This window comes from Triticum urartu, chromosome 1 (assembly GCF_003073215.2).
Source record: "Triticum urartu cultivar G1812 chromosome 1, Tu2.1, whole genome shotgun sequence".
NCBI classification, from domain to species: Eukaryota; Viridiplantae; Streptophyta; class Magnoliopsida; order Poales; family Poaceae; genus Triticum; species Triticum urartu.
In genome coordinates this window covers 71,912,624-72,056,802 of record NC_053022.1, presented here as the reverse complement: position 1 = coordinate 72,056,802, position 144,179 = coordinate 71,912,624, and the positions used below count along the sequence as shown (strand labels likewise).

Genomic DNA, 144,179 nt, shown 5'->3' with positions numbered 1-144,179 from the left:
GGCTAATTGCCGCTTTAAGTCCCCAAATGCTTCATCAGCAGCAGAACTCCAGACGAACTAATCCGTCTTCTTCAACATCTGATAGAAAGGGATTGCCTTCTCACCAAGGCGGCTGATAAACCGGCTTAACGCGGCAATCCGACCTGCCAGGCGTTGAACATCATTGATACACTTTGGTTTAGCCAGGGAGGTGATGGCTGTGATCTTCTCCGGATTAGCCTCAATTCCCCTGTTGGACACCAGAAAACCCAATAACTTGCCTGCCAGTACACCAAAGACACACTTGTCCGGATTAAGCATCATCTTGTACGTCCTTAGGTTATCAAAGGTTTCCTTCAAATCGTCAACCAGAGTCTCCTTCTCCCTGGACTTAACCACGATATCATCCACGTAAGCATGTACATTACGGCCAATCTGCTTGTGAAGACAATTTTGTACACACCGTTGATAAGTTGCCTGGGCACTTTTGAGCCCAAAGGGCATAGACACATAGCAGAAGGCTCCAAAGGGAGTTATGAATGCCGTCTTCTCCTGGTCCTTAACTGCCATTTTGATCTGATGATAGCCAGAATATGCATCCAAAAAACTTAAACGCTCACAACCCGCCGTAGCATCAATGATTTGATCAATACGGGGGAGGGCAAAAGGATCTGCTGGACAAGCCTTTTTAAGATCTGTGTAACCCACACACATGCGCCAGGTGCCATTTTTCTTAAGGACTAGCACCGGATTGGCAAGCCACTCAGGGTGAAAAACTTCAACAATAAAACCAGCTGCTAAGAGCCTGGCTACCTCTTCTCCAATCGCCTTGCGTCTTTCTTCGTTAAACCAGCGGAGGAACTGTTTCACCGGTTTGTATTTAGGATCCACATTAAGGGTGTGCTCAGCGAGTTGCCTCGGTACACCTGGCATGTCAGAGGGCTTCCATGCAAAAATGTCCCGATTCTCACGGATGAACTCGATGAGCGCTCTTTCCTATTTCGGATCCAAGTTGGCACTGATGCTGAACTGGTTGGACGAATCGCCAGGTACGAAGTCAACAAGCTTAGTTTCTGCTGCCTATTTCAACTTCAGGGCCGGATCATGCTCCATAGTTGGCTTTTTTAATGGAGTCATGTCCGCCGGATCAACACTGTCCTTATAATACTTCAGCTCCTTGGTGGCACAAACCGACTCTGCGTAAGCCGCATCTCCTTCCTCGCACTCCAAAGCGATTTTATGGCTTCCGTGAACCGTTATTGCCCCCTTGTAACCCGGCATCTTGCGCTGCAAATACACATAACAGGGCCGTGCCATAAACTTGGCGTAGGCCGGTCGCCCAAACAGGGCGTGATATGGACTTTGCATTTTCACCACTTCAAACGTCAATGTCTCCGACCTGGAATCATGATCATCTCTAAAGGCCACTTCCAGAGCTATCTTACCAACAGGATATGCTGACCTGCCAGGTACTACACCGTGGAACACCGTATTAGATGGTTTGAGATTTTTATCTGTTAGTCCCATACCACGGAAGGTCTCATAGTATAGGATATTAATGCTGCTTCCTCCATCCATGAGCACTTTGGTGAACTTATAACCTCCCACCTGAGGTGCCACCACCAGAGCCAACTGACCCGGATTATCAACCTGGGGAGGGTGATCCTCCCTGCTCCATATGATTGGTTGTTCAGACCAGCATAGATAACGAGGCACGGCCGGTTCAACAGAGTTGACTGCCCGCCTCTGAACCTTCCGGTCTCGCTTGTCCAAGCTAGTGGTAAAGACATGGTACTTCCCACTATTCAATTGCTTTGGGTTGCTCTGGTAACCTGACTGTTGCTGTTTCTGGTTGTAACCACCCTGGTTGTTCTGATTATTTTGACTGTTATGTCCGCCCGGATTACCGTTAAATCCTGAACCGGAATTTCCTCCACCGTAACCCGGCCCAGATCCCGAGCCACCGCCGGAGCCGTGATCATACCGGAAAGCATTGGAATTCTTGAACTCCTGCATAATGAAGCAATCCTTCCAAAGGTGGTTTGCTGGCACCTCCTTCGTCCCATGTCTTGGACAGGGCTGGCTCAGTAGATAATTTAGGCGGTCCGGGTTAGGGTTGGGTGCCCCACTGCGATTTTTCGGTTTACCCTTGCGTCGCTGGCCATTGTCCTGTGCGTTGGTATTAGCCACAAAGTCCATGTTACCATCCGCTTTACGCTTGCCTCCACCACCATTGCCTGCCCAGTGATGCTGCTGACCTTTGGAGTTGCTGTTCCTCTTTCCCTTCCCTGCCTTGTCATCATCAGATTCGGGATCCTTGGTACTATCAGAATCAGCATACTTTACCAAAGCAGTCATGAGGGTCCCCATGTCAGTGCAATGGCGCTTCATCCGTCCCAACTTCAGCTTTAGGGGCCCAAACCGGCAGTTGCCTTCTAGGGTTAAGACTGCGGTGTCAGCGTTGATGCGGTCTGATGAATGCAACACTTGTGAGACCCGGCGCACCCAATGAGTCATCGATTCTCCTTCCTCCTGGACACAGGCAGCTAAGTCTACTATCGACATGGGCGACTTACATGTATCCTTGAAATTATTGATAAACCGGGTTCGTAATTGGGCCCATGAACTAATAGAATTGGTCGGTAAGCTTTTTAACCAAGTGCGGGCCGTTCCTTCAAGCATCATGGTGAAGTATTTTGCACATGCCGCATCATCCACATCCAGCATCTCCATGGCCATCTCATAGCTCTCCACCCATGTCTCCGGGGGTTGATCCGCCGTGTAATTTGGTACCTTACGCAGGCCCTTGAAATCCTTGGACAGGCGCACATTGCGTAAAGCGGGGACAAGGCAAGGCACCCTCAAAGAGCTAGAAGTAACACCGGGTTCGACCGAAATAGTTGGACGAACTGGCGTAAGCTGCCGAGCCTGATATTGTGCGGCTAACTCGGCCTCCCTGCGTGCTCGGGCCCGGTCCACCACTTCCTGAGCGTTATCAGCACCACCCGCCGGGTTGTTGCGGCAGGGTGCTCCACGTCGTTCATTACTTGACACTGCCGGTTCCTCCATACGCCTGCTATAGCTCCGGCTTGGGCGAGGGGTCGAGTGGATCCGGTCGCGGCTGTACGAGTATGCTTCCTATTGGTCCAAAGCTGTCCTAAGAAGCTCCTTGACCCGTCGCGTCTCTATCGCCTGCGGTGAGTCACCTTCAATTGGAATGGCCTCAAGTCGTGCAGCAACGGCGACGAGATTGTCCATTGGGTTGGAGTAGTGACCCGGAGGTGTTGAAACAGCCTGAGGTATAACGGTGTTTTGACGAGGCAGATCCATCCGACGAGGCTGAACCGGCGCACCGGTCCCAGGAGCTTCCGCCCGGTTTCCCTCCAGCGGATTACTGGTTCCTGCTCCTGGGGTGTTGAAAAGGTCTCTGGCCTCGAAAACCGGAGGCAAACGGGATTGGTACTTCCTCCTCATGACTTCATGCGACGCGTTCTGGTCCAACATGAGCCTGTAGGCTTGTGCGTCTAGAGCGGCCCGCTCTGTGGCCATCCTGGTATCCTCAGCTGCCAAGTCCGCCTTGGCATGGGTGATCTGTTCCCTTACCTTTGCAATCTCCGCATTGTGGACGTCCTGATCCGCCGGATTAGCTTCCGCCATAAGCATAGCCAATGCATCAAATAGCTCTAATAGAACTTGAGTCGGCGGGCGCACAGGGCCTCCTGCCCTGGCAGCCGTCGCCGCTGCTGAACCGGAGGTTGTTGCCGCAACGGTCGAAGAATGAAGCGCTGCTTGTGTGCCGGCCATGAATATTCCAACTCGGTTGGGCAGATCAGAGGGGTCCGGAATACTGTCGCCGTCGGAACAGCCCCCAATCCGGCCATCTTGTAGCTGATATAGAGATTCAGTTTCTCCGGTTGATGACTCATCGCCGGAGTAAATGGCGGTCTCGCCGCCAGATCCTGATCCATCCTCATGACCTCCTCCATGGATGACTCCCACGAAGGCACGCTTCATGGCCGGTTTAACCCGGGCAGATCGCGCACGCTGAGCCGTTTCGACGAGGTCGGTGCAGATATCCGGCTCACGGCCCGGTTCTCCGATCTTGCCGATGAAAACGTGTATGCCACCAAAGGGGACCTGGTACCCGTACTCAATTGAGTCGGCCTCGGGGCCCTAGCCTGCATCGTCGATGTAAAGCTTGCCGTGACGACTCTTAGTCATCCGGCCTACGACGTAGCCCTTGAGTCCTTCAAAGCGGCCCTCCAAAAACTTGAAACCATCGTGCGATAGCCCCACGGTGGGCGCCAACTGTCGTGGTTTTGTCACGGCAGATGTCCTAGATAAAGGACTTAGTCTTGGAGCCATCGCGACGAGTTAGCTTGAAGGGGTTAAAGCGGACACAGGGATGCAAGAGAGTTTATACTAGTTCGGCCCCTTCGATGAAGGTAAAAGCCTACGTCTAGTTGTGATGGAATTGATGGGGTTTCGATGACCGGGGAGAAAACAAGCTTCGCCTATGTCTCGAGTTGTTGTCTGTTGTCCTTGAACCGCCGCCGGGTCGTCCCCTTATATACACGGGTGATGCCCGTCGGTTCACAGAGTCCCAATACCGGCTCATAGATGTGTTCGGTTTGGTCTCTACTTATTCCTAACTTACAATACAAGTTAAATACCAACGCCGGTTTACGGCTACAGGCCTTGAACCGACCACGGGCCTTGAGCCCTCATCTGCCTTCTTGGGCTTTAACATACTTAACTACTAACGAAGTTAACCTGGCCCAGATAGGCCGGTTTACGCCCAGTAGTGATATCCCCAACATATTCCATCCTCCTATCATGCGGCTGCCTTACATGAAAGTAGTGTTCGTCAGTATCATGCATCAATGAGTTCTGAAGAGCAAATTTTATTCTTTTTTCTTGTGGGTTTGACTTGACAAGGCAAAATCAAGAAAGAGGAAGGAAAAGAGTAAGGAAGGCGATGATGGTGGTCCTCTGCAGCAACGTAAACGGAGCATCTGTACCGATTCTCCTTGTACTGATAGTGCATTACAAGGTCCAAGTCTCCGCTCCCCTACTCCACCATCCAAGGTGCTTTTTGCTCTAACTTGGCAGTGTGATATCTGGTTGCATGTTGCATATGGTGTCTAGCTCGTATTGCTCCTAATTAGTGTAAACTGCATCTGCTTAGCTTACACATGATACATGTGAATATGAAACGCTTTCCTGTTTTTGGTACATACTATATCTGTCTATCACACCATGTTCTTACATGAAACTACTCTTCTTGTGTATCCTGCATCAGTCACTTATGATGGGACACCTTTAAGTTGGAAGTGTGATATTGGTTTGCGTCTTGAATATGATTTCTAGCATGTATTGCTTCTAGTTTGATGAACGCCACCTATGACGAGACAGTTTTAACTTGGCAGAGTGATATTGACTGCACCTTCCATATGGTGTCTTGCAGTGTTACTAATTTGTTGAAGTGCCTTCTGCTTAGTTACCACATCATAGGTTTGAATATGTCAAGCCGTCCATTTTTTCGTACATATTCCATCCTCGTATCATGACTTTCCCTTTCATCAGAGTAGTGTTCGTCAGTATCCTGCATGAATGAGTTCTGAAGAGCAAATGATATTCCTTTTTCTTGTCGGTATGACCTCACAATGCAAAATCAATAAAGCTGAAGGAAATTGGCAAGGCATTGGATGATGGTGGTCCTTCCGAGCAACTAAAACGGAGGTTCTCTACAGATTCTACTCCACCATCCTCCCAACAAGATTCGCAAGACAACGCAAGGCTAGACAGTCAACGTAGCTGTGTAGATGATGAGCACATCTCCCCTACTCCACCATCACAGGTGCTTGCTCTAACTTGGCACTATTATATGTGGTTGCATGTTGTGTATGATGTCTAGCTTGTATTGCCTCTAACTTTATTGAATTGCATCTGCTTACTTTACACATAATGCCTGTGAATATGACATGTGTTCATGTTTCTACATCAGACTACTATTCTTGCATATCCCGCATCAGTCACTTATGATAAGGCACCTTTAAGTTGCCACGGTGATATTGGTTGTGTCTTGCATATGATTTCTAGCATGTACTGCTTCTAATTTGTTGAAACGCCATACAGTTTGAACTTGGCAGAGTGATCTTGGTTGCATCTTTCATATGGTGTCTAGCTTGCAGTGCTTCTAATTTGTTGAAATGTCTTCTGCTTAGTTACCACATCATAGGTGTGAATATGTCACACCATCCTGTTTTTCATACATATTCCATCCTCGCATCATGTGTTTGCCTTTCATCTGAGTAGTGTTCGTTAGTATCATGCATGAATGAGTTCTAAAGTGCAAAATCATTACAGCTGAAGGAAATTAGTCCGGCAGTGGATGATGGTGGTCCTTCGGAGCAACTCAAACAGGGGGTCTCTACAGATTCTACTCCGCCATCCTTCCAACAAGATTCTCAAGACAACACAAGGCTGGACAGTCAACGTAGCTGTGTAGATGATGAGCACATCTCCCTTACTCCACCATCACAGGTGCTTGCTCTAACTTGACACTATTATATGTGGTTGCATGTTGCGTATGATGTCTAGCTTGTATTGCTTCTCACTACAAGAAATATGTCAACTTGTGACCTTCTGTTAGTGACCCTGGAAGAATTGGTCATAGATCTATGACCATTTCAGACCAATTGGTCAAAAGTTGTTCGGGGGCTCCCAAACCTAAACTATAACGACCATTTTGGTCAGAAAGGTCGTAATTTCCTTACACGAAATGGTCATAAAGCAGATAGCACTGGTCTGCTGCCTTATTTCTAGCTGATCATGACCAATATAGATGGTCATAACCTTGTAAATTGTGGTGGGTTGCTATGACTAGGCGCCACCTCATCAGTTTTGCCTATGTGTCATGTCCATGTGGCAGTTTTTGCCCTAGGTTGTGAACCAACCTACATTTCTGTCATTCCCAAAATTCCCAAAAAATTCTCATAAATTCTTTGGGTCATATCTTCATCAAATATGTAAAAATCCTTCCTTGCCTAGTTCAAAACTAATTCAACAATATTCATTTTCCTATTCTGTTCACGACAACACTTTATGAAGGAAGTGCTATTTATATATTCTTCATTGACCTCGGAATTTTTGGGCACTCTTTCCTATCCAAATCATTACCGCATGACAAAATTCAGCTCCACTTGCCTAGAAAATCTTCCTCGGCAAATTTCCAAAGTTTTTGTCCACCTAGAAGCATTGTGAAGGAAGTACCTTTTTTATATATCGAAATGACATGAAACTTATACAGTTCCTTCATATGCCCAAATTATCATCCTCCTCCAAATTGCAGCTCAGTCAAATCATCTATGTGAGCCCAGGTTCAATTTATATTTTATGGCCAAATTGGCACGTTGCAAAGCAAGTGTTATCTAGACCCCTCCTATTACCCTCAAACTTTTCGGGCACTCTTCCATACCCAAATCATTGCCACATGATAATATTCAGCTCAATTTTCCTAGTAAATCTTTCTCAGGAAATTTTCAAAGTTTCTACCTCGAGAGAATCTTTGTGAAGTAAGTACTATCTAGGCTTACCCAAATGATCTAAAAATTTACCAGCGCATGACCATACCTATGTAACTTAGCTACACCAATTTTTAGCTCATTTCATTCATCCAATCTCTCTCACTAGTTTTCCCAAGTTTCTGTCCATAGAAGAGAATTGTGAAGGAAGTACCACTTTGGCATTTCCAAATAGTATCCATTTTCTATAGTGGTTTCCTATGCCCAAATAACCATCCTCCACCTAATGCCAGCTCAATCCGTTCATTATTTTGAGCCGAGCTTCAACATTCGTAGTTATGTCCAGTGTGGTAGTTCGCAAAGCAAGTACCACCTAGGCTCCTCCTTTTGAGCTGAAAATTTGTGAAGACGGTCTTCTTAGTAACTGATCATCCTCAGCCAAAACTCACGCCCATTAGCCATGTACATTTCCCGTACCGCTAATCAAACACTTGGCTGTTAATTCATGTTTGAGCATCGATCGGTCTCCTCGTGAGAATCTTATGTTGTAATTTTCTTCCTAGCACCAACCTAGCGACTGCCCAACCCACTAGACATGCCTAGGCCACCCAGTACGCATGGCAACGCCACGGTCATGCGGTGACCACGCGGCGGGCATGCGAGTTTACGCGCTCTAGAGTTGGGGCCCTCGGCCACTGCCAAACCTCTACGTATCGCCACCAAACCATGTATTTATAATTAAATAGGTCCGTATGTAACTAGAAATGATTTTTGGAAAAAATAAATAGCAAACTATGAGGCAGCTGCAGTTCAAATTTGACCTGCTTCCTACTGAATCGGTGGAAATTTGTCTTTTTCACGAGAGGTGGATCAAAAAAATTTACACCCAACCATTTTTTCAATTGTGCATTAAATATGGCCTAGTATTTTATAAAAATGATTTGGTCCAATTTTGCAACAATTATTTGGTAGTTCCTTCACAAAAAAAAACCTCCTTTGGGGCACTCGAAAAATGGAAAATGGTTTTTTCGTCCAACAAAAATGAAAACTTCTTTAGGCAACATTGTTTTCCATTCCAATATGTATCCTTGTGCACAATATGAGATCATTTGAACAAACTATGCCATTAATTTGGCCATAAGATTGATCATTTGGCTTGAAAGCCATTGACCTTCACACATGATAGCTCATTTCTGAGAACACTTTTTTAAAATAATTATCGTATTACAAGTTTATTATTTTTCCCGGAAACTTAATCGCATATAATGAGACAATGCGAAGGTTTTCCAATTTTTTGATTTTTTTTATTTTTTATGCCCGTTTCAAAATGTGGTCAAAACGGCGGGCTTGACCGTTCCTAGGTAGCGGTTGAATCTTGGAATTTTTTTGGTGTTTCTCTGATTAAATAGATACTTATGTACCTATAAATGATTTTTGGAAAAAATAAAGAGCAAACTACGAGGTAGCTACAGTTCAAATTTGACCCGCTTCCAACTGAATCAGCGGGAATTTGTCTTTTTCACCAGAGGTGGATAAAAACTTTTTACAACACACCATTTTGTTAATTGTGCATTAAATATGGCCTAGTATTTTAGAAAAATGATTTGGTCCAATTTTGCAACAAATATTTGGGAGGTCCTTCACAAAAAAAACACATTTCGGGCACTTGGAAAATGGAAAATGAATTTTCCGTGCAAAGAAAATGAAAACTCCCTTAGGCAACATTGTTTGGAATTCCAAGATGCACCCTTGTGCACAATATGAGATCATTTTAACAAACTATGCCATGAATGTGGCCATAAGATTGATCATTTGGCTTAAAAGCCATGAATCTTCACACTTGATAGCTCATTTCTAAGAACACTTTTTTAAAATAATTATTGTATTACAAGTTTATTATTTTTCCTGTAAACTTGGTCACATATAATGACACAATGCGAAGGTTTTCCAATTTTTTTGATTTTTTTGAATTTTTTATGCCAGTTTCAAAATGCGGTCAAAACGGCGGGCTTGACCGTTCCTAGATAGTGGTTGAATATTGGAATTTTTTTGGTGTTTCTCTGATTAAATAGATACTTATGTACCTAGAAATGATTTTTGGAAAAAATAAAGAGCAAGCTATGAGGCAGCTGCAATTCAAATTTGACCCGCTTCCAGCTGAATCAGCGGGAATTTGTCTTTTTCACCAGAAGTGGATCAAATATTTTGACACCCAACAATTTGGTCAATTGTGCATTAAATATGGCCTAGTTTTTTATAAAAATGATTTGGTACAATTTTGCAACAAATATTTGGTAGGTCCTTCACAAAATAAACTCATTTCGGGCACTCGAAAAATGGAAAACGAATTTTCCGTGCAAAGAAAATGAAAACTCCCTTAGGCAACATTGTTTGCCATTCCAATATGCACCCTTGTGCACAATATGAGATCATTTGAACAAACTATGCCATGAATGTGGCCATAAGATTGATCATCTGACTTGAAAGGCATTGATCTCCACACATGATAGCTCGTTTCTGAGAACACTTTTTTTAAAATAATTGCCGTATTACAAGTTTATTATTTTTGCTGGTAACTTGGCCACATATAACGACACAATGCGAAGGTTTTCCAATTTTTAGATTTTTTTGGAATTTTTTATGCCTGTTTCAAAATGCGGTCGAAACGGCGGGCTTGACCGTTCTTAGCTAGTGGTTGAATCTTGGAAAACTTTTGATGTTTCTCTAATTAAATAGATACTTATTTACCTAGAAATGATTTTTGAAAAAAATAAAGAGCAAACTATGAGGCAGATGTAGTTCAAACTTGACCCGCTTCTAACTGAATCGGCGGAAATTTGTCTTTTTCACGAGTGGTGGATCAAAACTTTTGACACCCAACTATTTGGTCTATTGTGCATTAAACATTGCCTAATATTTTAGAAAAATGATTTGGTCCAATTTTGCAATAGATGTATGGTAGGTCCTTCACAAAAAAACCATTTCGGGCACTCGAAAAATAGAAAACGGGTATTTTTTGGAATGAAAATGAAAACTCCCCAGATCAACATTGTTTGTCATCACAAGATACACACATGTGCACAATATTATTTCATTTTAACAAACTATAAGTGGTTAATATGTTGAATGTTTGCCCTAAATAATAGGATAAAAACTATAAGAGAAACATAGGCTGAATTCTGATTGGTGGAATCCGTTGTGGCATGGATCGATGACGTGGCAAACATCCGTCCATCCATCCATCCATACATCAATCCATCCGTCGATCCAATCCAGTGCAGCCTCTCTCTCACACGCGCGTGAACCCTAGCCGATCCAGATCCCTCCCCGCCCCCACTCCTCTCCCCGATCCAGATCCCTCCGCCCCGCCCCGTCCTCCCCTTCCTTCCGCCGCCCACCTCTCCCCTCGCCTCCGGCACCGACCTCTCCCCTCGCCACCGGTCTGCACCCTCCCCTCCCCTCCACTCCACTCCTCCCTCGCCTCCGGCCAGAATCGTCGCTCCCGCCTTTCCACCCCCCGTGCGCATTCACAGCACCACCGCCACCAACCGCCCCCGTCTCCCTCACCTCACCGCCGGCCCCCACCTTCTCTTCCCCGCCCATCCACTCCCTCGCGTCGCAGCGACAGTTCCACTCCCTCGCCATGGGTAAATTGATCATCGAATTACTTCTGCTTCATCTCCTGATCTGAGTGATGATTGTTTTTTGCTGATCAATTTTGCTCTTTTTGCGTGGTCTGGAGGATCGGGAGGCTCGCCGCCAGGGTCGCCCTCCAGAGCGACGATGTCGAGCTCGTCGCCGTTAACGACCCCTTCATCACCACCGAGTACATGGTATGCCCCTCGATCTGCGGTTTTCACCCGCTCCGATAGCCAGATCTAGTGGTCTGAAAGGTTTTAGAGTGGTTTTACCTGTGATTTATTCTGTTAGCATACCTGATGCTTGTGTTGTTCTGCCAGCGTTCTATGAGGTATAAGAGTTCGCCTGATTTTGGAGTGGTCTCTATCTTGTTAAGAGTTCAGGCCTGATTTTGCTAGTAGTATTATCCGGCTTGGAATTGATGGTGTTAGATAGCACTCCAGTGTTACCTGACTTTGAAATAGGTAGATGGCGGCTTGGATTGATTTCGTCCTTGCCTGCTGGACGAACTGAGATGTTCTGCAGCCAGCTGCATTTGGTGGTGCAGTGCACACACTGAAGATACTGAATTCAACGCTTGTTAACTGAATATAGCCTCTTGTTCTGCAACCTGCTTGACTAACTCACACTGTTAGGATTGACAGGGCTGGCGTGGAGTTCTTGGGCTTACAAAAATAGAGTTCAGTGGTGAACTACCAATGGAAATTTCAGTAGTAAAAGCTAGGACTCTAAATTTCAAATTTCCATAGTACATCGGTAGGAACTTGGGTCTGTATTGTGTTGAGGCATGTTTCATAGTAGGTTTCTCGTGTCGATTTATTCATGTATGTGTTTAAGAGCTGAATTTAGATGTTGGGTTTGGCAGGAGAGCGAGGGGGTGGTCACCAAGAAGGAAGGCATTGACTTTATGTCTATCTGGAATGCATCGTGAAGACCAAAGTGAATGTGGAGTAGTGCTTTGAGGAGGTTGCACTGAAGGTATATGTATATGTTGCCACTTTCAGCTCCGTATTTTTATACCTGGCTTCTTAGCAACATTAATATTGGGCTGTGAAACTGACCCTGCTTAAACATCTACTTGTCCACACTTGATTGAAGTGGAAGTACTTGTTCGGTTTTTATGCTAGTATATAGTAGGATTATTAATTAGCTCTTGTTAGTTGGTATTGTTGTTGTACAAGTGGGGCCCTCTCTCCTAGAGATATAATTCTAGGTGCGGGTTCATCATAGTTTTAGTGCAAGTATTTGCATCAGATGGATGCATGGAGTGTTCCTTTCTTCCTTATAAAGCTAGCCTACTATATTGAAATTGACACACTTTTGCATGCATGATGATGCGAATTGTAGGCACGCCGAGGCTGCTGGTGGGTGCTTCTTCAGGGGCAAAGAAGAAATCTTCAAGAAGAAGGTGCCCGAAGCTGATGCCGCGGCAAGTGACTGATGTTTACATGTTGGGTCACGATGAAAATCATTTGTTGTTGCGGAAAGTTATAGGTAAGCAGCCAACTTGTTTGTGCCATCCACTTTATAGCTGGACTGTCCGTTTAATTTATAAATGGTTACCTGTTGTTACTGTTGTAGGAGCAACATTCCTGATGGCGATGGGTACGTGATGAAGTTCATAAACGTATGATAAGAACTGAGAACTCAGAGAACTTCAAGGACAAGATCAACGAGGTGACCGGTGTTATGGCGGCTGTGTATGGTGGTGACCCCAGCCGCAGGACTCCCCAGGCCATCTGCATCTGCCCTACCAGGGAGATTGCACAGCAGGTCCCTCTCTCATCTCATCTAGTTACTGAATACTCCTCTGACTACTATTTTTCACCTGTAATCTGATTATTAATGTACCCAAATGTTAATTGGACCTCCTGTCTAGTATAGGACAAGTCAGTGAATGCTAGTATGTGTTTTACTAAATTCATGAGATAGTTAACTCACTGTGAGATGTCCACTCTTGTTTTGTTAATTCATCAGATAGCAGGAAATTCTGCCTTGCTTTGTTGAACTGTTTCTGACCATGTTTGCCCGCATTGCGTGTTCTGTGCAGGTGTTGATGCAGGCAGATATGTTCCTGACCAAGCTGACCAGCATGTGCAAGAGGAGCACAGAGAAGGGCTCTATGTGGGTCACCATGAAGCGATGTGAGAAACCCCCTACCCTTACAGCTGGTTCGTGTGGTGTGGGTTGTAGATTTGATGGGTTCAACAACTCTGATGTGACGAGTTGTTCGATGTGCGCAGTGTTGATGAAGTGTCAGGCTAGGTTGAAGAAGATGGCGAGTAAGGGGGAGCCTGTTGAGTACCGGTGCCTGGTCTGCGCCACCGATGGCAAGAGGAACATCTCCACCTCGGTATTATTCACTTTCTCTCTGCTGCTGGTTCGGCATTATGTCTGCTGGATGTGTTTTGCCTTAATTCTGTGCCTGATGGTAATCAGGTTGCCGTTATTTAGCCCCCTTGTGTGCTATGATTTGAATTATAGATCAAACATTTTCATATTTCCTTCGTGTATCTACTATATGAACTGAAAAAACTCCAGTTTGCACACATGCTAAATAGAATTTTTGTTGGTTGTTACTTCCAATTGAGGACTGTTTGTTGGTGTTGAGAAATCGATAGGTAGGTTGGTAAATATAATGGAAGAACTTATATTAGATTTTCGTTGGTTTCAGAATGTCTGTTTCATGGTCTTTTCTGATAATGGAAGAACTTATATTAATCTGCTGGTTGTTGGTTTCTATGTACTCCCTCCTTAATTCAAAGCCGAGACACTTATTTTTGATCGGAGGGAGTACATGCTTGTAATAGCCTTGAACTAGTAAGAACATTTTAGTCACTCCATGCTAGTTAGTGTTAGTCACTCCATGAACACATACTCATACTATTTATGTACATCTCATTTGTTGTCAATCTTGCTTATAAGTTATTGGATCCCTCATTGGCTACTGTTTGATGTTCTGTACAGATTCTTATTCTTATATATTCATTCTTGTTTTTTGCACAGGTGAAGTGCAAATCCAAGTTCGAAGCTGTGAAGCATATCAACAAAGACTAGCATATTATGTGTTGTAAATGTAGGCAGTAGTAGGCTTATCTGGGCTGTAGTATACTGTAATGTTTGTAATAGACTAATGCCGTGTTGTTTTGGACGAATTTCATTTGCTATTTGGATTGTTTGAAATAATGATTGTGTATTGAATACCTGTCAAATGGAAACCTGACAAGGGGGTCCAAGTTATAATAGTTGTTTGACAGATTTTGAAATTTTTGATGTGTGGGATCAATTTTGTGATAAACATGACAAGTGGGACCAATCTGATTGGTGGGACCAGTGGTAAAAAAGGACAAAAATAAAATATCAATAGACTGTAAAAGGCTTCATCTTAGAAAAAAGGCCGAATTAATGGCCCAAGCCCATGTAGCTAGCAAAAATTAACAAGAAAAAAATACAGTAAAAAGGCCGAATTGTTGGGCTAGGCCCATGTAGAAAATCGAATTGGACCGGACTGAATCTTGTGCCACATCAGATTGCCACGCTGGATGCCTACGTGGCCTGGGGAGGTTGCTAGTGACCAAAACGCCACAGTAGACGTATTTTGGTCATAAACGTCTACGACCATTCCAGAAGAAAGGTCGCTATAGTCAGTTTATGACCGCCAGCTTTTGACCTTATGTTTTTGGTCACAAAAAGGTCACAAATTGAAAACAATGACCATTCAGTGACCAATAGTGCTGGTCACAAGTTGACATATTTCTTGTAGTGTCTAACTTGAATTGCATCTGCTTACTTTACACATAATGCCTGTGAATATGACACGTGTTCCTGTTTCTAGAACATACGTGTACATGATGAGAACATCTCCCCTACTCCACCATCACAGGTGCTTTCTCTTACTTGGAACTGTTATACGTAGTTGCGTTTTCCGTATGATGTCTAGTTTGTATTTCTTCTGATTATGTTGAATTGCATCTGCGTAGCTTACAACTTATACCTGCAACGATCACTTACCCATAAGACACATTTAACTTGGGACTGTGATGTAGGTTGCATCTTGCATTGTCTTCTAGCTTGTACTGCTTCTAATTTCTTGAAATGGCTCTTACCACGAGACACTTTTTACCTGATAGAGTGATATTGGTTGCATGTTCATATGGTGCCTAGCTTTCATTTCTTCTAATTTTGTTGAAATGTCTTCCTCTTACTGTTTTTTCATACATATTCCATCCTCCTATCGTACGTGTGAATATGAAACGCTGTCTTTTTTTGTATATATTCCATCCTCCTATCCTACGCTTGCCTTACATCAAAGTAGTGTTCATCTGTATCATGCATCAACCAGTTATGCAGAGCTAATTTTATTCATCTTCTTGTGGTTTTGACTTCATAAGGCAATATCAGAAAATAGGAAGGAAAAGAGTAAGTTAGGGGATGTTGGTGGTCCTCCCCACCGACGCAAACAGAGACTCTCCAGATTTGCCACTGCTACTGCTAATGAAGTTGAAGTCCCAAGTCTACATGATGAGTTCATCTCCCATACTCCACCATCGCAGGTGCTTGCTCTAAGTTGACAGTGTGATAATTGGCTTCATGTTGCATATGTTGTCTAGCCTGTATTTCTTCTACTTTGATTAAATTGCACCTGCTGAGTTTATGTGTTATACATGTGCATATGACATGGCTTTCTGTGTCTAGAATACACTGCATCTATCTATCATACCATGTTCTTACATCAAAGTACTGCTGTTGTGTATCTTGCATTAGTCACTCATGATTGGACGCTTCTAACATGGCAGTTTGATACTGGTTGCATCTTGCATTGATTTCTACGTTGTACTGCTTCTAATTTTTCGAATTGCCACTTATGACAAGACACTTTTAACTTGGCAGAGTAATATTGGTTGAATCTTTCATATGGTTTCTAGCTTGCATTACTTCTATTTACTTGAAAATCCTTCTGCTTAGTTTGCACATCGTAGCTGTGAATATGTCATGACGTCCTGTTTTTCTTACATATTCCATCCTCATACGGTTGTCTTACATCAAAGTATTGCTTGTCTGTATCATGCATCAATGAGTTCTGAAGAGTGATTTTATTCTTTTGTGTTGTGGGTACTGCTTGACATGGCAAAGTCAAAAAAGAGCAAGGAAAATAATATAGTAGGGAGTGTTGTTACTCGTCGGGTGAAATGGAAAAGGTTCTGCCGTCGAGATTCTGCTGGTACTTATAGTGCAGTAGAAGGTCCAAGTCCACTGGCTAAATCTACAAACACAGTATCACCTGCTCCACCAGCTGCAGCATCCGCTTCAACTGTACCAGCATCTCAACCAGTTACTCGTTCATTTGCTCCGGAACTGGCCAGTTGCCAAGCTTCCTTCACACCTAACACTACTTCCGAAGCACTGCTGACACAACAGGACTTGGCAAGATCAGACGAACCTCATGAGCATCAACACCAAGACGGTACCTGACCGAGTCAAGTTGCAGTTGCATGCTCCTTTATATGTACTCTCACAGTTTGATGTACACTAACACTTTCCATATTCGTTGTTGAACTAGCACCACGGCGCAAGCGGAAACAGACATCAGGGATAATGCTTGATAGATTAACAAAATCTAAAGGAGGAAGAATGGAGATCCATTTTGACGCAGGTTTAAAAGGCCACGTGATGCTACAGAGTCAGCCAAGTTAGTATCAGAGGCAGCCGTTGCCGTTAGGTGTCATGCACGTATCCTCCGAACGTGGATCCAGTATAGGAATGAGAAAGACAATACCCAGTTTAACACCTTCCTTGACCATTTATCCGTAAGTAATGTTATTCATCGCAATTAGTAATATTGTCTTGCTATGTCCCATACTTTCTAGCTTCCTCCTAATAAGACTTACATTCTTTTTTCAACAGATGAGGTTCAAGTTGGATCTGAAAGATGATGCAACTAGACAAGCATGCACTCATGTTTTTCAGTCTGCTCTGCGACAGTATCGGTACCACCTTAGAAAATCTCACTTTGAAGGCAAGGCTAACAATGAAATCGCCCGAACATCTCCAGTGGAATATATTACAGATGAAGACTGGACAGCCCTCGTTAAACACTGGTCTGATCCAAAGTATCAGGTAGGCTATATGTATTTGATCAGACCACATATTGAACTTGTATTTATGTATGTGCCTTACAAGTGTATCTTCTTCTAGGCTAACTGTTTGAAGAACAAAACCAACCATTCTAAAGTGAAATTCCAACAGACAACAGGATCTCATAGCTATATTGCACACTGCGAGGCTCTTGTAAATAGCTGCTATTTCCTTCTTTTTTTGTGCCATATTATCGTATCTATATTGACTTGTTCCAAATACAGAGGAAATCCCATGCGGACCAAAAAGAACCTGAACCGAATGCAATGCAAATCTTCAAGGATTGCCACACCAGCAAGATGAAGGGCGTGAGCACACCAGTTCAAGCCGCTGTTGTAAGTCCTTACTCCTGCCTTGAACTGATTGGTATTGTGATGTGTTCATTTAACTACTTGGTTTGCAGCCAATGTCAGTTACTCTGTTCACTTTTATTCATAGTTGTCTTAACGTATCATTTCACCTTACATGGTTTAAAAGAGATGAAGGATATTCTTTTGGTCTTGATCTGTAATATAGTTGTTATGTTCACGTGCGCACACAATGATAAAATAGCATGTTTGTTTTATATCTGTTTGCCCATGATATGAATGATGTCATACTATGTTCATCCTACTTTAAACCATGTCTCTTTATCCTTAGATGTCAATGAATGTGAGGAAATAGACAATACAGTAGGCATGCTACATGGACATATGTTCCGAAAGTGATTTTATTATGTAGTTGGCACTACAATACATGCTAATGTATTACAGTAGTTCACCAAAATAAGTTATGTATAAACGTTTAACCTATTTTGTTTGTTTCTGTCTCATTAGTAACTTATCTGGTACACTAATATACAAGTTCAAACTTTCAGGAAGCTATGGAACAAATGATTGAACAACCACAACCACCTAAAGGTGACGAGGCTACTATAGGCACGATGTCACCTCTTGCTGCAGTGTGTCAGTATCTCTCCACTAACAGTGCAAAAAGCACCTTCCTGCGTAATTCTGGGTTGGTTGTCAAGGTAACCTCGTCCAAATCACCTACTGAACAAAATCTTCCTGCTAGACAGAGTGATATATCTGTGCTCCAGACACAAGTTCAATCCCTAGTGGACGTTGTTTCGGAAACAAGAATAGTGGTTGAGAAATGTCATCAAGATATGAATGGTTTTGAAACCAGACTATCAGACATTCGCTTCGTTGTTCAAGAGCAATGGCGAAAAAAGGTGGAGATCGTGCTGCTCCATCAGATTCTACAGCCTGAAACATTAGCACTCAGGTCAAATCATCTGTGCTTCTATACATCTGATGGTGCTTTTATCTGGAAGGACTGTAAACTTTATGCCAACAGGCCTTTTGTTGTATGGTTGGAATTTATTTTGTTGTGATACAACATTTATGATGCTGCCTCAGGCCGCAGTAATTACGACGCTATTTTTGTATAGTGTAGGTTTATCTTAGTAATGTATTCGGCCTAAAGCTTCGTAGGATCCCAACATGCCAACATTCGTTGGGCCCATTCCAATTGGGCTAAAAACGATTATGGGCCGAAATTGGCATGTAGCCCACTAAAAATATTTGGGCCAAAATCAGCATAAGCTTTCATATTTTTTTGGTAGGCATGTGCCCATAGTGGGCCTTTAACAGGCCTAAACATAATTTGGGCCCTCAGTAAAAATAGGTCGTTTACAGGTGTAAATATCTCGAGCCCATAAAATACATGGGCCTTTAATAGACCGAAAGTGAGATTGGGCCCTGATTGTGCCAAATAACCCACTGGACTTTAACACGCCGAAATTCGGACGGGCCGTAAATGCGTCGACCTAATACACGGGCCTTTAACAGGCCGGAACTTCGGTCGGGCTAGATTATCGTCATTTTTATATGGGCCGTTAGTGGGCCCGATATGACGTTGGGCCACATATGGCCCATGGTTTACGTCCGGCATTAACAGGCTGAAAATGACAATAGGCCGAAAGTGGCCCAAAGCTATAGTGGGCCTCTAACAGGCCGAATGTCAGACATGGCCGAATATGACCCAAATCCTTCACGGTCGTTTATGGGACGAAAGTTTTGATGGCCTGTAAATGGGCCCAAATGAAGCCAGACCTTTAACAGGCCGGAAATACACCGGGCCATAATTCGGGCCAATTACTTAGCGGACTGTTAACGGGCCAGAAGTGACCATGGGCCACGTTGATGACAAGTTTAGGACAGGCCGTTGACAGGTCGATTTGACAGAGAATGTTGGGCCTTTAGCTGGGCCGGCCCATTATGGTCGGTAGAATCTAGTGGGCCTTTAGCTGGGCCAGCCCATTGTGGTCCGCAAAATCTTGTGGGCCTTTAGCTAGGCCGGCCCATTATGGTCTTCAAAATCGTGTGGGCCTTTAGCTGGGCCGGCCCATTATGGTCCGCTAAATTTTGTGGGCCTTTAGCTGGGTTGGCCCATTATGGTCCGCTAAATCTTATGGGCCTTCGGTTGGGCCGGCCCATTTACTCTTTGTGGGCCACTTTTGGGCCGGTCCATGTGTCAACATATCATAGGCCCATCTCGACCGTCGGAGGAGTGACACCTGTGCCAACGGGGAGCTGACGCGTGGATCCGTCAGCCAATGAGAATTTTACACGTGGAAAATTGGCATTGGTCGTGGCTGTTAACGGGTTATTGGATCCAAAATCCGACCTGATAGCTTAACGGCGCTCCGTTACGGTGGATGCCATGTGTCGGTCACCCTTGATGAAAGCACTTCTGTGACGCGCGATTTATCGTCATGGAAGTGGACACTTCCATGATGATAATTTTGGCAATGTCATGGAACACTTCTATGACCGCACAGGTATGACTATCTTGATTCTATCATAAATTTGTCATGGATGTACATGCACGAAAGAAAACGCGACCTACTGTGACAAACACGTATCATCACGGAAGTGTATTTTTTTGTAGTGCTACCACGTGGTTTCGGGGTCCTATGATACGTCCATTTTGCATCATGCTTTTATATCGATATTTATTGCATTATGGGCTGTTATTACACATTATGTCACAATACTTATGTATATTCTCTCTTATTTTACAAGGTTTACGAGAAGAGGGAGAATGCCGGCAGCTGGGATTCTGGACTAGAAAAGGAGCAAATATTAGAGACCTACTCTGCACAGCTCCAAAAGTCCTGAAACTTCACGGAAGACATTTTCATAATATATAAAAAATACTCAGCGGAAGAAACTCACCAGGGGGGCCACACCGTGCCCACGAGGGTGGGGGCACGCCCTACCCCCCTGGGCGCGCCCCCATACCTCGTGGGCCCCCTGGTGGCCCTCCGGTGACCTTCTTCTGCTATATGAAGTCTTTCGATGGGAAAAAATAGGAAGCCATCTTCTCGGACGAAACTCCGCCGCCACGAGGTGGAACCTTGGTGGAACAAATCTAGGGCTCTGGCGGAGCTGTTCTGCCGGGGAAACTTTCCTCCCGGAAGGGGAGATCATCGCCATCCTCATCACCAATGCTCCTCTCATCAGGAGAGGGCAATCTCCATCAACATCTTCATCAGCACCATCTCCTCTCAAAACCCTAGTCCATCTCTTGTATCTAATTCTTGTCTCCAAGTATGGGATTGGTGCTAGTAGTGTTAATTACTCCTTGTAGTTAATGCTAGTTGGTTTAATTGGTGGAAGATCATATGTTCAGATCCTATATGCATATTAATACCCCTCTGATTATGAACATGTTTATGCTTTGTGAGTAGTTACTTTTGTTCCTGAGGACATGGGAGAAGTCTTGCTATTAGTAGTCATGTGAATTTGGTATTCGTTCGATATTTTGATGAGATGTATGTTGTCTCTCCTCTAGTGGTGTTATATGAACGTCGACTACATGACACTTCACCATTATTTGGGACTAGAGGAAGGCATTGGGAAGTAATAAGTAGATGATGGGTTGCTAGAGTGATAGAAGCTTAAACCCTAGTTTATGCGTTGCTTCGTAAGGGGCTGATTTGGATCCATATGTTTCATGCTATGGTTAGGTTTACCTTAATACTTTTGTTGTAGTTGCGGATGCTTGCAATAGAGGTTAATCATAAGTGGTATGCTTGTCCAAGTAAGGGCAGCACCCAAGCACCGGTCTACATACATACCAAATTATCAAAGTACTGAACGCGAATCATATGAACGTGATGAAAACTAGCTTGACTATATACCCATGTGTCCTCTGGAGCTCTTTTGTCTATATAAGAGTTTGCCCAGGCTTGTCCTTTTCTACAAAAAGGATAGGGCCACCTTTCTACACTTTATTTACTTTTGTTACTTGTTGCTCGTTACAAATTATCCTATCACAAAACTATCTGTTACCACTTATTTCAGTACTTGCAGAGAATACCGTGCTGGAAACCGCTTATCATTTCCTTTTACTCCTTGTTGGGTTCGACACTCTTACTTGTCGAAAGGACTACGATAGATCGCCTACACTTGTGGGTCATCAAGACTCTTTTCTGGCGCTGTTGCCGGGGAGTGAAGCGCCTTTGGTAGGTGGAATTTGGTAGGGAAAATTTATATAGTGTGCTGAAATTTACTGTCACTTGTTACTATGGAAAGTAATCCTCTGAGGGGCTTGTTCGGGGGGTATCTTCACCCCGACCAGTAGAGCAAAGAGTTTCTCCTCAACCTACTCAACCTGCTGAAAATGAAAATGAAAATGAAAATGAAAATGTCTGCTTTGAAATTCCTTCGGGTATGATAGAAAAACTGCTAGCTAATCCCTTTTTAGGAGATGGAACAAAACATCATGATGAGCATTTAATATATGTGGATGAAGTTTGTGGATTATTTAAGCTTGCAGGTGTACCCAGAGATGTTGTTAAGAAGAAGGTCTTCCATTTATCTTTGAAGGGATACGCATCGGGATGGTATAGGCTATGTGATGATATGGGGTCTTGGAATTACAAACGATTGAAATTGGAATTTCACCAGAAGTTTTATCCTATGCATCTTGTTCATCGTGATCGCAATTACATATATAATTTTTGGCCTCGCGAAGGAGAAAGCATCGCTCAAGCTTGGGGGAGGCTTAAATCAATGTTATATTCATGCCCCAATCATGAGCTCTCGAGAAAAATGATTATTCAAAATTTCTATGCTCGGCTTTCTGATAACAATCGCACCATGCTCGATACTTCTTGTGCTGGCTCTTTTATGATGAAGACTATTGAATTCAAATGGGATTTATTGGAAAAAATTAAACGCAACTCTGAAGATTGGGACCTCGACAAAGGTAAGGAGTCAGGTATAACACCTAGTTTTGACTGTGTTAAATCTTTTATGGATACCGATATTTTTTGTAAATTTAGCACTAAATATGGACTTGACTCTGAGATAGTAGCTTCTTTCTGTGAATCTTTTGCTACTTATGTTGATCTCCCCAAGGAGAAGTGGTTTAAATATCATCCTCCCATAGAAGTAAAAGTAGCTGCACCTATTAAAGTTGAAGAAAAGATTGTCACTTATAATGATCCTATTGTTCCTACTTCTTATGTTGAGAAACCACCTTTCCCTGTTAGGATAAAGGATGATGCTAAAGCTTCAACTGTAGTTCGTAAAAGCAATATTAAAATATATACACCTCATGAGCAAGTTAAAGTTGAACCTAATATTGCTATTGTTAAAGATCTCTTGTCTGATAATATTGATGGGCATGTTATTTATTTCTGTGATGAAACTGCTAGAATTGCTAAACCCTGTGCTAAAGATAAACCTAGACCAGTGGTAGGCATGCCTGTTATTTCTGTTAAAATAGGAGATCATTGTTATCATGGCTTATGTGATTTGGGTGCTAGTGCTAGTACAATACCTTATTCCTTATACAAAGAAGTTATGTGTGATATTGCACCTGCTGAGATGGAAGATATTGATGTCACAATTAAACTTGCCAATAGAGATACTATTTCACCAATGGGAGTTGTTAGAGATGTTGAAGTCTTGTGTGGGAAAACTAAATATCCTGTTGATTTTCTTGTTCTTGGTTCCCCACAAGATAGCTTTTGTCCCATTATATTTGGTAGACCCTTCTTGAACACTGTTAATGCTACCATAGATTGCAAAAGAGATGTTGTTACTATCGGTTTAGATGATATGGCTCATGAATTTAATTTCTCTAAATTTAGTAGACAACACCGTGAACAAGAATTACCTAGTAAGGATGAAATTATTGGTCTTGCTTGTATTGCCATGCCTCCTAGTGATCCTTTAGAACAATATTTGCTAGACCATGAAAATGACATGTTTATGAATGAAAGAAGGGAATTAGATGAAGTATTCTTTAAACAGGAACCTATTCTGAAAAACGATTTAACTGTTGAAATCCTAGGGGATTCACCTCCACCCAAGGGTGATCCCGTGTTTGAGCTTAAACCATTACCTAATACTCTTAAATATGCTTATCTTGATGAGAAAAAGATATATCCTGTTATTATTAGTGCTAACCTTTCAGAGCATGAGGAAGAGAGATTATTGAAAACTCTGAAGAAGCATCGTGCTGCTATTGGGTATACTCTTGATGATCTTAAGGGCATTAGTCCCACTCTATGTCAACATAAAATTAATTTGGAAGAAGATGCTAAACCAGTTCGTGATCATCAACGCCGGCTGAATCCTAAAATGAAAGAAGTGGTAAGAAAAGAAATACTAAAGCTCCTTGAGGCAGGTATAATCTATGCCGTTGCTGATAGTCAGTGGGTAAGCCCTGTCCATTGTGTCCCTAAGAAGGGAGGTATTACTGTTGTTCCTAATGATGAAGATGAATTGATCCCTCAAAGAATTATTACAGGTTATAGGATGGTAATTGATTTCCGCAAATTAAATAAGGCTACTAAAAAGGATCATTACCCCTTACCTTTTATCGATCAAATGCTAGAAAGATTATCCAAACATACACATTTTTGCTTTCTAGATGGTTATTCTGGTTTCTCTCAAATACATGTGTCAGCCAAAGATCAATCAAAGACTACTTTTACATGCCCTTTTGGTACTTTTGCTTATAGACGTATGCCTTTTGGTTTATGTAATGCACCTGCTACCTTTCAAACATGCATGATGGCTATATTCTCTGACTTCTGTGAAAAGATTTGTGAGGTTTTCATGGACGACTTTTCCGTCTATGGATCTTCTTTTGATGATTGCTTGAGCAACCTTGATCGAGTTTTGCAGAGATGTGAAGAAACTAATCTTGTCTTGAATTGGGAAAAGTGCCACTTTATGGTCAATGAAGGTATTGTCTTGGGGCATAAAGTTTCTGAAAGAGGTATTGAAGTTGATAAAGCCAAAGTTGATGCTATTGAGAAGATGCCATGTCCCAAGGACATCAAAGGTATAAGAAGTTCCCTTGGCCATGCCGGATTTTATAGGAGGTTTATTAAGGACTTCTAAAAAATTTGTCGGCCTCTGAATAATTTATCACAAAAATATATACCATTTGTCTTTGATGTTGATTGTGTAGAAGCATTTGAAATACTTAAGAAAGCATTGATCTCTGCACCTATTGCTCAGCCACCTGATTGGAATTTACCATTTGAAATTATGTGTGATGCTAGTGATTATGCTGTAGGTGCTGTTCTAGGACAAAGAGTTGATAAGAAATTAAATGTTATTCAATATGCTAGTAAAACCCTAGACAATTCTCAAAGAAATTATGCTACCACTGAAAAAGAATTCTTAGCAGTTGTATTTGCTTGTGATAAGTTCAGACCTTATATTGTTGATTCTAAAGTAACTATTCACACTGATCATGCTGCTATTAAATATCTCATGGAAAAGAAAGATGCTAAACCCAGACTTATTAGATGGGTTCTCTTTCTACAAGAATTTGACTTACATATTGTTGATAGAAAGGGAGCTGAGAACCCCGTTGCAGACAACTTATCTATGTTAGAAAATGTACTTGATGACCCACTTCCTATTGATGATAGCTTTCCGGATGAGCAATTAAATGTCATAAATGCTTCTCATACTGCTCCATGGTATGCTGATTATGCTAATTACATTGTTGCTAAGTTTATACCACCTAGTTTCACATACCAGCAAAAGAAAAAGTTCTTCTATAATTTGAGGCATTACTTTTGGGATAACTCACATCTTTATAAAGAAGGAGTAGATGGTGTTATTAGACGTTGTGTACCTGAGCATGAACAGGAACAGATCCTATGCAAGTGTCACTCTGAAGCTTATGGAGGACACCATGCTGGAGATAGAACTGCACATAAGGTATTGCAATCTGGTTTTTATTGGCCTACTCTCTTCAAGGATGCCCGTAAGTTTGTCTTATCTTGTGATGAATGTCAAAGAATTGGTAATATTAGTAGACGTCAAGAAATGCCCATGAATTATTCACATGTTATTGAACCATTTGATGTTTGGGCTTTTACTATATGGGACCCTTTCCTTCCTCTAATGGATATACACATATTTTAGTTGCTGTTGATTACGTTACTAAGTGGGTAGAAGCTATTCCAACTAGTAGTGATGATCATAACACTTCTATTAAAATGCTTAAAGAAGTTATTTTTCCAAGGTTTGGAGTCCCTAGATATTTAATGACTGATGGTGGTTCACATTTTATTCATGGTGCTTTCCGTAAAATGCTTGCTAAATATGATGTTAACCATAGAATTGCATCTCCTTATCACCCACAGTCTAGTGATCAGGTAGAATTGAGTAATAGAGAGCTCAAATTAATTTTGCAAAAGACTGTTAATAGATCTAGAAAGAATTGGTCCAAGAAACTTGATGATGCATTATGGGCCTATAGAACTGCATATAAAAATCCTATGGGTATGTCTCCGTATAAAATGGTCTATGGAAAAGCATGCCACTTACCTCTCGAACTAGAACACAAGGCTTATTGGGCTATTAAAGAATCAATCATGATTTTAAACTTGCCGGTGAGAAGAGGTTATTTGATATTAGCTCACTTGATGAATGGAGAACCCAAGCCTATGAAAATGCCAAGTTGTTTAAAGAAAAAGTTAAAAGATGGCATGACAAAAGAATACAAAAGCGTGAGTTTAAATTAGGTGATTATGTATTGCTATACAACTCTCCTTTAAGATTTTTTGCAGGAAAAATTCTCTCTAAATGGGAAGGCCCTTACGTTATCGAGGAGGTCCATCGTTCCGGTGCCATAAAAATCAACAACTTGGAAGGCACAAATCTAAAGGTGGTGAACGATCAAAGAATCAAACACTATATCTCAGGTAATCCCATAAATGTTGAAACCAATGTTATTGAAACCGTAACCCCGAAGGAATACATAAGGGACACTTTCCGGAACGTTTCAGACTCCGAAAAGGAATAGGTATGTGGTACGGTAAGTAAACCGACTCCAAAACAGTTTTTAAGGCAATATTTCTCCGTTTTGGAATATTTAGAAAAATAGAAAAATAAGAAGCAGTCCGAGAAGGACACGAGGCCTCCACGAGGGTGGAGGGCTTGCCCTACCCTACTGGGCGTGCCCCCTACCTCGTGGGCACCCCGTGTTCTCTCCGGACTCTGTTTTCGTACACGACACATATTTTGATCGGTAAAATTCATTATATAATCTCCCGGAGGTTTTGACTCCCGTATCACGCAAAAATCTCCTGTTTTTGTTTCGAGCTGTTTTTCTGACAGATCCAGGTCGTCATGTCGTCTTCAAGCTCCCCCAAGGATCAGTTCTTCAAGAAGGTCATCAACCCCTACCTCGCAGAAGTGCTACAACACCCTCAAACCATTGAGATGCGTGAGGGGTTGTTACACATCCGCGATGCTAAGGGACCAAGGAAGACCGGAAGCACGGAGGCAAGGCTCAAGGCATTGGAGCAAGAAGTTTTCAAGTGTCAGGAGATGGTGGAGTGTGGACTCGATTCCAAACACATCATGATCACGGAGTTCACCAACAACCACAAGCTGGACGTCAAGGACATTGGGGAGGCGATCTTCAACCTTCATGAGAAAAATGAGCACCTCCAAGCCCAGATCTATGACCTGCAAAAACAAAACTGTGAGTATGAATATAGATTCAAGAGGATGAGTTTGGCTGCAGATTTTAGGTTCCAGGAGACTCGGTCATCCTTCTATGATGGTGAGCCTATGCCTTGTAAGAAGGACGACAAGCCTACACCATCAACAAAATCACCACTGTCTCCACCAACAAAGAAGAATTGAGTATCTGGTATGGGCACTCCCCTTGGCAACTGCCAAGCTTGGGGGAGTGCCTCGGTAACGTATCACCATCACTTTTATCTTTACTATTTTTCCTTAGTTCGATCCTTTTGGTAATATCTTGATCTAGTAGAATAAAAGTTCTTAGTATGATCTAGTCGTGAGTTTTGCTTTATAATTCTTCTATGTAATCGAGTCCGTGAGCTATATAATAAATATTAGTGTTGAGTCAAGGGCTTGATTATTTTGCCATGATCTTAAGTGAATAAAAGAAAAGAGAAAGAAATAAAAAGAAACAAGGAGATCATGTTAGTCTTATGGAGAGTAATGAGCTCACATAGAAAAAGTATGATGAATAAAAGTTGTTGAGAGTTGACAAACATAGTTTTGGTCATCGTTGCAATTAATAGGAAGTAATAAAGAAAGAGAGGTCTTCACATATAGATATACTATCTTGGACATTTTTTATGATTGTGACCACTCATTAAAATATGACATGCTAAAGAGTTGACGTTGGACAAGGAAGACAACGTAATGGGTTATGTTTTCTTACATCTGAGATAAATTATATTGTCTTGGATCCTCCAACATGTTGAGCTTGCCTTTCCCCCTCATGCTAGCCAAATTCATCGCACCAAGTAGAGATACTACTTGTGCTTCCAAATACCCTTAAACCGGTCTTGCCATGAGAGTCCACCATACCTACCTATGGATTGAGTACGATCCTCCAAGTAAGTTGTCATCGGTGCAAGCAATAAAAATTGCTCTCTAAATATGTATGAATTATTAGTGTGGGAGAAAATAAGCTTTATACGATCGTGTGATATGGAAGAAATAAAGGCGACAGATTGCATAATAAAAGTCTATATCACAAGTGGCAATATAAAGTGACGTTCTTTCGCATTAAGATTTTGTGCATTCAACCATAAAAGTGCATGACAACCTCTGCTTCCCTCTGCGAAGGGCCTATCTTTTACTTTTATCTCCCACTTTGCATAAGAGTCTTGGTGATCTTCACCTTTCCTTTTTACATTTTAATCCTTTGGCAAGCACAGTATGTTGGAAAGATCCTGGTATATATGGCTAATTGGATGTGAGTTTTCATGAACTATTACCGTTGACATTACCCTTGAGGTAAGACGTTGGGAGGCAAAACTATAAGCCCCTATCTTTCTCTGTGTTCGATTAAAACTCCATACCCATAAGTATTGCGCGAGTGTCAGCAATGGTGAAAGACTATATGATAGTTGAGTATGTGGACTTGCTGAAAAGCTCTTATATATTGACTCTTTCCTATGTTATGATAAATTGCAATTGCTCCAATGACTAAGATTATAGTTTGTTAGTTTTCAATGAAGTTTACTATTCATACTTGAAATTGTGATTGAATTATTACTCTAGCATAAGAAATCATATGACAAGAATTATGTAAGTTGTTGTTTTAAGAATGATCATGATGCCCTCATGTTCGTATTTTATTTTTATCGACACCTCTATCTCTAAACATGTGGACATATTTTTCGATTTCGGCTTTTCGCTTGAGGACAAGCGAGGTCTAAGCTTGGGGGAGTTGATACGTCCATTTTGCATCATGCTTTATATCGATATTTATTGCATTCTGGGCTGTTATTACACATTATGTCACAATACTTATGTCTATTCTCTCTTATTTTACAAGGTTTACATGAAGAGGGAGAATGCCGGTAGCTGGGATTCTGGGCTGGAAAAGGAGCAAATATTAGAGACCTACTCTGCACAGCTCCAAAAGTCCTGAAACTTCACGGAAGACGTTTCCATAATATATAAAAAATACTCAGTGGAAGAAACTCACCAGGGGGCCACACCCTGCCCACGAGGGTGGGGGCGCGCCCGACCCCCCTGCGCGTGCCCCCCTACCTCGTGGGCCCCCTGGTGGCCCTCCGGTGACCATCTTCTTCTATATGAAGTCTTTCGATGGGAAAAATAGGAAGCCATCTTCTTGGATGAAACTCTACCGCCACGAGGTGGAACCTTGGCGGAACCAATCTAGGGCTCTGGCGGAGCTGTTCTGCCGGGAAAACTTTCCTCCCGGAGGGGGAAATCATCGCCATCGTCATCACCAACGCTCCTCTCATCGGGAGAGCGAAATCTCCATCAACATCTTCATCAGCATCATCTCCTCTCAAAACCCTAGTTCATCTCTTGTATCCAATTCTTGTCTCCAAGTCTGGGATTGGTGCTAGTAGTGTTAATTACTCCTTGTAGTTGATGCTAGTTGGTTTAATTGGTGGAAGATCATATGTTCAGATCCTATATGCATATTAATACGCCTCTGATTATGAACATGTTTATGATTTCTGAGTAGTTACTTTTGTTCCTGAGGACATGGGAGAAGTCTTGCTATTAGTAGTCATGTGAATTTGGTATTCGTTTGATGTTTTGATGAGATGTATGTTGTCTCTCCTCAAGTGGTGTTATGTGAACGTCGACTACATGACACTTCACCATTATTTGGGCCTAGAGGAAGGCATTGGTAAGTAATAAGTAGATGATGGGTTGCTAGAGTGACAGAAGCTTAAACCCTAGTTTATGCGTTGCTTCGTAAGGGGCTGATTTGGATCCATATGTTTCATGCTATGGTTAGGTTTACCTTAATACTTTTGTTGTAGTTGTGGATGCTTGCAATAAAGGTTAATCATAAGTGGGATGCTTGTCCAAGTAAGGGCAGCACCCAAACACCGGTCCACCCACATACCAAATTATCAAAGTACCGAACACGAATCATATGAACGTGATGAAAACTAGCTTGACGATATACCCATGTGTCCTCGGGAGCGCTTTTCTCTATATAAGAGTTTGTCCAGGCTTGTCCTTTGCTGCAAAAAGGATTGGGCCACCTTACTGCAATTTATTTACTTTTGTTACTTGTTGCTCGTTACAAATTATCCTATCACAAAACTATCTGTTACCACTTATTTCAGTACTTTCAGAGAATACCTTGCTGGAAACCGCTTATCATTTCCTTCTGCTCCTCGTTGGGTTCGACACTCTTACTTATCGAAAGGACTACGATAGATCCCCTACACTTGTGGGTTATCATCCTCCCGGGTGGTGCACACATATATTCTTCCTTGCCGAGACATGGGACACCCTACCGCGCATTTTCTCGGTCCTCCTCGGTCGTAGCACCGAAGCAAGTAAAAGAGTCGTCAAATCACGAAAGACCACCTTTCCCGCCGAGTACATCAGTGAAGCACGGTAGCTAGCTAGTTGGGCTAGTGCGACCGATTAGCTAGGCCGTCGCCACATTTATTTTTTAACCCCTTTTTATCTCCTTGTCGGTAGGTAAATATAAATATCCACCACGGCGTTGCTCTAGTCTTTGGGTGCGGCAGGCGTGGCAGAATTTTTAATTTTTTGATTGAAGGGATCAGGCATGGCAGGATTTTCATTTTTTTTATTAACGGGAGTAGGCGTGGCAGCAATTAGTCACGATGACTCCGCCTGTAAGACCCACTGCTCCCTGATGTGAAAAGTCGTCGACTGGTGTTTTCCCGTGGTGAAAACCAAAAGATTCACCCTGCTCCTCGGCTGGCTCCCTCCGCCTTCCCGTAGATTGCATTGCCTTTCAGCCGTTTCGCCCCATTTGCTTCCTCTCCCCATTGCTTCTACCTGGTGCCATGGCGGCGCAGCAGATCACGGAGTCTGAGGTGAGGCGCCTGACACAGGAGCTCCAGGCCAAGGATGTAGAGCTCGGGGCCAAGGACATGGAGCTCCGTGAGCTCAAGGAGGAGAGGAGTGCCATGCTCGTCCTTTATGTGCGGGAGTTCATGGAGCTAAAAAAGCGGTAGGCATCCACCACAAAGATGCTCGAGGTGTCGGCGGCGTTGCTGCAGAAAGCGGGAGATACGATAGGCCGTCAGGCGAGCCGGCTGGAGCGCAAGCGGGCTGATCGTGACGAGCTCCAGGATCGCCTCAGCCACTTGGTGGACCATGTTGCCACGCATGTGTTGTGGCTGCGCGATGCCTACCGTCGTGCTAGCGCGACCATGCCGTCCGTCGGGCTAAACCCATTCAACCATCTCGTCGACTTCAACAAGCTGTGGCTTCCTGACCTGGTCTCCTTCTTCACCTATACCTTCGAGGAGCTGAGTCGTCTCCGCGTGATGGTGGGAGCGGAGTTGGACAAGGAGGGGTTGCGAGCTGCCGTCGCCAATGCTGGCGAGTCCACTCGGGGATCCGTCACCAGAATCCATTCATGCCATTGGACACCGTCTTTGACGAGCTGGCTCCCGTCGACCGGGAGCGGGCTCTGCGGGCGGTTGCACCCTGCATCACCAACGTCATGCACCTCAAGAAGTAGAGGGACTTCGTTGGTGTTTAGGCGTCCTCTGCATGGGCATGTCCATGTCTTGGCGCAACATGACCGTTGGATCAAACTCAGACGATGCAGATCAGTCACTGTAGCAGAAAGCGTGTGGGTGTGTTTGGTTGCATTATCATCTCAATATAGTTGTTCCCTCTTTGTTCATGTTCATCTCAACAGCCCTCTTCATGCATGCTCCTAGTGTATTTGTGTTAACCTACTAGTGGGGACTCATGCACCCTTCATGCACTCTGCCAAACACCCAATAGTGGGTCGAGAAGGGAACTTTTGCTCCCATCTCGTGCACCCTTCATACACCCTTCCTAACACTGATTTGTGCTTCATATGGTTCATGTTCCGTGGAGTACTATAGCACCGTACTTGTGTTGTAGACCTAGTTCTGTTAACATTGATTTCACCATTCATTCTTGAATGGGCAGTCAAAAAAGGGGTACTATGTTACATTACTGTTCATATAGTTGACATGCGCACAACATCATTTTTATCGTCATATCTTACTACACTAGCAACAAGATTATGTAGTACTAACGTATGAACCACTGCACATGCCTAGTAGTAGGAGCACTGTGTAAGTTCAAGTGGCTGCCATGTTTCGCACTCCTCCATCGTAAGAGTGTAAATGCTTGCTATAATCATTTTTTCCAGAAAAACAGTGGACACGCTCTACCATGCAGATCCTCCTCGACGGTCGTCGGGAACCTTGCTACTCACTTTCACCGACATGTGGGACAGCCAGCATCGGGGTCCACTAGCCATGCACTAAATTACTCCGTAGTAGAGTGCCCAACTACACGGTAGACTACCCCGATCGAAGCGCCGCAGTAATGCCCAATGAGCAGTCAAATCACAAAACCCCCTCCTTTCCAGCAGTAAGTTGGATGGACGAAGCAACCATCATTTCACTCTTCTCCCTCAGCTTCCTCTCTTGAAGAAAACCCCAACTCGCTTCTCCCTCATCTTGTTCCTCATTTCTTCAAGAAAACCCCAACCTGCTTCTACCATTGTTCTTCTCTCCCAAAGAAGGAAAGGTGAGCACATCAATGGTGTTGATTCTGTCCAAGGCCTGGTCTTGCAACCCCGAGACTGATCCTACAACTCCCTCTTTGTTCTTCTTTTGGGTTTGTTATTATGGTTTCTTTTCTTTTATTTCTATTAGTCAGTTTCTTGATGGATGCTGGAGCACCAGCCGAAGTGATGTCTATGGCTCTAGCCAAAATCGTTGAGTCTCATGGTACGAAGAAGCGCAAGCACCCCACCGAGACTACCGCAGACAAGCTCAAAGCCATCGCCCTGTCCAAGCCCCCCTCTCCGGGATCCCTCATTAAGCAAGTCCAGGTAATATCTCTTCTTGACGATCTTTTTCTCGATCGTGATCATGTTTTTTCATCTAACACGCAGTACTAGTACTCGTAGTACAACTTTCTAGGTGATCTCGCATGTGATTTTTGTGTGCCAAATGACAGTTCTAAATTCCTCTTTTGACCAAAACATGCAAGAGGTTGACACTGATTTCTTATAGATTACTTTCAAATACTTTATGAACATCAATGCTACCTTTGAAGAGAGTATATTTGCCTCAGTAACTTGTGTTATGGATATTGCAAGTAATCCCTCTACTCTCATGCCTTTGAAGACATGTTCTAGTGTCTTTGTTCATTCATTTATGTGCGTATATGTAGTCATATATGGAGTAAAATATCAAAAATCATCTTATATTTCTGAAGGGAGGTAGTAATAAAATATTTGGTTTCTGTTTGAATTAGAACCAGGTCCGCGGTGGAGATGAAGTTCTCAAAGTCATGTCGTGTGAACTGGAAGACCTGAGGATGAGTTCTACTGCTAAACTATCCAGCTGATGTGTCCTGAACTAGTGTTTTCCTGTAGCATTGTTGTCATGCGTGTTCTCGAGGCTATACTTCACCACAACAATTTCCTGGCTATGCCTTCAATTATGAAGGGTGTGGTTCTTGTAAAGCTTCCCGACAAATCTGATGTGGCATGTCTTCATCGTCACATCTCTCATGAAGGGATGGTGATGGTGCATGTAGACATCTCTCATGAAGTCCATGGCCTAGTAAGTTATGTGGGGTTCATCCCATAGGTAGGTGGCAAGGAATAGTCTGTAGGGTTTAATTAGTGTAACTTTGCTTGTCTGTAGTAAGTACTATTGTTCAGTACTTGATTTTTGTGTGTGAACCATGTATTGTTTAGTAATGCCACTTTTGGTGTGTGGTTAGTCCTAAGAAGAGTCTATGTTAATGTCTATCAACTCAATTCAATCTGTATATTTTGACGTATCCAGATCATCTTTTTTGCGAGGACGGTTTATTAATTATGGTTACACTCCAATATCCGTATGCATTGCAGGTTTTATCGCACCCACCAGGATTTCCAGTCCCATGGATGTTCGGTCCATATGATTTGTAACGACCATTGGATTGTCCTGCTTGTGGGAGTAGGCGGGGGAGCTGCATGCCACACGTAGTTGGACGATCAATCTTCTATGTAGTACATCAACATAGTGTTTTCCTGGTAAGGATTCACTCGTGTCACATCAAGTAAATCTTATTGACTTACTGTCTAAATCTTATTGATTTAATGTCATGTTTTCTTACTTTTGCTGCAATTTTACGATGCAGGTTTTTCCATGTGACATTCATCACAGAATAAACCGTTTGTTTTGCTCTATGATGGTTGTTTTTGCAGGTTTCACTTCTTATGTCATGTCACTAACGAAGGCACTGTCCATCAATTATATTACTGGAAACAATTGGATCAGTCTGTTGTCTGAGTACAAGCTGAAGCTCTATGATGAACTACAGTTTGGTTTAACAACCATGCCACAATTAGTACTTCTCGCTTTAAAAGAAATGAAGAAAAATACTAGATCACGGTCACGGAGACTAGTCAAGTTAGAAAGTTGATCATAGCAGACCAGAAACGATCGCTGTTGTCTCGCACACCATCATCACCAACTATTTTTATAATTATATATGTTATATATATTCCCCTTGATTTTTCTTATGTATAAAGTTGTGATATAAAAGATTTTTATATTTCTTTATAGAGGAAGTATCTCTCTATCAAAAATATATTTATGTGTAACTAGTTACTCCTTCCTTTCTACTTTCTTTCACTGATATGTGGGGCATCCGGCAATGGGGTCCACGTGCCATGCACCAAATTAGAGTGCACAACTGCAAGGTAGATGTACTCACCCCGGTCGTAGCGCTGCAGTAATGCCCAATGAGCCGTTAAATCACAACCCCCCCCCCCCCCCATTCCATCTTTAGCAGTAAGCTGGACGGACGAAGCAGCAATATTTCACTGGGCCTGAATCCCCTTCTCCCTCGTCTGCTTGTTCAGAGAAAACCCCCTCTTCGCGATTGCATAGGGTTTTCTCATGGAGAACCTAGTACGAATTCTTCATCCATCCCCAATAAATCCAAGTCCCTTGGTCGCGGGAAATCCTAGGATGGCAGCCGCCGCCTTTGATGCATTTTTCTTCCTACTGAATCTACTGTGTTTCATTTGCAGTGCCCAAAGTGTGAGGACCCTACAGGTTATTGTGCCCTCGACAAGACGCCACACTTGTTCCTTCTCATCCTAACACAGGATTTTAAAACACGCATAGTATGTTCCTAGAATACTCTTTTCTATCCGGGAGGGTGGGGTTTTTCAAACATGCTATCGACTAATTTGGAAATTTGGATTGCTATATTTGGATGAAAGGTACTAGTACCATCGTCAACACTGACGCAAAGGAGGAAATTATTTCTAGATTTGGATAGGGAATACATTGTGTTCTCATATTATTTTTCCTGCAGTGCATTCCTTGCTCTGCCAGAACACGTGTACTCAAGATGATCGGCCTTGCCATAACTAAATACACCAGTTTAATGGTCACATTGAAGACAAACCATGGATATTGATACGTCTCCAACGTATCTATAATATTTTATTGTTCCATGCTATTATATTATCTGTTTTGGATGTTTAATGGGCTTTAATATGCACTTTCATATTATTTTTGGGACTAACCTATTAACTTAAGGCCCAGTGCAAATTGTTGCCTATTTCAGTGTTTTGCAGAAAAGGAATATCAAATGGAATCCAAACGGAACGAAACCTTCGCGAGGATCTTTCTTGGAACAAACGTAACCCAGGAGACTTGGAGTACAAGTCTGGAAGTCACAATGGCTCAAGATAATACTAAATTATGTGACTTTTCCAATACCAACAACAATGATTTTATTAGCACTCCGATTGCTCCTAGTATCGATGTTGAATCTTGTGAAATTAATGCTGCTTTGTTGAATCTTGTCATGAAAGATCAATTTTCCGGCCTTCCTAGTGAAGATGTCGCTACCCATCTAAACAACTTTGTTGATTTGTGTGATATGCAAAATAAGAAAGATGTGGACAATGATATTGTTAAATTGAAGCTATTTCCGTTTTCACTTAGAGATCGTGCTAAAACTTGGTTTTCTTCTTTGCCAAAAAATAGTATTGATTCATGGAATAAGTGCAAAGATGCTTTTATCTCTAAGTATTTTCCTCCCGCTAAGATCATCTCTCTTAGAAATGATATTATGAATTTTAAGCAACTTGATCATGAGCATGTTACACAATCTTGGGAGAGGATGAAATTAATGATACGTAATTGCCCTACACATGGTTTGAATTTATGCATGATTATAGAGAATTTTTATGCTGGATTGAATTTTGCTTCTAGAAATCTTTTAGATTTGGCCGCGGGAGGCACTTTTATGGAAATCACTTTAGCATAAGCTACTAAACTCCTAGACAATATTATGGTTAATTATTCTCAATGGCACGCCGAAAGATCCACTAGTAAAAAAGTTCATGCTATTGAAGAGATTAATGTGTTGAGTGGAAGGCTGGATGAACTTATGAAATTGCTTGCTAATAAGAGTGTTTATTCTGATCCTGATGATATGCCTTTGTCCACTTTGATTGAGAATAATAATGAATCTATGGATGTGAATTTTGCTGGTAGGAACAATTTTGGTAACAATGAGTATAGAGGAAATTTTTATTCTAGGCCGTTTCCTAGTAATTCCTCTAATAATTATGGTAATTCCTACAAAAAATCTTATGGAAATTTTAATAAGATTCCCTCTGATTTTTAGACTAGTGTTAAAGAATTTATGAATTCGCAAAAGAATTTCAATGCTTTGATTGAAGAAAAATTGCTTAAGATTGATGAGTTGGCTAGGAACGTGGATAGAATTTCTCTTGATGTTGATTCTTTGAAACTTAGATCTATCCCACCTAATCATGACATCAATGAGTCTCTCAAAGCTATGAGAATTTCCATTGATGAGTGCAAAGAAAGAACCGCTAGGATGCATGCTAAAAAAACATTGCTTTGTGAAAGCGTGTTCTTCTAGTTTTCATGATAATAATGATGTAGGTCTAAAAGTGATTGGTGTGTCTCCTATTAAATCTTTGTTTGACAATATGAATCTTTATAAAGATGGGACTGGAGATGAGTCAACTTTATTTAGAAGGCGTCCCAATGATTCGGAGTTTTTAGATCTTGATGCTAAAATTGATAAAAGTGGGATTGAAGAGGTCAAAACTTTACATAGCAATGAACCCACTATTTTGGATTTCAAGGAATTTAATTATGATAATTTCTCATTGATAGATTGTATTTCCTTGCTGCAATCCGTGTTAAATTCTCCTAATGCTTATGACCAAAATAAGGCTTTTACTAAACATATTGTTGATGCTTTAATGCAATCTTATCAAGAAAAGCTTGAACTTGAAGTTTCTATCCCTAGAAAACTTTATGATGAGTGGGAACCTACTATTAAAATTAAGATCAAAGATCATGAATGCTATGCTTTATGTGATTTGGGTGCTAGTGTTTCCACGATTCGAAAAACTTTGTGTGATGTGTTAGGTTTCCATGAATTTGATGATTGTTCTTTAAATTTTCATCTTGCGGATTCCACCATTAAGAAACCTATGGGAAGAATTAATGATGTTCTTATTGTTGCAAATAGGAATTATGTGCCCATAGATTTCATTGTTCTTGATATAGATTGCAATCCTACATGTCCTATTATTCTTGGTAGACCTTTCCTTAGAACGATTGATGCAATTATTGACATGAAAGAAGGAAATATTAGATTCCAATTTCCGTTAAGGAAAGGTATGGAACACTTTCCTAGAAAGAAAATGAAATTACCTTATGAACCTATTATGAGAGCCACATATGGATTGCATACCAAATATGACAATACCTAGATCTATCCTTGCCTTTATGCCTAGCTAGGGGCATTAAACGATAGCGCTTGTTGGGAGGCAACCCAACTTTATTTTTGTTCCTGTTTAGTAATAAATAAATCATCTATCCTCTGTTATGATTGTGTTTTTATGTTTCAATTAGTGTTTGTGCCAAGTAAAGCCTTTAGGGTCTTCTTGGGTGATTGTTGTTTGATCTTGCTGGAAAAAACAGAAAATATGCCCTCACGAGAATAATTTTCATTTTTTACCAGAGAGTGATGAAATGCCAATTCCAACTGCATTAGATCAATATACAAATTATTTAGGTCCTCCTAATTTTTCAGAATTTTTGGAGTTCCAGAAGTATTCGAAACCTCCAGATTGCTACAGACTGTTCTGTTTTTGACAGATTCTGTTTTTCGTGTGTTGTTTGCTTATTTTAATGAATCTATGGCTAGTATCGGGGGGTATGAACCATAGAGAAGTTGGAATACAGTAGGTTTAACACCAATATAAATAAAGAATAAGTTCATTACAGTACCATAAAGTGGTGATTTATTTTCTTATACTAACGAACCTCATGAGATTTTCTGTTTAAGTTTTGTGTTGTGAAGTTTTCAAGTTTTTGGGTAAAGATTTGATGGATTTTGGAATAAGGAGTGGCAAGAGCTTAATCTTGGGGATGCCCAAGGCACCCCAAGGTAAAATTCAAGGACAACCAAAAGCCTAAGCTTGGGGATGCCCCGAAAGGCATCCCCTCTTTCGTCTTCGTCTATCGGTAACTCTACTTGAGGCTATATTTTTATTCACCACATGATATGTGTTTTGCTTGGAGTGTCTTGTATGATTTTGAGTCTTTGCTTTTTAGTTTACCACAATCATACTTGCTGTACACACCTTTTGGGAGAGACACACATGAATCGGAATTTATTAGAATACTCTATGTGCTTCACTTATATCTTTTGAGCTAGATAATTATTGCTCTAGTGCTTCACTTACATCTTTTTAGAGAATGGTGGTGGTTTTATTTTATAGAAATTATTGATCTCTCATGCTTCACTTATATTATTTTGAGAGTCTTTTAGAACAGCATGGTAATTTGCTTTGGCTATAAAATTAGTACTAATATGATAGGCATCCAAGATGGGTATAATAAAAACTTCCATATAGAGTGCATTGAATACTATGAGAAGTTTGATACTTGATGATTGTTTGAGATATGAAGATGGTGATATTAGAGTGATGCTAGTTAAGTAATTGTGAAATTGATAAATACTTGTGTTGAGGTTTGCAAGTACCATAGCATGCATGTATGGTAACCGTTGTGTGACAAATTTGAAGCATGAGATGTTCTTTGATTGCCTTCCTTATGAGTGGCGGTCGGGGATGAGCGATGTCCTTTTCCTACCAATATATACCCCTAAGAGCATGCCCGTAGTGCTTGGTTTTGATGACTTGTAGATTTTTGCAATAAGTATGTGAGTTCTTTATGACTAATGTTGAGTCCATGGATTATACGCACTCTCACCCTTCCATCATTGCTAGCCTCTTCGGTACCATGCATTGCCCTTTCTCACCTCGAGAGTTGGTGCAAACTTCGCCGGTGCATCCAAACCCCGTGATATGATATGCTCTTTCACACATAAACCTCCTTATATCTTCCTCAAAACAGCCACCATACCTACCTATTATGGTATTTCCATAGCCATCACGAGATATATTGCCATGCAACTTTCCACTGTTCCATTTTTATGACACACTCCATCATTGTCATATTGCCTTGCATGATCATGTAGTTGATATCGTGTTTGTGGCAAAGCCACCGCTCATAATTTTTCATACATGTCACTCTTGAATCATTGCACATCCCGGTACACCGCCGGAGGCATTCATATAGAGTCATATTTTGTTCTAGTATCGAGTTGTAATTTTTGAGTTGTAAATAAATAGAAGTGTGATGATCATCATTTTTAGAGCATTGTCCCGTGTGAGGAAATAAAAAAAGGATAGAAAGGCCAAATAAAAAAGCCCAAAAAATGAGAGAAAAAGAGAGAAGGGGCAATGTTACTATCCTTTTTCCACACTTGTGCTTCAAAGTAGCACCATAATTTTTGTGATAGAGAGTCTCTTATTTTGTCAGTTTCATATACTAGTAGGAATTTTCATTATAGAACTTGGCTTGTATATTCCAACAATGGGCTTCCTCAAAATGCCCTAGGTCTTTGTGAGCAAGCAAGTTGGATGCACACCCACTTAGTTTCTTTTGTTGAGCTTTCATACATTTATAGCTCTAGTGCATCTGTTGCATGGCAATCCCTACTCCTCACATTGACATCAATTGATGGGCATCTCCATAGCCCGTTGATTAGCCGCGTCAATGTGTGACTTTCTCCTTTTTTGTCTTCTTCACACAACCTCCATCATCATATTCTATTCCACCCATAATGCTATGTCCATGGCTCGCGCTCATGTATTGCGTGAAAGTTGAAAAGGTTTGAGAATACTAAAGTATGAAACAATTGCTTGGCTTGTCATCGGGGTTGTGCATGAGGGGAGCATTTTGTGTGACGAAAATGAAGCATGGCCAAACTATATGATTTTGTAAGGATGAGCTTTCTTTGGCTATGTTATTTTGAGAAGACATAATTGCTTTGTTAGTATGATTGAAGTATTATTGTTTTTATGTCAATATTAAACTTTTGTCTTGAATCTTTCGGATCTGAATATTCATGCCACAATAAAGAGAATTACAATGAAAATTATGTTAGGTAGCATTCCACATCAAAAATTCTGTATTTATCACTTACCTACTCGAGGACGAGCAGGAATTAAGCTTGGGGATGCTTGATATGTCTCCAACGTATCTATAATTTTTTATCTTTCCATGCTATTATATTATCTGTTTTGGATGTTTAATGGGCTTTACTATGCACTTTTATATTATTTTTGGGACTAACCTATTAACCGAAGGCCCAGTGCAAATTGTTGTTTTTGCCTATTTCAGTGTTTCGCAGAAAGGAATATCAAACGGAATCCAAATGGAATGAAACCTTTGTGAGGATCTTTCTTGGAACAAACGCAACCCAGGAGACTTGGAGTACAAGTTTGGAAGTCCATGAAGCTTCCACGAGGCAGGGGGCGCGCCCAGGGGGTAGGCGCCCCCCACCCTCGTGGGCCCCACGGAGCTCCACCGACCTAGTTCTTTCGCCTATATATACTCTTATACCGTGGAAACATCAAGGAGAGCCACGAAACCACTTTTCCACCGGCGCAACCTTCTGTACCCGTGAGATCCCATCAGGGGACCTTTTCCAGCGATCCGCCGGAGGGGGATTCGATCACGGAGGGCTTCTACATCAACACCATAGCCTCTCCGATGATGTGTGAATAGTTTACCACAGACCTTCGGGCCCATACTTATTAGCTAGATGGATTCTTCTCTCTCTTTGGTTCTCAATACAAAGTTCTCCTCGATGTTCTTGGAGATATATTTGATGTAATATTCTTTTGTGGTGTGTTTGCCGAGATCCGATGAATTGTGGGTTTATGAATTTGATTATCTATGAATATTATTTGATTCTTCTCTGAATTCTTATATGCATGATGTGATATCTTTGCAAGTCTCTTCGAATTATCGGTTTAGTTTGGCCTACTAGATTGATCTTTCTTGCAATGGGAGAAGTGCTTAGCTTTGGGTTCAATCTTGCGGTGTCCTTTCCCAGTGACAACAGGGGAAGCAAGGCACGTATTGTATTGTTGCCATCGAGGATAAAAAGATGGGGTTTATATCATATTGCTTGAGTTTATCCCTCTACATCATGTCATCTTGCCTAATGCGTTACTCTGTTCTTATGAACTTAATACTCTAGATGCAATCATGAGAGAAGCCACTAGTGAAACCTATATTCAAGATCGATGTGTGGAGTAATAGTAGTAGATGGAGAATCGTTTTGGTCTACTTGACATGGACGTGATGCCTATATTCAAGATCATTGCCTTAGATATCATCATAACTATGCGCTTTTATATCAATTGCTCGGCAGTAATTTGTTCACCCACCGTAATATATGCTATCATGAGAGAAGCCACTAGTGAAACCTATGGCCCCGGGGTCTACTTTACATCATATAAGTTTCCGATCTATAATTCTAGTTTACTATTTATTTTGCAATCTTTATTTTCCAATCTATACAACAAAAATACCAAAAATATTTATCTTATTATCTTTATCATATCTCACTTTTGCAAGTGGCCATGAAGGGATTGACAACCCCTTTATCGCGTTGGTTGCAAGGTTCTTGATTGTTTGTGCAGGTACTAGGCGACTTGCGTATAGTCTCCTACTGGATTGGTACCTTGGTTCTCAAAAACTGAGGGAAATACTTACGCTACTTTGCTGCATCACCCTTTCCTCTTCAAGGGAAAACCAATGCATGCTCAAGAGGTAGCAGATATAAGTTCCGAGTTGGGTTCATTAACCAAGAAGATTGCTGCTTTTTATGGCCAAACTTGGATAAACTTTCTCAAGTATTACGGACTGAAAGTTGGCGCACGAATGTTGATGGAAATAGCAGAACCTGGTCTCATCTTCACTGCGATCTTCCACCCCAGCGCCGTTAAAATTGTTCATCCATGTTAGTTTTGTATCTGGTTCTTGCTTGTTGCCTCGATTATTTCTTAATCCACTTATTCTGTCTAACTAATCACAATTTAACTTTAGAAGTAGCAACGAATCTCTCATGAAGATGCTACTTCTAACTAATATTTCTTATAATTGGTGGCACGTGTAGGTTTTTTCAAAGTTAAGCAGGCTACTCGTTTGTTATTCTATAAGAACTCGGCTGTTACTGATGGCACTGAAGTTGACTAGGACGACATCCACAAGTTTCTACACTTTATTGATCGTCTTGAGGTCCTTGTGGGGCATTTCAATGGTGGAAGGCCACATGGGATATGTGTGCTACTGCTGCACTCGTTGAACAGGTCCAACTGTGTCGAGAAACTTATGGTAAGCTATTTTGTGTTATATATGTTGTTCATAAACTCTTGCTTATACACAATTTTACAGTTGTGATATTCTTGAAACAGAAACTGCCCAGTTCTGTTGTTCCTATATAGATGCCTGACCATGGTCGGGTTGGACTTGCGCTTGGTCACAACATGATGTTTATGTCGACCTACTCCATTCCCCTTGGAGGTGAAAAGATACTTATTCATGGGTGGTCTCAAATAATGAAGGCCCGTCCATCTTGGAGAATAGGATAGAAGATTATGTTCATGCTTTACCATGGCTCTAAAGCGAATATCCTGTTTATTGACCACATTGCAAGATGAAGCCACTTTCAAAAGGTTGTGGATGCGCGGGGTGGCGCCTGGGCCTTGTCCTGGGGCTTGGCGGCCTCACCCTTGGTTAACTGTAGGCAAAGTAGCATTGTTCGAGGCGTGCTTTGTACGGTTGAACCTGTATAAGTAATCATACTACTTTTAGCTATGGTTGTTAAGTGCCCCTGCTGGTTTCGATTAAGGTTGTTAAGTACTCCTGCTACTTTTACAGTTTGTCATGTTTCTTCAGTCCTGTCTTCCTCCATCCGCCAAAACCAAACCAGCGCCGGCGGGGCCGCCTGCTTACGCCTCCCCTGGCTGGCTACGCCTCAGCGCACGCATTGCCGCCCCACCATCTCCTAAATCGTTAACGCCGACGTCTGAGGCCTCGCCCTCGTCCTCCGCGTGCTTTGGTGCGCTCGCCGCGGTGCCGCCCTCTCGCGTTGTCAACATGGTCAACAAACAAGAGGAATCGGGGGAGGACTGTACATGGAGAGGATGACAGTAGGGGCCCACCATGTCCATGGCCGGACGCAAGGAAGTTCCTCATTTTTTGTTATATATACTCCATTTTCAGCGTATGGAAAAACAAAATGTTTCCTCCTAGTGGTTTCCTGACATCTGAGACCCACGACATTGTCAGCGTATATAGTCAATAGACAAGAGAACAACACAAGATTGGCTGACACCAGGGACGTAGCTCCTCGAGCAGTATTTTTTTATTATTGTTGAGACGGAGCAGGGTTTCAACTGGGATGTGGCCCGTCGAGCCCAGGCTTATATTTTATGTTCACCATATGACCAGCCAGGCTATTTTTTCTTTGTCAAAATGAGCCTAGTTTATTTTATGCTCACCATATGCAACTCTTTCAAGACGCCTGCAAATCTTGAAAGTAATATGAAATGGGCTATAAATATAAAAAATAGATGACAAATTGGCAATTACTTTATAATTTCTGAATTTTTTCACATTTTCAGATTCCAATTTCACTAGGCTTTAACCTAATTTAAATATATCTTCAAAGTACTTTAAATCTGGCTCGACATTTCAGTATTAAAAATAGTTTGGAACCCACAGAAATATGCAAAATTTCGTTTAAATTTTTAACCCTGGCCCTAAATTTTTAACCCTGGCCCTGGCCAACAAAAAAACGGACTGCAATAAATTTCATAAGAAGTTGCAATGAGCTATATATAAATTATTAAAAAAATAGGGGAATGGTCTGACTTGTGGGCCTATTAAGTTGATGCGCATGCAATATTTTTTTATTTATTATATACGTCAATAAACGATTCTAGCAACGTAACTATTGGATGTCAATCCAATGGCCATCGCGTTTCTTCAATCTCTGATCTTCTTCCTCCAGCCGCCAAATCCAGCGCTGGCAGGACCGCCTGCTCCTGCCTCCCGTTGCCAAATGTGCTGCCACGCAGGCCTCACCGCCCCTACTACTCCCACCACTGGCCAGACCATCCCTCTACTCACCCACATCCCTCCACTATTGTGGCTTCGCCGCCTCCGGGTCATTCCCTTCCTGGGTCTCACCGTCGTCCATCGCGCTGGTGTTCTCGGCACGGCGTGGTCAACGTTGTCAACAAACAACAACATCGGAAGAGGGATGTACGTGGAGAGGCTGACAATTGGGACCCAGATGGTCCATGGCCGCACGCAAGCAAGTACCTCCTTATTACGCCACAAAGAATGAATACTCCTGTAACACCCCGAGAATCATCCTACAGCAATCTCCCCCTAATGGTGTAATCTCCCACTAAGTCAATTTACTACTTGAGAAAAATCAAAGTCAAATTCAAATTTAATTTCCAAGTTAAAATAATATTTCGTTAAATGGTAAAACAAAAATGTTCGTTGGGTTGAAATTAATCACTAAGTAATTTTCATGGAGAATCCAACCAAATGGAATTATTAGAAGGCCTCTAACCTATTTAAGACGGTGCAAACAACATTTAAAATTAACCGTTTAAATGTAAATAAATAGTTAATCTTTCCAAAATAATTGGTAACTCTGTGTGCTAACTCAAATCATTGCCTAGTAATTATGGGACACATATCATAGTCATCTAAATTTGTTTAACAACAAAAGTAATACAAAGTAGTAACTAAAATATAAAGGAGAAATAGTAAAAAATGGAAAAGGGGATCCCCCTGCCCCTGGGCCTTGCCACCGAACCGGCCTGCTAGGCCCCGCCCCCCCCCCCCCCCCCCCCCACTAGCAACTTTACCCTAGCCCGCTACCCAACCCTCCCGATCGACGCACTCCCTCCCTGCTCGATCCCCTTGTTCCTTCACCCGCCGCCGCCACACAACACGCGCTGCGAGGAGAGAAGCTCCCGATCCCCACCTCAGCACCATCGGGAGTCCCCCGCCTCTACTTAGCCGAGCGCCACCCTCCCGACCTCTGTCCTCGTGCGGTCGTCGCCTCATCTGGCTGCCACTCCGGCGATACACCGCTGACGTGCCACCATCTCCGGTTCCCTTCCTCTGCACCTCGCCGTCGGCCACCTCTCTGACCCACCGGACTCCCCGAGCGCTCCCCCATTCCCCCCTCACCATGAGCTCCCTCTCGAAACCCCTCTCCACCCCGTTCGATTTGGTGCCCGTAGCCACCGACGCCATCAGAGCCGAAGATCCTCGCTGCCGGGCATGGTGCAGCCACGGCCACAACCACTACCGCTTGCGTCCGAGCACGGCGTTGTGCTCCTCGCTTTCCCTGCCTTATAACACAACCCCTACCTCCTCTACCCGTGCCCTGCATCGTCGATGGCCAAGCGCGCCCGAAGCTGCAGTCGCTCCACCTCGTCGCCGGCATCAAACCCGGCCATCTCGCGGCCAGCCAACACCACAACTGGATGCGCGCGAACCTCACGAAGCCGTAGGTGCAAACCGCGTTCGAAATGAGCCACTATAGACGAATTTCGACACCTCCCGTGCGCACCGCCATCGTTGTGGTTGCCGGTGATTAGCCGCCGGCGCGCTGACGTGGCACCACTAACCCAGCCACTAACCCCTCTCTCTGTTCCGCTGACCGATGGGCCCCACGCGCTAAGTAATTATTAGTTACTTAAACTACCTAATTAACTAACCTAAACAGTCACTAACAGTCAGCCCCACACCATTAATTAACCATCCTTTTTATTAACCCATAGATTAAGACCACTATCACTGACAAGTGGGGCCCTATCACTGTTCCAGTGGATAGGGCCGGCCCAGTCACCCTGCTGAGTCAGTAGCTTGGGCCACCAGTCAGCCTCTGCTGACTGGGTAGTTGACCCAGTCAACTGGGCCCACTGCCAGCTACGTATGCACCTCTCTGGGTACACTCTCTGTGTAACCATAGCACTTATTATTTTATTTCAAAATAATATTAATTTCAGAAAATGAATTAAAACTTTGGAAATTAATATAAAATAAATCGTATCTCAGATGAAAATACTTTGTACATGAAAGTTGCTCAGAATGACGAGATGAATCTGAATACGTAGTCAGTTCATTCGCCACGCATCCCTTGCATAGCGAACTTGCAACCTTCCCTCTCCGTTTCATCTGCCCGAAAACATCAAACATCGGGAATACTTTCCGGAATGTTTCCCCCCTTCGCCGGTATCGCCTACTACTGCGTTAGGTCACCCCTAGCACCGCGTATTGCCATAATGTTATGCTTTGTGTTACTTTGATTTCTCTATTATTTATTGTGTTCCCCCTCCGTTACATCTTTCCGGTAGATCCCGAGATTACGGGCGACCCCCAGTTCGACTACGGTGTTGACGACCCTTCTTTCCAGAGCAACCAAGCAAGCCCCTCGCCTCCTTATTCACCAGATATCGCCTATTCCTTCTCTCTACTGCTTGCATTAGAGTAGTGTAGCATGTTACTACTTTCGGTTAATCATATTCTGTTGCATAGCCTGTCATAGTTGCTACAGTTGTTACCCTTACCTGCAATCCTAAATGCTTAGTATAGGATGCTAGTATTTCATCAATGGCCCTACATTCTTGTCCATCTGCCATGCTATACTATCGGGCCGTGATCACTCAGGAGGTGATCACGGGTATATACATACATACATACATACTATACAGGTGGTGACTAAAGTTGGGTCGGCTCGTAGAGTACCCTCATGTGATTCCGATGTGGGGGCTGAAAGGACAGCTGGCTCCATCCAGGTAGAGGTGGGCCTGAGTTCCCGACGTCCCTCGACTGTTACTTTGTGGTGGAGCGACAGGGTAGGTTGAGACCACCTAGGAGAGAGGTGGGCCTGGCCCTGGTCGGCGTCCGCGGTCCCATCAATTAACACGCTTAACGAGATCTTGGTATTTGATCTGAGTCTGACCACTGGCCTATACGCACTAACCAACTACGTGGGAACAGTTATGGGCACTCGACGTCATGGTATCAGCCGAAGCCTTCTTAACGTCAGCGACTGAGTGGCGCACGCCGGGTTGGACCGCGTAACGCGACTGACTTTGTAATGGAGGTTGCTAGGTCTGCTCTACGGTCGCGTTCGCAACGTGCATGTGTGCAATGGGCGATGGGCCCAGACCCCTGCGCGCATAGGATTTAGACCGGCATGCTGACCTCTTGTTGTGCCTAGGTAGGGTTGCGACGTGTTGATCTTCCGAGGCCGGGCATGACCCCGGAAAGTGTGTCCGTCCAAAGGGGGTCGAGCGTGTTGGGAAATGTGGTGCACCCCTACAGGGAAGTTTATCTATTTGAATAGTCGTGTCCCTCGGTAAAAGGACGACCCGGAGTTGTACCTTGACCTTATGACAACTAGAACCGGATACTTAATAAAACACACCCTTTCAAGTGCGAGATACAACCCGGTAATCGCTCTCTCAAAGGGCGACGAGGGGAGGATCGCCAGGTAGGATTATGATATATGAAGCTACTTGGTGAACTTACCATCTACTCTCTCCTATATGCTTCAAGATGGAGGTTGCCAGAAGCATAGTCGTCGATAGGACTAGCTATCCCCCTCTTATTCTGGCATTCTGCAGTTCAGTCCACAGATAATGCCCATTTCATTGATACCAATGCATATGTAGTGTATATCCTTGCTTGCGAGTACTTTGGATGAGTACTCACGGTTGCTTTGCTACTTCTTTTTCCCCTTTTCCCGGTTATTGCGATCATATGATGGAGTCTAGGAGCCAGAGGATCCCGAGGATGTTTTTACGTGGAGTTCGGCTTTGACGAGTAGTTAGGAGGTCCCAGGCAGGACGCCTCGCCTTTTCGATCATTGCAACTTTTATGCTAGCCTTCTTAAGGCAAACTTGTTTAACTTATGTATGTACTCAGATATTGCTGCTTTCGCTGACTCATGTGTATTCGATCTATGTATTCGAGCCCTCAAGGCCCCTGGCTTGTAATATAAAGCTTGTATTATTTTTAATTTGTGTCTAGAGTTGTGTTGTGATATATTCTCGTGAGTCCTTGATCTTGATCATACACATTTGCGTGTATGATTAGTGTATGGTCAAATCGAGGGCATCACAACTACCAATGACAGCTCAGACCCACCAGCTATATCTTCGCACGCAAGGAAGTGCCTCCTTATTACGCACAAAAAATGAATACTCCCCCTGCTAGCTGGGACCCACCATAGTGGGAGGCTGACTTGTGGGCCTACTAAGTTGACGCGGATGGAGGGCTTTGTCAACTTAGTCAACAAACGATTCTATCACCAGTGACCATTGGATTGTTAACATCCAACGGTCGTCCTGCTTCTTAAACATCTGATTTTCTTGCTCCAGACATCCAAAGCACCGCGTGCTCGTGCCTCCCGTGGCCGGCTGTGCTACCATGGAGGCTTCACCGCCCCCTACAACTCCCACCGCTGGCCAGGCCATCCCTCTACTCTCCCACACCCTATGTTATTCTGTGGTGATCGCATCCTCACACTGTAGTCGAACCAGTGAACCCTCATACTCCTCTCCGCGTGGGCAGCCACTGCCACGTCTTCCCTGGCTCCGCGTCGTCCCCTTCCAAGGCATTGTCGTCGTTCACCGCCTTGGTGCTCTCGGCATGGCGTGGTCAATGTGGTCAAGGAACGACTTCCATCGGAAGAGTACTGTACGTGGAGAGCCTGACAACTGGGTCCACGGCCGCAGCAATGAAGTTCCTCCATATTACCCGCAAAATAATGATCCTCCACCGGACAGTAGGGATCCATCGGACAGGCCTGATACGTCTCCAACGTATCTATAATTTATGAAGTATTCATGCCAATATATTATAATTCTTGGATGTTTTACAATCATTTTATAGAAACTCTACATCATTTTTGGGACTAACCTATTGACCCAGTGCCTAGTGCCAGTTGATGTTTTTTGCTTGTTTTTTACATCGCAGAAAATCAATATCAAACGGAGTCCAAACACCGTGAAACTTTTTGTGGATTTTTTATGGACCAGAAACCCCCGATGGGACAGAGCAGCACCTGGGGGTGCCCTAAGGGGGGCACAACCCACCAGGGCACGCTAGGGCACCCTGGCGCGCCTAGGTGGGTTGTGCCCACCTCAGTGGCCTCCCGCACCCCTTATTTGCACTATAAATTCCCAAATATTTCGAAACCCTTCGGGATTAACCTAGATCAGAAGTTCCGCCGCCGCAAGGCTCCGTAGCCACCGAAAACCAATCTAGACTCGTTCCGGCACCCTGCCAAAGGGGGGAATCATCTCCGGTGGCCATCTTCATCATCCCGGCGGCCACCATGATGAGGAGGGAGTAGTCCACCCTCGGGGCTGATGGTTTGTACCAATAGCTATGTGTTTAATCTCTCTGTCTCGTGTGATTTATATCATGGGCTTTATTGATATAGTCAGATCATATGATGTTTCCCCCTCTCTATCTTGTTGTGATGAATTGAGTTTTTCCCTTTGAGATTTCATGGTTATCGGATTGAATACTTTTACGGATTTGAGAACACTTGATATATATCTTGCAATTGAATACTCGTGGTGACAATGGGGTATCGTATTGATTCACTTGATATATGTTTTGGCACTCAACTTGTGGATTCTCGCGGTGACATTGGGGTAATCTATGCATAGGGGTTGATGCACGTTCTTGTCCTTGTTTCTCTGGTAGAAATATTGGGGCACTCATGTAGTTCTTTGTGTGGATTGAGTATTATGAATATGCTTTGGTGTTATTCTAGTATGAACTCTAGGATAGATCAAACGTAAAAAAATAGCTTTGCGTTATTTTAGTATGAACTCTTGAATAGATCGATCAGAAAGAATAGCTTTGAGGTGGCTTCGCACCCTACAAACAATTCCTACCTTTTGTTCTCCGCTAATAGGAACTCGGGAGTGATTCTTTGCTGCACTTTGAGGGATAATCATATGATCCAACTATGTTAGCACTGTTGGGAGATTGCACTAGCGAAAGTGCGGACCCTAGGCCTTGTTTTTAAGCATTACAACAAAGTTTTTGTGCCCGTTTACTATTAGTTACCTTGCTGTTTTTATAATTTTAGATTACAAAAACCAATATCTACTATCCATATTACACTTTTATCATTGTATCTTCGCCGAACTAGTGCACCTATACAATTTGCCATTGTATTGGCTGTGTTGGGGACACAAGAGATTTCTTGTATTTGGTTACATGGTCGTTTGAGAGAGACCACCTTCACCTACACCTCTCACGGATTGATAAACCTTAGGTCATCCACTTGTGGGAAAATTGCTACTGTCCTACAAAACTCTACGCTTGGAGGCCCAACACGTGTCTATAAGAATAAAGTTGCGTACTAGACATCAAGCTCTTTTCTGGCGCCGTTGCCGGGGAGGTGAGTGCTTGAAGGTATATCTTAGATCTTGCAATTGAATCTTTTAGTTTCTTGTTTTATCACCAGTTTGGTTTATAAAAGAAAACTACATAAAAATGGAATTGAGGTTGCATCATATTATTGATCATCTTTATAATATCTTTCTTGAAAATGATGGTTCGGAAAATTGTGATCAATTGTTAGAAGAAGAAGTCAATAAAATGTTTGGCACAAAATATTTGAATGATGAGCATGATTGCAATGTTGTTAATATGAATCCTTTGAATATCCATGATGCTAATGATATGCAAAGACATAAGCTTGGGGATGGTATATTTGATGAATATGATATTTTTAGTCCCCCAAGTTTTGATGAGAAAATTTATTATGATGATTGCATGCCTCCTATTTATGATGATTGTATTGATGAAAGTGGATTTGGAGAGGTCGTGACTTTACTTAATGATGAATCCACTATTTTGGAGGAGGTTGCAATTGCCTATGATAACAAAGTTGCTATCTATGATGATTATAGTGACGACATGTATGCTATATTGAATAATGATAACCATGAAACTTGTCATCATGATTTTAAATTTCAATCATGTGATAGTTATTTTGTTGAGTTTGCTCCCACCACTATTGATGAGAATAAATTTGCTTATGTGGAGATTAATAAGTTTTCTATGCTTTTGTGTCATGAAAATAATGCTTTATGTGATGGTTATATTGTTGAATTTCTTCATGATGCTACTGAAAATTATTATGAGGGGGGAACTTATGCTTGTAAGAATTGCAATAATTTATATCAAGTTTCCTCTCTCTATGTTGAAATTTTTGAAGTTATGCTTGTTTTTCCTTCCTATGCTAGTTGATTCTTGTTCCCATAAGTTGTTTGCTCACAAAATCCCTATGCATAGGAAGTGGGTTAGACTTAAATGTTCTAGTCATATGTTTCATGATGCTCTTGTTATGTTTCAATTCATATCTTTTATGCGAGCATCATTGAAATCATCATGCCTAGCTAAAAGGCATTAAACAAAAGTGCTTGTTGGGAGACAACCTAACACTTTTACCTAATGTTTTTGTGTGTTCACATGACTAGACTAGTTTAGTAATCATGTTTTATTGTTTTTGTTTCAATAAAGTGCCAAGTAAGACATTTTGGATGGCTTACGGTGATAGTTGATTTGATCTTGCAGAAAAACAGAAATGTTTGCACTCAGGAAAACAATTCTCATTTCAAATAGAAGCGTGATAAAATGCTGATTAGTTTTGCAGAAGATTAATAGACAAATTTAGCAGGTTTTCCTAATTTTTAAGAATTTTTGGAGTAGCAGAAGTATGGTTTGAGTACAGATTACTACAGACTGTTCTGTTTTTGACAGATTCTGTTTTCTATGCACAATTTGCTTGTTTTCTAGTTTCTATGGCTTATATTGCTCAAATATAAATTGTAGAAATGATATGATATAGTAGGCATTGTGTGATAACAATTATGAATATTTTCTTTGGCAGTACCAAAAGTGGAATGGTTTGCTCTTTATCATACTAACCTATCTCACAAAGTTCCGTTAAGTTTTGTGTGATTCAAGTTTTCAAGTTTTGGGTGAGATATCAATATGATGAGAATAAGGAGTGACAAGAACCTAAGCTTGGGGATTACCAAGGCACCCCCAAGGAAATATTCAAGGAATATCCAAGCAATTAAGCTTGGGGATGCCCCGGAAGGGATCCCCTCTTTCATCTCCAACATTATCGGTAACCTCACTTGGAGCTATGTTTTCATTCGTCACATGATATATGTTTTTCTTGGAGCATCAATTTATTATTTTAGGATTTGCTTGATGTTATTTAGAATAATGTTTTTCATCTTTTATTTCAATAAAAGTGGCAATGATAGCCTTTGTCATGCTTATTTTGCAAGTATACTTGTTGCTGTTTGAAAATAGAAAGTTTACCTCTGTTAGAAAAATTCCCTAGAAAAGTTAGAATGCGATAAAATGTTGAATTTTTTTGAAAAATGAGTTCTGATAAATTTTCTAAAGTATGGCAAATTTTTATAATTTTTGTAGTTAGGGAAGTATTGATACTCTTGCATTCTTTACAGACTGTACTGTTTTGGCAGATTGCTGTTATGTTTGCATTGTTTGCATATGTTTGCTTGTTTAATGATCCTATTTGAGAATAGGAGTATTAAATATGCAGAGGCATTTAGTATGCAATGTTGAATAATAATTTTAGTTATTTGCTACAGTAGAGAATGATAAGGTTTCTGCATTGGTTTATACTAACTTATCTCATGAGTTCTTGTTGAGTTTTGTGTGGATGAAGCTTTTGAGATTTAGGAAAACCGTGATATGAGAGGAATTAAGGAGACACAAAAGCTCAAGCTCGGGGATGCCCAAGGTATCCCAAGATAATATTTCAAGAAGTCTCAAGCATCTAAGCTTGGGGATGCCATGGTAGGCACCCCACCTTTCTTCTTCAACAATTATCGGTTAGTATCGGTTGAGCCTAAGTTTTTGCTTCTTCACATGAGTTGTGATATTCTTAGAATGTCATTTTATTTTCATTTTTTTTCTTGCTGTTTTAATTAGATACTTAGATCTGAAAGTTTTTAAATAAAATAGAGTCCTCAGATAGTTGCCAGAGAGGCAACTAAGCGGCATTCACATCCCGCCAACAAAGCTCTTTTCTATGTCATTTACTCTTGTGCTTCACTTATATCCTATGAGTAAATTGTTGAATAAATTGAATGTCATGAAGTTGAAATCATATCATGCCTAGTGGTAGCTTCACATTGGGTTTAGAAAGTGAAATCTTTTGAGGCTTGACAATCACAATATTGGTCATACAAGAAATTCACGAATAATTAGTATAAGGAAGAGAACTTTCACATGTAAATACACTATCATGGAAACCTTTTGTGATTGTGAGCCCCCATCAAAATATTATATGCCAAAATTGTTGACATTGGACAAGGAATACAACATAATGATTTATGTTTGTTCATATTCACAAAGAAGTTATATTGTCATAGATCCTTGAACATGTGGTCCTTGCCCCCCTTTCTTTGCTAGCCAAAAATTCTGCACTAAGTAGAGATACTACTTGTGCATCCAAAATCCCTTAAACCCAAATCTTATTTTCAAGAGCCCAGTATATCTACCTATATGCGGTATTCTTTTTCCGTTCTAAGAAAATTTGCATGTGACATCTCTAATTTTGAAAATAAACTTCTCTTTTGTGTGTTTGTTTCGCTCGCGGAGCGTTGAGGGGTGGCTAATATTTTCAATGCTATATGTGTTATTCTCAAGACGAGTGTTTATTCACTTGTCATTGCATGAGAGTAAGGAAAAGGTATTAGGGATGCCCAGTCCCAAAATGTAAAAATGAATTTACTTTATGTTGTCAAATAATAAATTCCTTGGAAAGTGTTGGTATGGAGGGCACCGTGGATACGGTTATCCATGGAAAGTGAAAGTATGCTGGAAAAAGGAATAAACTTTATTTTCTGTTTGGGAACCGCCTATGATATATCTAGCATGGAAAATGTTGGGAACTCTAAGTCGTTTTAGTTGGTGGGATGGATACACCTTCCAAAATGTTTTTATCTCTAAGTTTTTCGCTTTGAGCTCTGGCACCTCTACAAATCCCTACTTCCCTCTACGAAGGGCCTATCTTTTACTTTTCAGTATTTACTTTTATGCAAAGAGTCAAAGTATTCCTCCCTATTCCTTTTTATGTTCTCTTTTGGTAAGCGTCATGTGGTGAGGAAAGATCTAGGCACATATGTCCAGTTGAATATGGGTAGCATGAGTTATTATTGTTGACATCACCCTTGAGGTGAATACGCTGGGAGGCAAAATTATAAGCCCCTATCTTTCTATGTGTCTGGTTGAAACATTTTGCTCATGTGTACAAGGTGAGTGTTAGCAACCATAGAAGACTATATGATGGTCGAGTATGTGGAGCTCTTACTTAAACTATGTTGAATAAGTTGAATTGCAATTGCTTGGTGACTAAAAACATAGGTTGTTGGGTTTCAAGAGAATTCATTGTTTGAGATCAATGTGAATTGGTTGCCACTATAACATGAGAAGTTTCATAAGAAAGAATTGTTGTTATGATTCTAGGAAAAGTGATTGAAATTATCATTGATCAAACTTGTGCACTTTGCTAGCATTCACACTTCATAAATTATTTCTTTTGTCATCTTACCTACTCGAGGACAAGTAGGAATTAAGCTTAGGGATGTTGATACGTCTCCAATGTATCTATAATTTATGAAGTATCCATGCCAATATATTATCATTCTTGGATGTTTTACAATCATTTTATAGCAACTTTATATCATTTTTTTGGACTAGCCTATTGATCCAGTGCCAGTTGTTTTTTTTGCTTGTTTTTTACATCGCAGAAAATCAATATCAAGCGGAGTCCAAACACCATGAAACTTCTTGTGGAATTTTTATGGACCAGGAAACTCCCGATGGGCCAAAGCAGCACCTGGGGGGTGCCCTGAGGGGGGGGGGGGCAACCCACCAGGGTGCGCCAGGGCCCCTTGGCGTGCCTAGGTGGGTTGTGCCCACCTCGGTGGCCTCTTGTATGCCTTCTTTGCACTATAAAGTCCCAAATATTCCGAAACCCTTCGGGGTTAACCTAGATCAGAAGTTCCGCCACCGCAGGGCTCTGTAGCCACCGAAAACCAATCTAGACCCGTTCCGGCACCCTGCCGGAGGGGGGAATCGTCTCCGGTGGCCATCTTCATCATCCCGGCGGCCACCACGATGAGGAGGGAGTAGTCCACCCTCGGGGCTGAGGGTTTGTACCAATAGCTATGTGTTTAATCTCTCTCTCTCTCTCTCTCGTGATATATACCATGGGCTTTGTTAATATAGTCGGATCATATGATGTTTTTCCCCTCTCTATCTTGTTGTGATGAATTGAGTTTTTCCTTTTGAGATTTCGTGGGTATAGGATTGAATACTGTCGGGGGACTGATCCACGAACACCTATGGGACCGGCGGGCCGAGTCCCTTTCGGTTCGGTGGGGGCGGAGGTCGCACAAAGAGCAGATCGAGGTAAAACCCTACTCTTGCTTTGTGGTTTGTATTGATTTCTTGCTCGGGAGCGTGGAGTGCTACAGTACACACCAGCAGCTAACGAGACCGAGCGTGAGTGTTTTTTGAACCCCCCTCTACGTTGCACATGGGCCTCCTTTTATATGCTCAAGGGGTCACCAACAGGTGGCAACGGAGGCAAAGGGTAAAAATGGAAAGGTGCTGCGGTAGGTACAGCTACCTGCTACAGTGTATCATACCTAACCCTGACGGCAGGGGACAAGGGCCTTAAATGCCCGTCTGTGTCGCCTAAACAGTGCAAAAAGGGACCATCAGGGGCGCCACCGCTCGCCACGATGGCGATCTTGTCAGCGCCGCTTGCCACCGCGTACCACAGGCTGCACAGCCTCCCACCACGTACGCCTGGAAGGGTCCCAGAACGACACGTTGGTGGATGTGCTGGAGCGCGGGCACAGTGGTGTCTTGCCGCGGCAAGCGCCTTGCCGCGGTTGTTGTCTTGCCGCGCCCGGGAGCTTGTCGTTCACCCGGCCTTGCCGGGACGTGCGACGCGTCGCGGCAAGTTCCTTGAGATGCCTTGGTTGGCCCTCCCGGCAAGCTCCTCTTGCCGGGGTCTTGAGGTGCCTTGGTTGGCCTTCCCGGCAAGCTCCTCTTGCCGGGGTCTTATCTCCTTAGCTTGGATACTTTGTTCTTGAATGGCTCCAAAGGAACCACGGAGGACCTTGGCGGTCACCCGGCAAGCCTTGCCGCAGGATGCTGCGACTGCCCGTGCACAAGTTCGGGATACTAGGGTACCCCTACTCTAGTACACCGACAGGAGCCCCCGGGCCTGGGCCATACACAGTGCCGAGCGCTGTTGGGCTAGGCCCAAAACAGGGCACGGGCACGCGCGGCCTAGGTTACGCCTTATGTCACTCCGTATCCACCGCGCCCTCCCCGAACGGCACGCGTTGAATGCGGCGTCATGGGAGAGATCGTGGGTGGTTTCTTTATTCGGAAATGCAGAACGTCCGCCCCCTCCCTCTTTATAAGCAGGGGAAACAGGGGCAGTTCGCCCATTCGCCCGTTGCTGTTCCAATCTCAGAAATCTCCGCTGCTCCCTCGTCTTCCCAAAGCCGAAAGAGAGCAGCGCTCTGCCCCCCATCGCCACCAGCTCCATCAACGCCGTCGACCTCCTCCACCACTTCCGCCATGGCTCCAAAAGCTGACAAGGGGAAGGGCGTGAAGTCGACCGAGGCGCAGCGGCTTGCGGCGCTGCGAAAGGAGCGGGCAGTCTTCCCCCCCAAGCTTGCCGCGAAGGAGCTGAGGGAGAACTACTACCTCTTCTGGTCGACGGAGACGCGAGCGCACCCGCGCACGAAGGTACTCCCCGCCGCCGCTTGGAAGAAGGCCCCAAATGGATACCCCTTCTTTGCCTTATTCTTCTACTGCGGGCTCTGCCCGCCTTTCTCTGAATTCTTCTGCGACATCATGAATACCTACAGATTCCACCTCCTTGACTTCACCCCCAACGCCGTTCTGACCATGGCAGTTTTCGCACATCTCTGCGAAAACTTTGTCGGAGTCCATCCCAGCGTAGCCCTCTTTCGCCATTTCTTCATACCCCGAGTAGAGAGAGGAGAGCCTCTATCCGGCGGAATCGCCTGGATCTCAAGGGCCGGAAAGAAGGAAACTTATCTGGAGGGAGAATTCCGCGGCAAGTGGGAGGAGTGGAGGGCAGACTGGTGCTGGATTGACGAGGAGAACCCGCAGCCATTCACCACCCGGCGCCAAACCCCAGTAGCACGCGGCAGCGATTGGAGTGACGTGGCCCCGGAAGACGACAGGCTGAAGATTGCTGTCACCCGGATCCTGCGCCTCAGGCTTGCCGGGCTCACTGTAGGCGCTGTTGGCACAGACTTCCTTCGCCGCCGCATCGCCCCCCTGCAGGAACGGGGGAGGCCCACTTGGGAGTTCAAGAATGCGGCAGACATCATGAGGCTGCGGCCGGGCCTCAACTTCAACTTCACAGTTCTGGAGCTCAACGCGATGCTCCAGGAGCTCTTCAAGTATGACCCCAACATCCCGAAGTGTTCAGGTTGCCAGGGGGTGTCGTTCCGTTGTGCAACAATTCCGCGCTCGACCGCATCCTGCAATGATGCCGCTGTGCGACTCGCATGGATTTGTGCCAACATGGCAGGAGCCTGCAGACGACGTTGTGCAACAGTTCTTCGATGACTTGGTGGAAGTGGCGATCCGCCCCGACGAGAAGGACAGCCTCACCTGCGACACCACCGATGCGGAGATGGCACTCATCGCCACTAGGCTGGAAGAGGCGGCGGCAGCCGCAGCTGCGGGCGAGTTTGGATTCACTGTGGAGGAGGCAGATGCAGCAGAGGCGGGAAGCCGTGCCGAGCGAGGGGAGCCTGCCGGCGAGAAAGAGCTTGCCGGGCAGGGAGCCGGGTCGAGCGAGCCCGACAAGGACACGAGTGGCTCGTTGGAGATCAACTCGTCTTCCACCTCATCTTTAGACAGCTCGCCGCAAGCAGAGCCTCCATCTCCACCAAGAAGGCGTCTCCGCAAGGCCGGGGACATGGCGGAGCGGCAAGCGAGTCCACAGCCGCCGCACCGCGTGACACGCTCCACCGCGGCAAGCACTGTTGCCGCGGGAGCGCCTCACGCTGATGCGGCAACTGGAGCGGGGTCCTCCCGGACCACCACTTCTGCTCCTGCTGCTTCTCACGCCGCGGCGATAGCCGGAGCGGGGTCGTCTCAGACCGCAGCCACTGCTCCCGCCAAGCGGCCAAGGGAAGCTACTCCTCCGCCTCCTCGCGCCGGACGTGAGCCAGACTTCGACTTCTCCGCGTTCAGCTCCGACGAGGAAGAAGAAGAAGAGTAAGACTCCCTTGTTATACTTGCAGTTCTTCAATCCTTACTGTTTGCCTTGTGTCTCATTTGCTTTTCTCTGAACTCCCAAGAACACCTATGGGACCGGCGGGCCGAGTCCCTTTCGGTTCGGCGGGGGCGGAGGTCGCACAAAGAGCAGATCGAGGCGAAGCACACGAACAGTTTACCCAGGTTCGGGCCGCACGGATGCGTAAAACCCTACTCCTGCTTTGTGGTTTGTATTGATTTCTTGCTCGGGAGCGCGGAGTGCTACAGTACACACCAGCAGCTAACGAGACCGAGCGTGAGTGTTTTTTGAACCCCCCCTCTACGTTGCACATGGGCCTCCTTTTATATGCTCAAGGGGTCACCAACAGGTGGCAACGGAGGCAAAGGGTAAAAATGGAAAGGTGCTGCGGTAGGTACAGCTACCTGCTACAGTGTATCATACCTAACCCTGACGGCAGGGGACAAGGGCCTTAAATGCCCGTCTGCGTCGCCTAAACAGTGCAAAAAGGGACCGTCAGGGGCGCCACCGCTCGCCACGATGGCGATCTTGTCAGCGCCGCTTGCCACCGCGTACCGCAGGCTGCACAGCCTCCCGCCACGTACGCCTGGAAGGGTCCCAGAACGACACGTTGGTGGATGTGCTGGAGCGCGGGCACAGTGGTGTCTTGCCGCGGCAAGCGCCTTGCCGCGGTTGTTGTCTTGCCGCGCCCGGGAGCTTGTCGTTCACCGGGCCTTGCCAGGACGTGCGACGCGTCGCGGCAAGTTCCTTGAGATGCCTTGGTTGGCCCTCCCGGCAAGCTCCTCTTGCCGGGGTCTTGAGGTGCCTTGGTTGGCCTTCCCAGCAAGCTCCTCTTGCCGGGGTCTTATCTCCTTAGCTTGGATACTTTGTTCTTGAATGGCTCCAAAGGAACCACGGAGGACCTTGGCGGTCACCCGGCAAGCCTTGCCGCAGGATGCTGCGACTGCCCGTGCACAAGTTCGGGATACTAGGGTACCCCTACTCTAGTACACCGACAAATACTTTGATGGATTTGAGAACACTTGATATATGTCTTGCAATTGAATACTCGTGGTGACAATGGGGTATCGTATCGATTTACTTGATATACGTTTTGGCACTCAACTTCCGGATTTCTGCGGTGACATAGGGGTAATCTATGCATAGGGGTTGATGCACGTTCTTGTCCTTGTTTCTCTGGTAGAAATCTTGGGGCACTCATGTAGTTCTTTGTGTGGATTGAGTATTATGAATAGGAATATGCTTTGGTGTTATTCTAGTATGAACTCTAGGATAGATCGAACGAAAAAAATAGCTTTGCATTATTTTAGTACGAACTCTTGAATAGATCGAATGGAAAGAATAGCTTTGAGGTGGTTTAGTACCCTACAAACAATTCCTATCTTTTGCTCTCCGCTAATAGGAACTCGGGTTTGATTCTTCGTTACAATTTGAGGGATAATCATAAGATCCAACTATGTTAGCATTGTTGAGAGATTGCACTAGCGAAAGTACGGACTCTAGGCCTTGTTTTTAAGCATTGCAACACCGTTTTTGTGCCCATTCACTATTAGTTACCTTGCTGTTTTTATAATTTCAGATTACAAAAACCAATATCTACTATCCATATTACACTTTTGTCACCATATCTTTGTCGAACTAGTGCACCTATACAATTTGCCATTTTATTAGGTGTGTTGGGGACACAAGAGATTGCTTGTATTTGGTTGCAGGGTCGTTTGAGAGAGACCATCTTCATCCTACACCTCTCACGGATTGATAAACCTTAGGTCATCCACTTGACGGAAAATTGCTACTGTCCTACAAAACTCTGTGCTTGGAGGCCCAACACGTGTCTACAAGAATAAAGTTGCGTAGTAGACATCAGGGCCACCGTATTTCATGAAAAAAGCATTCCCTCCCTGATGGCTGGGACCCACCAGCTACATCTTCGCACGCAAGGAAGTGCCTCCTATCTTCCTTGACAGTCGGGACCCACCTGGTCAAAGCGTACGTAGCATTGTGTTTGGTCGCGAACGTGTACGTACATACTAGTCGATCAATATGTCTGCAGGCTGCAGCGATGAACCGTGGCCGAGTAAGGAAGGGCACATGTCGTAGTAGAGGTGTGGAAGTAGCATGTACACGTACGTACATCTAGGGTGTAAGAAAGTAAATACGGCCACATACGTACATACGGGCGGGGTCACGAACGCCTACTCGCGCATACGTATGGCCAGGGCTCGTGTACATGGAGAGGCAGCAATGGTGTCTTGTTCATCTACAGCCAACTGGCTGGGTCGGAACAGAGAAATTGCGTCATCGTGTTCATCGGGAAGCAACGAAATGCATCATGTTCATCGGGAGCCAACCGGCTTGGACGGAACAGCTGATCGAAATAAGGCCTGGCGTACCGCAAAACGAAGGAAATGGCCTTGGGTTCTACCGCCTACGGTCGAAACGGGATCCTGTTCATCGGGAGGGGTGTGGCGTATCGCAAAATGGAGGAAACAGACTTCTCTTCAACCTCCTACGGTCAAAACAGGGTCATGTTGATCGAGAGGGGTGTGGCATACCGCAAAACGGAGGAAACGGACTTGTGTTGGAGCGCTACGGTCGAAACGGGGGTCCTGTTCATTGGGAGGGGTGTGGCGTACCGCAAAACGGGACTCCACGGGCTACTGTTCATCTCCACCGTCGACCTCCTCCAGCCTCCACGGGCTACTATTCATCCACCGTCGACCTCCTCTAACCTCCACATGCGACTGTTCATCCACGGCGTCTCCCCTCCTGCCTCCACCAGCTACTGTTCATCCACGGGCTCCTGTTCATCCAGCCTCCACCGCTCCTCCACCGGCTACTGTTCAGCCAACCCTCTCCATGGGGTCCTATTCAACCACCCCTCCATGGGCTACTGTTCATCCAGCCCTCAGCCAGCTAATGTTCAACCAGCCCTCCACGGGGTCCTGTTCATCTAGCCCTCCACGGGGTCCTGTCCATCCACCCCCAACCAGCTTGATCGGGAACCTATTCATCCAACGGCAACGACCTCTACTACCACGGGGTCCTGTTCATCCAACCCCCCACTGGGAACTATTCATCCAACCCCCAACAACGCTCATTGTTCATCAAGAGGCGGCAGATTCGATCGGCTTCAGTTAGCAGCAGTAGCGAAGGAATCGCTCGATCGGGTTCAATTAACAGCCAGAACGATCGATCGCTCGGGTTCAGTAACGCATAGCCTGCAGTGAAATCGCTTGGATTCAGTAGGCGAACGCCTCGCTCGGGTTCAGTTAGAGCCCAACGCCTCGCACCCACACGCGTACGTGTATGAGAGAAATGTGCATCGCTCTGCCCCGACCACCCACCATAATCGGGAACTCCCCGATATTTTCCTTGCCCTCGCTTCTACCATGGCTTTTTTCCATCATGGACGGTCCAAAGAATGTCATGCAGCTGCGTCTCCGGCTCGCCCAGGACGAAAAGCCCATTTTCTATCATGATTTTTTTCATAGAAGTAGGAGCCCACCACTTCTATGATGATACCGGGTTTTGTCACAATTATCGTCATAAGCATGACAGGAAAAAAAACGTTTGGCCCAAAATGTCACGGATGTGTCTTTTTTTGTAGTGATAGCCTCCACGATATTTATGTTCATGGCGATTTATATCCTACTCATGTTTGCATTCAATGTTGGTTAATCTCAATGCATGTTTATGACTGGTGTCGCTCTCTAGTTGGTCGCTCCCCAGTCTTTTCCTAGCCTTCACTTGTACTAAGCGGGAATACAGCTTGTGCATCCACTTCCATACACCCAAAGTTGTTCCATATGTGTCCACCATACCTTCCTATATGCGGTATTTACTTGCCGTTCCAAGTAAATTTGCATGTGCCAAAGTCTAAACCTTCAAATGATAATTTGTTTTGTATGCTTGAATCTCTCATGTAGCAACTAGGGCTGTTGTGACGCCTGGGTAATTAAACTACAGTAACCCTCTACTAAGGATGCCACGTCACCTCGGTTACTATTGATAAACTCGAGTTAGTTCAAAAAACGATTCAAATTTAAATCCTAAATAAGTCAAACGACAAAATTTTTCAAATATTATAATAAAAATGTTCGGGCTATGTCAATTATTGCATCGGTAATTATGGTGAAGTAAACACATTTTTATAAAATGCCTAAATACTTTTAAATGAATTAAAACAGAAAAGAAATAAGAAAAGAAAATACAAAAGCAAAAGACAAAACAAAACAAACAAAAAAGGCCCCCTGGCCAACTGGGCCAAACGGCCCAGCTCACCGGCCAGGCCGGCCCACCTGGCCAACCGGCCGGCCCACCAACTCCCCTGGCCATATGGCCTCCCCAACCCACCTAACCCTAACCCACTTCCCCAGTCGCCCCACACCCCACGCACCCACTCTCCCTCTCCCCCCGATCCAATCGGGATCGGGATAGGACGCTGCCCCGCCGCCGCTCCCCAGAGGCCGCCACCGGCGCCGAGCACCGCCCCCTACCTGGATCTGGATCGACACCAAGCCGATCCCCACTGCTCGACGCCACCCCGCCGTTCACCGGAGCCATCCTCGTCGCCATCCGCCTCGCGTCCTCGTCCTCCTCCCCTTCCTCTGCGCCTTCCCGTCGCCCCTGCCCAACTGCCTCGTCGCCGGCGGCCCGCGCCGCGTCGGCCATCGGAGCCACCATGGAGCACCACCGGCTCCACCCGTGGGACACCCGCGTCGTTCTCTCCTTCGTCCACATCCGTCGTCGCCCACCTCCACAACCTCCCTCTTGCGTGGATTCGGTCGGGGGCAATCGACGCCCCTGACGCCCTGCGCCGACGCCGGAGCCACCCCGCCACCCGTCATCGTTGGTGCCGCCTCCCCGACTACGTCGCTCGTCCCCATCCTCCTCCTCGCCGGACACCATCGAGCCACGCCGCCCTCTTCGCTACAACGAACGTGAGCACGCCTCGTGCTCCCTCTCTGCCCTCCTATGGTGGCCGTGCCCCGCTCCTACCGCTGGCCACCCCTGTCCCGCGCGCCGTCGCCTTCCGGTCGCCTCCTCCGCTTGTGGCGTGCCGGCGCTCTGCCACTGGCTCGGTTGCGCCCGCAACTGCACCCGCTGGCGCCCAGCGCCCGTAGCCCCGTGCCCGCTTTGGCTCCCTTCGGGCCACTGACTGCTGGGGCCCAGCGCCCTGGCCTTTAGAACAAAAAAAAATCAAAATAAAAAATTTAATAAATTAATAATAAATTAATTAATTGATTAACTAAATAATTAACTTAATTAATCCTGTTTAGTTAGCTAATTAAGTTAATTAACATGTGTTAGTTAACCTAATAGCCTAATTAGTCTTTTTAATCTCTTAGGTTATAGTAAAACAGTGCATGACAAGGGGGCCCCACCCCCTGTTGACCAGTCAAAGTTTGACTGGTCAACTGGGACCCCTTGGACCCACATGTCAGCCCCTCTGGTACACTTATGTGTACCCAGAGCTGGGTGCACCTAGCAATTCACATTTTTTTTGTGAACTAAATTAAATTTAGAAAATGAATAAAACTTTGGAAATTAATATAAAATAATCCGTAGCTCGGATGGAAAAACTTTGTACATCAAAGTTTCTCAGAACGACGAGAAGAATCTGAATACGCAGTCCGTTCGTCCGCCACATGTCCCTAGCATAGCGAACACGCAACTTTTCCCCTACGGTTCATCTGTCCGAAAACGCGAAACCCCGGGGATACTTTTTCGGATGTTTCCCCCTTTCGCCGGTATCACCTAATACCGCGTTAGGGCATACCTAGCACCGCGTATTACCTCATTATGCTTTGTGATGCTTTGATTGCTCTGTTATTTATTGTGTTCCCCCTCCGTTACTTCTTTCCGGTAGACCCCGAGACTGCCGACGCCGCTGCTACCCAGTACGACTACGGAGTTGACGATCCCTCTCTCTTGCCAGAGCAACCAGGCAAGCCCCCCCTTTGATCACCAGATATCGCCTACTCTTCTCTATACTGCTTGCATTAGAGTAGTGTAGCATGTTACTGCTACCCGTTAATCCTATACTGATGCATAGCCTGTCCTTGCTACTACTGTTGTTACCTTTACCTGCAATCCTAATGCTTAGTATAGGATGCTAGTTTATCATCAGTGGCCCTACATCCTTGTCCGTCTGCCATGCTATACTATCGGGCCGTGATCACTCGGGAGTTGATCACGGGTATATACTATATACTTTATACATGATACATGTGGTGACTAAAGACGGGTCGGCTTGAGGAGCACCCGCGAGTGGATCTTTGAGGTGGAGCGACAGGGCAGGTTCCGACCACCTAGGAGAGAGGTGGGCCTGGCCCTGGTCGACGTTCGCGGATACTTAACACGCTTAACGAGATCTGGGTATTTGATCTGAGTCTGGCCATTTGGTCTACGCACTAACCATCTACGCTGGAGTAGTTATGGGTATCCCGGCGTCGTGGTATCAGCTGAAGCCTTCGTGACGTCAGCGACTGAGTGGCACGTGCCGGATTGGACTGGAATGCCATTAGGCTAGGTCTGCTTCCGGTCGCATACGCAACGTGCAGGTGTGCAAAGGGCGATGGGCCCAGACCCCTGCGCCATAGGATTTAGACCGGCGTGCTGACCTCTCTGTTGTGCCTAGGTAGGGCTGTGACGTGTTGATCTTCCGAGGCCGGGCATGACCCAGGAAAGTGTGTCCGACCAAATGGGATCGAGTGTGTTGGGGAATGTGGTGCACCCCTGCAGGGAAGTTAATCTATTCGAATAGCCGTGATCTTCGGTAACAGGACGACTTGGAGTTGTATCTTGACCTTATGACAACTAGAACCGGATACTTAATAAAACACACCCTTCCAAGTGCCAGATACAACCGGTGGTCGCTCTCTCACAGGGCGACAAGGGGAGGATCATCGGTTAGGGTTATGCTATGCGATGCTACTTGGAGGTCTTCAGTCTACTCTCTTCTACATGCTGCAAGACGGAGGCTGCCAGAAGCGTAGTCTTCAAAAGGATTAGCTATCCCCCCTCTTATTCTGGCTTTCTGCAGTTCAGTCCACCGATATGGCCCTTTACACATTTACCCATGCATATGTAGTGTAGCTCCTTGCTTGCGAGTACTTTGGATGAGTACTCACGGTTGCTTTCTCCTTCTTTCCCTCTATCCCTTCTACCTGGTTGTCGCAACCAGATGTTGGAGCCCAGGAGCCAGACGCCACCGTCGACGACGACCCCTACTACACCGGAGGTGCCTACTACTACGTGATGCCCGCTGACGACGACCAGGAGTAGTTAGGAGGATCCCAGGCAGGAGGCCTGCGCCTCTTTCAATCTGTATCCTAGTTTGTGCTAGCCTTCTTAAGTTAAACTTGTTTAACTTATGTCTGTACTCAGATATTGTTGCTTCCGCTGACTCGTCTATGATCGAGCTCTTGTATTCGAGCCTTCGAGGCCCCTGGCTTGTAATATGATGCTTGTATGACTTATTTTATTTGTAGAGTTGTGTTGTGATATCTTCCCGTGAGTCCCTGATCTTGATCGTACACGTTTGCGTGTATGATTAGTGTACGATTAAATCGGGGGCGTCACAGCTGTCAATATCTTCCATGCTGGGTGGGTTATTCTCACAATGAGTGGACTCCGCTCATCATTCACGAGAAAATGGCTGGTAACCAGGATGCCCAGTCCCATGATCAAATCAAATCAATATAATTGCAAACAAAACTCCCCCAGGATCATTGTTAGTTGGACGGTACCCGTTGTTTCAGACCAGTCGTGGAGTGTGCTTGTTGGTGGTGGGGGAGTATAAACTTCACCATTCTGTTTGGGAAACACCTATAATGTATCTAGTATGGAAGATACCGAGATCTCTTGGTTGTTATGTTGACAATAAAAGCATATCACTCAAAATATTATTCATCTCTGTTTCAAAAACTCGAGCTCTGGCACCTCTGCAAATCCCTGCTTCCCTCTGCGAAGGGCCTATCTATTTACTTTTATTGCTGAGTCATCATCCTATTATAAAAAGCACCAGTTAGAGAGCATCGTTGTCATTCGTATGTGTTGTTATTAATTGATATTGAGTATGACTGTGACTGGATCTCTTTTACAATGGATTACAATGTCTAGTCAGTCCTTGATCTTCAGGGGTGCTCTGCATTTATGTTTTGCGGTCTCAGAAAGGGCTAACGAGACACCATCTTGTTATATCATATCAAGATTGTTTTGAGAAAGTGTTGTCATCCGACATTTATTATTGTTGCTCGCTAGTTGATTATACCATTAATATGAGTAAATGTGAGACCTGAGTGTTCTTGTGAATATGGTTACTTCATAATCTTTGCTGAAAACTTGAATGCCGGCTTTACATATTTGCAACAACAAGATCAAACAAAGTTTGTAAAAAAATTCTTTATCACTTTCAGTTCATCAACTAAATTGCTTGAGGACAAGCAATGGGTTAACCTTGGGGAAGTTGATACGTCTCCATCGTATCTACTTTTCCAAACTCTTTTGCGCTTGTTTTGGACTCTAATTTGCATGATTTGAATGGAACTAAATCGGACTGGCGCTGTTTTCAGCAGAATTGCCATGGTGTTATTTTTGTGCAGAAATAAAAGTTCTCGGAATGACCTGAAACTTCACGGAGATCATTTTTGGAATAAATAAAAAAATATTGGCGAAAGAATCAACTGAAGGGGGCCCACACCCTGTCCACATGGGTGGAGGGCGTGCCCACCCCCCCTGGGGCGCGCCCTCTGTCCTTGTGGGCCCCGTAGACCTCCACCGACCTCAACTCCAACTCCATATATTCACGTTCAGGGAGAAAAAATCAGAGAGAAGGATTCATCATGTTTTACGATACGGAGCCGCCATCACCCCCTGTTCTTCATCGAAAGGCCAGATCTGGAGTCTGTTCGGGGCTCCGAAGAGGGGAAATCGTCGCCATCATCATCACCAACCTTCCTCCATCACCAATTTCATGATGCTCACCGCTGTGCATGAGTAATTTCATCGTAGGCTTGCTGGACGGTGATGGGTTGGATGAGATTTACCATGTAATTGAGTTAGTTTTGTTAGGTTTTGATCCCTAGTATCCACTATGTTCTAAGATTGATGTTGCTATGACTTTGCTATGCTTAATGCTTGTCACTAGGGCCTGAGTGCCATGATTGCAGATCTGAACCTATTATGTTTTCATGAATATATTTGTGTTCTTGATCCTATCTTGCAAGTTATAGTCACCGACTACGTGTTATGATCTGGCAACCCTGGAGTGACAATAGTCGGGACACTTCCCGATGATGACCGTAGTTTGAGGAGTTCATGTATTCACTAAGTGCTAATGCTTTGGTCCGGTTCTCTATTAAAAGGAGGCCTTAATATCCCTTTGTTTCCACTAGGACCCCGCTGCCACGGGAGGGTTGGACAAAATATGTCATGCAAGTTCTTTTCCATAAGCATGTATGACTATATTCGGAATACATGCCTACATTACATTGATGAATTGGAGCTAGTTCTGTGTCACCCTAGGTTATGACTGTTGCATGATGAATGACATCCGACATAATTATCCATCATTGATGCATTGCCTACGAGCTTGTTTCATATTGATATTTGCTAAGTTACTTTTCCGTTGCCACTTTTACGATTGCTACAAAACTGCTACTGTTACTTTTGCCACCATTACTATTACTTCCATACTACTTTGCTACTAAATCTTTGCTGTCGATATTAAGTCTTTCAGGTGTTGTTGAATTGACAACTCAGCTACTAATACTTGAGAATATTCTTTGGCTCCCCTTGTGTCGAATCAATAAATTTGGGTTGAATACTCTACCCTTGAAAACTGTTGCGATCCCCTATACTTGTGGATTATCAGAAAGATTGTCAAAGCACACACACTTTTTTTCTTGATGGATATTCAGGTTTTTCTCAAATACCTGTTTCACAACCTGATCGAGAGAAAACCACCTTTACTTACCCTTTTGGAACTTATGCTTATAGACGTATGCCCTTTGGTTTATGTAACGCACGTGCTACTTTTCAAAGATGTATGACTGCTATATTGTCTGATTTTTGTGAAAAGATTGTTGAGGTTTTCATGGATGATTTCTCCATTTACAGAGCTTCTTTTGATGATTGCTTAAGCAACCTTGATCAAGTTTTGCAGAGATGTGAACAAACTAATCTTGTCTTGAATTGGGAGAAGTGCCACTTTATGGATAATGAATGCATTGTCTTGGGGCATAAAATTTCTGAACAAGGTATTGAGGTGGATAAATATAAAGTTGATGCAATTGAGGAAATGCCATGTCTTAAAGACATTAAAGGTGTTTGTAGTTTCCTTGGTCATGCTGGTTTTATAGGAGGTTAATTAAAGACTTCTCTAAAATTTCTAGGCCTCTTACTAATATTTTATAAAAGGATGTTCCATTTGTTTTTTATGATGATTGTTTAGAAGCTTTTGAAACACTAAAGAAAGCCTTAACTTCTGCACCTATTGTTCAACCACCTGATTGGAACTTGTCGAAACACTTAAGAAAGCCTTAACTTCTGCACCTATTGTTCAACCACCTGATTGGAACTTGCCGAAACACTTAAGAAAGCCTTAACTTCTGCACCTATTGTTCAACCACCTGATTGGAACTTGCCCTTTGAAATTATGTGTGATGCTAGTGATTATGCCATTGGTGCTGTTCTAGGACAAAGAGTTGATAAAAAATTAAATGTTATCCATTATGCTAGTAAAATTCTAGACAGTGCCCAAAGAAATTATGCTACTACTGAAAAAGAATTTTAGTTGTTGTGTTTGCCTATGATAAATTCAGAACTTAGATTGCTGATTCCAAAGTAATTGTTCACACTGATTGTGCTGATATAGAATATCTTACGGAAAAGAAAGATGCCAAACCTAGACACATTAGGTGGATTCTCTTGCTACAAGAATTTGATTTACATATTACTAATAGGAAAGGAGTTGAGAACCCTGTAGCTAAAAACTTGTCTAGGTTAGAAAATATTCTTGATGACCCACTACCTATGGATGATATCTTCCCTGATGAGCAACTAGTTGTCATAAATGCTTCTCATAATACTCCTTGGTATGCTGACTATGCTAATTATATTGTTGCTACATTTATACCACCTAGTTTCACTTGTCAACAAAAGAAAAATAATCCTTCTATGACTTAAGACATTACTTTTGGGATGACCCACATATTTATAAAGAAGGGGTAGATGGTGTTATTAGATGTTGTATACATGAGCATGAACAAGAATAAATCCTACGGAATGTCACTCCGAAGCTTATGGAGGGCATCATGCGGGAGACAGAATTGCACACAAGGTATTACAATCTGGTTTTTATTGGCCTACTCTTTTCAAAGATGCCCTTAAGTTTGTCTTGTCTTGTGATGAATGTCAAAGAATTGGTAATATTGGTAAGCGTCAGGAAATGCCTATGAATTATTCACTTGTTGTTGAACCATTTGATGTTTGGGCTTTGACTATATGGGACCTTTTCCTTCCTCTAATGGGTATACACATATTTTGGTTGATGTTGATCATGTCACTAAGTGGGTAGAAGCTATTCCAACTAGTAGTGTTGATCATAACACCTCCATTAAAATGCTCAAAGAAATTATCTTCCCAAGGTTTGGAGTCCCTAGATATTCAATGATGGATGGTGGTTCACACTTTATTCATGGTGCTTTTGGTAAAATGCTTGCTAATTATGATGTCAACCATAGAATTGCATCACTCTATCATCCTCAATCTAGTGGTCAAGTTGAACTTAGCAATAGAGAAATAAAATTAATATTACAAAACACTGTGAATAGGTCCCGAAAGAATTTGTCTAAGATACTTGATGATGCACTTTGTGAAGGAAATATGCCCTAGAGGCAATAATAAAGTTGTTATTTATATTTCCTTATATCATGATAAATGTTTATTATTCATGCTAGAATTGTATTAACCAGAAACTTAGTACATGTGTGAATACATAGACAAAACAGAGTATCCCTAGTATTCCTCTACTTGACTAGCTTGTTAATCAAAGATGGTTAAGTTTCCTGACCATAGACATGTCTTGTCATTTGATGAACGGGATCACATCATTAGAGAATGATGTGATGGACAAGACCCATCCGTTAACTTAGCATAATGATCATTAAGTTTTATTGCTATTGCTTTCTTCATGACTTATACATATTCATGTGACTATGAGATTATGCAACTCCCGAATACCAGAGGAACACCTTGTGTGCTATCAAATGTCACAACATAACTGGGTGATTATAAAGATGCTCTACAGGTGTCTCCAAAGGTGTTTGTTGGGTTGGCATAAATCGAGATTAGGATTTGTCACTCCGAGTATCGGAGAGGTAGCTCTAGGCCCTCTCGGTAATGCACATCACTATAAGCCTTGCAAGCAATGTGACTAATGAGTTAGTTACGGATGATGCATTACGGAACGAATAAAGAGACTTGCCGGTAACGAGATTGAACTAGGTATGATGATATCGACGATCGAATCTCGGGCAAGTAACATACTGTCGGGAATATACCCCGCGATATGACCTGGCTGGAGATATGACCCGGCTCGGACTTGGTATTTCATTGGTATGACCCGGCAGATTGTTTACTGTAAGCCGGCAGATTGTTTAAGCCAGATGTTAAGCTGGCAGATTGTAAGCCGGTAGATTGTTTACTGTAAGCCGGCAGATTGTTTAAATCAGACTGTTAAGTATAGCAGTTAAAGCCAGACAGTTAAGAATCCCAAGACGTTAAGAAAACCATGGTGAGAAGCCCATGGAGAGAAGCCCATGGAGGGAAGCACGTGAAGAGGAGTTAGAATATTTTAAGTCTTAAGTCCGAGTTGGGCTCTACATGTAACCCGCCCCTTCAGCTTATATAAGAAGGGGCAGGGCACCCCAAGAGGGACGGGTTAAATAATCGTTAAGCCTAGACACAAAGAGGACAGCCGGAGTTACAACGACTCCCTCATGAGCATAATGAGACCTAGCCACAAACAACATGTAGGGTTGTTACCTGATGATGTTTCCCGAGGCCCGAAGCTGTCTAAACCCTTGTCTTGTGTTGCGTCTCTCGATTCCGATCAACCCCTCTCAAGCTACCACATAGATGCTTTGGCCTCACAAATAAGTCCTCACACTAGGACATCTGCCGTGACAATTCCACGACAGTTGGCGCCCACCGTGGGGCCCGCACACAGTGGTGTTGAGTTCTTGGAGGGATTTTCACCAAAGATTGAGAAGTTCGCAGTTTTTCGTGGTTATCCCATGTCTCGAGAAAGTTTTATAGGATGAAGAAGAAGAATATAGCAAAAAGATCTACAACGTTGACGAGTAGTCAAAACAATATGTTCAGATTTGATCCAGACAGATTAGGGTTTTGTAAGTCGCCAAACCAAGTCAAGTCGCCCTGACAATGGACTCATTGAACAATGGAAAGTGTGGTTAACAATTGACCATGGAACCAGCTTGGAAGGGTTTGCATCAGAATCATATTCATTAGACCGGATTGACGGCCGATGAGATTTGAAGGATGTGAGGATTTGGCATGTTCTTTGTGCGTCACCGAGGCAACGTTGATCCACCGAGTCCGAGACTAAGACGGAGATATTTTGTGGTGTTAGCCTTAGGTGATTCGCCAAGTCGCAGGCTGATGGACAGATGATTTCCGCTACAGCACTACAAATTCAGAAGAATTCTACAACGGTAGGAGCCAGTAGAACCAAAAGTGTTTCTTGGCTGTGACTACTTTTTATGTAAAGGCAAGGTTGACCAGTCAATATGGGAAGGAGGGCTAATCCCACGTGAGACCATCCAAAACTGATTGACTGCAACCCGGAAATGGAGAAGGCAGCAAACCGGCCTCCTCCGGAGCCTGCGACCTTGGTTAGTAGGCGCCGCTAGCTCCGCCTCACCATCTCTCTGTTTTACGCCTACTTGCACCCGGACGGGTCTAGATCCACGGCACCATCTCCCGAGTGTCCCTGCTTCTGCTGAGTCGTCCGCGCCCGTGAGCCACCTTCTCCATCATGGCATGAGCCGCCTCAAAACTCTCTCTCGCGGACCTCGTGTCAAGTCATTGGCCGCCTTTATCGATACAGCCGCAGGCCCTGCTTCCTCGATCCGCCTCAGCCTCCGCCAACGCGCCTACATCCGCGTAGACCTACCTCTATAAACGCCGTTGTGAGCCGCTGCGAGTCACTGTCGATCTGAGTTATCAGACGCACAGTGATTTACCTCACTTCTAACCCGCCGCTGCCACCACACCTCACCGGCGTCGTCTAAGAGCCGGCCTCGCCTCACGGCTGGTCTGTTCCCTCTACTTCGTGGCCGGGTCACCTGCGGCGCACAAGCTGTCATCATTCCGTCTCTTCTATGGCACGACTGAATCACCCCTTGGATTTTGAGCCGGCCAAGTTCTGTCATGGCTGATTTTCTCAACTCGCCTTGCTCCTGAGTCGCCCCGGCTAAGCAAGCTCGTCGTCCTGAGTCGTTGGACCTCAAAACCACTACATCGCTGAGCGGGGACAACTGCAACCCGGTCTCCTCCGCCCTGACGGTTGCGGTCCCGCTCACAAGTCGGCCGCGGTTGTGCCGCCGTCTCCACGACCCTGCTGTCGCCGGTCGGTGACATGACTTCCGCGGCTGTTGCCGCCACGTCGTGCTGTACCAAGCCGTCGCCGGCGGGCCCGCCTCACTCTGAGCTGCTGGGCCTCATTGTCCGCCCCTTTGCCGCGGACGCCATCTGCGCTGGTCACCTGTGCCTTCCTGCATGGCTCCGCCCGTCGTCTCCCCTGGCAAGTCGGCTGATGTCGCCGCCTCGTCGGGGACTTTCATGAGCGGAGGCAGGCGAGGGACCCGTCTCCTCCCTTCGAGTCGCCAAATTGACCCTGAGCCATCTGCGATGTCCATCTTCAACTCGGCCTTGACAAGCCGCCGCCTCGTTTTTGATCGGGTTGGACCTCCCCTACTACGAGCCGGCCTTGACACTATTCCACTCGCCCTCAGCCTCAGCAGTCGCTGCTATCAAGCCGCCCTCGTTCGGCCTTGCTTTCACCAGTCACCTCCGTCCATGTGACCCGGAACGAACGACCACCGCGACCTGGACCGAACGGCTACCACGAGCCGCTAAGTCTCCGCCACTTCCGTGTCACGTCGGCTTTGTTGTCTACGGCTTCACCTCCAAGCTGTTGAGCTGTCGCTTGCAAACCAGCGTCGGTCCATCGTCGCCTTTACTACAACCCGGAAATAGAGACAACGGCGACCCGGACTCGCCGCCGCAGGGCCTCATCCGCCACGGTTCCGAACTTTCAGTGCCCACGGGCCGACTCCGCCTCACTGCCTAGCACGTTGCTCTTCCGCACGACCTGTCTCTAGCCGCGCCCCGAGCCGCCGGCCTTATTCCATCAAACTCCGTAGAGCCGGCCCTGAGCCATTGCCGTTCTCCGCTGGCTCGCACTCCGCCTATGTCAAGTGGCTCCGTCGTGCCTTGGGCTTCAAATCGCCACTGCCTTCATCCGTCTTGGAACTGTTGGGCAGCGCCGTCTGACCTTCCGTGCTGCCGCTCCACCCTTGGGTGTGAGTCGCCGGCTTGGGCCGCACGCTGATGTCTACTACACAACCTTCTTCTTGTAGACGTTGTTGGGACTCCAAGTGCAGAGGTTTGTATGACAGTAGCAAATTTCCCTCAAGTGGATGACCTAAGGTTTATCAATTCGTAGGAGGCGTAGGATGAAGATGGTCTCTCTCAAGCAACCCTGCAACCAAATAACAAAGAGTCTATTGTGTCCCCAACACACCCAATACAATGGTAACTTGTATAGGTGCACTAGTTCGGCGAAGAGATGGTGATACAAGTAGTATATGGATAGTAGATAATAGTTTTTGTAATCTGAAAATATAAAAACAGCAAGGTAACTAATGATAAAAGTGAGCGTAAACGGTATTGCAATGCTAGGAAACAAAGCCTAGGGTTCATACTTTCACTAGTGCAAGTCCTCTCAACAATAATAACATAATTGGATCACATAACTATCCCTCAACATGCAACAAAGAGTCACTCCAAAGTCACTAATAGCGGAGAACAAACGAAGAGATTATGGTAGGGTACGAAACCGCCTCAAAGTTATTCTTTCCAATCAATCCGTTGGGCTATTCCTATAAGTGTCACAAACAGCCCTAGAGTTCGTACTAGAATAACACCTTAAGACACAAATCAACCAAAACCCTAATGTCACCTAGATACTCCAATGTCACCTCAAGTATCCGTGGGTATGATTATACGATATGCATCACACAATCCCATATTCATCTATTCAACCAACACATAGAACCTCAAAGAGTGCCCCAAAGTTCCTACCGGAGAATCATGACGAAAACGTGTGCCAACCCCTATGCATAGGTTCATGGGCGGAACCCGCAAGTTGATCACCAAAACATACATCAAGTGAATCACGTGGTATCCCATTGTCACCACAGATACGCACGGCAAGACATACATCAAGTGTTCTCAAATCTTTAAAGACTCAATCCGATAAGATAACTTCAAAGGAGAAACTCAATCCATTACAAGAGAGTAGAGGGGGGAGAAAACATCATAAGATCCAACTATAATAGCAAAGCTCGCGATACATCAAGATCGTACCACCTCAAGAACACGAGAGAGAGAGAGAGATCAAACACATAGCTACTGGTACATACCCTCAGCCCCGAGGGAGAACTACTCCCTCCTCGTCATGGAGAGCACCGAGATGATGAAGATGGCCACCGGAGAGGGATTCCCCCTCCAGCAGGGTGCCGGAACAGGTCTAGATTGGATTTCGGTGGCTGCGGAGGCTTCTGGTTGCGGAACTCCCGATCTATTGTGCTCCCCGATCATTTTAGGGTATATGGAGATATATAGGTGGAAGAAGTACGCCAGGGGGGCCACGAGGGTGGAGGGCGCGCCCAGGGGAGTGGGCGCGCCCCCCTACCTCGTGGCCTCCTCGAGGCATCCCTTACGTGGACTCCAAGTCTCCCGGGTTGCTTTCCTTTCAAAAATAAGTTCCGTGAAGTTTCAGGTCAATTGGATTCCGTTTGATTTTCCTTTTTCTACGATATTCTAAAACAAGGTAAAAACAGAAACTGGCACTGGGCTCTGGGTTAATAGGTTAGTCCCAAAAATGATATAGAAGTGTATAATAAAGCCCATAAACATCCAAAACAGTAGATAATATAGCATGGAGCAATCAAAAATTATAGATATGTTGGAGACGTATCAGCATCCCTAAGCTTAATTCCTGCTCGTCCTCGAGTAGGTAAATGATAAAAACAGATTTTTTGATGCGGAGTCCTACTTGGAATAATTTTAATGTAATTCTTCTTAATTGTGGTATGAATATTCAGATCCATAAGATTCAAGACAAAAGTTTAATATTGACATAGAAACAATAATACTTCAACTATACTAACTAAGCAATTATGTCTTCTCAAAATAACATGGCCAAAGAAAGTTCATTCCTACAAAATCATATAGTTTGGTCATGCTCCATTTTTGTCACACAAGAATGCTCTCATCATGCACAACCCCGATGACAAGCCAAGCAATTGTTTCATACTTTAGTAATATCAAACCTATAAACTTTCACGCAATATATGAGCGCGAGCCATGGACATAGCACTATGGGTGGAATAGAATATGATGATGGGGGTTATGTGGAGAAGACAAAAAAAGAGAAAGTCTCACATCAACGAGGCTAATCAATGAGCTATGGAGATGCCCATCGATTGATGTTAATGCAAGGAGTAGGGATTGCCATGCAACGGATGCACTAGAGTTATAAATATATGAAATCTCAACAAAAGAAACTAGTGGGTGTGCACAACTTGCTTGCTCACGAAGACCTAGGGCACTTGAGGAGGCCCATTGTTGGAATATACAAGCCAAGTTCTATAATGAAAAATTCCCACTAGTATATGAAAGTGACAAAACAAGAGGCTCATTATCATGAAGATTATGGTGCTACTTTGAAGCACAAGTGTGGCAAAGGATAGTAGCATTGTCCCTTCTCTCTTTTTCTCTCATTTTTTTGGGCCTTCTCTTTTTTATGGCCTTTCTCTTTTTTGGGACTTCTATTTTTATGGCCTTTCTCTTCTTCTTTTTTATTCCTCACTTGGGACAATGCTCTAGAAAATGATGATCATCACACTTCTATTTATTTACAACTCAATGATTACAACTCGATACTAGAACAAAAGATGACTCTATATGAATGCCTCCGGCGGTGTACCGGGATGTGCAATGACTCATGAGTGACATGTATGAAAGAATTATGAATGGTGGCTTTGCCACAAATACGATGTCAACTACATGATCATGCAAGGCAATATGACAATGATGAATGTGTCATGATAAACGGACTGGTGGAAAGTTGCATGGCAATATATCTCGGAATGGCTATGGAAATGCCATAATAGGTAGGTATGGTGGCTGTTTTGAGGATGATATAAGGAGGGTTATGTGTGAAAGAGCATATCATATCACGGGGTTTGGATGCCCCGGCGAACTTTGCACCAACTCTCAATGTGAGAAAGGGCAATGCACGGTGCCGAAGAGGCTAGCAATGATGGAAGGGTGAGAGTGTGTATAATCCATGGAATCAACATTAGTCATAAAGAACTCACATAATTATTGCAAAAATCTACAAATCATCAAAAACCTTGGCACTACGCGCATGCTCCTAGGGGGATAGATTGGTAGGAAAAGACCATCGCTCGTCCCCGACCGCCACTCATAAGGAAGACAATCAAAAAACACCTCATTTTTCAAATTTGTTACATAACGTTTACCATACGTGCATGCTACGGGACTTGCAAACTTAAACACAAGCACTTCTCAAATTCACAACTACTCAACTAGCATGACTTTGATATTATTACCTCCATATCTCAAAACAATCATCAAGCATCAAACTTCTCTTAGTATTCAAAACACTCATAAGAAATTTTTTACTAGTCTTGAATACCTAGTGTATTAGGATTAAGCACAATACCATGCTGTTTAAGACTCTCAAAATAATCTAAGTGAAGCATGAGAGTTCATCTATTTCTTCAAAATAAAACTACCACCGTTCTCTAAAAGGATATAAGTGAAGCACTAGAGCAATTGACAAACTACTCCGCAAGATATAAGTGAAGATTAATGAGTAGTCGAATAATTATGCAACTATGTGAAGACTCTCTAACATTTAATAATTTCAGATCTTGGTATTTTTTTTTCAAACAGCAAGCAAAACTAAATAAACTAAAATGACGCTCCAAGCAAAACACATATCATGTGGCGAATAAAAATATAGCTCCAAGTAAAGTTACCGATGAACGAAGACGAAGGAGGGGATGCCTTCCGTGGCATCCCCAAGCTTATGCTCATGGTTGTCCTTGAATATTACCTTGGGGTGCCTTGGGCATCCCCAAGCTTAGGCTCTTTCCACTCCTTATTCCATAGTCCATCGAATCTTTACCCAAAACTTGAAAACTTCACAACACAAAACTTAACAGAAAACTCGTGAGCTCCGTTAGTGAAAGAAAGCAAAACACCACTTCAAGGTACTGTAATGAACTCATTCTTTATTTATATTGGTGTTAAAACTACTTTATTCCAACTTCTCTATGGTTTATAAACTATTTTACTAGCCATAGATTCATCAAAACAAGCAAACAACACACGAAAAACAGAATCTGTCAAAAACAGAACAGTCTGTAGTAATCTGTAACTAACGCAAACTTCTGGAACCCCAAAAATTCTAAAATAAATTGATGGACCTGAGTAATTTATCTATTAAACATCTTCAAAAAGAATTAACTAAATATCACTCTCCAATAAAAAATGGCAGCAATTCTCGTGAGCACTAAAGTTTTTGTTTTTTACAGCAAGATCAACAAGACTTTCCCCAAGTCTTCCCAACGGTTCTACTTGGCACGAACACTAATTAAACATAAAAACTCAATAATAAAATAGGATAGATAAATTATTAATTACTAAATAGGATCAAAAAGTATGGAACAAAAATAAAGTTGGGTTGCCTCCCAACAAGCACTATCGTTTAATGCCCCTAGCTAGGCATGATGATTTCAATGATGCTCACATAAAGGATAAGAATTGAAACATAAAGAGAGCATCATGAAGAATATGACTAGCACATTTAAGTCTAACCCTCTTCCTATGCATAGGGATTTTGTGAGCAAACAACTTGTGGGAACAAGAATCAACTAGCATAGGAAGGTAAAGCAAGCAAAACTTCAAAATTTTAAGCACATAGAGAGGAAACTTGATATTATTGCAATTACTACAAGCATATATTCCTCCCTCATCATGATTTTCAGTAGCATCATGAATGAATTAAACAATATAACTATCAATAAAGCATTCTTTTCATGATCTACAAGCATAGAAATTTTATTACTCTCCACATAAGCAAAATACTTCTCATGGATAGTAGTGGGAGCAAACTCAACAAAATAACTATCATGTGAGGCATAATCCAATTGAAAACTAAAATCATGATGACAAGTTTCATGGTTATAATTATTCTTAATAGCAGAAAAGTCATCACAATAATCATCATAGATAGCAATTTTGTTCTCATAATCAATTGGAACCTCCTCTAGAATAGTGGATTCATCACAAAATAAAGTCATGACCTCTCCAAATCCACTTTCATCAATATAATCATCATAAATAGGAGGCATGCTTTCATCATAATAAATTTGCTCATCAAAACTGGGGGACAAAAAATATCATCTTCATCAAACATAGCTTCCCCAAGCTTGTGGCTTTGCATATCATTACCATCATGGATATTCAAGGAATTCATACTAACAGCATTGCAATCATGCTCATCATTCAAATGTTTAGTGCCAAACATTCTAATGCATTATTCTTCTAGAACTTGAGCACAATTATCGGAATCCTTATTCTCACGAAAGACATTAAAAAGATGAAGCATATGAGGTAAACTTAATTCCTTTTTTTGTAATTTTCTTTTATAAACTAAACTAGTGATAAAACAAGAAACTAAAAGACTCGATTGCAAGATCTAAAGATATACCTTCAAGCGCTAACCTCCTTGGAAACGGCACCAGAAAAGAGCTTGATGTCTACTACACAACCTTCTTCTTGTATACGTTGTTGGGACTCCAAGTGCAGAGGTTTGTAGGACAGTAGCAAATTTCCCTCAAGTGGATGACCTAAGGTTTACCAATCCGTAGGAGGCATAGGATGAAGATGGTCTCTCTCAAGCAACCCTGCAACCAAATAACAAAGAGTCTCTTATGTCCCCAACACACCCAATACAATGGTAAATTGTATAGGTGCACTAGTTCGGCGAAGAGATGGTAATACAAGTAGTATATGGATAGTAGATAATAGTTTTTGTAATCTGAAAATATAAAAACAGCAAGGTAACTAATGATAAAAGTGAGCATAAACGGTATTGCAATGCTAGGAAACAAGGCCTAGGGTTCATGCTTTCACTAGTGCAAGTCCTCTCAACAATAATACTCCCTCCGTTCCTTGATATAAGGTGTATAGATTGTTTAGAAAAAGTTCGAAATATAAGGTGTCTTGCGTTGCACCACTCATTTGAATATTTTTTTAGCGATTTGATTACATTTACTTATATTAGGCAAACTCCTCCATTTTCTCATGTCAATTAGTCAGGTGTAACCTCACCCAAAACTTGTGAAATTTTCACTCCATGTGTGTTCTTTAATTTTTGTGCCAAAAACTATACACCCTATATTTAGGAATGGAGGGAGTAACATAATTGGATCACATAACTATCCCTCAACATGCAACAAAGAGTCACTCCAAAGTCACTAATAGCGGAGAACAAACGAAGAGATTACGGTAGGGTACGAAACCGCCTCAAAGTTATTCTTTCCAATCAATCCGTTGGGCTATTCCTATAAGTGTCACAAACAGCCCTAGAGTTCGTACTAGAATAACACCTTAAGACACAAATCAACCAAAACCCTAATGTCACCTAGATACTCCAATGTCACCTCAAGTATCCGTGGGTATGATTATACGATATGCATCACACTATCTCAGATTCAACTATTCAACCAACACATAGAACCTCAAAGAGTGCCCCAAAGTTCCTACCGGAGAATCATGACGAAAACGTGTGCCAACCCCTATGCATAGGTTCATGGGCGGAACCCGCAAGTTGATCACCAAAACATACATCAAGTGAATCACGTGGTATCCCATTGTCACCACAGATACGCACGGCAAGACATACATCAAGTGTTCTCAAATCTTTAAAGACTCAATCCGATAAGATAACTTCAAAGGGGAAACTCAATCCATTACAAGAGAGTAGAGGGGGGAGAAAACATCATAAGATCCAACTATAATAGCAAAGCTCGCGATACATCAAGATCGTACCACCTCAAGAACACGAGAGAGAGAGAGAGAGAGAGATCAAACACATAGCTACGGGTACATACCCTCAGCCCCGAGGGAGAACTACTCCCTCCTCGTCATGGAGAGCACTGGGATGATGAAGATGGCCACTGGAGAGGGATTCCCCCCTTCGGCAGGGTGCCAGAACGGGTCTAGATTGGCTTTCGGTGGCTACGGAGGCTTTTGGCGGCGGAACTCCCGATCTATTGTGCTCCCCGGTCGTTTTAGGGTATATGGAGATATATAGGCGGAAGAAGTACGTCAGGGGGGGCATGAGGGGCCCACGAGGATGGAGGGTGTCGTGGTTCTAACTCTGACAGTGAGGTAGGAGGGTATGTATGGAGAGGCTAGATCTCAGCTATGGAGAAGTTGTGAATACACCAGGATGTACGAGTTCAGGCCCTTCGCGGAGGAAGTAACAGCCCTACGTCTCGGTGCTCGGAGGCGGTCGACTGGATTATGTGTGTATGGATTACAGGGGTGCCAACCCTTCATACTGAGGAGGGGGTGGCTTATATAGAGTTCGTCGGCCCTCTCCTCCCCTCAGTGATGCAGGGTTTAAGGTACATTTAAGGTTGGGCGTTACTGGTAATGCCCCTAATAAAGTGCTATAATGACCATAAAGACTACTTAATAGCCGACCGTTTGCCTGCGGAGTGACTTTAGGTCTCCTGGCAGTCGAGTGGTTGGCTTCATGGTCGAGTGATAGCTTCTTGGTCGAGTGTCTTGAACCCGTCGAGTGGGATACCTTCAAGTCGATTGAAAGGTGACTTCTTCTAGGGATGTCCTTGGGTAGGGCTCTTTGGACAGGTCCGTGCCCCTACCCTAGGTACATAGCTTCATCATTAGCCCCCGAATGGATCGAGGTTTGAGTGGGGAAAGAGTTGGAGATCTTTCCGACTGGTTCTTTGGGCTACATGAGTGCCTCATTTTGGGTCAATCGTCACGGATGACGTCATCAACCTCTTTCAGTCGCCTTGATCCATTCCAGGCCTTTCGTCGAGTGAATTTCTTTACTTGTGACATACCGAGTGTCGGCGTGAGCAGGGTCTTCTGTTCTGACAAGTTGTTTTGCAGCCCGCGGATGTCGTGGGATTCAGATTTCGGGAAGCGCGCGGGACGGGAGCGGCCGCAGTAATCGGAAGCGATAAAGCGGAAGCTCCTCGATTTCCGCGCCACCTTTTTCGCCACGTACTGCGCGCGCGTCTACTGTGGGATTTTACTGGATTGCCTGGGCCTACCAGTCAGCCACTCGGGAGCGGCCTCTTATAAGTAGCCGGCTCGGGGTTTCCAAACAGTGTACTCTCTTCTTCCTCTCTCCCTTCACAACCTCCTCCGCCACCTCCGCTCTCACCCTAGCGCCGCAGACCCGTGCGAGATTTGCCGGCGATGATGGCGAAGGACAAGACATCCGCTCTGGAGCACGTGAAGAAGGCTGCGGCGCAGGGGAAAGGGAAGAGATCTGCTCGGGGCGGATCTTCCTCAAGGTCTGCTCTGCCCCGTGGCTGGATCCAGGGCGACTGGATGTCGTCGGTGATCCGGCAAGAAGATCTCGACGACATGGTCGAGGGGGGAGTCATTCCCCACGAAGCTGCGCGTCTCCCGGGGAGAGAGATCGAACCTCAGCCTCGCGACGGTGAGTGTGTGCTCCTAGCCACCCATATTGACCGAGGGTTTTCTCTGCGCCCCATCCCTTTTTCCGGAGCTTTCTGAACTTCTTCGGAGCGCAGCTCCACCACTTCACTCCCAACTCCATCGTATATCTTGCTGCTTTCATTTCCATGTGTGAGGGTTTCTTGGGTTGCCGCCCCCATTGGGCACTCTTCAAGCACATCTTTACCTGCCGTTCTCAATCGGTCAAGAAGGCCAAGTCGAGTGATGAAAGGACGCAGGTGATTCAGCTGTGCGGGGGCCTGGCGATCCAGACGAGGGGAAAGAGTTGTTTTCCATCTGTCACTTTCCCGGAGTCGGTCCGCGGTTGGCAGGCGACCTGGTTTTACTGTCAAGACCAGGCGACCCCAGGGCAGTCGACCGGACTTCCCCCTTTCTCTCTCGACCGAGCTGAAAAACCTACTTCTCTGAAAGTGACGCCGGAGGAAAAGGCCCAAGTCAAAGTACTGGCTGGTCGAGTGGTTGAGCTTGTCCGTGAGGGCGTGACTGGTATGGACTTGCTGGAGGTCTTCCTCCGGAGGCGCATCCAACCGCTCCAGGCTCGTGACCACCCGATGTGGCTGTACTCGGGTCTCGACGACACCACTCGGGTCCACCCGGAGGAGGTTACTGACGAGATGCTGGAGGGGTGGCGGTCGAGCATCACGGGGAACAAAGACAACCCCCGAGGAGCCAGGAGGGTAATTCCACTCGACAACTTGTATGACGTGGACCAGGTATGTCTTTATGCTCCTAACTGAGATCTTGTTTTCTTCATTGGTCTTCTTTGAGTAGGTCGATCGACTTTCGTCTTGTCTGTTGTTTTCCAGGCGACTACCGAGATGTACTCGATGCCCAACGGGGCCCAGGAGCCAACTGAGGAAGGGGAGGCGAGCGGAGGTGAGAGTGGAGACGACCAAGGTGAGTGGGAGTCCGACGGTGAAGGAGAGGGAGACGACAACTTCGACTCCAGCGAAGAGGAGGAGGAGGAGGTTGAACCCCCTCGCCCGGAGAGGCGATCCAAGCTCACACATGATCCAGCGCGGGAATGTGGCAAGGCGACTGCTTCTGTTGGGCAGTCGTCGAAACGCCCTCGGACCTCTTCTCCTACACCGACTGGGAAGGCTCCCAAGCACCCACGCGCGACGCTGTCCAAGCCGCCTAAGGCTCTGCCCAAGATGAAGATGGTTGTCCCTACTATTTCCGGGTAATAATAAAACTTGCTTTCCTTCGTCGACCGTGGACAGATCCTTGGTCGATTCATTGAGCCAACTGACTGATTTTCGAGTTTGCAGCGCTGCTACTTCTGAGATCCCCGCCAAGGACGACGACCAAGAGATGGAGGATGCTGTTACCTCCAACCTTGGTACGATTACTGACGTTCTGCTTTGAGTCGACTGAACATTTATTGCAACTCTGGTCGATTGAATGTTTCCCTTGTAGCCCCTCCTCATGTTATCGACCTCCCGGATGACGACGACAACGAACCGCTGAGAGTGAGGAGGAACAAGAGGGCGTCGGCTGACAAGACCCCCCAATCTGCTCCGGCGTCTGAGGCCGTAGCTCGGGATGGTGGTGACACCGCTCGGGCTTCTGTGACTTTCGCCATTCCTCTGACAAGTGTGCGGCCTTCGACGTCGACTGCGGATCCGCCTTCACTTTTTGCCGCGTACCCTGTCCCTGAGGACCAAGCGGCTGCCGCAAAAGAGGCTATACGCCAGGCGGGGATCATGATGGAGCAAGTGAAGGTGGCTCGGGAGGCCAGCCAAGCAGCTTATGACGCGAGCTCGGCTCTTCAGAGCAACGTCCAGGTCAGTCGACTCAACACTCTGTCTGTTATGATATGCTGTTTGAAGAATCTCTTTTCCGAAGATCTTTGTATCTGTACACCCACTGGGTGTGTCTGCCAATTCTTGGACGAGTGGGGGCACGCTAAGTGCACCCACTGGGTGTAGTCCCCGAGACTACGGTGGACTGCTGGTAGTCGACTGTAGTCTTTATATTGTGTTGCTGTAGCTGTATTTCTTCACTCGGTCTGGTCAGGCCATGTCGAATGGGACTGTATCCGGTCGACTGCGGGCAGTCGAATTTTTCTTACAGTGGGGGCAACCTGAGTGCACCCACTGGGTGTAGTCCCCGAGACTGCTGTCGAATGTTCTTGATTCGGCTGTAGTCTTAGAAACGTCATCATTGTCTCTTAGTTACTCGGAAGCAACTTATTTTGGACGTCTGTCGACTGATTTTTATTTTTACAGAAATCCTGCGAACTTGTAGCTCGCTATACTGAGTTGGAGAATCAGCAGATCCAGCTCAACCTTAACTTGAAGCTTGCTCAGGAGAATTTGAAGAAGGCGCAAGAAGAAGCAAAAGGTATGGCTGGTGAGGTTCTCCATTCTTGACGAGTGGATTTTCTTTCTTGTCCATTCTTGATGTTGATTTCACTCGACGCGCCGCAGATAAACTGGAGGAAGCTCTGAAGAAGAAGGATCAAGATCTTGCAGAGGCACAGAAGGAGGTCTTGGACAAAACGAGGCTTGCTGAAGAGAAAATGGCCTCGATCGGAGCTCTTGAGCAGGAGAACTCCAGACTGAAAGCTGCTCTCGAGGTAGCCAATCAAGAGGTCAGCCGACTGAAGAATGACAACGTGGCTCTGCACGACAAGGTAGGTGAGCTGGCGGGGAAGAGGAACGATCTGGAGGCTTATCTCGGTGGACTCGCCAAGAAGCTGTTCGTCGTGCTCGAAGGTAATTACTCTGCCCCGACTGTCTTGCAGTTACCAAGTCTGTGTAGGGTCACTGTCTTATTCTTGAATCGTGTTTGCAGAATTCTGTCAGAACTTTGAAGAGGAGACCAGTCGAGTGGAGCCAGGCTTGGACCCTGCTAACTCCCTTGTGAAGGACGAGGCTGCAATGAACGTGCTCCGTATGGAGTCTCGTATTGCCAGCGTGGTTGACTATCTTGCTCGACTGAAGGTTGCGATGTCGCGGATCGACACATCACTCTGGCCTGGGACGACGCTTCAGAACGACCTCGAGTCCCTGATGGCTCGACTTAATGAAGTCCTAGGTCAAGTGGCGGAATGGAAGAAATCTTCTGCTAGATGTGGTGCCGATGTCGCTCTGTCTCTGGTCCGCGTCCATTGCAAGGAGGCGCGAGAAGAAAAGCTGGCTGCCATCCAAGTTGCCAATACCAGGAAGCACAACTTTCAAGACTTCATGGAGACTTTCATTGCTGCTGCCACTCGTATTGCAGACGGGATCGACTTGGACGAGTTCGTCGCCCCTTCCAGTCCTCCTCCTGAGGAATGAAAAACTTTTATGCTTCACTTTAATACTTAGGCGAGCACTGGGCTGCAGCTAAGCCTCCGAGTGGGAGGTTTGCTCTCCACTCGGTAGGATTTTTAAACACTTAGGCGAGCACTGGGCTGCAGCTAAGCCCCCGAGTGGGAGGTTTGCTCTCCACTCGGTAGGATTTTTAAACACTTAGGCGAGCACTGGGCCGCAGCTAAGCCCCCGAGTGGGAGGTTGCTCTCCACTCGGTAGGATTTTTAAACACTTAGGCGAGCGCTGGCTGCAGCTAAGCCCCCGAGTGGGAGGTTTGCTCTCCACTCGGTAGGATTTTTAAACACTTAGGCGAGCGCTGGGCTGCAGCTAAGCCCCCGAGTGGGAGGTTTGCTCTCCACTCGGTAGGATTTTTAAACACTTAGGCGAGACTGGGCTGCAGCTAAGCCCCCGAGTGGGAGGTTTGCTCTCCACTCGGTAGGATTTTCAAACACTTAGGCGAGACTGGGTGCGTTTTTCTTTTCTACTTTAAAATATAAATTTAATAAAATCAGACCCCCGAGTAGGGAGATTTGCTCTCACTCGGAGGAAATTTCAAACACTTATTAGAGAGACTGGGGAAGTAAGCCAGCTGAAGTGGAGGTTTGGCTCTCCACTCGTAGGATTTAAACTAGGCGAGCACTGGGCTGCAGCTAAGCCCCTGAGTGAGAGGTTTGCTCTCCACTCGGTAGGATTTTTAAACACTTAGGCGAGCACTGGGCTGCAGCTAAGCCCCCGAGTGGGAGGTTGCTCTCCACTCGGTAGGATTTTTAAACACTTAGGCGAGCGCTGGGCTGCAGCTAAGCCCCCGAGTGGGAGGTTTGCTCTCCACTCGGTAGGATTTTTAACACTTAGGCGAGCACTGGGCTGCAGCTAAGCCCCCGAGTGGGAGGTTTGCTCTCCTGTGGTTTCTGTTGATCCACTCGGAGGACCAAATCTCCTTCTTGGAAGGCTCGGCTCTTCACATTTCTGGCATGGAATCGACGCAAGTCTTGCTGATAGATGGTCGATCTGATCATAGCCATTTCCCTCTCCTCCTCTAGGAGGTCGACTGCGTCTTGCCGGGCTTGCTCTGCTTCGTCTTGGTTATAAAGCTCGACTCTGGGGGCGTTGTGAAGTAGATCACTCGGCAGGACGGCTTCGGCTCCGTAAACCAGAAAGAATGGCGTTCTTCCAGTCGACCGGTTCGGGGTGGTCCTCAGTCCCCACAAAACTGACGGAAGCTCGTCGACCCAAGCCCCTGCTGCGTGCTTGAGATCACGCATCAGTCGAGGCTTCAGTCCTTTGAGAATCAGACCATTTGCTCTTTCAGCTTGTCCATTTGACTGGGGATGCGCGACCAACGCGTAGTCGACTCGTGTGCCTTGAGAGGCGCAGAAAGCTCTAAACTTGTCTGAATCGAAGTTTGACCCATTGTCAGTGATGATGCTGTGCGGGACCCCATATCTGAATATCAGCTCTCTGACGAAACTGATAGCAGTGCTAGCATCAAGATTTTTGATAGGCTTGGCTTCAATCCATTTGGTGAACTTGTCGACTGCCACAAGCACATGTGTGAATCCGCTCCTGCCTGTTCTCAGTGGACCAACCATGTCTAGTCCCCAAACAGCGAAGGGCCAGACGAGTGGAATGGTCTTCAGAGCTGATGCTAGCTTGTGCGACATGTTGGAGTAGAACTGGTAGCCTTCACACCTGTCGACTATCTCTTTCGCCATTTCGTTTGCCCTGGGCTAGCAAAAACCCGCTCGGTATGCTTTGGCCACGATGGTCCGAGAGGACGCATGGTGACCACAGGTCCCCGAGTGGATATCATCAAGGAGTATCTGACCTTCTTCTAGCGTTATGCACTTCTGACCGATTCCAGTTGCGCTTTCTCTATACAACTGTCCTTTTATGACTGTGAAAGCTTTAGATCGATGGACGATCTGTCGAGCCTCTTCTTCGTCCTCTGGAAGTTCTTTCCTCAAGATATACGCGATGTATGGTATCGTCCAGTCGGGAGTGATTGCCAAGACCTCCATGACTAGGTCGACCACAGCAGGAATTTCGACTTCAGTCGGATCTGTGGCACTTTTCGGTTGCGGGGCTTCTTCTGTAAAAGGATCCTCTTGGACTGACAGCGAGCGGATGTGCTCCAAAAACACATTGCTGGGAATGGCTTCTCTCTTGGAGCCTATCTTTGCCAGATCGTCAGCTACTTGGTTTTTCAGTTGGGGGATGTGATGAAGCTCTAACCCCTCGAATTTCTTTTCTAGCTTTCTTACTGCGTTGCAGTAGCCAGTCATAGCTGGGCTTCTGACGTCCCACTCCTTCATCACCTGATTAACCACCAAATCTGAGTCGCCGTAGACCATGAGGCGCCGGACGCCGAGTGAAATGGCCATGCGCAACCCATACAAGAGTGCTTCGTATTCTGCTTCATTATTGGAGGAATCGAAGTGAATCTGGAGAACATATCTAAGCTTATCTCCTCGGGGGGAGACCAATACTACCCCAGCACCGGAACCATTCAACATCTTAGATCCATCGAAGAACATGGTCCAGTGCTCCGAGTGAACTTGAGTCGGAAGCTGCTGTTCAATCCACTCGGCGACGAAATCTGCAATTGCTTGGGACTTGATAGCCTTCTTTGCTTCAAACTTGATATCTAGGGGAAGGAGTTCAATCGCCCACTTCTCCACTTGACCAGTTGCATCTCTGTTGTGCAAAATCTCTGACAGTGGAGCGTTGCTGACGACTGTAATGGAATGGTCAGAGAAGTAGTGTGCAACCTTCTTCGTGGTCATGTAAATCCCATATACAAGCTTCTGGTAATGGGGATATCTTTGCTTCGAAGGGGTCAAAACTTCAGACACATAATATACTGGGCGCTGAACTCTGAAGGCCTTTCCTTCTTCTTCCCGCTCGACCGTAAGTACTATACTGACAACTTGTCCCGTGGCCGCAATGTAAAGCAGCAGAGGCTCTTTAATGATTGGGGCAGCAAGCACCGGCTGGGTGGAGAGCAGAGCTTTGAGCTCTGCGAACGCTGCATCAGCTTCTGGAGTCCACTCGAACTTGTCAGACTTCTTCATCAGTCGGTAAAGAGGCAACACCTTTTCAACGAGACGAGAAATGAATCGACTTAGAGCGGCCAAGCAACCTGTAAGCTTCTGGACATCGTGTACACGCACAGGGCGCTTCATCCGGAATATGGTGCCAACTTTCTCGGGATTGGCGTCGATTCCTCGTTCGGAAACGAGAAAACTGAGTAACTTTCCACCTGGAACTCCGAACGTGCACTTTGATGGATTGAGCTTGATATCATATCTCCTGAGGTTAGCAAAGGTTTCGGCAAGGTCAGTCAGTAGGTCGGAACCTTTCCGTGACTTAACCACAATATCATCCATGTATGCTTCTATGTTCCGACTGATCTGAGTGAGCAAACACTTCTGAATCATCCTCATGAACGTGGCTCCAACATTCTTGAGGCCGAAGGGCATGGTGATGTAACAGAAGCACCCGAATGGGGTGATGAAATCTGTTTTGATCTCGTCGGGTCCATACAGACGGATCTGATGGTACCCTGAATAAGCATCTAGAAAAGACAAACGCTCACACCCCGCGGTCGAGTTGACTACCTGGTTGATGCGGGGGAGAGGGAAATGATCTTTTGGGCAGGCCCGATTGATATGTTTAAAGCTAATGCACATGCGAAGTGACTTGTCCTTCTTGGGGACCATGACAACATTGGCGAGCCACTCGGAGTGGTAAATCTCTCGGATGAACTCCGCTGCTAAGAGCCGAGCCACCTCCTTGCCAATAGCTTTTCTCTTCTGGACGGCGGACCGCCGAAGATGTTCTTTCACAGGCTTGAACTTCGGGTCGACTCGTAGACGGTGCTCAGCCAGCCCCCTGGGAACTCCAGGCATGTCAGAAGGCTTCCATGCGAAGACGTCCCAGTTCTCACGGAGGAACTGGATGAGCGCTTCTTCCTATTTGGAGTCGAGCGTCGTTGAGATGTGAGTCGGAGCAGCATTGGGGTCGGACGGCTGAATGTGAACTGGCTTAGTTTCACCGGACGACTGAAAAGTTGATTCTGAAGCTGGCTTCTTGGCTCACAGCAATTCATTCGGATCGGCAGTCTTCTGGTACTCTTGCAGTTTGACTACTGACATCTGAGCATCAGCGATCTTTGGTCCTTCTGAAAACACTCCTCTGCTTTCTTTCGATTGCCTGTAACGGTGATCACACCTTTGGGGCCGGGCATCTTCAACTTGAGATACACGTAGCACGGTCGAGCCATGAAGCGTGCATAAGCTGGCCGGCCTAGAATAGCATGATAAGCACTTTGGAAGTCCACAACCTCAAATGTCAACTTTTCCTTGCAGTAATTCTTTGAATCACCGAAAACCACATCGAGAGCAATCTGGCCGAGTGACTCGGCTTTCTTTCCAGGAATGACTCCATGGAAACTCATGTTGCTGGTACTGAGCCTGGACATCGGAATGCCCATCCCTTTCAACGTTTCTGCATACAGTATGTTCAGGCCGCTGCCATCATCCATCAGGACATTGGTCAGTCAAGTGCCTTCGACAATTGGATCGACCACCAGAGCTTGCCTCCCAGGGGTGGCAATGTGCGCAGGGTGATCGGACTGGTCGAACGTGATGGCAGTCTGAGACCACTTCAGGTAGCTGGGTGTTGCTGGGGCAACCATATTCACTTCATGGTTAATGACTTTCAGTCGACTTTTGCTTTCGACATCAGCAAAAATCATCAAGGTGGAATTGACTTGGGGGTATCCATCGTCACTATCTTCTTTGTCCTCAACTCTGTCTGACTCTTTTTCCTTGTCTTTGGACTGCTTGCCCTGAAACTACTGGATCAGGAGCCGGCACTATCGAGTGGTATGCTTTGGGTAAATAAAATTGCCCTCTTCATCTTTCTTGGTGTGGATGTGACATGGCAGATCCAAAACATCATTTCCATCTTGATCCTTGACTTTCTTGGGGTTCCAGGGCCCCTTGGGTTTTCCCTTGAATTTTCCCTGGGTTACGGCCAGGGCCTCCCCAGGAGCGGCTGGCTCGGCCTTCCGCTTCTGCTTCCGACTGGAATTGCCTCCGGTTTCCTGGGCGATTGCTTTCTGCTTGCCACTCCGGAGTCGATCTTCATCTTCTCCGTTAGCGTACTTGGTGGCAATTTCCATCATCCGATTCAGAGACATTTCTCTGGTCCGACCGAATTTCAGGTTCAGCTCTCTATTCTTGACGCCTTCTTTAAAGGCACAAACTGCTTGGTGATCCGGTACATTCTCAACTGTGTGATGCAAAGTGATCCACCTCTGGATGTAATCCCTTAGAGTTCCACTCGGTTTCTGCACGCAAGACCGCAATTCTGTAAGGCCTGCTGGTCGCTTGCATGTTCCTTCAAAGGTCGTGACAAACACTCGAGAGAGATCCTCCCAAGTGTAGATGCTGCTGGGTGCTAACTGATTCAGCCATGCTCTGGCTGAGCCCTCTAACAGGAGAGGCAAATGCTTCATAGCCACCTCATCATTGCCGCCACCAATCTGGACAGCCACTCGGTAGTCTTCGAGCCAAGTGTCAGGCTTAGACTCGCCGGTGAACTTGCTGACTCCAGTCGCCAACCGGAAGTTGGGAGGAATCACTGCGGCCCTGATGGCTCGACTGAAACACTCTGGCCCCGAAACACGTACTCTGCCGCTGGCAGGCGCATCCCTGTCGTGGCCTTCTCGGTGAGCTCTGTTCCTGTCAACCAGACCCTGAACGAGGATGGATCTCGCATCAAAGCCTGGGTCCCTAGGGTCGACTGGAACTCTCCGCCCAACACTATGAGGGTGCATGTCATCCTGTTGTCGAGGCGCATATGACCCGCTCCTCGGGGGAGGGGTTGGCACTCGACGTCGATTGAACCGATGATCATACTGCTCATTTCTCCTATACTGATCGTGCCGGTCTCCACGTCCCTCACGCCTCGGGGGCGATCTTGGGCTGTGAGCCGACTGGACTGTATCCGTTGCAACGGATCGACTGTGGATCCTATTCCGCGACTGAGAAACGGCAGAATTCTGGTTTCCCGCTGCCTGGAGCAACGCTCTGATTTGCAACAAGCCCCTGCCAGCCTCCGACCGGGAGGGCTGAATCGATTCTGCTATACGGGCCGCGGCTGCCAAATTCTGAACTGGAGTTCGATATACCTGCGTAGGCGGGAAGAGCTGACGCCGACTGGACTCGGGAGCTCGCAAACGCGCTTGCTCGTCGAGTGTTCGCTGGAGATTCTCCAGTCGAGTGCGCTCGGCCAAGTTAGCCAAGCGCGCGTCTTCCAAGGCTTGGGCCTCGGGGGTTTCTCCGACGATAGGAGTGCGGAGCGCATCCACGTTCCGGTAACGAAGCTCCTCTCGCTGCAACGACGTGAGAGGTTCAGGGAGATACTCATCGTGGGGATGCGACGGGTCGCCCCCACCCGCGCCTCCACCGGTGCGAGGGAAACCGGGAGGACTGTGTGTTCCATCGACCGCCAGAACCTCAGCCGTCGGGTCGCTGCTGCCGCACTCGGATGCGGTCTCCGCGGAGCCAGTCGACAGGTCGAACAGGCTGTAGAGGGATTCGTCGGGCTCGATTGCCGCGACTTGTGGGGCTGCCGACTGGCGGGCCACGACATGCCTCACCCACCTCTGAAGTCTCGACCGGCCGGAGCGCTTGCGCCGGTGGGAGACAGGGCGGGAAGATGACACGGGAGCCGACCGATACTGGGTCGACGGCTGCCGCAGGAGGACGCCACGAACACATGCGCGGAAGTGCGTCGCACCACGGACGGGGAGGGCGTCAATGTCGAGTGGAGCCTCCTGAAGCCAAGCGGAGTTGTCGGTGATGAAGGTGAGTGCGCCGAGACGGATCTCGCGGCCCTCCACCAAATCTCCGCACGAAAACATGATCAAAGGGATCGGAAAAATCGCAACTTCTCCAACTAGGCGCTAAGACTCCTGCCCCACGGTGGGCGCCAACTGTCGTGGTTCTAACTCTGACAGTGAGGTAGGAGGGTATGTATGGAGAGGCTAGATCTCAGCTATGGAGAAGTTGTGAATACACCAGGATGTACGAGTTCAGGCCCTTCGCGGAGGAAGTAACAGCCCTATGTCTCGGTGCTCGGAGGCGGTCGACTGGATTATGTGTGTATGGATTACAGGGGTGCCAACCCTTCATACTGAGGAGGGGGGTGGCTTATATAGAGTTCGCCGGCCCTCTCCTCCCCTCAGTGATGCAGGGTTTAAGGTACATTTAAGGTTGGGCGTTACTGGTAATGCCCCTAATAAAGTGCTATAATGACCATAAAGACTACTTAATAGCCGACCGTTTGCCTGCGGAGTGACTTTAGGTCTCCTGGCAGTCGAGTGGTTGGCTTCATGGTCGAGTGATAGCTTCTTGGTCGAGTGTCTTGAACCCGTCGAGTGGGATACCTTCAAGTCGATTGAAAGGTGACTTCTTCTAGGGATGTCCTTGGGTAGGGCTCTTTGGACAGGTCTGTGCCCCTACCCTACGTACATAGCTTCATCAGAGGGCGCGCCCAGGGGGGTGGGCGCGCCCCCTACCTCGTGGCTTCCTCGAGGCTTCCCTTACGTGGACTCCAAGTCTCCCGGGTTGCTTTCCTTCCAAAAATAAGTTCCGTGAAGTTTTAGGTCAATTGGACTCCGTTTCATTTTCCTTTTCTACGATATTTTAAAACAAGGTAAAAACAGAAACTGGCACTTGGCTCTGGGTTAATAGGTTAGTCCCAAAAATGATATAAAAGTGTATAATAAAGCTCATAAACATCCAAAACAGTAGATAATATACCATGGAGCAATCAAAAATTATAGATACGTTAGAGACGTATCACGCGCCTCCGCTGCTGAGTCGCCTCGCTGCGGACCAACTTCGCTGCGGCTAGACCAGGTCACCGCCGCGTCACACTGCCTCTGGTTCCAACCTGGAACCCACGCATTAATGTGTGCCCACCTCTGAGTTGCCTTGTGCCGACCCCGCGGGACTGCGTCAAGCCGGCTGCCCGCCTCTGCCGCTGTTGGCGGGTCACCACCATCTATAACCGTTACAGCAAAAGGGCAGCCATCCTGTCGACCCTGCAAGCACGCCCTTGTTTCTGCTGCACTTTGCCCCGAGCCGCTGGCTGTCTTTGCCTCGCACCGTTAAAGCTGGCGCTATGAACCGCTCCTCTGACCTCGCCGATGAACCCATGTCTCCGTGGCCTTGTTGAAACGCCATTACCGACTGTGACTCCGTTTCAGGTCAGCGTTGTTAACCCGCCGTCGCGGGCTGGTCGGAGTCAAGCCGGATCTCTGCCGTAGTCCTTGACTTGTGTGCCCTCTAAATAAATACAAATAGGGGATGGGTGATAACCAGCCAGGGTGGAATTTTGTTGACTCACCACAACAGACCAGAAAGTGCCTCGCGTTCTATGAGCCAAGTACAACAACAACTTGAGGTTGAAGTGAACCAACTAATTGATGTGATGTACAAGAATGACACAAGCATGGGAATTAAGATGCATGCAGATACCAAAGAAGATAAGTTGGTATGTGTAGAGGAACAAAACAGCTTGGACGGTGCGTATAGGAATCAGTCAAAGCTAAACATGATTAGCCAAGGCCAAAGCAATCATGTATTGGTGTCCAAAAGGTGATATCCATCTGAGTCTATTATTTAGTATATATTGTTTTTGTCAAAGAACAATTACTTTGGTCTATATATTTTCATGTGCAGGACAAAATTGATTACTGCAAACGTGATTGTCATGTCACGGAGTTTTGTTGAATAACTCATGCTAGGATATACAATGAGTGTTGTGAAGATCATCAACTCGCCACCTTACCTCCAGCTTCAACATATTACAGCGTTCTGTTGTTCAATTATATGCCAGGTCATATCTCCAGTAAATATCACGGTCAAAGTATGGAGAGTCTCAAGCCAGCTCCTCGAGTTATCTTAAGACTCTGGGGCTACAGTGACATGACTTAGCAAACATGGTGAGATTCAAGACCCCAGGACAATGGAGGGAAAGATAACCCGGTCCTGGAGGCTACTGCTATATTGATGAAAATCTAAAGGCCGTCAGAAAATTTCTGGCTTAAAAAGTATATGACAACTATAAAATCCCGGCTCAATGAAGGAGTTCCGGGTCATCAGAAAGGATTCCGGTTTAAAATCCAACTCAAGGGAAATCAGTCCTACTGAAGCTCTCAAATATCTGGTTTACAAGCCAGCTCAAGGGAAAACTGTTTATCATAAAGCTCTAAAGCTCTTAAATCCAGTTCAAAATCCGGTTTAAGAGGAATATGTCTCCCACACAGCTTTGAAGCTCTCAATATCCGGTTCAAAATTCGGTTCAAGAAGAATTTATCTCTTGCAAAAAAGTTAAAGGTTGCCGAAGAGGACCTGTTGCCATGATGCGCAGTTCAAATATGGGTATCCCGCCTTATTGGCTTATCATATTATTGATCACATGGGGGCTTCCTGCTCATTGAAGCAAAGTTATGATTACCCTTTGATCCGGCTTATTGGCCACAAAAAAAGAGCTTGGGGGCTTCTACCCAGGTTAAAGGGACCAAAGAGAGTCTGTTGCAAAAGCACAACTCAAACATAGGTACCCCTTGAGCACCGCTCAAAATATTGCTTGGGGGCTCTTTTGTTCTAAAGAACAAAGAGTCGGTAACCTTGTGATAGGCTATAAAAATCCAGGCTTGGAAGCTAGGTGTATTCACCTAAAACCCCGGGTTATCCTGCCTGTATGCCAGATGCTTCTCCATCAGGTAATCCTGATTGACCCGCCGAACTCTTAACAGTCAATCTTTTAAACAAGACCCTGAACTAATTAAGGTTAAAACGCCGGTTTGTCATGTGAGGGAATGTTTTACGGAAAGCAAGGAGAAGCTCAGGCTGATAAAGCCGCCTTCCTTGAAACTTGGATAAATTGGCCTGTGATGCACGATGCTACTCTGACCCCGCGTACTCCTGATAAGTCTACCTTTAAATAAGAACTAAACTTATCTGGGTTAAAATGTCGATTGGGTAATGTGAGTGCCGGCTCACGGAAAGCACGTACCTTCCAGTGGCTAATGCTAGTTTCATTGAAGAAGATATTTTGGCTTGGCGGCCTATGAAAGCCTTGGATTTTCTGTTGTTTGATTTGAACGTCTTTTTGAGATTTTTTTCTTGTGACATAGTAATACATGGTTGAAAACCAATAAGGCTTATAATGCCTTCTGAGTCATATATGACATTAACCGGTGTTCATTGACCCGGCCTGGTCTTCAACTATAAGTCGCCAGTATGAGATAACTTCCGGTGTTTATTAACCCGGCTTGGTCTTCGACTATAAGTCGATAGTATGAAATAAAGATAATATCCAGTGTTTATTAACCCGGTCCGGCTTTGTTCATCAGCCGGCAATCTCTGATAATTACCAGTGTCCAAAGTCTTGGGTTATCACCCTTACTACACTGGATTGGTAAACCTACAGTGTGATCAAATATCACAGGAACCGGTTTTTAAACCGGGTTATATTATTCAAATCTTTAGTAGCCAACATGGCTGGATTTTTATTATGGTTATCAATAACCAGTATTATGATTGAGGTTTTCAAAGTCGCTTTTAGCGCAATGGCTATTATTTTATCAATGGATATGATTTATTCTACAATAGAAGGAATAGTCCCGAGTTGTTGCAGGCTTACAACCCGGTACTTGAGGGCTACATTATTCAAGTTGAGATTACATCAAATATGCAAGTCTCATGTCACTACAAGCATGTACCATGACACTTGGGGGCTAATGCAAAGTCATTTTAACTGACCTTATTGAAGACCCGACTCATCACATCATAATAAGCCGGCCCTAGGGGGGGCTACCAATTTCTCCTATCAAAAATTTAAGGTACACAAGCTTTAATCCATTATATTGAAAGGTTTATTGCTCAGTTGGTAGAGTACAAAGCTCTTAAGCTTGTGGATGTGGGTTCAAGCCTCATGGTGGGTGAGGGAGTCCTGGATTAGGGGGTCTCCAGACAGCCGGACTATATCCTTTGGCCAGACTGTTGGACTATAAAGATACAAGATTGAAGACTTCGTCTCGTGTCCGGATGGGACTCTACTTGGCGTGGAAGGCAAGCTAGGCAATACGGATATGTATATCTCCTCCTTTGTAACCGACCTTGTGTAACCCTAGCCCTCTCCGGTGTCTATATAAACCAGAGGGTTTTAGTCCGTAGGACAACATACAATCATACCATAGGCTAGCTTTTAGGGTTTAGCCTCTCTGATCTTGTGGTAGATCTACTCTTGTACTACCCATATCATCAATATTAATCAAGCAGGACATAGGGTTTTACCTCCATCAAGAGGGCCCGAACATGGGTAAAACATTGTGTCCCCTGCCTCCTGTTACCACCTGCCTTAGACGCACAGTTCGGGACCCCCTACCCGAGATCCGCCGGTTTTGACACCGACATTGGTGCTTTCATTGAGAGTTCCTCTGTGCCGTCGCCAGAAGGAAGGATGTCTCATCTCGTCTTTAAAGACGGTACTACTGTTGGGGGAGCTTTGGCTGTCGGCCAAACTCTCCGGCTAGGCGGGTTCATCATGACCGCCTGTTCGGCCGCCGCGCCGACGATGAATTCTCAGGTCATCGAAAACAGCCTCCACGTCAAATCGGCACTCGCCGAACAGATGGATCCAATGGAGCTCTCCTTCTTAAACAAGCTCTTGGATCGCATCTCCGCCTTGGGAGTCGCTACAGACTATGATCGGATTGGGCTTAAACCCGATCAAAGGGAGATTAACTCTCCACCGGTCACCCATCATATTGCAGTGGTGGAGGAACAATGCGGCGACCTTTCCTCTATCCTGAGGAACAAATATGTCCAGATTCCCGAGCTCTCCAAGCCGGACGCCCGTTCGCGGGAGGACAACACCCAATCCCTGAACTTAGAGTCAGGCAGCGGGCCAGGATTATCGGGTCACACCCCGGAACCGGAACTTTCAAAATTGGAAAATTCCTCGGCCCCTGGATCCCAACTCAGGTGAGGGTTCGGATTCAATTCCACCCACCCACCCAAACATAAGCGATCTTTCCCACATCAGGCAAGAGCCCCAGGAAACAGTACATCACTATTGGGCCAGATTCCTCCTTGCGATGAACAAGGTTAAGGACTGTCGCGAGGAAGACGCAATCCTATTTTTCTGCAATAATTGCACGGACAAGGGAATCCTTAACGCCATAAATCGCTGTGAGATAACACGCTTCATTGATTTGGTGTCCATAGTACGAAAGTACTGTGCGATGGAAAGTTCCTGGAAAACCGAAGTAAACTTTTGGGACAATCCGGCCCTGAATACAAACCCAGTCCAAAACAAAAGGGTGCATTATCACAATACACCCGGGTCAACTACCAAAAAGCAAAAACCCTCTACAGGGTATGGAACCGTACTGGAAGGATGGCTCAACGGACCCCGCAAAATTCATAGTACAGCGGATACAATACCAACGCACAGCCTTAGAGCATGTTGGATACTCCGGCAGGTGGCCAAAAGTGGTGAGGATCTTCTTATCCCACATACCACGGAGCACCATCCAGTGGATAACAATACGGTGTTAACAGTGTTCGAGACCTTTCGTCAAATAACAGGCGCAAGCGAACACTCCGCAGCATGGCCGAAATCTGCCACGTAGCAGCAACAAATCCATGGAGTGACACGGCTATTACCTTCAATGCCAGTGACGAACCCAAATTCTGAACAGCCCGAGCACCAGCCGCACTGGTCCTCAGTCCAATCATGGACGGCTTTCGACTCACCAAAGTCCTCATGGACGGCGGTAGCGGACTAAACCTCATCTATTAGGAAAACCTTCAAAAGATGGAAATAGAATGGAACCGCATCGAGCAAAGTAGCACAACCTTTAGAGGAATTATCCCCAGTCGGGAAGCACGCTGTGCTGGGAAAATCACACTAGATGTGGTATTCGGCACACTGGATAATTACAGGTCCGAAGAAATTACATTCCAAGTGGCCCCATTCAGCAGTGGTTATCACGCTCTTTTAGGACGGGAGGCATTCACAATCTTCCAAGCCGTACCCCATTACGGGTACATGAAGCTCAAAATGCCCGAGCCCAATGGAATCATCACTCTCGCCAGCGATCCGGACACAGCACTCCGCGCCGAAAACAAAACAGCCGCATTGGCCCTCAAGGCACTATCCGAAGCCCTCTCGGCCGAGGAATTAACTACTCTACGCTCCACAGTGGACAGGGACGATGTGATACTCGACAAGATATCCAAGTCCACCTCTTTTAAACCAGCAGATGAAATAGTCATATTCCAAGTCCACCCAACGGACCCTACGAAAACAGCCTCCATTGGGGCACAGCTAAGCCCCGCTGTGGACGCCGCGCTACGAGAGTTCTTGCGCGAGAACTGGGACATATTCGCCTGGCATCCCTCAGACATGCCAGGAATCCCACGCAGGCTAGCCGAGCATAGCCTCAATATCCTAAAGGGATTCAAGCTGGTCAAGCAAGCTCTCCAACGTTTCTCTGAACCTAAGAGACAGGCCATGGGAGAGGAACTAGCCAAGTTATTGAAGGCCGGATTCATCAAAGAAATAAAACACCCGGACTGGCTAGCAAACCTGGTGATGGTACCAAAGAAGGACAAATCCTGGCGCCTTTGTGTCGACTTCAAAGACCTCAATAAAGCTTGCCCAAAGGATCCCTTCCCCCTCCCACGCATCGATCAAATCATTGATGCTACTGCAGGACACGAGTCATTGTGTTTCCTTGATGCATACTCCGGTTACCACCAAATCAAGATGGCGGAGTCCGACCAAGCCGCAACGGCATTCATCACACCATACGGTCCCTTCTGTTTTAACACAATGCCTTTTGGGCTCAAAAACGCCGGCGCAACATATCAGCGCATGATTCAGACATGTCTGGAGAAACAAATCGGCAAAACAGTAGAGGCATACGTAGACGATGTGGTCGTCAAAACCAAACACGTCGACTCTTTGATAGACGACTTGAGGCTCACATTCGACAACCTCTGAACATATGACATCAAGCTCAATCCGGAAAAATGTGTTTTCGGCGTACCAGCCGGAAAGCTCCTCGGATTCATTGTCTCCAGTAGATGTATTGAAGCTAATCCGGCCAAAATCCGAGCGTTGTCACAGTTGGCTACCCCAACAGACCTCAAACAAATCCAGAAGCTAACTGGATGCGTGCTGGCTCTAAGCCACTTTATCTCCCGCTTGGGAGAAAAGGCTTTACTCCTTTATCGCCTCCTTCGGTGCACCGAACACTTTGAGTGGACGGACACGGCCATAGCCGGATTGGAAGAAATAAAGGCCATTCTGGCAACCAACCCGATCCTGGCTGCACCAAACATCGGCGAACCAATGATGTTGTACATTGCGGCAACTCATCAAGTTGTAAGCGCGGTGCTCGTTGTCGAACGGTAAGCGGACGGACACAAATTCCCTCTTTAAAAGTTGGTATACTATGTATCCACTGTCCTCACTCCATGCAAATCACGGTACCCGCATTACCAAAAAATAGCATATGCGGTATTCATGGCATCGCGAAAACTGCGACACTACTGTAACATCCCTAGCCTTGCCATGCACTTGGACTAGCTTGGTTGCTGCATCATGTCTAAATTTCTTTTAAACTTGAAATGGGGATTGTTCAAACCCTAGCACCAGATCAAATCAAATAGGTTCAACCTAAAATAATCTTCAATGAACCCAAAATGCCTTTGGAAATGTTCATGATTTTTGATAAAGGTGAAAACCTCTGCCAAAAATGATGAGCATATTTCTTGGCCATTTATGGATTTTTGAATTAACTCATATTGTATTTGAATTGGGGCATTTAAATTCTATAAATATTTTAAATGCTCTAATAATGCTGAAAAGTAGTTGAGGGCTGTTGGGAATAATCCAGTATGTGCCCACAATTTATTTCAGGATTTTATAAAGTGGTTTAGTATTTTACTAAATCCAAAAAAACAAAGACAGAAAATAGAAAACATAAATAAAAGAGTGAGAGAGAAGGACTCACCTGGTCTCACCTGCAGCCCACCTGGCCGGCCCAGTCGGCCAGCCCAGCCACCTGGCCTAGCCCACCTCCTCCTGTCGTCTTCCTCTTGCCAGAGGGACGGGCGCGCGTGGCCGATGCACGCAGGCGCGCCCCGGCCACCTCCTGCTTCGCAGTGTCGATGCCTCCTTCCCCCCAACCCCGCGCCCAGGAGACGTGGACGAGGCCGTGCTGACCCCCACTTCTTCCCTGGCCATTTTCCCCTATTCCTCTTCGTTCTTCGCCCGAACAGAGAGCCGCCGTCGCCGCCGCTCGCTGCCAACACGCCCACCGAGCTCGCCTGACCTTCCCACTGTATCCCTAGGCTCCGCCACGGCTCCGCACGTCGACGAGAAGAACAAAACAAGCCTGGGAGCCCTTCAACCTCGCCATCGCCGTCGTCTTCAACCTCGGGATGCCGAGATCGCCACCGCCGTGCCTTCTGCTCCGAGCCTTCCCCGAGCCCACGTCGACGCCTCTGCAACCACCGTGAGCTCCCGCATCGGAACCCCCTCTCCTCGAGCTCGTTTGCGCCGTGCAGCCACCGTTTCACCAGAGCCGAAAGCTCACCGCCGCCGACCATCTCGCCGTCGTGGCCACAGCTGTCGCCGCTCGCTTTTGAGCGTCTCCTCGTGCTCTCTGTGCTCCCAGGAGTCTGCCCAGATGCCTAGCTCGCTCGCTAGCCAAGCGTAGTGCCTCGCCGTGCTAACCCGTACTTCGGCCGCCGCCCGTCGTCGTTGCAGCCGACGATGTATACCACCCCAGCCGCTGTTGCCTGCTCCTTTGGACGCGGATGAGCATCAGCTCCACGTCGGGCCCCTCCGCCGTCCATTTGGTCGACGGAGGGTGAAACCTGACGCGCTCCGCCGCCACTGACCTCGCCGGCGACGAGCCGCCGGCCAAATCCCGGTTCAGTTAGCACTAATGACCCTGCTAAACACCCCCAGAACCACTGCCATGTGGGCCCCAGTGCCCATTTAGGTTAGCCTAATATTTTTTGTTTAGATTAGTACTAAGCATGTGGCCCCACGTGTCAGCTTGACCTTGACTTAGTCAACGTTCGCCGGGCCCACCTGTCGGCGACCTAACTAACCCAGGCTCACTGACCAATGGGTCCCACAGGTCAGGTTTGACCTGGCTGACCGCCGTTGACCTGCTGACATCACGCCGACATCATGCTGATGCAGTAAATGTTTTTTGGCGTTTTTATTAATCCAGGAAATTCCAGAAAATAGTTAAAACTTCTAAAAATCATAGAAATTCAACCGTAACTCCAAATGAAAAGATTTATATATGAAAAATGATCAGAAAAATCCAATCTATCCATCTGTACCATTTTCATGCATGTTTGAGCAAGTTAACATCACTGTTTAGGATAAAACATGATTAGGGCAAATTTCATAATAGGTTTGGATTTGGAATTTGATGTAGTTTTGAATTCCACTTCAATTAAAATGACTTTCTGTTGCATTAGCCCAAACACTAGCATATTGCCATGTCGTAGCATGCATCATATTGTTGCATATCGTCATGTGTTGATTGTGTTCTTTCTCAGTTGCCGGTGTTTGTCCCCCCTCAGTAGACATTGATCCAGCGATGAATTCGATGACACCGATGAAGAGCTATACTATCTTCAGAAGTGCCAGGTAAGCAAAACCCTCTTATTCATTCCGATACAATCCCACTCTCTCGCTCCTGCTCTCTTTTACTGCATTAGGACAACACCGATTCAATTGTTACATGCTGCGGTAGTTGAACCCTTTCCTCTGCATGACCTGTCATTGCCACAGTAAATAGATGAAACCCACTAGCATGAGTAGGAGTTGTTTGAGCCCTGTTGTGCCTACTCATTCATGCTTGTTTGTCATGCCTACTACTGATTAGAGTTGAGTCAGGTCTGATTCATCGGGGATGAATTGGAATGTGGTGAACATGTCCTACCGTTAAGAGCTAAGTGTGTGAACACGATTTGGTAAAGGTAGCGGTGAGAGGCCATGTAGGAGTACATGGTGGGTTGTCTCATTGCAGCCGTCCTTAGGAACTGAGTTCTGTGTTTGTGATCCATGAACAGCTACTACCACGCATTGGAATGCTTAAGTGCCCCTCTCGACTTATTAATCATCCTGATCTCTGTCCAGGAGTTGCAACTAGTTTCTAGTGTTTGTAGGTAGTGTTAGTAGTCTACCAAGTGGCACCCAGTATAGGTGGGCTTGGGACAGACTAGGCACAGTGGCACGGTGTACCAAGTGGCTCCCGGATGGTGGGCTTGGGAACCCTGCTCACATCGTTTGGGGCCGTGAGCGACACCCCGGCCGGATCTCCTTGCGGATGGAACCCGAATAGGTGATAAACCTGGACTAGAGACTTGTTGCTTAGTCAGGTCGTGGCCGACTCCCTCGCCAGGCTTCCGCTTGAAGGTTGCCGAGATACACGATGTGTACATGGTGGTAAGTGGCGAGAGCGTGTGTGAAGAAGTACACCCCTGCAGGGTTATCATTATCTATTCGAATAGCCGGATTCCTCGGATATGGAAACTTGGACGACTTGCATAGTTCATAGACAAGTGAAAGTGGATACTCTAAAATGCGCAAGATAAGCGTGAGTGCTATGGATGGCCTTCTCGTAGGGAGACGGGAGCGGATCCATAGTGGAGTATTGATATGGTGAATATGTGGACTCGTGTGCGCCACCTCAAAAGAGTTACTTGCAGTCATAGTTTAGGTTAGCCACTGAGTCAAAGCTGGCTTGCTGCAGTCAAATTGCACCACCCCCTTTGTTGATATTGATGCATATGTAGCTAGTTCTGATGTAAGTCTTGCTGAGTACATTTGTACTCACGTTTGCTTAATTTATGTTTTGCAGAGAGACTTCAGTCTCGCTAGTAGTTCCACGTGGACTTCGACGTTTAGCTTGTTACCTCAGCTACGATCTTGTGCCCTCGGCAGGATCTGGTAGATAGTCAGGCTTCTCAGCCTTTTCATTTATAGATGTCTGTACTCAGACATGTTAAGCTTCCGCATGTGCTTTGATTGTATGCTATGATTGTTGGGTCATTAGACCCATGTTTGTAATACTTGGCTCCTCGGAGGCTAATGAATAATACTCTGAGTCGTAGAGTCTTGTTGTGATGCCATGTTGTATTGCACATATTGAGCATATTGTGTGTATGATTGAAATGCTTGGTATGTGTGGGATCTGACAACCTAGTTGTTTATCCTTGGTAGCCTCTCTTATGGGGTAATGTAGTCTTGTGCTTCCATGAGCCATAGTAGTCCGCTACAGCCCGGTTCACCGGAGTCCTGCTAGCCCAGCACTACTGCTCCGGAGAACTTGACTGGCCGGCATGTGATTCACTTCGTTCCTGTGTTTGTCCCTTCGGGGAAATGTCACGCGGTGACATCTGGAGTCCTGCCTAGCCTGCTACAGCCCGGGTTCCCGGAGTCCTGTTAGCCCAATGCTACAGCCCGGATTCACACGCTACTGACCGACATGCTCGATGTTGATTCATGTATGCATGTCCTTGTAAGTTAGTGCCACTTTGGGTTCACGACTAGTCATGTCGGCCCAGGTTCTCTGTCATATGGATGCTAGCGACACTATCATATACGTGAGCCAAAAAGGCGCAAACGGTCCCGGACCATGGTAAGGCGACACCCGTGGGAATACCATGCGTGAGGCCGCAAAGTGATATGAGGTGTTACTGGCTAGATCGATGTGATTTGGAATCGGGGTCCTGACAACTACTTTCAAGAGTCTTCGATCACAGTAGCCTCGGAAGTGCCACTTAATGATATTATCAACAACTGCGACGCTACGGGCCGGATTGCCAAATGGGCCATTCAGCTCCTCCCATTCGACATAACATACAAACCTCGCCGAGCCATTAAATCGCAAGTACTGGCCGACTTCGTCGCCGAATGGACGGAGGCCGAACTCCCTAAAGAGTACGGCGCATACTCCAATTGGATCATGCACTTCGACGGTTCTAAAATGCTGGCCGGTCTAGGGGCTGGCGTCGTCCTGGCGTCCCCAACCGGAGATACCGTTCGGTACATACTGCAAATATTGTATACAGATTCCAACAATGCATCCGAATACGAAGCTCTGTTGCATGGTCTTCGGATGGCAGTCTGCATGGACATTCAACGCCTGGAGGTGCGTGGGGATTCAAACCTCGCAATATCCCAAATAAACAGAGATTTCAACGCCAAGGATCCGAAAATGGCGGCCTATCGAAATGCCGTCCTAAAAATGTCAGCTCGGTTCGAGGGACTCGAATTTCACCATGTGGCTCGGGAAAACAATCAGGCGGCGGATATCCTTGCCCACATCGGCGCAAAATGCGACGCGGTCCCCCCCCCAACATATTTCTGGAGAGGCTCTTCAAGCCATCCGTAGCATGGGAAGGGGACACCGGTAACAACAGTCCGGACCCGGCCAAAATACCCGATACCGAACTCTCTGACACAATCGGAGGCTCCGCCACCGAAATAACACCTTCAGCCCACGAAATAATGGCCATTATTGCCTCGTGGACAGAACCATTCCTGGCCTACCTAACTAGACAGGAACTTCCGGAGGACCAAAATGAGGCACGCTGCATAGTGCGGCGATCCAAGGCCTACAAGGTCCATGAGGGAGAATTGTACAAGAAAAGCACTACCGGAGTCCTTCAAAGGTGCATCTCCAAAGAGGAAGGGCGGGATCTTTTGGCAGAAATTCACGCCGGACTTGGCGATCATCATGCCGCAGCCCGGGCTCTTGTAAGCAAGGCCTTCCGTACAGGATTCTATTGGCCAACGGCCCGGGCAGATGCACAGGACTTGGTCCAACGTTGCACCGGTTGCCAGCTTTTTGCAAATCAAAGCCACATGCCACCCACCGCCCTCCAAACAATCCCCATTACATGGCCCTTTGTGGTCTGGGGGCTTGACATGGTTGGACCCCTTAAAGGGGGAACCCACAAGAAAAAATACTTATTGGTCATGGTGGATAAATTCACCAAATGGATAGAGGCCAAACCGGTTGAAACAGCTGAATCCGGACCGGTGATAGATTTCATATCCGGGGTTGTACACCGTTATGGCGTCCCCCACAGCATCATCACTGATAATAGCACGAACTTCATGGCCGACGAGGTAAAACTCTGGTGCAGCAAAATGGGCATCAAGCTCGATTATGCCTCAGTCTATCACCCACAAACCAACGGTCAAGTCAAGCGAGCAAACGGTCTTATAATGAGTGGCATTAAACCTAGATTAGTGTGTTCCTTAACGGAGTCTAACACGCACTGGGTAGAGGAGCTCGACTCCGTACTCTGGGGGCTGCGGACCACGCCGAATCGTAGTACCAGATATACACCCTTCTTTACGGTGTACGGCGCAGAGGCAGTCTTGCCCTGTGACATAATTCATGACTCACCTATAGTGCGCATGTATGAAGAAAGAGAAGCCGAGCTCGATCGGCAGGACAGTCTGGACACCTTGGAGGAGGAGCGCGACGTAGCCAAAGCCCGTTCCGCATTTTACCAGCAACAGGCTCGCAGATACCAAAGCAGAGAAGTACGGGCCAAAACTTATAACATTGGCGAACTAGTTCTACGCCTGCCGGATAAGAAAAAGAACAAGCTCAAGCCCAAATGGGAAGGTCCCTTCATTATTGACCAATTTCTGACCGGTGGAGTGTACCGACTGCGGGATGCATCGACTAGTCGACTCGAGCCGAACCCATGGAACGCGGCCAGGCTCCGAAGATTCTATGCCTAGCACCGGACTCTATGTTAGTCCCCTCCCTTTGTCCATTTTTTCACAAATACATTATCTGTCTTGTTTTCCTTTCTTTCTTTCTTTTCTTATTTCTCTAGGCCTTAAAGGGTCACCCTGTGCCCTGTTTGCACACTACAGATGCGCTAGCCGCACTCTTCATACCTGGGGGCTTCCTTCACAGAAGCTTAAATTATTTATCCGGGCTTCATGCCCAACACATGTGTTCTACTTCCGCATGTACCTTTTTTCACCATTATATGCATCGATATGACTTAAGTTTTGGCCAAGCTGGGTTGCCTGGCTCTTGTATTTATGCCCTACGTTCCCGTTAATTCAGCTAGGGCATAAGGGGAGCACCTCTGTGATTGTTACTGCCGGGTCAGCCGGATGTGTACCTCAGACTGGGTGAAGCCGAAAGCTAGCGTTCTTAAGGGAATATTCGGTCGGTGAACAAAAGATGATTTTTATTTATTGTCCATATCTGCCCCCAGATGCTTTTTTTGCGTTTCTTATCGCAGTCCGGACATGCACTTTAGGGCATGCTTACCCAGGGAAAGGAACACTTAACGAAACTATTCTCCCTGGAAGATGTTTCTTACTACCCATGTAATATAACATAACTAGTTGGGCACTTGTCTGATAAAGCACTAATGACCCCTACGCCTGGTCTCCACGCATACCCCAGTTCTTATATAACTGAGCGGGTATTCGGATTCACTCCGGACTATCGGGCCTAGAGGTTGAAGCGAAAAGGTCCGCAACGACAAATGATCTACAATCCGGCTAGAAGGCATTATACATGTCACTTTATTTACATAGTCATGCAGACTGACTAAACTCCTCTTCTATACCATCCAACAGGCGGTCTAGCTTACAATCCTGTTGGGAATACTTTGCGGCTAATTCTACTTGCCCATAAACTAAGCTAACGGGGATCTCTTTTCCATCGAACCCCACAGGTCCGACCTCGGCCATGTGATTTGGGTCTTCCTTGGTATACCGAGTCTTCACCATGGCCCAGGCCCCCTATCGGCAGGCCGATATCTTCCATAATCGGAGGCACCGCCGTGCTCCCTTGAGCTTCTCCGTAAGCTCTGCAACACCCTCTGGCAAGGAGACAGATGGCCACAAAGCCTGGGCAACACCTTGCATCACCTGCCGAACTTGTTCATGCAGATATGACAGCTCGGACAGAAGATCACCCGCAGACCCGGGCATTTCCTCCGCGGGACGACCCGTCAGCATACCTACAGACATAATGCTGTTAGTCGACTTCTTCGCTGAACTCCTTTAGCAGGATTCGTTCAAGCACTTACTAAAAATGCCGCGTCGAAGCTGCTTATTCTCCTTCTCGGAGTCCGCAAGCTGGCCCCGAGCGTCTTTTAGTTCAACACTTAGCTTAACATTGGCATCTTGGAGACTGTTTTTCTCCAGCATAACCTTACTCAGCACGCATTTGCCAGCTTCTAGCTGTCGCATAACATGCTAGTCCCCCGGACTTTCTCCGGACTCATCTTCAAAATCAATTGTTAGATCTGCAGACATACCGCACACTATATGGTAACCACCATTCTTTAAAGTAAATGTTACCAGCGGGAGGCCTGCAATGCGGCAAGAGTGGCCCCCCAGTTGGGTCTTGCATTCCTCCAGCTCCTGGGACAGCCTAGTATTCTTCTCTGTAAGGAACTACACATTATAGATGATCCTTAAATCAGTTCTGCTAACTGTTTCAAGTCTCACGGGCTACTGATACATATAAATCGTCAGATTTACTCACCCATACATCCTTTACATACTGATCCGTGGCTCTGGCTAGACCATCTTGAGCAGCACGGAGGTACACCTCTCCAGAATTAAAGGCGTCGAACGCCTCTGGTGAGAAACAAGCGTCGCGGAGTACGGCCCGGCGGCGCCTATGATTCATGGCGCTTTCCACTTCTGAGTTTGTAGCGGACAATCTATATGCATCCTCTATCGGAGGATTATCCGGCGCCTGCCCCATATCGCCTTCCACCTCTATGTCCGGTCCTGGCGCCCGACTGGTGGAAGCTTGATTGGTAGCATCGCCGGACATATTCCAGCGAGCGTTCTTTCTGTTAAAGAAACGCGGGCGTCATTACATTTTGAGAAAGACGACAACCACGGAGCAGGGTTTTTCCTATACCTTTGCGTCGGCGTCTCCGTCCTGACCGCCTTCCTTTTTAGCCTACCCGGCCTCGGCACCTCTTGTTGGCGAGTTGTCGCGGGTTCGGCAAGGCGTCCCGAATGCCTTCCCTGTAAAAGATGCCATGTGTATATGGTGGGTGAACAGCCTAAAAGGAGATCCTAGTTTTGGAGTTGGGACTTTTTGATTTTTCTTACCTGCGATGCAGGGAGCAGTCCGGGATAGTCAGCCGTAATGGCAACCAAGGCATCGTCGCAGCTTAACTGGTAGAACTGCCGGTCTATCAGTTCCACGGAGATAACCGGATCTTCTTCGAGTCCGAAATCGATGGCCCGGTCAGGGTCCTCTGGTTGTGGAGAAGGGTTGCTGACCTCCTTTACGGCTTTTCGCAGTTCCTGCCGCAAGGTGGCAAGGTGAATACTTACGAGTAAGAATGCGGGAAAAATGGGAGCAGGGAAATATAACTTACCCAGCTTGGAGGATTGTACATAGAAAATCCATCCCGCGGCTTGATGCGGGTGAACTCCTCTTCCTCGCCCTTGAACAGTTCGGACAGAATCTTCGCTAGAGCGGCAGCATGTTCGGACCCTTACGCCCGCAGCGGGTGGCGTCATCCGCCCCGTTATAACACCACAAGGGATGCCCACGATATTGGAGTGGCTGCACTCCCCGCATTATGCAAATCGACATAACTTCGATTATTGTCAATCCGAATCGAGCTAGTGCTTTGATCCGGTTCATCAGATAGAGGACTTCTCCATTGTCTTCCGCCTGGGGGCTCCGTGGGCGCCAACTTCGGCGCTTCTTCAGAAGAGCATTGTTGAACTCGGGTAGACCCCGCCGAACAGGGTCCGTAAGGGGGACGTCCTCCATATAAAACCATTCCGAAGGCCAGTCTTCGGACGGCTTCTTCGGGGTACCGGACAGGTATCCGGTATCGGCGAACTTGATAAAGTGATTCCCTCTGTGTGCGAGGGACAAGGCAGAATAGCCTTTTCCACAGCTCGAAGTGAGCCTCGCAGCCCAGGAACAACTCGCAGAGAGCAACATAGCCGGCGATGTGTAGGATGGAGGCAGGGGTGAGATTGTGTAGTTGGAGGCCATAGAACTCCAGGAGCCCGCGGAGGAACGGATGAATTGGAAATCCGAGTCCCCTTAATAAGTAAGGAACAAGGCAAACCCGTTCCCCCATGGAGGGGCAGGGAAAGTTCTCCGCTTGCTCCCGCCATTGTAGTGGCGAGCCCGGCTTGAACGGGCACCATGTACGCCGGAGGGAGACATCCCTTAGTCTGTAGCTCGACTAATCGACTGTGTGGGACTGAACACCTCTCCCAATCACCGGGCTTGGGGCTACGGGGGCGGGAGGAGGAGTTGCGGAGGTCGGCCCTGCTGGAATGGATCTTTCTGAAGCACGCTCTAATGAATTCTCGCTGGGGGAGGATGATATGGATTGGATCTAAGAATCCCCATCCCTTTAATAGACAATTTATTTATCTGGCTAGGGGGGCGAATGTAAAAACGCCCTGGCGCCTCGTATTCATTCTACGCATAGGAGATAGCCCTTATTGGGCACACAAGCCAAGAGGTTCAACATTTATGGAGCCGGACACTGCTTACGAACACTTGAAAGTTGGAGAAGAACCCGCCTTGCAATACCGAAGACAACACTGCGCGCCGGACTCATCGTCATTGAAGCCTGGTTCGGGGGCTACTGAGGGAGTCCTGGATTAGGGGGTCTCCGGATAGCCGGACTATATCCTTTGGCCGGACTGTTGGACTATAAAGATACAAGATTGAAGACTTCGTCTCGTGTCCGGATGGGACTCTACTTGGCGTGGAAGGCAAGCTAGGTAATACGGATATGTATATCTCCTCCTTTGTAACCGACCTTGTGTAACCCTAGCCCTCTCCGGTGTCTATATAAACCGGAGGGTTTTAGTCCGTAGGACAACATACAATCATACCATAGGCTAGCTTTTAGGGTTTAGCCTCTCTGATCTCGTGGTAGATCTACTCTTGTACTACCCATATCATCAATATTAATCAAGCAGGAAGTAGGGTTTTACCTCCATCAAGAGGGCTCAAACCTGGGTAAACATCGTGTCCCCTGCCTCCTGTTACCATCCGCCTTAGACGCACAGTTCGGGACCCCCTACCCGAGATCCACCGGTTTTGATACCGACAGTGGGGGTTACATCATATGAAGTTATTTTCAATGAAGTATATATATAAAGTCCCAGCTCAATATTATCTTACTGAACCGGCCCTTGGGGGCTACACGTTGCTGTTTAAGTTTGCATGACCATATCTACAAAGTCCCTGCTCATTATTGCATAATGACCCAGCCCTTGGGGACTACACTGGTTAAAGGTTTTATTAGCATAAGGCAATTTCAAAAGTCCTAGGTTGCTGCAAGCATGACAACCCGGCACTTGGGGGCTACATATGTGGAATACTCAGTTCTGACTAGTGATTGAGAAGAACAACCTGGATTTCTTCAAAGTGGTAATATTTATGTTGAAGCAAGTCTTAAGTCATCACTTTGTTCTGCTCAAGACTTGAGGGCTACAGGTAATGTGGATATGAGGGAGAGAAATCTTCAAAACTCTTAGTTTTGACTCGGCATCATCTATTTATAACCCGGTAAGTTTTTTCATCTTTAAGCAGGTTGAAGGTCACATAAGTATTTTAAGGCCAATATTTTTAAGTATTGGGAGCTGAGTCAAATGAATTATTCTTCACAGTCTTTCTCTGTGAGAAACCAACGTCAGCAAATTGATTATGAAGTTGGCTTATTGGCCCGGATTTTCAAAGAAGGAAATAACAAGGAATTAAGGGTGTTCAGGTGCCGGCTTACAAGAATATTTAACCCGGAGCATAACCTGTTAAAATTGTTCTTGTGTTTTGTTTATAGGATTAGTTTAACATGGATAAATCCAAATTAAACTAGGGGCTAATGTCGGGGATATACCCCGCGGTATGACCTGGCCGGAGATATGACCCGGCTGGGACTTGGTATTTCATTGGTATGACCCGGCAGATTGTTTACTGTAAGCCGACAGATTGTTTAAGACGGATGTTAAGCTGGTAGATTGTAAGCCGGCAGATTGTTTACTGTAAGCCGGCAGATTGTTTAAGCCAGATGTTAAGCTGGCAGATTGTAAGCCGGCAGATTGTTTACTATAAGCCGGCAGATTGTTTAAACCAGACAGTTAAGTATGGCAGTTAAAGCCAGACTGTTAAGCCAGACAATTAAGAATCCCAAGACGTTAAGAAGCCCATGGTGAGAAGCCCATGGAGAGAAGCCCGTGAAGAGGAGTTAGAATAGTTAAGTCCTAAGTCTGAGTTGGGTTCTACATGTAACCCGCCCCTTTGGCTTATATAAGGAGGGGCAGGGCACCCCAAGAGGGACAGGTTAAATAATCGTTAAGTCTAGACACAAAGAGGAGAGCCGGAGTTACAGGGACTCCCTCATGAGCATAATGAGACCTAGCCACAAACAGCATGTAGGGTTGTTACCAGATGATGTTTCCCGGGGCCCGAAGCTGTCTAAACCCTTGTCTTGTGTTGCGTCTCTCGATTGCTATCAACCCCTCTCAAGCTACCACATAGATGCGTTGGCCTCACGACTAAGTCCTCACACTAGGACATCTGCCGTGACAATTCCACGACACATACCGATGACAAAGGGAATAACGTATGTTGTTATTGCCGTTTGACCGATAAAGATCTTCGTAGAATATGTAGGAACCAATATGAGCATCCAGGTTCCGCTATTGGTTATTGACCAGAGATGTGTCTCGGTCATGTCTACATAGTTCTCGAACCCATAGGGTCCGCACGCTTAACGTTCGATGACGATTTGTATTTTGAGTTATGTGTTTTGGTGACCGAAGTTTGTTCGGAGTCCCGGATGGGATCATGGACATGACGAGGAGTCTCGAAATGGCCGAGAGGTAAAGATTGATATATTGGAAGGTAGTATTCAGACACCGGAAGGGTTCCGGAGTGTATCGGGTACATATGAGAGTACCGGAGGGGTTACCGGAACCCCCCGGGGAAAGATATGGGCCATATGGGCCATAGGAGGGAGGCTAACCAGCCCACAAGGGACTGGTGCGCCCCCCATAATGGAAGAGGCCGAATTGGACTAGGGAAGGGGGTTCCACCCCCCTTTCCTTCTCCTACTCCCACTCCTTTCCCCCTCCATGAGAAGGAAAAGAAGGGGGGCCGAATCCTACTACGACTGGGAGTCCTAGTAGGACTCCCCCCTTATGGCGCGCCCCCTAGGGCCGGCCTCCTCCCTCTCCCTCCTTTATATATGTGGGCAGGGCACCCCTTGGAGACACACCAATTATTCCAAGCTGTGTGCGGCGTCTCTCTCCATGGTTTACTCCTCCGGTCATATTCACGTAGTGCTTAGGCGAAGCCCTGCGCCGATCACATCACCATCACCGTCACCACACTGTCATGCTGATGAAACTCTCCCTCGACACTTTGCTGGATCAAGAGTTCGAGGAATATCATCGAGCTGAACGTGTGTTGAACTCGGAGGTGCCATACGTTCGGTACTTGATTGGTTGGATCGCAAAGATGTTCGACTACATCAACCGCGTTAACCTAACGCTTCCGCTTTTGGTCTACGAGGGTACATGGACACACTCTCCCCATCTCGTTGCTATGCATCTCCTAGATAGATCTTGCGTGATCGTAGGAATTTTTTTGAAATTGCATGCTATGTTCCCCAACACATTGGGCCTATAGAACAACTTATAAAAATCCTATGGGTATGTCTCCTTACAAATGGTTTATGGAAAAGCTTGTCATTTGCCTCTTGAATTAAAACATAAAGCATATTCGGCAATTAAAGAACTCAATTGTGACTTCAAACTTGCCAGTGAAAAGAGGTTATTTGATATTACCTCACTAGATGAATGGAGAACCCAAGCTTACGAAAATGCCAAACTATTCAAAGAAAAAGTTAAAAGATGGAATGACAAAAGAATCCAAAGGTGGGAATTCAAAGTTGGTGAACATGTTCTATTGTACAATTCTCGTTTTAGTTTTTTTGCAGGAAAACTTCTTTCCAAATGGGAAGGGCCATATATCATCAAAGAAGTTCATCGTTTTGGAGCAATTAAGATCAATAATACCGAAGGAACTAATCCGAAGGTGGTTAATGGGCAAAGAATTAAGCACTATATCTCGGGTACGCCTATTAATGTTGAAACTAATATTATTCAAACCATGACACCGGAGGAACACATAAAAGAAACCTCCAGAACACTCTAGAACCCTAAAAAGGAAGAGGTGCGTGATACGGTAAGTAAACGGACTCCGAAAAATCCGCAAAAATATTTGTTGTCAGTTTTGTAATATTAGAAAAAAAAATAGAAAAATAAGAAACAACCGGCATGGCAACCCAGGTGCCCACAAGGCACCAGGGCGCGCCTGCCCCACCTGGCGCACCATGGTGGGTAGTGGGTGTAACACCCCGTATGTAACTTGCCATATTTGTATTCCAACTCTTGCCATTTCCGGCACTAAGCTATGATATTTCCTCGTTGTCAGGTTTTTGTCTTCGTGTTGCTTTTGTCTTTGTCATGCATCTCATATCATGTCATCATGTGCATCGCATTTGCATACGTGTTCGTCTCATGCATCCGAGAATTTTTTTTCCCCGTTGTCCGTTTTGCATTCCGGCGCTCCTATGTCCTCCGGTGTCCCTTTCTACCTCTTTTCGTGTGCGGGTGTTAAACGTTCTTGGATTGGATCGAGACTTGCCAAGCGGCCTTGGTTTACTACCGGTAGACCGCCTGTAAAGTTTCGTGCCATTTGGACTTCGTTTGATACTCCAACGGTTAACCGACGAGCCAAGAAAGCCTCGTGTGTGTTGCAGCCCAACACCTCTCCAAAGTGGCCCAAAACCCACCTAAACCCCCTCCATCATCTAGGTCGTTCGATCACGATCGTGTGGCCGCAAACCATGCTCAATTTGGAGCCTCCTAGCTCCCTCTACCTATAAAAAGGTCCTCCCATTCCAAATCACGGATCAGACCCTAGACCCCTCCCTCTCCTCCCGCCGCCGGACGAAAACCCGCCGTCCGGACATGTCCGTTCCAGCCGTCCGCCGCCATGTGACGTCGTCCGATTCGCCGCTGCCCGTGTGCCCACTTCACCGTGCCGCCAGGCCCGCAGGGCCCATCGCCGGCCCGCCCCCGGGCCGAATCGGACCGCGCCCCGCGCCGTTGCCTGGGTCTCCCGCGCCGCCCCGATGCTCGTCTCCGGCTCGCCGCGCCGCCGCCCTGTGCCGCGCCGTTGCCGCCTCGTCCGCTTCGTCGCCGGCCGCCGCCCTCCGCGCCGACCGCGCCAAGTCCGCCGCCTCACCGCGTCTCGTCGTCGACCGCGCCAAGTCCGGCCACCGGCGAGTCCCCGCGACGTCGGACCCGGCTCCTCCCCTCTTCTCCGACGAGTTCTTCAACTCCGGCGTGCTATTCTGGTGAACCTTGAAGAACGTGCCGATCCAGATCTGGAAACCCTAAGGGTTGACTTTTTGCCCTAGTCCCAGTATTTTTATGCATTTTTCATCGCGTCATAACTCTGCACCCGTGGCTCCGTTTTGGGCGTGTAGCATATCAAATTGTTCGTCTCGACGAGTACTTCATTTCATCCCATTGCATCATGTTCATTTGAGTTCATCTTGATGCACTAAATGCTGTTGCAAGAGTGCTATGCAATGTTAGTTTCAGATTCTTATCAGTAATTGGACATTTGTCATTTTTGCCACGATTAATGTGTGCCTCCTATGAACTTGAGCCCTTCATGTGTTTTAAAGTATGTCATGCCATCTTTACATGGGTGTATGCCATGTATTTTTGTGATCTTTGTGGTGACTAGCACAAGCATGCAAAGTAGCTCTCGTAATGTTGCTGATTTCAGGGACTTAGAAATCTTCTAAGTCTTTGCCATGTTAATATTTTTATGCCATGTATTCTTGTTGCTACAGAGTGATCCATGCCTCTTTTGAGCATGATCAGTAAGGATGTTTTGGAGTTAATGTTATGCTCTATCCATCCATGTATTTTTTTGCAATCATGGAGCACCCTAGCTTGACTCAATCGAGCTCTACTTTTGCTAAAAAATGTTCCTGGCAGATTGTTTACATGTTAAGCAATTTTGCCGAGGTTGTTGTAGTTGATCCATTTATGCTATGAGGTTGTTCTTGCCATGTTTAGCTTCTATGCCATGTCTACTTGCTGGGTGTATGCTTAGTTTGTCATGCCATGCCTTGTGGTGAGTGCATCGAACTCGTAAACATGCCTACATGAATCTGTTTTTGCCATGTTCCAGTTTTCTACTAAGTCCGAATCTGTTTACGGAAGTTGCTATGTTCACATGGATGCCATTGTATTTTTGGATCCCTTTTGGCTTATGGTAAGTAAGGGACTTTTGTTGTATGCTTTGAGTAGCTTCATGCCATGCCTTGCTTTGTCGTGGTATGTTCCTGTAGCATGTTGTTATCTTGCTCTAAACATTGCTTCCTGATGTTAAATTCCTGGCATGTTGTTATTTTCACTAAGTCTGTAACCTGATATCTTTTGCACTTTTGCCATGCTTGTTTGAACATGCTATTGAGTCAATTAGCCGTAGCTCAGAGTTCATCTTTTGTCAAGCATCTTGAGTGGATCACTGCCATGTGATTTGTTGTTATGTTAGAGTGCAGTAGCTTGTTGTTCTTGATGCATTTAGAAGGCCTCGTGCAGTTGATCGCAGCTTTGCGCCATTATTTGTTTTGCTTGCCATTTGCAAACCGTGCATCCATTTCCGCTGATCTTTATATCAATTTCAACCGAAATCAACTCATCTTTCCAGTGGCACTCTTGGTTTTCCAAGTTGAGTCCAGGTTCAATCTTTCCTTTCCGAAACATGCATATGCATCGCATATCACGTCCCGCATATCATGCCATGTTTTGCATCATGTTGCTTGTGCATTGCACGTGGTTGATTGTGTCTCTCTTTGCTTGTGCTCTTGCTTTGGGTAGAGCCGGGAGACGAGTACGTGATTGAGGAACCCGTTGAGTACGCTTACGAGGATCAAGCTAACGTCAACTCGGAGAACTTTGCAGGCAAGATGACCATACTCTCTTTGCTTGCTAGATGCTCGCTCTTTTGCTATGCCTATGCTACGATACCTACCACTTGCTTATCATGCCTCCCATATTGCCATGTCAAACCTCTAACCCACCTTGTCCTAGCAAACCGTTGTTTGGCTATGTTACCGCTTTGCTCAGCCCCTCTTATAGCGTTGCTAGTTGCAGGTGAAGATTGGAGTTTGTTCCTTGTTGGAACATGTTTATTGTTGGGATATCATTATTATATCTTGTCTATTTTAATGCATCTATATACTTGGTAAAGGGTGGAAGCTCGGCCTTATGCCTGGTGTTTTGTTCCACTCTTGCCGCCCTAGTATCCGTCATACCGGTGTTATGTTCCTTGATTTTGCATTCTTTACATGGTTGGGTTATGATGGGAACCCCTTGACAATTCGCCTTGAATAAAATTCCTCCAGCAATGCCCAACATTGGTTTTACCATTAGCCACCTAGCCTCTTTTTCCCTTGGGTTCCGCGGACTCAAGGGTCATCTTTATTTTAAACCCCCGGGCCAGTGCTCCTCTGAGTGTTGGTCCAACCTAGAGCACCGTGTGGGGCCATCCCTTGGCAACTTGGGTTACGTTGGCTCCCGTACATTTAGCTTATCCGGTGTGCCCTGAGAACGAGATATGTGCAGCTCCTATTGGGATTTGTCGGCACAGCGGGTGGTCTTGCTGGACTTGTTTTACCATTGTCGAGATGTCTTGTAACCGGGATTCCGAGTCTGATCAGATTGTCTTGGGAGAAGGAATATCCTTCGTTGACCGTGAGAGCTTGTGATGGGCTAAGTTGGGACACCCCTGTAGGGATTTGAACTTTCCAAAGTCGTACCCGCGGTTATGGGCAGATGGGAATTTGTTAATGTCCGGTTGTAGAAAACCTGAAACTTTACTTAATTAAAATGAATCAATAGAGTGTGTGACCGTGATGGTCTCTTTTCGGAGGAGTCTGGGAAGAGAACACGGTCTCGTGTTATGCTTGAACGTAGGTTGTTCTAGGATCACTTCTTGATCATAGTTTATTGATCGTGCCTTGCCTTCTCTTCTCGCTCTCTTTTGCGTATGTTAGCCACCATATATGCTAGTGCTTGCAGCAGCTCCACCTCATACCTTTTACCCTACCTATAAGCTTAAATAGTCTTGATGGCGAGGGTGTGAGATTGCTGAGTCCCCGTGACTCACAGTTTACTTCCAAAACCAGATGCAGGGACCGATGATACCACTCCAGGAGTTTCGACTGAGCTCAAGTGGGAGTTCGATGAGGACTCAGGACGATACTGCGTTTCCTTTCCAGACAATCAGTAGTGGATCCCAGTTGGGGCGATCGGGGACATTGTTGCATTTGGGGTTATCTTTATTTTGGTTCCGTAGTCGGACCTTGATTGTATCTGGATGAATGTAATGATATTTATGCATTGTGTGACATGGCGATTGTAAGCCAACTATTGTCGGTGTACTAGAGTAGGGGTACCCTAGTATCCCGAACTTGTGCACGGGCAGTCGCAGCCTCCCGCGGCAAGGCTTGCCGCGGTGGCCGCCAAGACCCTCCGCGGCTACTTTGAAGACCATTCAAGAACAAAGTATTCAAACCAAGGCCCTGGCAAGAGGAGCTTGCCGGGAAGGCCAACCAAGGCCCCGGCAAGAGAAGCTGGCCGGGAAGAAGTCAAGACCCCGGCAAGAGGAGCTTGCCGGGAAGGCCACTCAAGGCATCTCGAGGAACTTGCCGCGACGCGCCGCGCGTCCCGGCAAGGCCCGGTGAGCGACAAGCTCCCGAACACGACAAGACGACAACCGCGGCAAGGAGCTTGCCGCGGGAAACCCCCACTTTGTGCCCGCGCTCCAGCTCACCTGCCAACGTGTCGCTCTAGGACCCTTCCAAGCACACGTGGCAGGAGGCCGTGCAGCTAGGGGTGCGAGGTGGCAAGCAGGCGCTGACAAGATAACCATCGTGGCAAACGGTGGCGTCCCTAGCGGTCCCTTTCGGTACTGTTTAGGCGACACAGACGGGAAATTAATGCCCTTGTCCCCTGCCGCCAGGGTTAGGTATGATAACACTGTAGCAGGTAGCTGTGCCTACCACAGCACCTTTCCATTTTTGCCCTTTACCCCCGATGCTATGTCGGTAACCCCTTGAGCATATAAAAGGAGGCCCGTGTGCAACGGGGGGGGAGGAGGCCAGTTCGTCCACTCACGCTCGGTCTCGCTAGCCGCCGGTGTGTACTGTAGCACTCTGCGCTCCCGAGCTAGAAATCAATACAAACCACAAAGCAGGAGTAGGGTTTTACGCATCCGTGCGGCCCGAACCTGGGTAAATCGCTCGCGTGCTCCGCCTCGATCTGCTCTTTGCGCGACCTCCGCCCCCCGCCGAACCGAAAGGGACCCGGTCCGCCAGTCCCATAGGTGCCCGTGGATCAGCACCCCGGCATCTCTGGTGTGCACGCGCTGAGGAAGGGAGGAAATTCCCCGGAGAAAGCACTGGAGCAGGGGGGGTCTGACAGTGAGGATGCCGCCCCGGCAAAGAAAAACCGGCGGCGCAACAACAGGAAGAAGCAGAACAAAGAGGTGCTGGTCGTTGAGCAGTCCAGCAGCGACGGCGGCGCTCGGTAGCTCCGGCAAGGAAGTTGCCGCATGCACCAACTGCCAGGCTGTGGCGGCCGCCGACAAGCAGGACGGCTCCGACCACCAATACTGCAAGATTCACCGCACCAAGGGCCATGACCTCCGGAGCTGCAAGAAAGTCGAGCAGCTTGTCCAGCAGCAAAGAGCTGAGTACGAGCGGCGCGACAAGGAGAGGGCCCAAGGGGGTGCTGAAGAATCCGGCAAGAAGCACGCCGGACCGGGAGGACGCCGCGGCAAGGCCAAGCAGCGGCAAGGAGACAGGCCTCCCCGCGGCCGCGACAGCGATGAAGATGATGACGACGAAGACATGGATGCTGTTGAGACCAGCGAACAGGAGTTTCAGAAAGCCACAGAGGTCTTGTGCGTTGACGGCGGTGCTTCTCTGCACACTTCACGCCGCCAACTCAAGCAGTGGGCGCGGGAAGTCAATGCAGCGGAACCGCCTGTCGAATCGCGCAAGCTTCTGAAATGGTCCAGCATGCATATCATCTTTGACATTGAGGACCACCCTGATCGCACAACCGCGGTCGGGTGCCTGCCGATGTTGGTTTCACCAACTATCCGCAACCTCAAGGTCACTAAGATGTTAGTTGACGGCGGGGCCGGCTTGAACCTGATCTCCTCCGCTGTACTCCAGAAACTCCAAATCCCTGACAGCGAGCTCGAAGAGACCGGCACATTCCAAGGAATCAGCCCGGGAAGGAGCAAGCCGAAGGGGAAGGTCACGCTGCCGGTAACATTTGGCAGCGAGCTAAACTTCAGGACTGAGAAGGTCACATTCGACGTTGCCGATATCCCATTGCCCTACAATGGGATACTTGGCCGTCCAGCACTCGCCAAGTTCATGGCAGCCTCTCACTACGCATATAACATGCTGAAGATGCCAGGCCCGATAAGCGTCATTTCTGTCCCTGGCGACAAGAAGGATGCTCTTATCTGCGCCGACAAGATCTACCGGGAAGCGGCAGCCATGGCAGATCGTAATCCACTTGCCGCTGAAGCTCCCGGGGGGAAGAAGACCAAGTCCGGCAAGAGTTCTGATGCTCACTCCGGCAAGCGCACCTCTTCGGAGTGCTGCGCTGCCGTCGAGGACGCACCATCGAGATCCACCGGCAAGTGCAAGACCAAGTCCGGCAAGAGTTCTGGTGCTCGCTCCAGCAAGCGCACCTCTTCGGAGTGCTGCGCTGCCGTCGAGAACGCACCATCGAGCTCCACCGGCAAGTGCAAGAAGATGATGGCAGCCCCGCCAGAGACGAAGAAGGTGTCCGCCAAGGAGGACGGCACTGGTGGTACCTTCACCATCAGTGCCGCGCTCGACCCTAAATAGGAAAGCGCGCTCGTTACTTTCCTGCGGGCGAATGTCGACGTGTTTGCATGGCAGCCGTCTGACATCCCCGGTGTTCCCAGGAAAGTGATTGAGCACCACCTTGCCGTTTGTCCTCATGCGCGGCCCGTCAAGCAGAAAGTCAGGAAGCAGGCAGTGGAGCGCCAAGAATTCATTGCAGAAGAGATCAAGAAACTGGAAGCAGCAGGCCTTGTCAGAGGAGTGCTCCATCCCACGTGGTTGGCCAATCCTGTAGTCGTGCGCAAGGCAAACGGGAAATGGAGACTTTGCATCGATTTTACCGATGTTAACAAAGCTTGTCCCAAAGACCCATTTCCTTTGCCGCGCATTGACCAGATTGTTGACTCCACAGCCGGATGTGATTTGCTTTCATTCCTTGACGCATACTCAGGATATCATCAAATCTTCATGGCAGAAGAGGATGAGGAGAAGACCGCATTCATTACTCCATGTGGCACGTACTGTTTCGTACGGATGCCTTTCGGATTAAAGAATGCTGGTTCGACATTTGCAAGGGTAGTCCACATTGCTCTTGAGCCACAAATACACAAAAATGTGGAAGCCTACATGGATGATATAGTAGTCAAGAGCAAGGACCGAGCAACCCTGACTCAAGACTTAGACGAGACCTTTGCAAGTCTGCGCAAGATCAGCCTCAAGCTCAACCCAGAGAAGTGTGTGTTTGGAGTTCCCTCCGGCAAGCTTCTCGGGTTCTTCGTGTCTCAGCGGGGAATCGAAGCCAATCCCGACAAGATCAAAGCCATTGAGCAGATTGAAGCACCAAAGCGCGTCAAGGATGTACAGAAACTTGCCGGTTGCGTGGCTGCTCTCAGCAGGTTCATCTCTCGGTCTGCTGAGCGCGCCCTGCCGTTTTTCAAATTATTGAAAAAGGCAGGTCCAATGAAATGGACTCTGGAAGCGGAGGCTGCGCTGCAAGAGCTAAAGAGATACCTGTCCTCCCCTCCAATACTTGTCGCACCTAAGCCACAAGAGAAGTTGCTGTTGTACATAGCGGCAACCAATCAAGTGGTTAGTGCTGCGTTAGTAGCAGAGAGGGAGGCGGATGATGAGCCAGCAACCGCGGCAAGCGCATCCAGCGACAAGCAGGGGGCTTCCCCGACAAGCTCTGGCCCCGACAAAGATGGATCTGCGCAGATGCACGAGGAGACACGGAAGAAAATGGTGCAGCGCCCAGTTTACTTTGTCAGTTCCCTCCTGCAGGGGGCTAGGTCAAGGTATTCTGGTGTGCAGAAATTGCTTTTCGGCCTTCTCATGGCCTCGAGAAAGCTGCGCCATTACTTCCAAGCACATGAGATCACAGTCGTCACTCGCTTTCCGCTGAAGAGGATACTGCAGAATCCAGAAGCGACAGGCAGGATTGTTGAGTGGGCACTGGAACTGTCAAGCTTTGGCCTCAAGTTTGAAAGTACTTCAACTATCCAGAGCAGAGCATTGGCAGAATTCATAGCGGAATGGACGCCAACACCAGATGAAGAAATTCCAGAAACGAGCATCCCTGACAAGGAAGCAAGCAAAGAGTGGCTGATGTACTTTGATGGTGCCTTCTCGCTACAAGGCGCCGGCGCTGGTGTGCTGCTTATCGCACCCACCGGAGAGCACCTCAAGATCGCGGCAGACCTTGGGATCAAGAAGCTCATTGTCAGGGGTGACTCGCAGCTTGTCGTCCGCCAAGTAAACAAGAACTATCAAAGTCCGTTGATGGAAGCTTACGTTGACGAAGTGAGAAAGCTAGAAGAGCGCTTTGACGGCCTACAAATGGAGCACGTTCCAAGAACTCAGAATGCCATTGCTGACGGCCTGTCAAAGTGCGCCGCACTTAAGCTACCTGTGGAACCAGGGGTTTTTGTGCTCAAGCTGACTCAACCGTCCGTAACACCGTCAACTGGACAGAGCAAGAAGAGGAAGTTGATTCCTGGCGACCGCCTGCCGGCAGAGCTTCCCGAAGCTGCCGCCAAGAAGGTCCCTAGGATCAACGCCGAAGGCGCTGAGGAGCAGTCTGCTCCGGCAAGCCCTAGGGTTTGTTCCGATGAAGCAGAAGCTCCCGATAAGTTTTGCTCCGGCAAGCTTGTTGGGGAACGTCAAGCTCCGGCAGAGGCGCAGTTCCTCGCCGTAGAAGCGGACGTTCCCGCAGCAGCTGAGAACAACACCGAGAACGCTGAGGAGCAAGATGCTCCGGCAAGCCCTAGGGTTTGTTCCGTTGAAGCAGAAGCTCCCGACGAGTTTTGCTCCGGCAAGCTTGTCGGGGAACGTCAAGCTCCGGCGGAGCCGCAGGTTCTTGCCGTAGAAGCGATGTTCCCGCAGCAGCAGAGTTGCCTTTGGTCCTTGTTGTCGAGCCACAAGCTCCAACATGGGCGCAGCAGATTGTCCGTTTCCTTCAGACAGGAGAACTTCCCGAAGAGCAAGAAGAAGCGGAAAGAGTAGCCCGGCAGTCAAGTATTACCAGTTTGTCGACAAGACGCTGTACAGAAGAAGACTCAACGGTGTGAAATTGAAGTGTATTCCCCGGGAAGACAGACAAAACTGTTGGCAGAGATACACGGAGGCATATGTGGTCACCACATTGGCGCAAGATGTTGGAAATATGCCCTAGAGGCAATAATAAAAGCATTATTATTATATTTCTTTGTTCATGATAATTGTCTTTATTCATGCTATAACTGTATTATCCGGAAATCGTAATACACGTGTGAATACATAGACCATAATATGTCCCTAGTAAGCCTCTAGTTGACTAGCTCGTTGATCAACAGATAGTCACGATTTCCTGGCTATGGACATTGGATGTCATTGATAACGGGATCACATCATTAGGAGAATGATGTGATGGACAAGACCCAATCCTAAGCATAGCACAAAGATCGTGTAGTTCGTTTGCTAGAGCTTTTCCAATGTCAAGTATCTTTTCCTTTGACCATGAGATCGTGTAACTCCCGGATACCGTAGGAGTGCTTTGGGTGTATCAAACGTCACAACGTAACTGGGTGACTATAAAGGTGCACTACAGGTATCTCCGAAAGTGTCTGTTGGGTTGACACGGATCGAGACTGGGATTTGTCACTCCATATAACGGAGAGGTATCACTGGGCCCACTCGGTAATGCATCATCATTATGAGCTCAAGGTGACCAAGTGGTTGATCACGGGATCATGCATTACGGTACGAGTAAAGTGACTTGCCGGTAACGAGGTTGAACAAGGTATTGGGATACCGACGATCGAGTCTCGGGCAAGTAACATACCGATTGACAAAGGGAATTGTATACGGGGTTGATTAATCCTCGACATCGTGGTTCATCTGATGAGATCATCGTGGAGCATGTGGGAGCCATCATGGGTATCCAGATCCCGCTGTTGGTTATTGACCGGAGAGTCGTCTCGGTCATGTCTGCTTGTCTCCCGAACCCGTAGGGTCTACACACTTAAGGTTCGGTGACGCTAGGGTTGTGAAGATATGTATATGCAGTAACCCGAATATTGTTCGGAGTCCCGGATGAGATCCCGGACGTCACGAGGAGTTCCGGAATGGTCCGGAGGTAAAGAATTATATATAGGAAGTGCTGTTTCGGCCATCGGGACAAGTTTCGGGGTTATCGGTATTGTACCGGGACCACCGGAGGGGTCCCGGGGGCCCACCGGGTGGGGCCACCTGTCCCGGGGGGCCACATGGGCTGTAGGGGGTGCGCCTTGGCCTACATGGGCCAAGGGCACCAGCCCTACTAGGCCCATGCGCCTAGGGTTTCCACCAAGGAGGAGTCCAAGTGGTGGAAGGCACCCCGAGGTGCCTTGGGGGGGAGGGAAACCCTCCCCTGGCCGCCGCACCTAGGAGATCAGATCTCCTAGGCTGCGCACCACCCCCCCCTTGGCCCTCCTATATATAGTTGAGGAGAGGGAGGACTTCATACCTCAGCCTTTGGTGCTTCCTCTCTCCCCGTTACGTCTCTCTCTCGTAGTATAGGCGAAGCCCTGCTACTGTGACGCCCTGCATCCACCACCACGCCGTCGTGCTGCTGGATCTTCATCAACCTCTCCTTCCCCCTTGCTGGATCAAGAAAGGAGGAGACGTCTCCCGTCCCGTACGTGTGTTGAACGCGGAGGCACCGTCCGTTCGGTGCTTGATCATCGGTGATTTGAATCACGTCGTGTTCGACTACATCATCCCCGTTCTTTGAACGCTTCCGCTCGCGATCTACAAGGTACGTAGATGCATCCAATCACTCGTTGCTAGATGAACTCCTAGATGGATCTTGGTGAAACCGTAGGAAAATTTTTGTTTTCTGCAACGTTCCCCAATAGTGGTATCAGAGCCAGGTTTATGCGTAGTTCTCTTGCACGAGTAGAACACAAAGTAGTTGTGGGCGTTGATTTTGTTCAATATGCTTGCCGTTACTAGTCTTATCTTGATTCGGCGGCATCGTGGGATGAAGCGGCCCGGACCGACCTTACACGTACTCTTACGTGAGACAGGTTCCACCGACTGACATGCACTAGTTGCATAAGGTGGCTAGCGGGTGTCTGTCTCTCCTACTTTAGTCGGATCGGATTCGATGAAAAGGGTCCTTATGAAGGGTAAATAGCAATTGGCATATCACGTTGTGGTCTTTGCGTAGGTAAGAAACGTTCTTGCTAGAAACCCATAGCAGCCACGTAAAACATGCAAACAACAATTAGAGAACGTCTAACTTGTTTTTGCAGGGTATGCTATGTGATGTGATATGGCCAAAGTTGTGATGAATGATGAATGATCTATATGTGATGTATGAGATGTTCATGCTATTGTAATAGGAATCACAACTTACATGTCGATGAGTATGACGGTGACAGGATGATCATGGAGCCCCAAGATGGAGATCAAAGGAGCTATGTGATATTGGCCATATCATGTCACTATTATTATTTGATTGCATGTGATGTTTATCATGTTTTGCATCTTGTTTGCTTAGAACGACGGTAGTAAATAAGATGATCCCTCATAATAATTTCAAGAAAGTGTTCCCCCTAACTGTGCACCGTTGCTACAGTTCGTTGTTTCGAAGCACCACGTGATGATCGGGTGTGATAGATCCTTACGTTCACATACAACGGGTGTAAGACAGATTTACACACGCAATACACTTAGGTTGACTTGACGAGCCTAGCATGTGCATAGACATGGCCTCGGAACACAGAAGACCGAAAGGTCGAGCATGAGTCGTATAGAAGATACGATCAACATGAAGATGTTCACCGACGTTGACTAGTCCGTGTCACGTGATGATCGGACACGGCCTAGCCAACTCGGATCATGTTATACTTAGATGACTAGAAGAGGGATGTCTATCTAAGTGGGAGTTCATTAATAAATTGATTAGATGAACTTAATTATCATGAACTTAGTCTAAAATCTTTTCAATATGTCTTGTAGATCAAATGGCCAACGTTGTATTCAATTTCAACGCGTTCCTAGAGAAAACCAAGCTGAAAGACGATGGCAGCAACTATACGGACTGGGTCCGGAACCTGAGGATCATCCTCATAGCTGCCAAGAAAGATTATGTCCTACAAGCACCGCTAGGTGATCCACCCGTCCCACAGAACCAAGACGCTATGAACGCTTGGCAGACACGTACTGATGACTACTCCCTCGTTCAGTGCGGCATGCTTTACAGCCTAGAGCCGGGGCTCCAAAAGCGTTTTGAGAGACATGGAGCATATGAGATGTTCGGAGAGCTGAAAATGGTTTTCCAAGCTCATGCCCGGGTCGAGAGATATGAAGTCTCCGACAAATTCTTCAGCTGTAAGATGGAGGAAAATAGTTCTGTCAGTGAGCACATACTCACTATGTCTGGGTTACATAACCGCTTGACTCAGCTAGGAGTTAATCTCCCGGATGATGCGGTCATTGACAGAATCCTCCAGTCGCTTCCACCAAGCTACAAGAGCTTTGTGATGAACTTCAATATGCAGGGGATGGAAAAGACCATTCCTGAAGTATTTGCAATGCTGAAATCAGCAGAGGTAGAAGTCAGGAAGGAACATCAAGTGTTGATGGTCAATAAAACCACTAAGTTCAAGAAGGGCAAGGGTAAAAAGAACTTTGAGAAGGACGGCAAGGAAGTTGCCGCGCCCGGCAATCAAGCTGCTGGGAAGAAGAAGTCAAAGTATGGACCCAAGCCTGAGACGGAGTGCTTTTATTGCAAAGGGAAGGGTCACTGGAAGCGGAACTGCCCCAAATACTTAGCGGACAAGAAGGCCGGCAAAACAAAAGGTATATGTGATATACATGTAATTGATGTGTACCTTACCAGTACTCGTAGTAACTCATGGGTATTTGATACCGGTGCCGTTGCTCATATTTGTAACTCACAGCAGGAGCTGCAGAATAAACAGAGACTGGTAAAGGACGAGGTGACGATGCGCGTCGGGAATGGTTCCAAGGTCGATGTGATCGCCGTCGGCACGCTACCTCTACATTTACCTACGGGATTAGTTATAAACCTCAATAATTGTTATTTCGTGCCAAGTTTGAGCATGAACATTGTATCGGGATCTCGTTTAATGCGAGATGGCTACTCATTTAAATCTGAGAATAATGGTTGTTCTATTTATATGAGAGATATGTTTTATGGTCATGCTCCGATGGTCAATGGTTTATTCTTAATGAATCTCGAACGTAATATTACACATATTCATAGTGTGAATACCAAAAGATGTAAAGTTGATAATGATAGTCCCACATACTTGTGGCACTGCCGCCTTGGTCACATAGGTATCAAACGCATGAAGAAGCTCCATGCAGATGGACTTTTAGAGTCTCTTGATTATGAATCATTTGACACGTGCGAACCATGCCTCATGGGTAAAATGACCAAGACTCCGTTCTCAGGAACAATGGAGCGAGCAACCAACTTATTGGAAATCATACATACTGATGTGTGCGGTCCAATGAGTGTTGAGGCTCGCGGAGGCTATCGTTATGTTCTCACCCTCACTGATGACTTAAGTAGATATGGGTATGTCTACTTAATGAAACACAAGTCTGAAACCTTTGAAAAGTTCAAGGAATTTCAGAGTGAAGTTGAGAATCAACGTGACAGGAAAATCAAGTTTCTACGATCAGATCGTGGAGGAGAATACTTGAGTCACGAATTTGGCACACACTTAAGAAAATGTGGAATAGTTTCACAACTCACGCCGCCTGGAACACCTCAGCGTAATGGTGTGTCCGAACGTCGTAATCGCACTCTATTAGATATGGTGCGATCTATGATGTCTCTTACCGATTTACCACTATCCTTTTGGGGCTATGCTTTAGAGACTGCCGCATTCACTTTAAATAGGGCACCATCGAAATCCATTGAGACGACACCGTTTGAATTATGGTTTGGGAAGAAACCTAAGCTGTCGTTTCTAAAAGTTTGGGGATGCGATGCTTATGTCAGGAAACTTCAACCTGAAAAGCTCGAACCCAAATCGGAAAAATGCGTCTTCATAGGATACCCAAAAGAAACCATTGGGTATATCTTCTACCTCAGATCCGAAGGCAAGATCTTTGTTGCCAAGAATGGATCCTTTCTGGAGAAAGAGTTTCTCTCGAAAGAAGTAAGTGGGAGGAAAGTAGAACTTGATGAAGTATTACCTCTTGAACCGGAAAATGGCGCAACTCAAGAAAATGTTCCCGAGGCGCCTGCACCGACTAGAGAGGAAGTTATTGATGATGATCAAGATACTTCTGATCAAGCTCCTACTGAAATTCGAAGGTCCACAAGGACACGTTCCGCACCAGAGTGGTACGGCAACCCTGTCTTGGAAATCATGTTGTTAGACAACAGTGAACCTTCGAACTATGAAGAAGCGATGGCAGGCCTGGATTCCGACAAATGGCTAGAAGCCATGAAATCCGAGATAGGATCCATGTATGAAAACAAAGTATGGACTTTGACTGACTTGCCCGTTGAACGGCGAGCCATAGAAAATAAATGGATCTTCAAGAAGAAGACAGACGCGGATGGTAATGTGACCATCTATAAAGCTCGGCTTGTCGCTAAGGGTTATCGACAAGTTCAAGGGATTGACTACGATGAGACTTTCTCACCGGTAGCGAAGCTAAAGTCCGTCCGAATCATGTTAGCAATTGCCGCATTCTACGATTATGAGATATGGCAAATGGACGTCAAAACGGCATTCCTTAATGGTTTCCTTAAGGAAGAGTTGTATATGATGCAGCCGGAAGGTTTTGTCGATCCTAAGAATGCTGACAAGGTGTGCAAGCTCCAACGCTCGATTTATGGGCTGGTGCAAGCATCTCGGAGTTGGAACATTCGCTTTGATGAGATGATCAAAGCGTTTGGGTTTACGCAGACTTATGGAGAAGCCTGCGTTTACAAGAAAGTGAGTGGGAGCTCTGTAGCATTTCTCATACTATATGTAGATGACATACTTTTGATGGGAAATGATATAGAACTCTTGGACAACATCAAGGCCTACTTGAATAAAAGTTTTTCAATGAAGGACCTTAGAGAAGCTGCTTATATATTAGGCATCAAGATCTATAGAGATAGATCGAGACGCCTCATAGGTCTTTCACAAAGCACATACCTTGATAAGATTTTGAAGAAGTTCAAAATGGATCAGTCTAAGAAGGGGTTCTTACCTGTGTTACAAGGTGTGAAATTGAGCTCAGCTCAATGTCCGATCACGGCAGAAGATATAGAAGAGATGAGCGTCATCCCCTATGCATCAGCCATAGGTTCTATTATGTATGCCATGCTGTGTACCAGACCTGATGTAAACCTTGCCGTAAGTTTGGTAGGAAGGTACCAAAGTAATCCCGGCAAGGAACACTGGACAGCGGTCAAGAATATCCTGAAGTACCTGAAAAGGACTAAGGAAATGTTTCTCATTTATGGAGGTGACGAAGAGCTCGTCGTAAAGGGTTACGTCGACGCTAGCTTCGACACAGATCTGGATGACTCTAAGTCACAAACCGGATACGTGTATATGTTGAATGGTGGAGCAGTGAGCTGGTGCAGCTGCAAACAAAGCGTCGTGGCGGGATCTACATGTGAAGCGGAGTACATGGCAGCCTCGGAGGCAGCACATGAAGCTATATGGGTGAAGGAGTTCATCACCGACCTAGGAGTCATACCCAATGCGTCGGGGCCAATCAAACTCTTTTGTGACAACACTGGAGCTATTGCACTTGCCAAGGAGCCCAGGTTTCACAAGAAGACAAGGCACATCAAGCGTCGCTTCAACTCCATTCGTGAAAATGTTCAAGATGGAGACATAGAGATTTGTAAAGTACATACGGACCTGAATATAGCAGATCCGTTGACTAAACCTCTCCCCAGGGCAAAACATGATCAACACCAGAATTCCATGGGTGTTCGATTCATCACAATGTAACTAGATTATTGACTCTAGTGCAAGTGGGAGACTGTTGGAAATATGCCCTAGAGGCAATAATAAAAGCATTATTATTATATTTCTTTGTTCATGATAATTGTATTTATTCATGCTATAACTGTATTATCCGGAAATCGTAATACACGTGTGAATACATAGACCATAATATGTCCCTAGTAAGCCTCTAGTTGACTAGCTCGTTGATCAACAGATAGTCATGATTTCCTGGCTATGGACATTGGATGTCATTGATAACGGGATCACATCATTAGGAGAATGATGTGATGGACAAGACCCAATCCTAAAGCATAGCACAAAGATCGTGTAGTTCGTTTGCTAGAGCTTTTCCAATGTCAAGTATCTTTTCCTTTGACCATGAGATCGTGTAACTCCCGGATACCGTAGGAGTGCTTTGGGTGTATCAAACGTCACAACGTAACTGGGTGACTATAAAGGTGCACTACAGGTATCTCCGAAAGTGTCTGTTGGGTTGACACGGATCGAGACTGGGATTTGTCACTCCATATAACGGAGAGGTATCACTGGGCCCACTCGGTAATGCATCATCATTATGAGCTCAAGGTGACCAAGTGTTGATCACGGGATCATGCATTACGGTACGAGTAAAAGTGACTTGCCGGTAACGAGACATTGAACAAGGTATTGGGATACCGACGATCGAGTCTCGGGCAAGTAACATACCGATTGACAAAGGGAATTGTATACGGGGTTGATTAATCCTCGACATCGTGGTTCATCCGATGAGATCATCGTGGAGCATGTGGGAGCCAACATGGGTATCCAGATCCCGCTGTTGGTTATTGACCGGAGAGTCGTCTCGGTCATGTCTGCTTGTCTCCCGAACCCGTAGGGTCTACACACTTAAGGTTCGTGACGCTAGGGTTGTGAAGATATGTATATGCAGTAACCCGAATGTTGTTCGGAGTCCCGGATGAGATCCCGGACGTCACGAGGAGTTCCGGAATGGTCCGGAGGTAAAGAATTATATATAGGAAGTGCTGTTTCGGCCATCGGGACAAGTTTCGGGGTTATCGGTATTGTACCGGGACCACCGGAGGGGTCCCGGGGGCCCACCGGGTGGGGCCACCTGTCCCGGGGGGCCACATGGGCTGTAGGGGGTGCGCCTTGGCCTACATGGGCCAAGGGCACCAGCCCTACTAGGCCCATGCGCCTAGGGTTTCCACCAAGGAGGAGTCCAAGTGGTGGAAGGCACCCCGAGGTGCCTTGGGGGGGAGGGAAACCCTCCCCTGGCCGCCGCACCTAGGAGATCAGATCTCCTAGGCTGCGCACCACCCCCCCTTGGCCCTCCTATATATAGTTGAGGAGAGGGAGGACTTCATACCTCAGCCTTTGGTGCTTCCTCTCTCCCCGTTACGTCTCTCTCTCGTAGTATAGGCGAAGCCCTGCTACTGTGACGCCCTGCATCCACCACCACGCCGTCGTGCTGCTGGATCTTCATCAACCTCTCCTTCCCCCTTGCTGGATCAAGAAAGGAGGAGACGTCTCCCGTCCCGTACGTGTGTTGAACGCGGAGGCACCGTCCGTTCGGTGCTTGATCATCGGTGATTTGAATCACGTCGTGTTCGACTACATCATCCCCGTTCTTTGAACGCTTCCGCTCGCGATCTACAAGGTACGTAGATGCATCCGATCACTCGTTGCTAGATGAACTCCTAGATGGATCTTGGTGAAACCGTAGGAAAATTTTTGTTTTCTGCAACGTTCCCCAACACAAGAGCACTTGTCGGCAAAGCATTCCGGCAAGGTTTCTTCTGGCCAATAGCCCTCCAGGATGCAACTGCACAAGTAACCAAGTGTGAAGCGTGCCAGTTCCATTCCAAGCAGATACACCAGCCAGCTCAAGCTCTCCAGACGATCCCTTTATCCTGGCCATTTTCAGTCTGCGGGCTCGACATCCTCGGCCCCTTTCCCCGAGCTGTCGGGGGCTTTGAGTACTTGTACGTCGCAATCGACAAGTTCACAAAGTGGCCGGAAGTGGAACCAGTGAGGAAGGTGACCGCACAGTCAGCCGTCAAGTTCTTCAGGTCAATTGTTTGCCGCTTCGGGATCCCCAACAGGATAATCACCGACAACGGTACACAATTCACGAGCCGCACCTTCATGCAATACGCCCAAGATCTTGGCGCCCAGATCTGCTTCGCTTCTGTTGCTCACCCGAGAAGCAACGCTCAAGCGGAGAGGGTAAATGCTGAAGTGCTGCGCGGGCTCAAGACCAGAATTTTCGACAGGCTGCACAAGTGCGGAAGGAACTGGATCGAGGAGCTACCGGTGGCTCTTTGGTCGATCAGAACGACGCCAAATCGAGCCACTGGACAGACACCCTTTGCTCTAGTCTATGGAGCAGAGGCAGTTACCCCCACGGAACTCGTATACGGGTCACCTCGAGTGCTCGCTTATGATGATCTCGAGCAAGAGCGGCTGCGACAAGATGACGCGCTGCTCCTTGAGGAAGACCGTCTCCAGGCTGCTGTACACCGCCGGAGGCATTCACATAGAGTCATATTTTTCTTCTAGTATCGAGTTGTAAGTAAATAGAAGTGTGGTGATTTTAATTATTAGAGCATTGTCCCATGTGAGGAAATAAAAAAGGGAGAAAGGCCAAAAAAAGAGGAGGCCCAAAAAAGAAAAAGAAAAATAAGAGAAAAAGAGAGAAGGGACAATGTTACTATCCTTTTTTCCACACTTGTGCTTCAAAGTAGCACCATGATCTTCAAGATAGAGAGTCTCCTATGTTGTCACTTTCATATACTAGTGGGAATTTTTCATTATAGAACTTGGCTTGTATATTCCAACGATGGGCTTCCTCAAAATGCCCTAGGTCCTCATGGGCAAGCAAGTTGGATGCACACCCACTTAGTTTCTTTTTGAGCTTTCATAAACTTATAGCTCTAGTGCATCCGTTGCATGGCAATCCCTACTCACTGACATTGATATCTATTGATGGGCATCTCCATAGCCCGTTGATATGCCTAGTTGATGTGAGACTATCTCCTTCTTTTTTGTCTTCTCCACAACCACCGTCTATTCCACCTATAGTGTTATGTCCATGGCTCACGCTCATGTATTGCGTGAAAGTTGAAAAGGTTTGAGAACATCAAAAGTATGAAACAATTGTTTGGCTTGTCATCGGGGTTGTGCATGATTTGAATATTTTGTGTGATGAAGATGGAGCTTAGCCAGACTATATGATTTTGTAGGGATAAGCTTTCTTTGGCCATGTTATTTTGAGAAGACATAATTATTTTGTTATTATGCTTGAAGTATTATTGTTTTTATGTCAATATTAGAGTTTTGTTTTCAATCTTACGGATCTGAACATTCATGCCACAATAAAGAGAATTACATGGATAAATATGTTAGGTAGCATTCCACATCAAAAATTCTGTTTTTATCATTTACCTACTCGACGACGAGCAGGAATTAAGCTTGGGGATGCTTGATACGTCTCCAACGTATCTATAATTTTTGATTGTTCCATGCTATTATATTATCTATTTTGGATGTTTTATATGCATTAATATGCTATTTTCTATGATTTTTGGGACTAACCTATTAACCTAGAGCCCAGTGCCAGTTTCTGTTTTTCCTTGTTTCGCGGAAAATGAATACCAAATGGAGTCCAAACGGAATAAAACTTCCGCGATGATTTTTCTTGGACCATAAGACACCCAGGAGACTTGGAGTGCAAGTCAGAAGAGCCACGAGGCGGCCCCAAGGGTGGAGGGAGCACCCCCAACCTTGTGGGCCCCTCGGTGACCCCCTGACCTAGATCTTCCTCCTATATATACTCTTATACCCCAAAAACTTCTAGGGGGGCATGAAACCACTTTTCCACCACTGCAACCTTCTGTACACGTGAGATCCCATCTTGTGGCCTTTTCTAGCATCCTACCGGAGGGGGATTCGATCATGGAGGGCTTCTAAATCAACACCATTGCCTCTCCAATGAAGCGTGAGTAGTTTACCTCGGACCTAATCGTCCATAGCTAGTAGCTAGATGGCTTCTTCTCTCTCTTTGATTCTCAATACAAAGCTCTCCTCGATGTTTTTGGAGATCTATTCCATGTAATACTATTTTGTGGTGTGTTTGTCGAAATCCGATGAATTGTGGATTTATGATTAGCTTATCTATGAATATTATTTGAATCTCTTCTGAATTCTTTTATGCAGGATTTGATATCTTTGCAAGTCTCTTCGAACTATTGATTTGGTTTGGCCTACTAGATTGGTTTTTCTTGCAATGGGAGAAGTGCTTAGCTTTGGGTTCAATCTTGCGGTGATCGATCCTAGTGACAGAAGGTGAACCGACACGTATTTTATTGTTGCCATCGAGGATAAAAGGATGGGGTTTTCACCCACTGTAAAATTTTATATCTTGAGAGAAGCCTCTAGTGAAACCTATGGCCCCGGGTCTATTTTCCATCATATAAGTTTCCGATCTACAATTCTAGTTTCCTATTTACTTTCTTTTGCAATATTTTACTTTCCATTCCATAAACCAAAAATACCAAAAATATTACTTTACCGTTTATCCATCTCTATCAGATCTCACTTTGCGAATAATTGTGAAGGGATTGACAACCCCTTTGTCGCGTTGGTTGGAAGTTGGTGTTTGTTTGTGCAGGTATTCGGTGGCTTGTTGTGTTCTCTCCTAGTGGATTGATACCTTGGTTCTCAAAACGGAGGGAAATACTTACGCTAATTTGCTGCATCACCCTTTCCTCTTCAAGGGAAAAACCAACTTATGCTCAAGAGGTAGCAAGATGCTCTACAGGTATCTCCGGAGGTGTTTGTTGGGTTGGCATATATCAAGATTAGGATTTGTCACTGCGAGTATCGGAGAGGTATCTCTGGGCCCACTTGGTAATACACATCATAAGCTTGCAAGCAAATGACTAAGGAGTTGGTCACGAGGTGATGTATTATAGAGTGAGTAAAGAGACTTGCCGGTGACGAGATTGAACTAGGTATAGAGATACCGATGATCAAATCTCAAGAAGTAACATACCGATGGACAAAGGGAATTATGTATGTTGTCATAACAGTTCGACCGATAAAGATCTTCATAGAATATGTAGGAGCCAATACGAGCATCCAGGTTCCGCTATTGGTTATTGACTAGGGAGGTGTCTCAGTCATGTCTACATAGTTCTTGAACCCGTAGGGTCTGCACACTTAACATTCGATGACGATATAGTATTATATGAGTTATGTACGTTTGTGACCGAATGTTGTTCGGAGTCCCGGATGAGATCACGACATGATGAGGAGCTCTGGAATGGTCCAGAGGTAAAGATTGATATATGGGATGATATGGTCCGGTCAAGGGGTAAAGCCCATGGGGCTTTAGGTCGGTGCAAAACCAAACACCGAGGCCCATGGCGTTTGTGCTAGATGCCAAGGATTGTGGCGTCTGGTCCTGGAAGTTCGAGAAGGACTCTTTGTCGTGGAATTGTCACGGCAGATGTCCTTAGTGTCAGGACTTAGTCGCGAGGCCAACGCATGTATGTGGTAGCTTGAGAGGGGTTGAGCCAAATCGAGAGACGCAACACAAGACAAGGGTTTAGACAGCTTCGGGCCCCGGGAAAGATCATCCAGTAATAACCCTACATGCTGTTTGTGGCTAGGTCTCATTATGATCCTGAGGGAATCGCCGGTAGGCCGGTTCTTTATGTCTAGCCCTAAAGATTATCTTCTCCCCCTCTTTGGGGAGCCCTGCCCCTCCTTATATATGTTGAAGGGGCAGTGTCGGGGATATACCCCACGGTGTAAACCGGCCGGAAGTTAACCCGGCCAGACTTGGCGGTTTATCTGAAGACCCCGCTGACACTTGGCGAGTTACTGGCGACCCGCCCTGACCTGGCGGTTTACAAGCAACCCACCTGGTCATTATGACTCACTGGTGATCCGGCGTGCGGGATCGACGGATGACAAGGCCCAAAGCCCAGAAGGCCGGTTCACGTTTAACGGTGGGCCGGTTTAAGAGGAAAGGCATGAGGAACATTATCTTACAAGGAGCTAAGACCTGGACTTGTATCCAGTTTGTATTAGAGATAAACTAGTCCTAATCCTAATAGGACTCCACATGTAAACCGCCCCTTCAACATATATAAGGAGGGGCAGGGCTCCCCAAAAGGGGGACAAGATTCACAAGTTCCACAAGTTGGACAAGTTAGGTTTAGACAATATCTCTCGAGATAGAGCACTCTTGTAACCGTGATCATCATCATCAATATCAATGAAGCAGGATGTAGGCTTTTACCTCCACCGTGAGGGGCCAAACCTGGGTAAAACATCGCGTCTCTCATCCCGCTCAACCCCTCTCAAGCTACCACATAGATGCGTTGGCCTCGCGACTAAGTCCTGACATTAAGGACATCTGCCGTGACAATTCCACGACAGTTGGCGCCCACCGTGGGGCTCACGCATGGTGGTGTTGAGTTCTTGAAGGGATCTTTCCTAGGGATCGAGGAGCTTTCAATTTTCCAGATGAAGAAGAGCCGGTTTGAAAAGATCTACATCAGAAGTTAGAGTTGCGTGCCATGGCGCGTACCTACGATCCGGTGATCTGACGTCAGCAGTGCCAATCCTCCAAACCCTACTGATTCGTGCATACTACTACGATGGGTGCACGTAAGGAAAAGTTGCGATTGTTCCATACGACAAGAAAACAGGAATTGGACTCAGCCTTGAAATCGGCCATGACCCGGAGGAAGACCCAAGGGTGGACACGGACTCAGCCTCCATGGCTGTAACTCACCGTCCAGCTTTACTATTGCTGGCTTCTACCATCGCAGACCAGCCTCGCTGGTTCGCTGGCCTAGACCATGAGCCGCCTCTACCGGACTCCCTGTATCTCCCTGCTGAGACGCCATCTCCATCGCACTCGGGCCATCCAGGCCTTTCCGCTGCCGTCCTTCGCCTCTCCTCACTGAACCGCCATCAATCCGAAACCACCATTGCTCCCAAGGCGCCTTCGCCCTGGCGGACGTCTGTGCCAAGATCGCCACCACACCTTCAGCTCCAAATCGCCGCCCATGAGCCGCCGCACTGCTTTGCTGCGGCAGGTCCAAGCCGCCAAGTCGCCAGCTCCGCTCTCTGCAAACCACGGATCGCGCCTCCCTTGAGTCCCCGCGGTCGACCCGTGCCCAGGCTCTGACTCCGAGTGGCCTCCGCCCCGAGCTGCTCCGACTCGGCCTCACTCTCGTCCCTCCTTGTTCTGCTGCGTTCCCGTGGTCGCGCCGGCACCGTGTCATCGCTGCGTCGCTCTGTCCGCTTGTAAGTCGCCTCCACCGCTATGGCCCGCTCGCCTTCGCGTCATCTCCACGAGCCGGTTATATGAACCGCCGCGGCCCTGTTGGTTCTGCCCGAGCTGCCGCGTCTTGCGCCCCTCTGCTATGGGTTATGGCCATGAGTCGCCCAGGCTTTTACTCCAGTGCGCTCCCCTATAAGTGAAAGAGAAAGAGATAAGAGGAGATTGGTTGGAGGAAAAGTCAAGTGGACAAGTCCTGAGGCTGCCAACATACATCAATCCTAGAGTGGATGTCTGATGTTGATTGAGCAAAGCTAGCTCAGAAGGCTACTAGAAACAAAAGCCAATGGCGGAGGCCTGGCACGGTACTGCAAGTACTATGATACTCATTTATCCAACACATGCCAGGTGCTATCTTTTCTTATTATTTTCAGCATATATTGTTTTCTTCAAGGAACAATTACTTTGTCTGTGTATTTATATATATGCAGGACAATGATTTATCGTTTGCTGTTGGACGGGTGTGCGCAAGCCGCTGCCTGTGCAATTCGATCTACATCAACTTGTCGGGACCGCGCCCACGATTAACTCGCCCGTCCGTGCCGGTTTACGACATCGGTGCCGATCTTCCCCGTCCGCACCAGTTTACAATGCCGCGGCCGATTCATCTATCCGAGCTGCCTCTGATGTTGCGGTCGCTTTTGTCGTCCGTCTCTCGCAGCCTGGTCTACATCAACATACCGGGCCGCACCTATTTGTATGAGCTGTTTATTGAGTATGAGCAAGTCACTGCTTAAGAAGCCAGGTTTTCTTCCAACAAATTGGAGGCAAATTATCATATATTATCAACGGCCGTCTGCAATGGATGGCTCAATGGGCAGGCGCACAAATCGCCGCCACTACAGTTTGGTTAAGCTTGAAACAACCAGTTGGAAGGAACCATTGGCCGAGTTGCTGACACGGTTCATACGGGATCATTTACAACCCGCCGCAGTCACCTCAACCTTCTGTGGATTCACATCGTGCTATCAACACCAATGATATACAAGTTATGCCGGTTTATATCACGGTCAAATATGGAGAATCTCAAGCCAACTCCTCGAGTCACCTTGAGACTTGAGGGCTACAATGATGTGACTTAGCAAACGTTGCCGGTTTTCAGTGAAGTCAAGAACCCCAATACGTTGGAGGGAAAGATAACCCGGTCCCGGATTCACATCGTGCTGTCAGAAGATTTCCGGATTAGAAAGTATAGGACAGTTACAAAATCCTGGCTCAATGAAGAAGTCTCGGGTCATCAGAAAAGGATTCCGGTTTACAATCCGGTACAAGGGAAATTTGTTCTCCGACAAAGCTCTGAAGCTCTCAAATCCGGTTTAAGAATTTCTGTTTCAAAAGGGAATTAACTTCTCGCAAGTTCGAGTTTAAAGCCTGTCAGAAAATTTCCGGCTAAAAATGAAGATTCCGGTTTAAAATCCGGTTCAAGGGAAAGATGTCTCCCACAAAGCTTTGAAGCTCTCAATATCTGGTTCAAGATCCCGGTTCAAGAAGAATTTATCTCTTGCAAAAAGTTAAAAATTGCCAAAGAGGACCTGTTGCCATGTTGCGCGGCTCAAACATGGGTATCCCGCATTACTGGCCTGACATATTATTGATCACATGGGGGCTTCTGCTTCATAAAGCGGGGTCTCTGTTCTTTTACATCATGTGTGGTTACACGGAGTTGTTCTAAAGCGGCCTCCGGTTTACCCCTTGAGTTTGCTTTTTAAAAGCATCGTGTTATATCACTTGGAGGATTGGTCGTGTCCGAACCAATACCATACCTCTTGATAGGCGAGAGCCACCAGATCACTTGGGGACTTGGTCACGTCTGAACCACTCATGCCTCTTGATCGGCCTAAGGCCACAGAATCACTTGGGGGCTTGGTCGAATCCGAACCATCGCCATGCCACTTGGTCGGCATAAATGCCACGGTTTCATTTGGGGACCTGGCTGACTAGAACCATAGTTACATCTAACGGGAGCTTGGTCGTGTTCAGCCATGGTAACGCCATTTGATCAGCTCAAATAAACCTTTTTTGCAAACGGTTTTGTCGTTGCTTTTGCTTCGCACTTTTCTTTGAAAGATTTTTCTTTCTTTTTATTGCATTTTTTAAACCGACAAAGTTTTCAACCAATCAATTGACGGAACACAGTTCACGTCAATCCGGAGACTATTTGCCCGGTTTGATCCTTGCTGTTAACATCCTCTTATGGAGTAAACCGGTGTTTATCAACCCGGCTCGACCTTCAACTACAAGTTGTCAGTACATGACCAATTATAATCCGGCGATTATTAACCCGGTCCGGTTCGACTACAAGTCGCCAGTATTATATATGGATAATCCGGTGTCTATCACAGCCCGACACGGTTTTATCATAAACCGGCACAATATGGAAGGAGTTATCATTACTCAAGATTGGGGTTATCACTCTTACTACAAAAAGTTGGTAAAACCAACAATGTGATTCAATGTCACAGGTATGATATATTTCATATTTGATTATTCTTAAGTGCATCCTTGGTTATAAACCCAGGTTATATGTTGGGCATTATGACCCGTCCGGCGGTAAACCGCCAGGACACTTTAAACTTGTTGTATGCAGAAACAGGTTTGTTAAACCGGCCTGGCTTTGGACTATAAGTCGCCAGTATATATATATATATATATATATATATATATATATATATATATATATATATATATTTGGATTGCGCCATTGGAATCATGCGCTTATAAATCATTGGGTTATATTATTCAAATAGCCAATTTTGGCTGAATTTTCATTATGATATTGAATGAATAAGGTTTTCACCGGATTATATTATCTTGAATAGCCAACATGGCTGGATTTTTATGGTTATCAATAACCACTATTATGATTAAGGTTTTCAAAGTCGCTTCAGCGCAATGGCTATTATTTTATCAATGGATATGATTTATTCTACAATTGAAGGAATAGTCCCGAGTTGCTGCAGGCTTACGACCCGGTACTTGGGGGCTACATTATTCAAATTGAGATTACATGCAAGTCTCATGTCGCTGCAAGCATGCACCATGACACTTGGGGGCTAATGCAAAGTCATTTTTACTAGTCTTATTGAAGACCGGACTCATTATATTATAATGAGCCGGCCCTTGGGGGCTACCAATTGCTCCTGTCAACAATTCAAGGTACACAAGTTTTCGTCCATAATATTGAAGAATCGATTGCTCAGTTGGTAAAGCACAAAGCTCTTAACCTTGTGGACGTGGGTTCAAGCCCTATGATGGAAGCTACATTATAATATGTTATTTTCATTAAAGTATATATATCAAGTCCTGGTTCAGTATTATCTTACTAAGCCGGCCCTTGGGGGCTACACGTTGCTGTTCAAAGTTTACAAGATTATATTTACAAAGTCCCTGCTCATTATTGCATAATGACCCGGCCCTTGGGGGCTACACTGGTTGAAGTTTTTATGAGCATCAAGCAATTACAAGTCCCAGGTTGCTGCAAGCATGACAACCCGACACTTGGGGGCTACATATATGGAGTATTCAGTTTTGAGATGAACAAACCAGATTTCTTCAAGGTTGAAACACTTATTGGAGCAAGTCTTAAGTTATCACTATGTTCTCCTCTTAAGACTTGGGGGCTACAGGTATTATGCATATAAAGGAGGAATATCTTCATTTTATCAATTTTGAGCAAATCAGGAAGATCAATTACATAACCCGGTGTCGACAACAATTATGACCCGGCGCCATCAATATTTATAAACCGGCCATTTTGGTAATATTAAACCGGCAAGTTTTATATCTTCAAACCGGCTGGATATCAGACCAATGTTGGCAAATTGATTATGAAGCTGGTCTATTGACACGGATTTCCCAGAAGGAGGAAATAACAAGGACTTAAGGATGATCAGGTACCGGTTTACAAAAATTCTTAACCCGGAGCATAACCTGTCAAATTTGTTCTTTTGTTTATTTTGCAGCATAAGTTTACCATGAATAAATCCAAGCTAAACTTGGGGGTTAATGTCGGGGATATACCCCGCGGTGTAAACCGGCCGGACTTGGCGGTTTATCTGAAGACCTCGCTAACACTTGGCGAGTTACTGGTGACCCGCCCTGACCTGGCGGTTTACAAGCAACCCACCTGGTCATTATGACTCACTGGTGATCCGGCATGCGGGATCGACGGATGACAAGGCCCAAAGCCCAGAAGGCTGGTTCATGTTTAACGGTGGGCCGGTTTAAGAGGAAAGGCATGAGGAACATTATCTTACAAGGAGCTAAGACCTGGACTTGTATCTGGTTTGTATTAGAGATAAACTAGTCCTAATCCTAATAGGACTCCACATGTAAACCGCCCCTTCAACATATATAAGGAGGGGCAGGGCTCCCCAAAAGGGGGACAAGATTCACAAGTTCCACAAGTTGGACAAGTTAGGTTTAGACAATAGCTCTCGAGATAGAGCACTCTTGTAACCGTGATCATCATCATCAATATCAATGAAGCAGGATGTAGGCTTTTACCTCCACCGTGAGGGGCCGAACCTGGGTAAAACATCACGTCTCTCGTCCCGCTCAACCCCTCTCAAGCTACCACATAGATGCGTTGGCCTCGCGACTAAGTCCTGACATTAAGGACATCTGTCGTGACAATTCCACGACAGGCGGGTTACATGTGGAGTCCTAGTAGGACTAGGACTAATCTATCCTTTCTTCACAAGTTGAATACAAGTCCAGGTCTTGCTTCCTCGTAAAGGAAATATTCGTCATCCCTTTCCTCTTAAGCCGGCCCACCAGAGTATAAGCCGGCCTGCTGGGCCTTGGGCCTTGTCGTCCGTCTGATCCGCCCGCCGGGTCTCCAGTGAGTCATAATATCCCGGCGGGTTACATGTAAACCGCCATGTCCGGGCGGATTGCCAGTGAGTCGCCAAGCTCCAGCCAGGTCTCTGGTGAGTCGCTAAGCCCGGCCTGGTCATAATTCCGGCCAGGTCATACCGCGGGGTATATCCCCGACACTCTTCCTTACGGGAAAACCCGACTTTGAGGAGGCTCTTTCTCCAAGTTACGACCCCAGGGCTCAACATATAAATAGAGGGGCAGGGCTAGCACCTGGAAGACATTAAGAATCACCAAGTCGTGTGCCAGCAACCCCGTCCCCTCTAGTTTATCCTCCATCACAATTTCCGTTGTGCTTGGCGAAGCCCTATGGAGATTCTTATTCACCAACACCGTCGTGCTGCCGGAACTCATCTACTACTTCCCCATCTTGTTGGATCAAGAAGGCGAGGATGTCATCGAGCTGAACGTGTGCTAGACGTGGAGGTGTCATACGTTCAGTACTTGATCAGGACGGATCATGAAGGTGTACGACTACATCAACCGCGTTGATAAACGCTTCGGCTTTGCGATCTTCAAGGATATGAAGATGCTCTCCCCCTCTCATAGCTATGCATCTCCATGGATAGTGTTGGGCAGCGCGGTAATTTCAAAAAAAAATCCTATGCACACACAAGATCCATCTAGGTGATCCATAGCAACGAGAGGGGAGAGTGTTGTCTACGTACCCTCGTATACCAAAAGCGGAAGCGTTATGACAACGCAGTTAATGTAGTCGTACGTCTTCACAATCCGACCTATCCTAGC

General features: G+C 46.2%; 2 long non-coding RNA genes across 2 annotated transcripts; both read left to right on the top strand.

Moving 5' to 3' along the window:
• The first annotated feature begins 12,494 nt into the window (after positions 1 to 12,494).
• On the top strand, positions 12,495 to 13,264 carry LOC125509099. Its single transcript, XR_007283967.1, has 3 exons — positions 12,495 to 12,638; positions 12,726 to 12,917; positions 13,195 to 13,264. It is a non-coding gene; the product is annotated as an uncharacterized LOC125509099 (long non-coding RNA).
• Positions 13,265 to 13,372: 108 nt separating this feature from the next.
• LOC125509045 lies at positions 13,373 to 14,414 on the top strand. Its single transcript, XR_007283942.1, has 2 exons — positions 13,373 to 13,497; positions 14,151 to 14,414. It is a non-coding gene; the product is annotated as an uncharacterized LOC125509045 (long non-coding RNA).
• The last annotated feature ends 129,765 nt before the right edge of the window (positions 14,415 to 144,179 follow it).